This window comes from Hermetia illucens, chromosome 5, assembly GCF_905115235.1.
Source record: "Hermetia illucens chromosome 5, iHerIll2.2.curated.20191125, whole genome shotgun sequence".
Lineage (NCBI taxonomy): Eukaryota > Metazoa > Arthropoda > Insecta > Diptera > Stratiomyidae > Hermetia > Hermetia illucens.
In genome coordinates this window covers 66,835,360-66,957,255 of record NC_051853.1, presented here as the reverse complement: position 1 = coordinate 66,957,255, position 121,896 = coordinate 66,835,360, and the positions used below count along the sequence as shown (strand labels likewise).

Genomic DNA, 121,896 nt, shown 5'->3' with positions numbered 1-121,896 from the left:
TCCAAACATCCATGCAACTTTGATGTTACTGAGCAACGCTACTGATTACGTGTATATGGAGACCCATTAATAAAATTTCCTATCGTCGAGTTCTTCCACGCGGGAAACCTCTATAATACAGCGTAAAATCACTGCAATTCATCTTATGGAAGCGTAAATTCTTTCACAGCAAATTGGGAATTTTTTACAGAAACGTTCTTCAAAATATTATGAAATAGAGTCGAAAGTGAAGAAAGTGAGTTGACTCAAAGGACCAGTTTCCTAACCCACTTTTATGTTTTCTAATATTAACATTTGTATCCATGAATATCCAGAAAAATCCAGAGTACTCCATTCAACTAAATCCGTTTTAAAATAAACCGACTTGCTTTGAACATCGCCGATAAGAATGCAATGAATTTTGAGACCAATCTGGCCCGCGACCCACAGTTTAAGACGCAATCTCGTAGTATCCATCAGCCACTTCGCCTCGTCTCTTAATTATATTATCACTCTAAATTGTAAATTGGCTACTTCAGACATTACTTCGATATTGTCAAAGATAATCTACGCAACCGTTCCACGGGTTAGTTGAATCGGAACTATCCATCTAATGCACTCGAGCGTAGTGCGGCTGAAGGGTGAAAAGTGGTTTATCTGGTGCAGTTTTCGTTAAGGACCTACCTCAAGTGCGTTTACGTTATCGCGAAAAGTGCATATGCACAGGTGATGGTGACGAATTTGAATTGGGCTTATCACTAGAAGTAATGGAACTTGATTCAGGTAAATACGAGTTAGTTACGTTCTCCAGTGTTCGATTTGCATAGACAGATTCAGTTAATAGCACCGCGTAATTGTTGCACGTATTCGCTACCGAGAACCATTAATTACAGCCACTGGACCACGACTGAAGTCCAGGTGACGTGAGTCCAGTAATCACTGTTTACCGTAATAATACTTTCATGCTTGCTTTGGTAATGTAATGGGAGCCCAAATTATTCTCAATTATCTGAAAGAGCAGAATCTAGAAGCAACCGAATATTTGGTGAAAAAACGAGCAGGTCCCGTGAGTTTTTTAACATTCAGTGCATTGGTGAATCGTGAAAAGGATATATTTGTGCACTTGGTGGACGTTGCAAGGTTACCTAGGTACTAGATCTGAATATAAAAATAATATCTAAATGAGTAAATGTAAAGACGATAATAATTATCAATAGGTTTCAAGGGTAGAAAATTTTCTTTGATATGCAGTGATGTTCTCAAAAGTACAATCGAGTGACTACTTTCGCGAGTCTCGTTACTAATCAAAAGGTCAATAGTAACTTCTAATATGTCAATACCGGTTTTTTCAGAAGTGGTGCCAGTTTCTTAAACTTTCATCTTACAGCGTGCAGAAGTTTATGGCACTGAGTAATATTTGGGTAAGAAATGACTATCATTCAACTGTACTTTGTGTACTTCGGTTACGGTTTACAAGCGATAATTACTATATACTCTTACTTGTAAATAACAACTTTTTCTGAAACTAATCCCGATAATGATAGAAGCATAAATATTTGCTCTACTTATTGACCTGATTTTCTGGATACGCGATAGCTCATTGTTGACGTGCTGAACTTCAACTTTTCTGATGAAATGCAGTCAATGTTTTGGGTTGATGCACATTTATCAATGATTAGATGCTTTGCACGCAATCGTTCGGAATGTGAAACAAAACACAACTAAATTCAAAACAATTTGATGTTTTAAATCTTGAAATGTAGCAGTGAACATCCATAAATTATTTAAGGGGGGTACACTGCATCAACAACTCACTAGGAAACCGAAAATAACCTGTAGTCGAGAAGGATTTACAGCAAATATAGGTACATATTTGTAATCAAATATAATTAATTCATTTAAAAACCAATGCGTCCTGCTCTGGACTACAAAAATACTAAACTGAAATCCATTAGTCAAATTAACGTAATCTAGTGTTTTTATTTAATATTGATTAAAGTTTTTGGCCAGGTTTAAATAAAATTTAAAGCGTTGATTCTGTCCCTCTACTCATTCTATTTACATATTTATATTTTTATGATAATATCATCTAAAAATATTTCGAATGAAATAGCAGCAGATAACCCAGGTTCTTCTGCAGAAGTATTCTGCCCCGAAATTCGTTATCTTTGTTCTTTTTCTTCAACCTTTGTCCCATTCACAAGCGAGGTTGGCTTGTCGTGATCGGCCTCGCCATTTGGCCCTATCAAATGCCTGATCTGGATGCAATCTCGAGGCTTTTAAACCCCCATCCAGTGTATAAAGCCACCGTTGTTTTGGCCAGCCCTTTGGTCGTTTACCATCTACTTCGATGTTCAGACCAATCTTGGCAAGTGAATTCTCGTTAGCACGACCATACCATCGAAGACGCTTCTCTCGCAGTTTTTCTACAATACGTACAACTCCATATCGATCGCAGATATCCCCATTTCGAATGTGATCAAAACGTGTCACGCCGCTAGTTCATCTTCGTCTCGACTACCACAAGATGCCGTTCATTGTCTCTTTTAGTCGGCCATCACTTAGGACCATGCAGAGCGACAGGAAGGACGACATTGCGATAAATTTTAGATTTAAGATGGTCGTTCATACGTAGATCACAAAGAACATCAGTTGTGGAACGCCATTTCATCCAGTTGCACTAACGCGTGAAGCAATTTTATAGCGCAGTTCTTCATTGGCTGATAGCATTGACCCGAGATATTTAAATCGTTCAGTCCTGGGCAGGTCACTGCCGCTGACAGTGATTGCGCCCGTTTCATGGGGATCGGTTGTCAAAAATTCAGTTTTATTCAGATTCAATCTGAGACTGTGTTGCATGAGGCGATCTTTCGATTTTAGGACAAGTTGCTCGAGATCATTTTGGCTGTTAAATACTAGCAAAACATCATCTGCATAAAGCAGTGTTTACGGCGCTGGACGTTGGATGTCTAGTATGACGGTGTCCATAACAAGAACAAAGAGGAGTGGTGAGAGAGCGCTTTCTTGATGAACACCAACAGAGACACGAAGCGGTTTTGATACACCCTCCACACTTCGGATTTTACCTTTCGGATCGTGGTAAATCAATTGAACACGAGTTCTTCTAGCACTAAAATTACCCAAAAGTAGAGTTCGTGCATATGTATCATCATGAACAACCGGTGCCCCGTCCAAACCAAGTCACAGTGATTGCAACCTAAAACCAAGCTTAACCACTTAACTCTCATATTAGGCAATGTGTTAGCTAGACTCCCCTTGCATACTTTCCTATTTGCCTAGTGGTTCTGCTGTCAGTTCTTCACTCCTAATTACGAAGTGCTTTTGGCATCAACCGAATCATTTCATTACTTTCCTGGCTTCGCCGTCAGCCTGTCGCCAACAAGTACTCCATGCTGCGCATAGTTCCGAATCATCAAATCTTAAAGATTTCACTCTTTTGTGATAATGGAGGCTGCTGGGTATACAAAAATCAAGTAACTACCTTAAATTCACTAGTTATCGTCCTAATATACTACCCCAAGAATGCTTGTCAGGACTACTTTTATTTACTTTTCATTTCATCATATAAGTACGAACCGAGACTATACACCTAGAGAAGGTTCAAAAAGATTGAAAAAATACAGCCTACAGCGGGGAATCTCTGAATTTCAGACTGTTATAACTTAGTTCCAAATGGCGCCAACGTGGGCCGGAGGGCCTAATTTACTTCAACTGTAGTTTTCGATTGTCGGGTAAAGTTAACCAACACCTTAAAAGAAGCTAAGCAATATTCCTTGGAATGACGACTTGGTCAAACTCCACAAACAACTTGTCAGATCCTCCCAGCTCGTGTTACCTCAAATGATACGACTGTCGTCTACCGGTAGGTAACTTTTACGTGATTTATAACATAGCATATGGTTGTATGTAGAAGCAAAATATTTAAAGTTCTAACTCATCTTCGCATTTAGTAGGAGGTTACCGGTTGAGATTGACAAGTTTCAGATCAACGTCTAATGTCATCCATATCCAATCTAAGGCACTTTTTCGCAATTTATTGATCATGTGCGCTACAGCATATGCATCCCAAATTACAAAGTAATTCTCAACAGATCGCCGCCACTTACAATAATCGTGCCAGCCTCATCGATGCTGACCATTATAAACCCTTGGCTGTGCTTCACCCATTCGATATTTCTAAAATCTGTCTGGCGTCCTGACCTACGCAATCGCTCCCACCCAACTAGGGTCTGCCGCGTCTTCTTTTTTTACCATAGATTTTGGCTGGATCATCCTCACACATACGGATCAGGTGACCCGTCCACCGCAACCTGTTCAGCCGAATTTTATCCACAACCAAAAGATCGATCATTATCATCAACGGCGCAACAGCGGTCTAGGCCTCCCTTAATAAGGAACTCCAGACATCCCGGTTTTGCGCCGAGGTCCACCAATTCGATATCCCTAAAAGCTGTCTGGCGTCCTGGCCTACGCCATCGCTCCATCTTGGGCAGGGTCTGCCTCGTCTTCTTTTTCTACCATAGATATTGCCCCTATAGACTTTCCGGGTGGGAGCATCCTCATCCATACGGACTAAGTGACCCGCCCACCTTAATCTATTGAGCCGAATTTTATCCACAACCGGACGGTTATGGTATCGCTCATAGATTTTCTCATTGAAATAAGCTTTGTTGGCTGCCAACAACCGTGCGGGGTTGTGATTTTCGACCCTAGATAGGAGGAATTCTCAAAGTTGTAGTCTCCTATTTTTATTCCTCCCGTTTAGTCAGTGTGGTTTGATGTTGTTGGTTGGTTGGTTTTTGGTGCTGATGTTGCCACCATATATTTTGTCTTGCTTTCATTCAAGTGTAGCGAAAGATCTCGCACCGCCTGCTCGATCTGGATAAAAACAGTTTGTAGGCCTCGTGTCTTCTTCCTAAAATATCAATATCGTCAGCGTAGGCCAATAGTTGGGTGGACCTGAAGAGGATCTTATCTCTCGCATTTGGATCGGCATCACGAATCACTTTCTCCAGGACCAGGTTGAAGAGGACGCATGGTAGGGCATCTCCTTGTTGTTGACCGTTGTTGATGCTGAATGGTCTCGAGAGTGATCCTGCTGCTTTTATCTCGCCTCGCACATTGGTCAGGGTCAACCTAGTCAGTCTTATCAATTTCGTCGGGATACCGAATTCTCTCATGACCGTGTACAGTTTTACCCTGGCTATGCTATCGTAGGCGGGTTTAAAGTCGATGGAAAAATGATGCAACTGGTGTCCATATTCCAACAGTTTTTCCATCGCTTGCCGCAGAGAGAAAATCTGATCTATTGCCGATTTGTCTGGAGTGAAGCCAATGATATTCGGGTGTATGGGGCTAGCCTGCCTAGTAAGATAGCGGAGAATATCTTATGGATGGCGCTTAGCAATACCTCTATAATTGCTACACTGTTTGATACCTCCCTTTTTATGAATGAGATAGATAATGCCTCTTTGCCAGTCGTCAGGCATTGATTCGCTGTCCCATACCTTGAGCATCAGTTGACGAGCCGCTTGGTGTAATTGGTCGCCTACATTTTCAACCAATTTGGCTGTAATTTCATCGTTCCCTGGCGACTTATGGTTTTTAAGCCGATGAATTCCACGGACTGTTTCTTCTATGCTTGTTGGTGACAGTATTTGTCCGCCGACTTCAGTTGGCGTGATCTTCAACTCGCCAAAATTTTGGTTGTTGAGCAGTTCATCAAAATACTCAACCCATCACTCCAATATGCCCACTTTCTCGGAAATCAGATTTCCCTCTTTGTCTCGGCAGGATGAGCATCGAGGTATATAAGGCTTCATCCTACTGACTTGTTGGTAAAACTTGCGCGCATCCTGCGGTTGCTTCCTGTACTTTTCTAGTTCACAGACTTGTTGGTTCTCCCAGGCTTCCTTTTTCCGTCTGTGAAGTCGTTTCTCCGCTCGACGGAGTTCGTGATAAGTCTCTACGCGTGCCCGCGTTCTTTGAGAATGCAACATTACTCGGTATGCGGCATTCTTCTGTTCCGTTGCTAGCTTACATTCACCGTCAAACCAGCCAATCCGACTTTTCTTGCGGCTGGGGCCAAGTATCTTTGTGTCCGTGTCAATGACAACTTTCCTCAGGTGGTTGCAAACATCATTTGTTGATGCTTCATCTCCAGGATCTCTGTTGACTGCGATTATTGCGACATCGATTTCGCCGTTATGGGTGTTGCAGAGGGCTTCAGTATTCACTTTCACCTGATTCTCAGAGGGATTGTAGGTAGTGTCGCAATTCGAGCTAGGAGCACTATGCCAACGAGATAGTGGTCCGAGTCTATATTGGCCCCCCTATATGTTCTGACATTCATCAAGGTTGAAATGTAGCGTCGTTTAATGAACACATGGTCAATTTGGTTGAAAGTGGTCCCGTCTGGAAAGGCCCACAATTGTTTAAGGACCGCTTTCGGCGGAAACCATGTACTTAAAACAACCATTTCGTGCGATACTGCTAACTGAATAATCCGCAGTCCGTTATCATTTGTTTTTTCGTGTCAGCTATGGGAGCCAACGTATCGCCATTTGACTGTTGAAATCTCTTAGTATGATTTTGATATCATACTTGGGATAGGTTTTAAGGGTCCGCTCAACTGCCTCGTAGAGTGTATCCTTTCCCGACTCTACAGTCTCTTCTGTAGGAGCGTGAAAGTTTATGACGGTTATATTTCTAAACTTGCCTCGCAAACGCAGAGTGCATAGTCTTTCGCTTATATTTTCAAAGCCGATAACAGCAGGTTTCAATTTTTGGCTGACTAAAAAACCTACTCCAAGTACATTGATTACTGGATGGCCGCTATAATATATGGTGTAGCGGCTCTTCTCCTGGAAACCGATCCCTATCAGTCGCATTTCTTGCAACGCTATTACGTGAGCCTTATATTAGGACACGGTATCGTTTAGCAGCGCACTTTCCATGATAAAATGCACAAATCGTTAATTAATTGTCGTTCTCGGATTTTACGTTTTGAAATCCATCCGCGGTTTCATAACATCGGTTTTCCGCGTAGCATTGTTAAACCTGTACACAAACTGTACACGGCCATTGGAGAATTCGGTATCCCGACGAAATTGGTAAGACTGACTAGATTGACCCTGGCCAATGTGCGAGCCCAGATAAAAGCAGCAGGATCACTTTCAAGACCATTCGACATTAACAACGGTCTACGACAAGGGGATGCCCTATCATCCGGCCTCTTTAACCTGGCCCTCGAGAAAGTGATCCGTGATGCCGAGGAAAATGCAAGAGATACGATCGTTTTTAAGTCCACCCAACCACTGGCCTATGCTGACGATATCGACATCATGGGAAAAACCACCCGAGACGTACAAACTACCTTCATCCAGATCGAGCAGGCGGCGCGAGATCTTGAGCTGCACAACAATGAAGGCAAGACAAAGTATATGGTGGCAGCGTCAGCACCGAAAACCAACCAACCAACAACATAAAATCGCAATAGTCAAACGAAAAGAATAAAGATAGGAGACTACAACTTTGAAACCGTTGATAATTTCTCTTATCTTGGGTCGAAAATCACAACCGATAACAACTACGATGATGAAATCCGCGCACGGTTGTTGTCAGCCAACAGAGCCTATTTCAGTTTACAAAAACTGTTCCACTCAAAAAGTCTCACCATAGGGTCAAAGCTCTTACTGAACAAGACAATAATCTTGCCAGTGATCATGTATTTCTCGGAAACTTGGGTTCTTAGCAAGAAGAATTGCAAACTCTAGGCCGCGTTCGAGAGAAAAATTCTCCAAAGAATTGTAGGCCCCCTACATGAGGATGGGCGATTCCGTAGCCTACATAACGACGAAATCTATGAGCGATACCATGACCGTCCGGTTGTGAATAAAGTCCGGCTCAATAGGTTACGGTGGGCGGGTCACTTAATCTGTATGGATGAGAATAATCCTACCCGGAAAGTCTATAAGGGCAATATCTGTGGTAGAAAAGGAAGACGAGGCAGACCCTGCCTAAGATGGAGCGATTGCGTAAGTCAGGACGCCAGACAGCTTTTAGGGATATCGAATTGGTGAACCTCGGCGCAAAACCGGGATGTCTGGGGTTCCTTATTAAGGCAGGCCTAGACCGGATACCGGTTGTTGCGCCGTTGATGATGATGATTGTCAGGACTACCCAACGCCCAAGCTGGAGGAGCAGTTGGTACATTTTGTCCCGTTTTTAGGTGCGGGAGAGTTGCCTTCATCCTTCTCCGTCTACAGTTTTTCATGAAGAAAGAACTCCCAGCGATCACCACCTGGAGGTAGTAGGGCTGTTTGTGTTGGTTCAGCAGGCGTTTCCCAGGCTTTATGCTCCATCGTGGGTAACAATCCATTTTCTGCCCTGGGACCTATACTACCGTTTGATATTCTGTTCATTCAAAACTAATAATTATCCTTCCAAGGTTTCGTAGAGAAAAGAATATTATCAAAATCAGCTCATTGTCTGTATGTTTGCCCTTTTTGCCCGAGGTGGAACTTTTTCAAAGACAGTGGTACTTACATGCAAGCATGGGGTCTTTTACCGACTAAAACCACTCCCTTTATTCTGACCTGTTCCTCGTGGAACCGCGTAAATTATTACGTCACGTGGTGAACATGGCTCCAACCTGTCCGGTCTCCTCTAAACCCTTCTTTGCATCTAGGACAATGGAAGAAGGCATAATCTGGGTCCCCTGAATATCTGCCATGTCCCATGAGAAACTGAGTGAGAACATTGCCTATCTTACAATGATGTCAATGCTGAGAATTAATCTCTAGATCCATTGACCCTTTTCCGTCCGTTCCCATCCAAATTCACAGTAAAATCTACCTTTTATAAACCGCACTCATCTTTAGAGTATTGCATATGGTATGCAGTGCTATTTCTCTAACTGGTCCTGCATAAAGGAGTATAGAGGTCACTATAAGAATCCCTTGCCCGGGCCACGATGACAATGAATACCTGAATGCAAGCATATTGCAATACTGCTTACGATTCGACATTGCGTCTAGACTCCAACGTATTAGATTGTTGATTTTGAAGTGATGATGAGGTTCCCATTTTAATCATTAGCCAATATGATGTCTAACTGCGCCAAGGTCTACAAAAGACCGCCCTCTTGTTGTTGTCAGTAAACTCCCCCATTCTGTGGCCTATGTATTAAAGTCACCGGCGATGACTTTTAATCTCCGACATGCCTCTATTTTTGCCAATACGAAGACAATTGCTGGCTGCCTTATGCATTTCTGTATGACTTGGCTGCCCACAAAGCCCCCCCGTCTATTATTGTTAGGATTTCTATGGAATTTGCTTATTATGGCGGTTCGCACCCCCGACTCATAGGTGCTCAGCCAGGGCGACTGTACAGAAAGTGAAGTTTATATGAATCAACCTCATTTTCCTTCGCCTCATATTCCTTTCCTCATTAAAATCAGGGCCAGCTTTTTCCTTTCTTAATATAGGACATACTACTAATGCTATAAATGATGATTGTCTCATGGAGGATTGTCATTCCTTCATCCTTTTAATCTTTTTTCGCTAAACCTTAGCGCAATGTCACGTATGTTTTGATTGGGGATCGCTCCCTTGCTGACACTTACATCTTGACCACTATTTTCACACCTTCAAGGATTTTAACTCCCTTCTTCAAAGTGAATGGTGTCTTTTATTTTTCGGGATCCGGTTGATTGCCTGTATTCCTGTCAGAAATGATTAGTGTGAAAGCAAGTCATCATCATCATCAACGGCGCAACAACCGACATCCGGTCTAGGCCTGCCTTAATAAGGAACTCCACACATTCCGGTTTTGCGCTGAGGTCCACCAATTCGATATCCCTAAAAGCTGTCTGGCGTCCTGACTTACGCCATTGCTCCATCTTAGGCAGGGTCTGCCTCGTCTTCTTTTTCTACCATAGATATTGCCCTTATAGACTTTCCGGGTGGGATCATCCTCATCCATACGGATTAAGTGACTCGCCCACCGTAACCTATTGAGCCGGATTTTATCCACAACCGGACGGTCATGGTATCGCTCATAGATTTCGTCGTTGTAGGCTACGGCATAGTCCATCCTCATGTAAGGGGCCAAACATTCTTCCGAGGATTGTTCTCTCGAACGTGGCCAAGAGTTCGCAATTCTTCTTGCTAAGAACCCAAGTCTTCGGGGAATATATGAGGACTGTCATGATCATTGTCTTGTACAGTAAGACCTTTGACCCTATGGTGAGACGTTTCGAGCGGAACAGTCTTTGTAAGCTGAAATAGTCTCTGTTGGCTGACAACAACCGCGCGCGGATTTCATCATCGTAGTTGTTATCGGTTGTGATTTTCGACCCTAGATAGGAGAAATTATCAACGGTCTCAAAGTTGTATTCTCCTATCCTTATTCTTCTTCGTGTTTGACCAGTGCGGTTTGATGTTGTTGGTTGATTCGTCTGCCACCATATATTTTGTCTTGCCTTCATTGATGTGCAACCCAAGATCTCGCCCAGATAGCCGCTCGATCTGGATGAAGGCAGTTTGTACGTCTCAGGTTGTTCTTCCCATCATGTCGATATCGTCAGCATAGGCCAGTAGTTGGGTGGACTTCAAGAGGATCGTTCCTCTCGCATTTACCTCAGCATCACGAATCACTTTCTCGAGGGCCAGGTTAAAGAGGACGCATGATAGGGCATCCCCTTGTCGTAGACCGTTGTTGATGTCGAATGATCTTAAGAGTGATCCTGCTGCTTTTATCTGGCCTCGCACATTGGTCAGGGTCAGCCTAGTCAGTCTTATTAGTGAGATAGTGAGATAGTGGAGAATATCTTATAGATGGTACTCAGCAATGTGATACCTCTATAATTGCTGCACTGTATGATATCTTCCTTTTTATGTATGAGACAGACAATGCCTCGTTGCCAATCGTCAGGCATTGATTCGCTGTCCCATACCTTGAGCACAAGTTGATGAACCACTTGGTGTAACTGGTCGCCTCCATATTTAACCAATTCGGCCGTAATTCCATCGGCTTCTGGCGACTTATGATTTTTTAGCCGATGAATTGCACAGACTGTTTCTCCTAAACTTGGTGGTGGCAGTATTTGTCCGTCGTCTTCAGTTGGCGGGACCTCCAACTCGCCGATGTTCTGGTTGTTCAGTAGCTCATCAAAGTACTCAACCCATTGCTCTAATATGCCCATTCTGTCGGAAATCAGATTTCTCTCTTTGTCTTGGCAAGATGAGCATTGAGGTGTATAAGGCTTCATCCTGCTGACTTGTTGGTAAAACTTGCGCGTGGTGCGGTTGCTCCCTGTACTTTCCTAGTTCATAGACTTCTTGGTTCTCCCAGACTTCTTTTTTCCATCTGTGAAGTCGCCTCTCCGCTCGACGGAGTTCGTGATAAGTCTCTGCGCGTGCCCGCGTTCTTTGAGAATGCAACATTACTCGGTATGCGGCATTCTTCCGTTCCGTTGCTAGCTTACTTTCATCGTCAAGCCAGCCGTTCCGACTCCTTTTGCGGCCGGGGCCAAGTATGCTAGTGGCCGTATCCATGATATCTTCAGGTAATTGTGAAGATCATTTGTTGATGCTTCATCTCCAGGTCCTCTGCTGACTGCTGTTATTGCGGCATCCATTTCCCTCTTATAGGTATCGCGTAGGGTTGTGTTGTGGATGGCTTCAGTGTTCACTCTCACCTGATTGTCAGAGGGGATTCTAGGTGGTATTGTTATTCGAGCTCGGAGCACTATGCCAACGAGATAGTGATCCGAGTCTATATTGCCCCCCCCCTATATGTTCTGACATTCAGCAAGGCTGAGAGGTGGCGGCGTTCGATCAACACGTGGTCAATTTGGCTGAAAGTGGCCCCGTCTGGAGAGGCCCACGTATAGTTGTGAACCACTTTCCGCGCAAACCAGGTACTTCCAACAACCATTTCGTGTGACCCTGCTAATTGAATAATCCGCAGTCCGTTATCATTTGTTTTTTCGTGTAAGCTATGGGAGCCAACGTGTCGCCTGAATACGGGCTCCTTCCCTACTTGGCTTAGAATCCCTATTTTGATATCATATCTGGGACAGGTTTCGAGGGTTCGTTCTACTGCCTCGTAGAAGGTATCCTTCTCCGACTCTGCAGTCTCCTCTGTAGGGGCGTGAACGTTTATGAGGCTTATATTTCTAAACTTGCCTCACAAGCGCAGAGTGCATAGCCGTTCGCTTATGTTTTCAAAGCCGATAACAGCAGGTTTCATTTTTTGGCTGACTAAGAAACCTACTCCTATCACGTGGTTTACTGGATGACCGCTATAATATATGGTGTAGTGGCTCTTCTCCAGGAAACCGGTCCCTGTTCATCGCATTTCTTGTAACTCTGTTATATCAGCCCTATATTGGGACAGGGTATCGGCTAGCTGCTCATCAGCTTCATCTCTGTACAGGGAGCGCACGTTCCATGAGAAAATGCGCAAATCTTTCATCCGTTGTCGTGAAAGCAAGTGCTTGTCCGTTAATGTGTATGAGATGATGTAGCAAAAAAGAATGGGGAATAACAGAAGTTAGCCTTTTGTATCCCCTTCCCCTCCATATATGACATATCCAATGCCCGAATTCTCTGCTTTTTTATTGTCCCACTTCACATTTTCTTTGGTTCTTATATGGATTTTGGGTTGCCCCATGGACTCCGGAACAATTTCTTGAAGCCCAAAATATCCAAATTCTGGCTTAAAATGATGTTTCGAATCGTACCCACTAGTTGCTTCAGTATGGTCAATTAAGCATAATAACCTATTGATTCGGTTTTAGGCTCCAAAGCTTTGTTGACTCCTTATGGAGTCAGATTATCTTCTTCCAGAACTTTAAAATTTCGCCATTAATTTTGATGGCCAACATCAAGTGCTAAACCGAAGAGAATATTATCATTCCGTGAGGATACTTCCATTCATTTCGCCTAACACGTACACGTGTTCAGAAAAGCACTTATTTCGACTTCTTAGCTTCCCTACTTAGCCAGGAAACCATTTGAGTAACGAATCCAGCACATTATTCGGCATCTGAGGGAGGGTTGATGAGAATTTATATTGGAATATTTTGAAGTAATAACTACTCTTCTTCTCAAATATTTGTTGTCTGCTCTTCATGACTGTGGTCATGGTTACAGCGTGGTATTTTATCTCCCCCCTAAATATTCCCTTTAGGTGCCTTAAAAGGATTCCCTATCAAGTCTGTACATTCAAAAAGAAAATTTAAAATAAAAACACCAGAGCATATTACACGAACAAGTTCCAAAAATTGCTCTGCTAAATCATACGGAGGAGAGCGTAGTCAAGTCCGAGTGAATGCTCCATCTCATGGTAATTGCTGCTTTAGCGGAAAACAGGTACTTACAGCGCACCATCGTTGCTGACGTAGTAGAAGCACAAAGATAGAAGGTCCTTTAAAGAGGAAGTTGTTCTATGAAATCCATGCTAATGAATCATTAGGTAAACAAGGCAAGGCTCACCACCATGTTCTTCTGAAAGTTGCAGGAGCCCCGTCAGCACCCGAGCTTCCTATGTATTTAAGATTGAGACGTCGACCAGTAGCGACCTTGACTCTGACATCAATTACGCTGAAAGCCAAACAAGAAAGACTATCAAGTTCTTGATTCCTCAACTATTCTGGGGAACTAAAAGCAAATGTCGTTCTGTCACAGCCGAACAATGTCTCGTTGATTGTATTCAAGTGCTCGAATTTACTACCGGTAATCTAGCAATGGACCGTCGTGAGATTGATGGGTTTTCGTGATTTAGGTTTTTATTTAAACAGGCATTCGATTTAGGGATAATAGAAATGAAAGCACAATTGAATTCATGAGCGCTTCAAGCCGTTATCGCGCAGGTATCCAGTGATTTTTCGACTAAACATTAGCATTGTCTTTACGAGTCTTGTTCACTTTTCAAACAGTTCGTGCCTGAAAAATTACCAACTTAAATCGTCTGTGACTCCTCAGGGAAATCTGCAAATTGTCCTTGTCCTTTAGACAAAGTTGAATCAATCCCCTGCCCTTATCGCATTATGATGGCATAATTATGGAGAAAGCTCCCATCAGAAAACTTCTTTTTTGATCTTGAAATTTTTAGTTGCCAATCAGTGTGATTGCCGTGATGAACTCAGCCTTGGAGCACATTTTGTTTCCATAATGTTTTAAATGGTCTTTCATTTAAAACTTTTCAATTGAGTGACATCCGGACTATTCTCTTCACTTCTCCTCGCAACCTGATGAATGCCGCTGGCCAGATATTGAATTTTCCAGATAATATAATGAATTTATGCGTCACTGAAGCGATAAATTTGCTACGTTTGCTGAACAATTCGTTGGGAAAATGAACTCGAGGGCTTCGTGCCATAAAAGTGAAAATGTGCCAGACTGGCCGACCGCCCAAAGGCAACCTGTTGTTGAAAGAAGGGTCCCGCTAACGTTGTATCCTGCGTAGGTAGATTGAGGTGGGTATGCTGTTTTCTTTGTTGGAGAAATACTAGAAAGTAGATTATCCTGGCTGAGATGCTTTTATCAACAAAGTCAAGACTTTTTTGCTATATTTGATGAACTTTGCTGACTTCTTTTTGGAGCTGAAATCCGATTGAAAAGAATAAAGTTCTTGAATCGAAAATAAATGTATCTATCTAATCTACTTAATTAAGTAGTTTCGAAATCTTGTTAAGTGGTCAGGTTCGTTGATAGGAAGGGCACTCAAGGGACAATAGGAAGTCGACGACTCCCTCTATTATGGTCGAAGAATAGAATTTGTCTGTGAAATAGGATATGATTAGGAAATGCGATTTGTAAGGTTAATCTTTCCGCATCATCAGTCATTTAACAATGCTAATACAAATTAACTGAGCCTATAATCAGCTTTTAGCATCAGAGTACAGCCTGCTCCAGGAAATGCAGGAACATTACAAATTGGGACGCCAATTATACTTGTTTTTATGTTTTAGGTTTTTTTTTATGTTTTAGGTTTTTATTTTCTGATGGTGACTTATATCTCGACATGATTTATCATAGGAATAGTTTAGGATTGGCTATTGTATTATTTAGCTAATTTACTTTATTTTTTGTGTGCTTATTATATCGATTTCTTTTTTATTTAAGGAAACTTATTTACTTAAAACCGAAGCCCATACTAAAGACGTGAGAATGTGAAAAGCTACTTATTTGGGTGTATGTATCTGAAGTGGGGGAGACGCTGAGGCCCTGAGCACTCAGACCCTAGTGGTCACGATAACCGCGCTGTGTTAAATCTAGAAATAGAGTTCAAACGATTTCTAGACTCCTGGACGCTTTTTGAAGTGATCAAAGGACTGTTCAACGCTTTATAATCGCATACACTTTAGCCTGAAAGGCAGTTGCATATTGTCCCAAGGCAAAAGCCTACTTCTCGTTTTTATTCGAAAGGTAGTTCTCTTACTTCAGAATACTGTTTTATTTTTTAGCCATCGCTATAGAAGTATATCCTAATACGCATTTTTCTGGTTCATACCGGGTTTTTCTTCCTTAAAGATAACTTCATATCACCTCCCAAACAGAGAATCAGAAAACATTGTGAAAGATTGATTCGGTTCTCCCAATAACTCTTCCAATGCTCTGTACCGTGCAAAGAGCTAATCGAATTAGTCTATAAGCTATAGAAGGACTACAAATTGAGTAATGCATTGAGAGTTGCGCCGAATGTTGTGATCATGGCATGGTTAATACCAGTTCTTTCGAGTGTGGCTAGTTTAAAACGGGAACTCTTTTGTTTCATCTTAACCCACCACACTAGAGATAGATAAGCTGACATCGGCCTAATGATAACAACATATATCCACATAACTATTGAGGCCTAAGTCACCATGTCTACCTCTCCATGGTTATTCCAAAGAAGCTTCTTGTCGCGAATAACTTCCAGATATTTCACTTCTTCGGAGAATCGAAGGATTGTACCCCTCATCCCTGGAAGGAAAAGACAATTCAGTTTCCTCCTTTTTGTGAATTTGTATTTTTGTAAATTTTAGTTTCATTTTGATTTACTAACAGTCTACGCCTGAAACATCAACTGTCAATCGCCGGGGCATTGTGTATTCCTGCACACCACTCCGAGGTCTCGCCAAGCTACTAGTAGAGCGACGTCATCCACGTTAGTTGGAGTGGGTATGGGCAATTTGCATAGTAGTGAGTCGGCCATCGTACTCCGCGGATATAGCACACCTTCTTGAAGCAGTCTTCCGTCATTTCTATTGCTAGGTATCGATCAATATCTACTTCAGTACACAACAATCTCTGCGTTAGCATAGCATTGATCCATTTAATTAAAGTTTCATCGACACCGTGCTCTCTGGCAACATCACAGAGCTTTTGGGATGGCACTTCAATGTCCACGAACGAGTCATCCTTATTAAGGACTCTGTACAACCCTTCCAATTCCTCATAGCATGCTCTAAAGGAATCTCGTTTCGTACATTTTCCGAGCCCTTCAAATTCACCCGCCGAATTCCGGAAGGAACCGTCCATGGAACCGTCTATGGAACCATCTTGTCACTTTAATAATAATAATAATAATCGTTGGCACAACAATCCATATTGGATCAGGGCCTTGAAGTGTGTTAGAGCACTTCATTGTCACTTGTCACTTTAGCCTCGGGAAATAAACAAGCCTCTTTAAAACACTCTAAAAGGGTGCGATTCAGAGTTTCCAATAAATATTCTAGCACAAGGGAGCCCTTAGTCGCATAGAGAGCACCACTCTGTCGCCAAGAAGTATATTTAACTTTGGCGAATCCATTTACCTAGGAATCCTTCATTGTCAGAGTCCTAGTCATAGTCGGTCTCACACTCGTCGGTCTCTAATCATCCCTAATAACTTTGAAATGTAGATTGTTATGTCAATTACTTCACTTCTTGTTGGCCCCACGAACGGCCCACGGGCGCCAACTACGTTAGCGGTTATCAGACCAACTGGAGTGATAAAATCAAACAGACTCTCCTCAAGGATTGCATTTGCTACTGCCCCAACAAATATGTTGAGCGTTCCAGATTCTTTAGTTCTTGCGTTGGCGGAGGACACAAAGTATCATAGCGTAAGTAAGCAAGGGCAACGATGACGTTTCTCCTTTTGCCTTTAACCTGGTGTTGCAAGTTAACCGCGACTAGGTCCTGGGAGCAAAATTATCTCAGCATGTTGCCTCTAACAATTTTGACATTAGGACGCAGGCCCTCAGTCTCGAAGATCTCTCATCGAAGCAGATCCTAGTCGCCTTCACTGATCTAATACCACAGATTTTGTTAAAACGAACCCATGGCTCCTGGACCAGAAATGTATAAAGATATTCCTGTAAATTGTTCTACTATCATTTCTGGCTGACTGCACCATCAACACTGGATGCAATATATTCAAATAATACCCAGTAATGGTAGGGATTAGCACTAACCTGCTTCTTAGTCCTTTTCTGAGAGATGCTAGAAAATTGAATGTTTGTTTGTTGCTTCATCCCCATTCCCGTCCCCAGTCCATACTTCCAGTGACATGTGTTTAGTTGCTGATATTTCAATATCCCCCGTTTCGAAATCGAAATCGAAATACCGAAATGTCGAAATGCCGAAATGCTACCGTCTGTTTGTCTGTCTCTTACTATTTGTCTGTCACCCGCAAACTACACGAGAACGGCTATTGTTGATTCAATAAGACTACAAAGTCTATGAAAACCTTAATATACACCGAGTTTCTGATGTGTTGAATTTAAAAGGAGGAAAGTACATCCGAAAATATTGCACCACTTTTTTCTCAATATATTGTCATATGAAACATCAAATGAAAGAACTTAACTAGTACTTTTAGAAAATGGGCTTGCTTTTAGTATCAGAAACCGATTTAGAGCTCATTTTTGAACCAGTTACTGGAGATCAGCCTTGCTATGAGACACTGAGAAAATGTCATCTGTATAAAGCAGTTTATAGTGTGCTGGTCTCTGGATGTCCCGTGTGACAATCTCACACTGTCAAGAAGAAAGAGATGTGATGATAAAATTTAACAAGTCGATACAGATCTTTCCCGCATCCCGAATTCCCAAATTATGGTAAAGATCTTTACAATAGACTGCTCGAGTAAAAGCCTCTGAATTAGCATTCTTAAACATTAACCAATTGGTCAACTTATGGGAGAGGCGTTTCTTTTCACGGACGTAACTTTTGGCACCACATCATCGAATTTCTTGTAGAATGGAAACATCAATGCTTCTTTTCCAAATGGCTCTTGCGAGATCCCTCGTCTTCCCGGTAAGGATGTCAACATTTAGCATGCAGACACAGCCTAATTTGCTTACGTCCTGACGGCGTCCATGCATCAAGAACCCTTGACCATTTCGCGACGGAATCAGAACCCGTCCTGCCACGTCAACTGGTTGCAGATCCTGACACCGGTCGACCTGTTGCAGATCCTGTCACCAACTGAAACCATGTAGAATTTAGCATAGTGGAGTAACTCATCTATAATCTTTTTCTCTTTCCCTGATCTCGGCATTTTACTTTTGTTTCACTGAGGATAGTACAAAGTATGTTACCACAAACATTCCTCCTTTAACTGGCCATGGGACCTTCATACTATATAAATAATATGGCGGGGTTGGTACCTGCTGAAATAAAATTAGGTATGCTACTGCATTTACGAAATATGCTCGAAAATTCTTATATAAGCGGAGGAATGATACTGGAAGGTTTGGAGGAAATACCATTATTATTAGCAAAGTTTACAAAACATCAAAATTTTCTTTTTCAAGTGAATCTTGGAACATGTGTTTTGCAGCCCGACTATGTTAATATGTGCACATATATTGTGTTCTTGTTTTCATCCCTCCATAGCATAACCGTTTTGCTATTCGTTCCAGAAACTTAGGAATAGACATATTACTAGTTGAATATGGAAAAAATGTATGTGTTGGTTGCACTTATTTAAATTGCAATTGCAATTAATTATGTCGCGTTTTCACAAAGTTTATGCGATACCACATTTTGAACAATTGTTCGCGCGCTGCAAAGGTGTACGTTCGTTCCGGGGCAACTGCATTCAAATTGCAGCTACCTAAGAAAAGCAAAACATCTTCATTAACAACTTTCATAAGCAATCTCCCCATAAGTTTCCACTTACCAAGAGAGTAAATAGCACTCTTCCTAACAAACGAAATAGATTGAAAAATATGTCATAATTGTAATATTGAAAATTGGTTTTCCGCCCACGCGCTGGTGCACATTGCAGTCTAGAAAAGCACCAGCAGCTTCTTATAGGCTAAAGAAAAGTTGCTGAGTAAACTCTTCATTCTTTTCAATTATAGAAATCAGGCGCTCCTATTAAAAACTCCTCTCCAACCACTTACTTTGTAAGAAAGTGTAGCATTCCATTAAAACTTTAGCAAATATCTGCAAAATAGTCGTTCTGAAATTGAAATTCCCTCAATTCCATTACACTTTGATGGAAAATTTCATCCGCGCTCCTTATTTGCATTCACTGAAGCGAACCCGGAGTCTAGTGAACTACTACTTAGTGGTTTGGCTTCGCATTCCTTTGAAATGATAGCTGATAGTTACCTCTTCTCCCATTCCTTCCTGTTCAACAGGACCAAAGAACGACGCTAAGGTTGAAAGAAACGGGAGGAGTTCAAATTGGATCCTTAAGCGCTTCCTTAGTCTTTTTAGAATACTTATTAGTTGTGAAATGTTCAGCAATTCCTTTCCAAAGGGGTGTTGTCTAATGATGACAGGAATTGCTTGGAGCGGGTGTTTGATGCTAATAATATCTTAAAGGTTCACAGTGAAAAATATTTGCTTAGGAAGAATAGAACTTGAATTCCGTAAAGGATGTTTATCGGGATATTGGGAAGAATTTAGGCGATTATTTGTTTTTCATGACAATGGTGTGTTTTTATTGTTTTTATTGTTAGAGTCCTCTATATTGGACACTTGGAAGGAGTTTTTCATAATGTGAAAAACGGAAATTATATAAGAAAGCATTTGGTTCTCGCGAAGAACGAATTTTGCAAAATTAAATTAAACATCAAAGAAGAAAGTTGATAATTTTCAAAAACCTTTATCTTTTATGGACTTTTAAGGACTATACTCGCATATCGCGTGTTCATTCCTCGTGGACTGCAGGGCACACACACAGACGTTTTCTTCTTATAATATTTTGTCTTGCTATTTGATTTGATCAATGTCACTCTGCTTTGGTTTCATATCTTCACATTCAATGCTGTGCAAAGATAGCCCTACAGTAGCGGGGAACAACAGTGTTTTTTTTTAAAAATATAGCCGCAATAAATATAGTATTATTATTATTCTGTTAAGGGAAAGTCGCACCGCGTCCTTGAAGAACTATTGTGCCCCTTTTACTGGTTATAGTGTACCTACTGATCATAGTATCTCAAGCAGTCCTATAACCGTTAGGAACTTTAGTATGTTCCCTACTTCCAGATATTTCAGCTTTGCATCTGATATTAAGTGTTCTCCCAGATGTCTCGACCTACTTTGCACAAGTGCCGGACACTGTCCCAGGACGTATATAGAGGTTTCGTCCTCCTTCTCAAAAAACCTGCAGGTAGTGTCCGTAGATATGCCTAGCTTCCCAAGGTGGTAGTTCAGCGGACAATGACCAGTGAGAATTCCCACGATGATTCGGAGGTTCTTTTTGGTGAGGTTTAATCAATCCTTTGTGCGCATGAGTTCGTATCCCCCAATAAGCACCCTGGACTGCTCCATCCCTGGTGGGCCCGCCCAGTATAGTTCCCTCCACCGTTCCTCTTCATTTCTTAGATTCATAGCCATGAAACCGTTTCCGATTCCACAGAAAAGTTCTGGCCCGTGTAAAGGCGTCCCTGCTTCCTTCTTGGCTAGTTCGTCCGCTGCCTTGTTGCCTTCCAACCCAGCATGGCCTGGAACCCAAAGTATCCAGACTTTGTTGGATGAGCCGAGTGTATTCAATCTCTCAAGGCATTCCCATACCAGTTTAGAGTTTACCTGGTTGGACCTAAGTGACTTGATCACTGCTTGGCTATCGGTGATAATAGCTATGTTCTGCCCCTTGTAGTTCCTTTGCAGATTAAAGGAGGCACATTTGTCTATGGCGTATATTTCCACCTGGAATATACTAGTGTACCTGCCCATTGGCTCAAAATACATTTTCCTTGGACCAATGACACCGGCACCCGCTACCTCTGCTGTGAGCGATCCGTCAGTGTACCAAGTAATCAGTTCCTGGTTTAAGCCGTATGTCGCAGCCACGCTCACTCCGTTTGCCTTGTTACTCCAACGTGTTTCAAAGTTCTTATCGAAGTGAAACCTCGTTGTCATGTTATCCCTTGGTATCAGTAATTCGGGATACCGCCTAGAAAGAATATCAATCTTCCTTCGATTTAGGCAGCTCCCCGCCTCACTCATACTATCGGCCATCCTGAATATTGATGTCCTTGCCTGCATCTGTATGTGAAGATGGAGAGGGGTTAATCCCAGAACGACCTCCAGGGATGCCGTTGGGCATATCCTCATTGCCCCACTGATACACACGCAAGCCAGCCCTTGGAGTTTATGTAATTACCTGGCTTGTGTGCCGAGTTCGGTTCTTTATGCCCAGATTACCGCTCCATAGGTAATCATTGGTCTTACTATTGCAGTATATATCCAAAGTAGTACCTTCGGACTGCAACCCCATTTTTTTCCTGCTATGGATCTGCAAGTCATCAGAGCCCTCGTGGCTTTGCGACAAGTGTTTCCGTCCTGTGTCTTCTAGAGTAATTTTTGGTCTAGCGTAATTCCCAAATATTTTACCTCTGTTTCTCGTTTCACCTCCATATCATGTAATGTTATGGCTCTCAGGTGGTCCAGCTTACGCCTCCTAGTGAATGGTACTATGGTAGTTTTGACTGGGTTGATCCGCAGTCCCACCTTCCTGCACCAGGCACTGGTAACCCTTAGTCCAGTTTGGATTCTATCACATAGGGTATCTTCATATTTGCCCCTACAGATTAAAACAATGTCGTCCGCGTAACCCTGGACTTGTATTCTAGTATTTGTTAACACGTCCAGGAGTTCATCAACTACCATACTCCACATCAGCGGCGACGTACTCCACCCTGTGGACAGCCTTGAGTGGTGTTCATGACCATAGAATTTGTACCTGTCGGTACCTCTATTTGCCTGCTTTCTAGCATTTTGCCCATCCAGAGTGCCAGGGTGTTTCCCACTCTTTTGCAGGTCGGGGCATCTTGTATCTCTGTGTGCGATGTGTTGTCGAATGCACCTTCGATATCCAAAAACGCGCACAGTGCAATTTCTTTTGTTAGTACCTAGTAGTACCTCTGTCAGCTGATACAGGGCAGTTTCAGTTGACCGTCCTGCTCGGTAAGCGTGCTGACAGTGATGTAGGAGATTACGCTTGAGAACGTTAGTTCTAATATAGTCGTCTATGACCTTCTCCACCGTTTTGAGTACGAATAATGTTAGGCAAATTGGTCTGAAAGATTTAGGGTGAAAAGGATCCTTTTTACCCGCATTCGGAATAAAGACCACTTTTGCCCGTCTCGGTGCCCTTGGTATGTAACCCAGTGCTATGCTCCCCCTTACCACCCTCAGAAGGGATTCTAAGATAATTCCTCAGCCTCTCTGGATAAGTGCAGGGAAAATGCCATCTACTCCGGGAGATTTCAGTGGTTTAAAAATTCCCACTGCCCATCTTAGCCTAGCTTCTGAGCATACCTCTTTTGCTAGTTTCCAACTCTCCTTCCTTCCCCTTTTATTCGTTGCAGAGGTGTCAGGCAGATTGTTGTCGCCTGCCACCGAGGGGTAGGACCCCGGGAAATGAGTTCTGAGAAGCAGGTGTACCCTGTCCTCCTCATTCTCGGTGAATGCCCCATCTTCCTTTTTCAAGCAGACAGAGGATATTCCCCCATCTTTGGCTACAGCCTTGTACAGCCTGGTTGCTTCCGTGATCTGTTCGATCCCTTCACAGAATTCCCTGAAGCTGTTCCGTTTCGCTTCCCTGATCGCGTTGCTATACGCAGTCAGTGCATTTTTATACCTCTGCCAGTCCCCGGTTCGTTTTGCCCGGTTAAAGAGTTTTCGTACCTCCGTTCTCATTCTGGCTACGTTCTTGTTCCACCATGGTACATCCCTTGATGACCTGTCTTAGCCAGACAGCTGGCCTCATATGCGTCAATGACGATTTTGTTGAGGTTTTCCACCACCGTCTATAATTCCAGCTCGCTCCTGATGTCACCGCCCCCTTGAAGGTGGGCAATGCTGTTGCTCAAGTGCGTTGCGTAGGATTCCCAATCCGTTCTCCAGGGATTCCTTATTATTCTTTCTATTTCGGAGTTACCCTCAAAGCCGAATCTGATTATCCTATGATAAATATAGTAATATACTATTATTAACTTTATTTGAACAGATATCGGCATGGACGGTGTTTTGAAGCCTAGACACCACACAGTGGCATCTTCGGATTTTTTTCAGGTATCTTAGTCGAGTAGTTTTTGAGAAAGAGTCTGTGAAAGCAATTATCTCCCTCCAGTCTCCGCCTTCCCCTGTCTTGCGTCAAATGTCCAACATCAGGGCAGCTTTGGAAAGTACAACCCAGCACCTTTCATTTGATACCCTATGGAACCCCCCCCCCCCCCCCCTTCTAAATGTGTGGATACCCCCCTTAAACTCAACGTAAAACGATGGTACTCACTGCATGCAATACGATTCACAGTCCTCACTTTTCCACCGAATTTCGTATAAACAGGAGTAATCGTTCCTAAGCAAATAGGTGAGACAGACAAACAGGTAGACAGACATCAGACCGAAGCATCACAAAACTCCAGACATAATCAAAAAGCTCGACGAAGAAACATTCTCGGAGCTATTAATACAATGTAAAAATTTATCCGAAAAACAAATTGGTGTGCCTACACAGATTCCGGAACGGATTCAGGTGTAACGCTTCTATGCCGCAGCAAAGGGATCATTGATGGGAAGACCAAATTTCTGATGGAATTCTGAAATCAGTGAATATGGTAAAGTATACTTAAATATGAGAAAGTGATGTTACGCCCAGGAATAGGCCCGAATATGAGGAGCAACACCAACTAGGTTGTTAAGAAACCTCCAAACCACTATCACAAACACAAATCCATGCACTTCACGAAGCTCTGCAGGGAATCCTTCAGGTGGCGCATGCAAGACAGTTATTGGCATCAATCAAGATAAAGCTTTCCCCACTAATTACCTATCCCAAGTTGCTATTCCCTCCCTCTAATAGCAACAACTTCTATATTCTTGTCCTGCAAGAAACTTATACCGTTAGCCATTCTTCACTCTCAAAGTTTCTCTCAGGTTTTAATCTAATAGCAAAGTTTACGAAAAACAGCTAGTGTGGCGTCATTTTTAAGGTTATTAAAATTATTAAAATTAGTTTACTATCTATCTGTCTAGTTGTCCGTCACACGCATTTTTCTCGGAGATGATTATAGCGATTGACACCAAATTTGGTGGAAAGGTAGGAACTGTAAGCGCTCGCGCATGCAGTGAGTTACATTAAAACTTGCCTTAAGTTCATCCCACCATGAACACTATCAAATTGCAGTAATGTGGGCTATAGTATAGAGCATCATCCTACCAAGTTTGGTGGACATCGCAGTATTACTGACAAAGTTATAAGAGGTCAAAGTTGTCAACCGAAAGTGAATACTATCACATAATATATGCATATATTACATGCTATGTACTGATAGAGCAAATGCGCACTCAAATGTCTTTATACAGGGTGCGGCAGCATAACTTCCTTTTTTAAAATGCGCACCACTCAGTTAGTTGATGTCATAGCGGAGCGCTAATGGTCTCGTTCAAGAGGGGATACTGTAAAGTTTTGTCCGGACATGGTTCAGTCGCCATCATGCGTTGGAATAGTGAGAAGCGTGCCTTTGCCGTTGAGGTTTACTTTTCAAGCGGATGTTCGGTTATTGCAACACAGCGTGCATTTCGGAATCGCTTTAATTTAGCCCCGTTGGCTCCTGTCCCAGACCGCAAATCAATTGTTACATGAGCCACTACATTCAGACAAACTGCAAGTGTGACAAAAGGAAGAACTGGAGTCCCTCGGCCCGTTAGATCACCTGAGAACATTGAAGCAGTGAGAGCATCAATGTTGCGATCGCCACGGCGTTCTGCGCGCAAACACGCATCTGCCCTTGGACTATCCGATCGTTCTGTGAGAAGAATTCTTAGTGATGATCTTCATTTTCGTCCCTATAAGATGGCGATAGTGCAGGAACTTTCAGAACGTGACTTCAATTCTCGGATGAATGCGTGTGAGCTTCTTCTTGATGTCGTTCCCGAGGGTGCTATTGTTTTTTTAGCGATGAAGCCCATTTTCATTTGTATGGGTCGGTTAACAAACAAAACATGCGTTACTGGGCTGACACCAACCCTCGAGAATTGCATCAAAAGCCTTTGCATTCACCCAAAGTCACAGTGTGGTGTGCAATTTCCTCAGCTGGAATTATTGGTCCCTGGTTTTTTGAGGAAAATGAGGTTACAGTGACAGTGAATTCGGACCGGTATATAAACATGCTACAGAATTGTTTTTTCCCACGGCTAGAAAATTTGGATTCGAGGGACACTTGGTTCCAACAAGACGGTGCAACAGCACACACTTCAAGAGCATCGATGGCTGTTTTGAGGGAACACTTTCCAGAGCGCCTTATCTCAATTAGAGGCGATTTTGAATGGCCGGCACGCTCTCCAGATCTGTCCCCTTGTGATTTTTTTCTATGGGGTTTTTTGAAATCCCGTGTTTATGTGAACCGTCCAAGAACCCTACAAGATTTGAAGACCAACATCCAAGAAGAAATTGCCAACATAACACCTGCTATGCTAACAAGAGTCGTGACAAACGCCAGAAATCGGTTTACGCAATGTATGGAGAATGGGGGACGTCACCTAACAGGTTTGATCTTCAAAACAATGTAAATAAAAACTTTAGACATGTACCTACATTATAAAAAATAAATAAATATTTTCCGATGCATACAATAGTTTTTATTGAGTTTTGAAAAAAGGAAGTTATGCTGCCGCACCCTGTATAACAAATACACAAAACCTTTCACACCTAAAGCATCCAGCTTCTGATTTTCCGACTTATTTCCTTTTCTGCCACGTTAACTATGTTGTAGATTAGGATATCGTCATAGCTGAAACACTCAACCTTGCTTCTAATTTCGTGATCGTGCCAGTCTATCTCCCTCTCAGTATCCCTAACAGAGATTTTAACACGACTTTTAGTGGATTTCACTTTTTGTGAAAAGTATAATAATTTACTCATCACTGGGAATCTTAATGCTAGATCCGAAAATCTGGCTGACTACATTGATAATGGCAAAGGGATGAAATTGGAGGCTGTTATCCTCAACTCCTCATTTGATTTTCTTGATAATGGGATGCCCACTATTTTCAACTCACGGTCTATGCATAATAAATCGGGTTCAGTTCAAGACATAACCCTTGCTAATTCAAACGTTGGCGTTGGCGTTAAATTTTTTCTGAATTATCTAGATAGATATCAAGTCCGCCTGGAAGTCCATGTAGGGTTTTCATGGTTACCTCAGCGACAAGTCCCCATGTTGGGATCCTAAGAAAACCTTTGAATATATTAATATTCTAGAAGATGTCCTTAGCTATACCACTATTTCTCAGCCCTTTCTCTAGACGAGCTGACGACTGCATTGTCAAGGCACAAGCGTCCCTCCACCCCCTGGTGCTAATAATACCACTTATCAGCATCTACGCTGGTTGGTGCCAGAAACATTCGCTGCACTGCCACAAGAGCCTAACCTCAGCTGGCGCAGGTTGAGCCCTCCTGGGGACTAGTCTATTATTCAGATGGTACCCATCCCAAAAACAGAACTTTTAACTAGTTACCACCCTACTGCTATCATTAATATGTCTGTCAAACTACTTAACTCCATGATCCAGGTTCGTATCAATAATTTCATTAATGAATACATAACCCTGCCTACTAACTGCTATGTCTATTTGGCAGGCAAATTTACGTCTGCTTGCATCAATGATATCCTTCTACACATTTCAATAGCAAAACGTAAAGGTCAACAGATGCTGGCTGTGGCACTGGATGGAAGAAGGCCTATGAGAAGGTTGATCTAGCTACCCTCAGCGACATAATGTCACATTTTCGCCTTCCTGCTGAGATTGCTTGCAGCGTTCAAGTTGGAAATGGCATTCCTCAAGTATGCACTTCAAGTCCAATGTAGACGATTAGTTGTCGACTCCCAAATGTTCTCAAAGGCTGGTAAATGCGTTTGTTGATGAATCACCTTTTTAGGCGGGGAGATAACAAGTCCGAGTTCGATCAGAGACACTTGAACTCCATTGTTCCGAAATGCATAAAGGCAGGTTGATTAATTTTCCAATTGTTTTTTCTTGAGGTCTCACACCCGGTAAGGCCATCAATCTCTATAGATCTGTGGTTAGGGCCACCATAGAGAATGCCGATACGTCTACTATCCGTAATCAGCCGAAATATCTTAAAAACAAACTCAACTCAATACATGCGTCTTTTCTGAGAAGATACTTGGGCTGACCAGAACCATCCCTTTGCTTTGGGCAACAATAATGAACCCCAAAATTAATCCGGTATACAAAAAACTGGGATGAAAACACCTACGAAATTATATTTTACCATTGAACAAATTCAGAAACCAAGAATAAAAGGGCAACACATAACATAGTCAACAAATAAAGAGTGAAACTATCTAAAGTAAGTAAGAATTTTTCCGAGGCATTACATGTCATATTACTCAAATACCAATATAAATGGGCGAAACTAATACAAATTACAGAGTAATAATATATACCATAAACATAGATAGCACCTTAGATAAGAAACGTAAGTGCAATAGATAAGACCCTCATAGCCTTTTAGCACCACATATCATGAAGAACAACAACTATAATGATCTCCGCTGCTTTGCTTATCTGCATCTACATATTCACTTGCACCTGAGGTAATTTTTTAAGCCGAAAGTCAGCCCAAAGCAACAATCAACCACAACGAAAATAAATTCACAAGCATGCTCGACTTCACCATCAGCTCGGTGTCGCCATCAGCTCGGCACTGCCACCCCCACTTATGCAACGAAGACAACATTACAAATAGTAGGAGTAATATCATCATCACTTTTATGATGCGATGATGTTGGATGATGCGGTAACGCGCTGATGCTAGGTAATGCGGTGATGCTAGGTGATGAGGTAATGTTAGGTGATGCTATAATGTTTGATGATGTTTTGATGGCGCTCGATGATGGTAATCTGACATTTCATTTTGTAATTCTTCATACATCACTTAACCAGAATTTAAACCAAGGGAAAATGCTAAAGTAATATTATTCTTCTTTCATCATCATCAACAGCGCAAAAAATGGTATCCGGTCTAGACCTGCCTTAATAATGAACTCCAGGAATCCCGGTTTTGCACCGAGGTTCATCAATTCGATATCCCTGAACGCTTTCTGACGTCCTGGCCTACGCCATCATTCCATCTAAGGTAGGGTCTGCCTCGTCTTCCTTTTCTACCATAGATATTGCCCTTATAGACTTTTCGGGCTGTATCATCTTCATCCATACGGAATAAGTGACCCGCCCACCACAACCCATTGAGCCGGATTTTATCCACAACCTGACTATCATGCTATCGCTCATATGTAGATTTCGTCGTTATGTAGGCTACGGAACCGTCCATCGTAGGAGGTCAACAATTCTTCGGAGGATTCTTCTCTCAAACGCGGCTAAGACTTCGCAATTTTTCTTGCTAAGAACCGAAGTCTCCGAGGAATACATAAGAGCTAGCCAGATCATTATCTGGTACAGTAAAAGCTTTGACCTTATGGTGATACATTTTGTGCGGAACAGTTTTTATAAGCTGAAATAGGCTCTTTTGGCTGCTAACAACTGTGCGGGGATTTCGTCATCATAGCTGTTATCGATTGTGACTTTCGACCCTCGATAAGAGAAATTACCAACGGTTTCAAAGTTGTAGTCCCTTATCTTTATTCTTCCCGCGATCTGATGTTGTTGGTTGGTTGGATTTTGGTGCTGACATTGCCAGCATATGTTTTGCCTTACCCTCTTTGATGTGCACCCTAAGATCTCGCGCCATCTACTCGATCTCGAGTCGTTTTCCCTTGATATCGTGTAGTTGGGTGAACTTAAAGAGGATTGTACCCCTCGCATTTACATCAGCATCACGGATCACTTTTTCTAGGACCAGGTTAAAGAGGACGCATGATAGGGCATTCCCTTGTCTTAGTTATTGATGTCAAATGGTCTCGAGAGGGAGCCTGCTACTTTTCTCTGGCCTCCCACATTGCTCAGGGTCAAACTAGTCAATCTTATCAATTTCGTTGGAATACCAAATTCTCTCATGTCCGTGTATCATAGGTGGCGTTAAAGTCGATGGAAAGATGGTGCAACTGATGTCCATATTCCAACAATTTTTCCATCGCTTTCCGCACAGGAAAAATCTGATTTGCTGTTGATTTGGCAGGACTGGTATGGACCAATGATATTCTGAGCGTATCGGGTAATCCGACCTAGCAAGATAGCGGAGAATATCTTATAGATGGTACTCAGCAACGTGATACCATGGGGGGACAAATAATACCCCGTTGTCATTCGTCAGGCATTGATTCGCTATCCCACACCTTGAGCATAAGTTGATGAACCGCTTGGTGTAATTGGTCGCCTCCATATTTAACCAATTCGGCTGTAATTTCATCAGCACAGACTGTTTCTTCTATACTTGGCGGTGGCAGTATTTCTCTATCGTCTTCAGTTGGCGGGATCTCTAACACGCCTATTTTTTTATTGTTGAGCAGTTCATCAAAGTGCTCAACCCATCACTCCAATATGCGTCCTTTGAAAATGCAACATTACTCCGTATGCAGCATTTTTTTGTCTTCCGTTGTTCATCGAACCAGTCGTTCCGATTCCTTTTGCGGCTGGGACCAAGTATATTTGTGGCGGTATTTATGATAACGTTCTTCTGGTGATTGTGACGATGATTTGTTGAGGCTTTATCTGCAGGATCTCTGTTGACTGCGGTTATCGCAGCATCCATTTCCCTCTTATAGGTATTGCGGAGAGCTGTCTTGTGGGTGGCTTCAGTGCTCACTCTCACCTGATTGTCAGAGGAGATTGTAGGTGATGTTGTTATTCGAGCTCGGAACACCATGCCAACGAGATTATGATCCGAGTCTATATTGGCCCCCCACCCTATATCTTCTGGCATTCATCAAGGCTGAGAGGTTGCGGCGTTTGATAAACACGTGGTCAATTTGGTTGAAAGTGGTCCCGTCTGGAGAAGCGCACGTATGTTGGGGGACCGCTTTCCTCACAAATCAGGTACTTCCAACAACCATTTCGTGTGATACTGCTAATTGAATAATCCGCAGTCCGTTATCATTGGTATCCCTATGTAAGTTATGGGAGCCAACGTATCGCCTGAATACGAGCTCCGTTTTTGATATCATACCTGAGACAGATTTCGAGGGTTCGTTCTACTACTTCGTAGAAAGTATCCTTCTTCGACTCTTTAGCAGCGGGAACGCTAATGAGGGTTATATTTCTAAATTTGCCTCGCAAGCGAAGAGTGCATATCCTTTCGCTTATGTTTGCAAAGCCGACAACAGCAGGTTTCATTTTTTGACTCACTAAGAAACCGACTCCGAGCACATGGTGTATTGAATGGCCACTATAATATATGGTATAGTGAGTCTTCTCCAGGAAACCGGTCCCTGTCCAACGCATCTCCTGCAACGCTGTTACATCAGCCTTATATTGGGGCAAGGTATTGGCTAGCTGCTTGGCATCCATCTCCATCTCTGTACAGAAAGCGCACGTTCCATGAGAAAATGCACGAATCGTTATTCCTTTGTCGTTGGTGGGTTCTTTGTTTTGTAGTCAATTCAGTCCGAGGCTCCTATTGTGGCTTCGTAACAGGTTGTTTTCCATGAAGAGTTATCAGTCCTACCCAAACCCTAAACTGGAGGACCAGTTACTACAATTTGCCCCGTTTTTAGGCACGGGACCCAGCTCCATCCTTCTCCGTCTGCAGCTTTACGTTAAGAAAGACCTCCCAGCGGTCACCACGTGGAGGTGCAGATAGGGTTTGGTATTAGAGCTTTTGGTGTTGGTTCAACAGGCGTTTCCCAGGTTTTATGCTCCATCGTAGGTACCAACCCCCGTTTCGCCCTTATTCTTCTTTCGGTTGAGGAAAAAACTGAGGTAGGAGAAAACAAAAGAGAAGTATGTTTATCTCTCGATTCGCTTTATTTTTTTTACTTTTTTGTCAATAATAAAACATACATCAAGCGAAGGTTTTCACTGTATTCAATGAAAGATGACCTTGTTGCTTCATTTCAAATGCTTCTATGCCTTGTTAGGTTCTTTCTCGTTTAAAAAAGATACTTCAAAAAAGACGGCCTGATGATATCTACCATGTGCACACCAGTATAAAGCCACGACCTTTAGCCTTAGTCAGTAGCCATCTATTATTATTATTTACCATTCTACTTTTAATGGCGCTCCCACATAGATCACTCAAGAATTTCTGTTGTCCGTCCGGAAATTGCCCAGAGGCCGCTCTGTCACGCATTTGAGTGAAATTTTTACATGTCCTGTATCTCTCCAGGGCATTACTTCAAACGAATTGTAAAGTTCATTTTGCCCGAACAGAAAAGATTGCATCTACTAACTATGAAGACTTGAATCGAGTTGCAAATGAAACAATCCATGAATTCAATTCGACTAAGTCTCTATGAAGTTTCTGAAATAGCAGAAACACACAACCATATATCCTTATTCGGAAGCATTTCATACCAGATTAAACAAACCAAACCAAACGAATGTCGTTTAATATCCGGTTCGTGTGGTGAACTAACACACTGTAGATATTGATATCTCTTAGGTATGTACTCAGGATATTATCCGATCAATAGGACAAACCTACATTCGCCTCTTTCAATTTGTTCACCCACTTCGTGCTAAGTATAATATTATTGTATGTCCTCGTCGTAACTATGTATTGTATTACAGAAATATTCCTAGCCGTCATGTCTTATCAACCATCTCGTTTTCAGATTGTTAACGGAGCGGATAAAGAAATACCTAAAAACGTGCGACATAAGGACTTTTTGGCTTTAGACAACACCATAACAATGAGCGATAGAAATTCGGGTAACGGACAGATAGACGGCGAAGTGCCACTCAAAAACATGGCTCGCGTGAACCAAGGTCAAGAAAATGAACTGAACGAGGATCCGGAAAATGGAATGGTTAAGGATAATCGACGAAATGATAAGTAAGTATTTCAATGCTGCGTCCACGTATACGTGGGGTCAATGCCATTCTTTCTTTGATTGTTGGTTGGCTTTGTTTATTGGAGGCGGGCAAATGAGGGATTCAATAGACGTCTCCAGGGGAAACTCCACTAATAATTTATAGGTAATCGAATTAACCTTAATCACTTCCTGTTTTCCAATGTTCTTGAAGTGGTTTGTGTGACAATAAAAGTGGCCAATCATTAGTCATAATTTAAATGGCGAATTGTATGAAATTTCTACTGGGCCATCGCGTGGGTCTAATTATGCAACACAACATTAGGGAGCGTTCGATAGAATACTTCGAATGTTGCTTTCTCAGTCATTGAATCCATAATTAAACTGTCTATGCTTTCTTCATTTTATTTGGTAAACGCACAGACAAATTAGGGAATTCTTGTGTAAGTTTGAAACCGAAAGGTCTATTTTGAATAAGCAATTCACCAGTTGAACGAAATTGTTTCGGACCCAACGCAAAGCCATTTGACTTGGATTAATTGATCTAAATGTAAGCAATTTAGCCACATTTATTTATACAAAGCGTTCACTTAGGCAGATGCTAGCGTAGAGCTTAAAAGGTCAAGAAAACAATAAAGGGATTGGTAATTTTGTTCTCTTCTCAGTTTCGGGTATTGAGAAGGCTAATCCCATGGGCAAAAGTGTGCCGACCCATGGTAACATGGTAACGTCCAAAAGACTGCCAGTCTTCGATTCATTAAATCTTAATTTGTATCGACACTCAATTTCTATTTATTTGTTACGCAACTTTACGACAATGTCTGCTAAAAGAAGGAAGGATATCACTCAAATCCGTTTTATTTCATCTATTTGACTAAACAAGTTAGAACCTTATTTTGACTTTCAACATTTGAATGGAGACCAATTAAATTTGCCTAACTTACGAGAACTGTTTTACTCAAACATCACATTTACCACCACCATTAACACCTAACTTTACCTAAGGCTAAATCTATGGAACTTCAGGTAATTCACGCCTTTACCGTGATCTGGATCGAAAGATCGATTCTCCAACTTAAGTGAAGATAATCCACAGTATGCCTCAGGGGCGCATACAAAAGACTCTTCGCTGTAAAAATAAGCGCGTAACGAGCCAACTGACGCAGCATCAACCAAGCCCCTACCTTCGATGTCAGGAAGCAAGTTCATCCATTTCACGGCCAAATCCGGCTGAAGCGTTAGGAATTGGGCCATAGTAGTCCGTATTTGAACTGGATGTTTCCCCCCTAGACCTTAAATAATTATAATAATCGTTGGCGCAACAATCCATGTTGGATCAGGGCCTTGAAGTGTGTTAGAGCACTTCATTCAAGACCGTAACGGTACACTAGGAGGCAATGTGGTCAGCATTACGCTCGCCCGAGATTATTACCCTGATTTGACTGAGGTACTCATTCACAGCTGAGTCAACTGGTACGTCAAATCACGATACAAATTCCACTGCCACCAGTGAGATTTGAACCGCGACCTTCCATACGACAGCCTTGCGCTCTAACCACTCAGCTATCCGGACGGCCCCTTAAATGGAGCTGCTTATTGCTAATTCCGTAAAATTCATGCACGCCATAGTCGCATGGCTCGTGCGTTTTGACGATAACCCATTCAACATAGTTCAAAGTCCTCCCCAATATTCTTTCAGTCTAGACACTCTGTTGGAGTTCATTAAGTGATTTAAAAAGGCTCCGCTGATTCCTTGCGTACGTTGCATTCCGAGCATGTCTGAATTGACTTTCACCGCAATCGATCCCATACGTCAGAAAGTTCCTGGTCGCCGCCTCCATCGTCATCAGCTCTTGGCCACTAGTTTCCGCAATTATCTCAAGCTGAGCACACTCTCAGATGACGATTGGTATTCTATCGCTCCAGGCAATTAACTAACACTGGGCTACACAGTCTCGTGTGAGTATTGTGAGAAACGGTCAACGAATCTTTGATAGAGCAAGGGGAGTGAGATGTTATTCCAGACCCACCATTGATATTTCGTAATAGAAGCGAATCATAAATAGGTTCATTTCCGCTGTTCACCTCATACTCTGCTCCCGTGAACCTGCTGTATTGATCGCCATAAATTGTGGCGGAATAGCACGTACAGCACGCGAAGCGATGCTTCTGGTCTGCCAAGGCGTCGAACCGCCACACGATTAGCTGTTTCGGCCCATACTATCTATTATGGAAACCCCGACCCAGACATGAAGTCAGACGCCTCCCGCTGATTATCCGTAGAGAATCTTAAATTTCCTGTACTTCACATTTTCGGTAATGCATTTTTTACGCCGGTGTCCAATGTTGGATACCAGTTGGCTCAGTTGCGAATGAGTACCTGTGTCTAGCCGGGACAATAATCTCGAGCGAGCGGCTTGCTGACCACATTGCCTCCTACAGTGTGCTGTAGTGTACCGTTACGGTCTTGAACGAAGTGCTCTAACACATTTTAAGGCCCGTATCCAATACGGGTTGTTGTGCCAACGGTTATTATTATTTCCGAGTTTTTTTTTGAGGAGGTGGAAACCTTCAAAAGATACTAGTCTGATCACAAAAGTCTGTGGGGTTTTTACCCACTAAAACCACCCCTGACTCCCTCCCTGCCCCGCGGAACCACCATAAGGTATTACATCACAGGGCGGAGTCAGCACATTCTAACTTAATCACCTTTCTCCTATATGCAGCGTACATGACCGTGTTTTTCTCCTCTCCTCTGCCTTTCGCAGTTTATTTTCGATAGATCCGATCATGGAGTTGACCGCATCCCAATTCTCTTGTTGTGCTACCATTTTCGCCACCAGATTTTCTGGTAACAGCACCTCTCCTAAAGTCTTCTCTAGATTCTTCCTTTCTTCCACAAATCTCAGACAGTGGAAGAATTCATACTATGGGTCCTCTGGAACTCCATCGTATTTTAGACAATCGGGTGAGGTCTCCAATTTAAACCTGTGCAGGTATTGGCGATATCCATCATGCCCCGTGAGAAACTGGGTGAGATTATAATTAATCTCACCGTGTCGTCTCTCCAACCACTCGTTGATGACAGAAATGAGCGTGTGAGTCCACCGACCCTTTCCGAGCGTTCCCACCGCTCTTGCCATCTATTTATGGATCTCACCCTCTCAGCGTTCTTCGTCTGCGAGAAGAGAGAGATTGGTTTCGCATTGTATATATTCGCCACCTTATCTGCCAAGATGTCAATCGACATCATTCCAGAAATGAAGACGGCTGCATCATCTGAAACAGTCCTGAAGGCAGAGCATTCCACCCTGTAGGCTACACTGACTTTGTTAGTGTTAACTGACATCCGCAACGCCTCCCTCCAAACTGGGGTCGCTTAGAGCATGATTGAGGCCACCACCCTGGTTATAAACAACCTAGAGGTATACCGTGGCCCTCCCATGTTCGGCATCATCCCCGCCAGGGCCATACTAGCAGTGGATGATTTTCTACTATCCTACCTACTTAAAAGATAAGAGAGCGCTGTTAGTGGTGGCCGGTGGTAGATTAATGGGACAATAGTTCGAGAGCTCCCCGCAACATCGAACACATATGCAGAATCGTATATTTCTGCCTGGTTTTAAGCAGACTATATGATAGTTCCAGGACATCAAGGGAAGCCGTAAGTTATTTTAGTACAATACCTGTAGCAATATTATGGGAACTACAACCACTTTCTAGAGATGGCAAATTTCTTTGATTTCCCGGCCCAGTGGCTTAGAGCTCGCTTTCTTCTCCACGTATTTCCGTTCAATGTTGCTATTATGGGGGATAGCAAAATCAATAATATACGCGGAGTAACCCGTCTTTCCAACTAACCGCTTGTTGTGTGGTGTATGGCGATTAGTTAGAACTTGCCGGTTTCAATACATGTTATAAGTAGAACTATCAAATACCACCTACGGCTCATAAGGGGGAAACCGGACAGGTTCCCGTGATCAGCCCTTGCTTCTATGTAAGGTTTTGGTGAATCACCTTATATACATCATTATACCTGTTTCTGTATTGCACCGGCACATTACAATACAGCTAGAAATGAGATGGTCCAAAATCTCTACCGCTGAACTATACATTCTGCATTAGTCGTTCTCCACAGTCTACCTGTTGTTCTTTGATGTAAAAATAAGCGAGTATCGAGTCGATTTGGCGATGATATTGTGCTGTACGCCAATCACGCCCCACCACGATATCACGTTCAGGTTCATTCGCTCCACGCCAAATTTGGATGATGCATTCGGAATTTAGACACAGTAGTCTGTATCCGCCGCTGGGCGTTTTTCAGATCGGTTTTCGCTTATTTTATTCGTCCCCGAGGGACGCGATTGCAGTACCAGCTTTATAGGTCACAGGAATTCGGACAGCAGAGCATCCTCCAGATCATCAACTCGAGCATGGGTTGCTTGCGGAATTCCTAGGTACTTTTAGAATTCTGCCTCGATCATAGCTTGGATGTGGAGGCCACCAATACTATGTCCGGCGTACGGCTCGTGATGACCTTTGCGAATGTCTTGGACTCGAAACTTGGCTATTCCAAATTTCATCCGCGTATCACAGCTAAACATGTCCACTATTCGCAACGGACTTCTAAGATGATCATCACAACCAGCAGACAAGTTGATGTCAGCTTGCACTTGACGTTATTATTTTATACACAACTGCCAAGCGTACTGATAGCGTGCTCAGTGACTAATCTTCAAGACCACAAAGTTCTTGCTCTTTTCTGACCTACCCCCTCAGATGGTGTCCTACAACAATGCACACTAGAGTATCCATCCCTCCTCCTTTCTCAACCGAACTGGAACCGGCTACGGTGGAGTCTATTTTTTGTTATGGAGTTAGGAAGGAATTTGATAAGGAATATGACGAGCAAAACCTCTAAGCAAATTGTCTCCATTTTGTCAAAGACGTCTTGATTGGAGCGTGGTTGGGATTGTTGTAGGGATATTCGAAAAGTCTCTTTTTATGTGTTCGAAGGCGCTCCATTTAGGCAGATGACAAATCGCACCAAGGAACAAAGCTGAATTTAGCAATAATTTTTAGGCCCTCAGGAATGAGTTGAAGGATTTAGTAACTCCATTTAGTCGATTTTGAGAAGGTTGAAAATTCGGGGAGGAAGTATATACATAGAATCAGGTCATCAACGTGTTGGATTGTTTTAACGCTATAGGAGTGTTGATGGGATGTTGGATTGGCATATCAGCAATACATACATATGAAGAAGACAGTTATTGACAACATTCATTCTTTCGAGAGATCTACTGGAGAACTACAAGGGAGAACTGGGTTTTGGAGAGTTGCTCGGAGATGGTGACATTGAGTACTATCCCATTGTGATCGGTCAGGCCAAGCATTGTTGGAAGATATTGTGGAGCAACGGTTATTTACGAGAAAAAGGTCAATGTTTAAGTGAATATTTAAGAGGTGAAATGCAGGTTGGCTTATAGGTAGGAGAAATAATTGTAGGGAGTGTGAATTTAGGAAGTATCAGTTGGCTAGCCTATTGCCGTTTGTGTTGTTGATGATGTTGTACCACCAGTGATGTTCGCCGTTTAGGTCACCGCATGCAGGCGATGCAACTCATCAAGAATTTTCTGAAAGTAGTATGCAAAAAAGGGTCCTCTCAAAACCAGGTTGGGTGGCTTCTGGTGAGATGGCGTGCACGTGGAGATGGGATGGTTCCCATCTTTCAGAATTAATTTGCATGCGTCTTCTGTCGCCCGTGTTAAGCCTGGGTCATGGCTTACTAGCATGAGTTTATCTTATTGCGGTTATTGCTGAATGCAGTTGCTACCGTCAGGGCGGGTTCCTGCAGTATCGTTGGAGCGACACAACGTTGTCTAGGGCTAATCGGAATGGATTGTGCTACGTTGCCGAAATATATTGAAAATTCTGATGGAGCAAGGCTTGCAGTAGCGGTACTGTCATCCGAGGTGGCTTGAACTCGTCCGGGTGAAGCGTTTAATACTGTAGTTGTCAAGCTTACCCGGTATCAGATGTTCACTAACTAGTATTGGATGCTCTCTAGTATGTCGAAGTTTAGAATACTAAGAAGAGTCAAGAGCGGTGCATTCTGGCTCATCAGCTTCTTATTAGGTACTGTGAGCTCTTCAAGTCACCTTCAAGGGTTGATATCCAATCATCTTCATCGGACACGTCTCGCTTCATTTAAGAGATACTTTCATTAGCTTCAGTCCGGAGTCGGTAGCACGAACTGTGTTGGGCATCACTTGCACTCTCCCCTTTCGCGATCTAGATCCAACCCCTGGGGGACAGAAATCTGTCGTTTGTAATGCGCTTAGATATGGAATCGTGCCGCAAATTTACTTTTTACCGTATAATTCAGCTTGCGGTCACTTGAGAAAGTGAAAATTTAAATTTTGAATACCGTACAGAGACAGATTGGAAAAAAGTCAGATCACTTCGGGGCCTAACCGCGACTGATGTCATGTACCCTCATATTCTTATATATCAAACAAATCTACAAAATCTTTCATATATGAATTGCCGCTTTTCAAAGCTGCTTTTAACCGTTTGTATTTTTGCGGCAAAAGAATTTAAAATTTTGTATTGCCGTCCGGTCTGAAATTCGCCCTTTTTCGCGAAACAACCTTAAGCATTTGACCAATTTTGCTGGTTATTCGTTTTTAAGCTTTTGTGTGAAACAAAACCTTATTAAAATCGATTCACTGTCTGTCTGTCACACGCTCTTTTCTCCAAAACGGCTAAACCGATCCGAACGAAATTTGGTGGATAGATGGAAATTATGAAATCCCACGCATACAGCGAGTATCATAAATTTAGGGGGAGTATAAAGGGGAGCTCTCCATACATAAAAAGTGGAAATTTAAAAAAAAGTTTCACCGGATATAGTCGTGTAAGATACCAAATGAAAGGTCTGGATTAGTACTTTCCGAAACTGTCATTAGTTTGTGAATTGCAAAGTGCACAAGTAAGGAGTCAAAATGTACGCACTTAAAGTATAACAGGACTCATTTTCAGACACTACCCGACCCAAAAATCCGAAAAAATCAGGATGGTGCGAAAAGATAAAATCTAGGCCTCAAAATATGTCCTATTCCGATATCTGCTCAAATAAACTTACTAATAATATATTATCAACTTTTAGAGATTTACTGAAACCCCCCCCCCCCTAAATTCATCCTAGGACTACCAAATTTCGCACCACCACCAGACCATATTTCGCATGCACATGCCAAACTTTATGAAAATCCGGCCATGAAAGCCAAAGTTATAGCAGTTCAAACTTATCAATTTTCTGCGAATTTACCTCATCCTAAGCCATGCAAATAAGATGCTGACGTCATAATTAACGAGAATAATTGACATTCGAATGAAATATAAAAATTTCATTTTCAACGTTTTGTGTCAAACAAAACCTTAGTAGAATCGAGACGGTGTCTGTCTGTCCGTCTGTCCGTCTGTCCGTCTGTCTGTCTGTCACGCCCAATTTATTCGGAAACGGCTTAACCGATTGTCACGAAGATTGGTGAGAGTATGTAAGCTGGTGTTCCCTTTACATGCAGTAAGTGGCGCCATCTTGTGTTAAGTTTAAGGGGGGCTCCCCATACATGTGAATGGTGGGTGCAATTTTTTTTTCACAGAATGTAGCCATGTGGGGTATCAAACGAAAGGTCTCAATTATTACTTTTTGAAACTGGTTCAATATTTGATATTGGGTGAAACATAGGGGAGTGAAGGTTCAAAATATGACCCCCAAAAAGTGTAACAGATCTCGTTCTCAGAACCTATCCAACCGAAAAATTTTAAAAAAATCACAGTGGTGCATCTCTACGAAATCTAGGCCTCAAAACATATCCGGTTCTGGCATCTGCACAAATAAAGTTAATAATGGTATATTTCCACATTTTAGAAATTTACCCGGCAACCCCCCTTACGTTCCCAGAAGTACAAAATTTGGCATGGGTGCAAGAGATAACATAATGCACAGTTTCAAAAAAATCCAAACATTATTAACAAAGTTATAGGGGGTGAAACTTTACATTTTTTTGTGAATTTCGTCCACTTTATAACCTGCATGACGTCATCATCACATATCAATTCGTCAATACCACCACGAAATGAGTTCTTAAGAATTGGGTCGCAGAGCATTATTTTGTTTTAGTTTTTTAGTTTTTTGTCAACCAGATATGTGGATATGTAGGTATATAATACCTATATACATATATAATATAATACTATATATATAATAATATATATGAACTTTGCGGTTATTTCTTACATAAGATGAACACAAAACCTTTATACCCGAAGCGCGAGCTTCCGGTATTCCGACTTGTTTGTATCTGTTGTAAGTTAAATTCTTCGCATTTGCTAATAATATTAAATTCAGAGTCTGAAGCTTATGTGGTTGACTATTATCGCTTTCTAAAAACTAGAGGGCAATGTAATTTTTAACTATGTGACACGGAGCTGTCATGCACTCGTCGCTCCCACATCTTCTTGTTTTCCTTCAGCCTTTGTCCCGTCCACAAGCGGGGTCAGCTCGTTGTGATCGGTTTCGCCATTATATTTTATCAAATTCCTCATCTGGATGCAATTTCGAGGCTTTTAAATTCCCATCCAGCGTATCAAGCTACCATTATTTCGGCCAGCCTTTTGGTCGCTTACCAGTGACTCCGATGTTCAGAGCAATCTTGGTAAGTGAATTCTAGTTAAAGTGAATAACGTTACCATACCATCGAAGACACCTTCCTCGGAGTTTCTCCACGACCGATGCAAGCCCATGTCGATCGGGGATATTCTCATTTCGGATGTAATCAAAACGTGTCACCCCACCAGTGCAACATCCATTATCGCAAGACACCGTTCATTGTCTTTTATAGTTGGCCCATACCCAGAACCATAGAGAGCGACAGGACGGATGACATGGCGGTAAATTTTAGGTTCGCTGATACGTCAACCACAAAGAACACCAGTCGTGGAATGTCACTTCATCCAGGCCGCATTAATGCGTGAAACAATTTCATTACGCAATTCTCCATTGGATGATAGCATTGACCTGAGATATTTACTTCGCTCAGTTCTGGGCAGGTTACTGCAGCTGACAGCGCTGAGCAATTTAAATATCTCGAATCAATGCCATCAGTCAATGGAGAACTGCGGTACGCTCCTCACAAAAGGAAATACTAAACCTTTTATACCTGAAACGTCAAGCTACCGGTTTCCCGTCTTGTTTGGTAATGCGATTTGTTTTAATGACATAGTTTTTCAGATGTTCGTTAGTTTTCCAGCTTGAATCTTACAGTTTTCTTTATTACCTTGATGTCTAGAAATAGCAGTTGTTTTTCTCTTTGGCAATTAAGAAGACTTTCCTCTACCCAACTCCAAGCTAACAAACTACTAAGTTTCCTTCCGGAAGTGACATAGTCAGCTCCTTGTTAATTGTGGAAAGCTTACCAAGTTCAATACCATACTAAATTAAATGGAAAGCACCCATGAAATCTAGTATCTGCACTCACAGACAAACACCAAAAGCTTCCCCACCAGTTTTGGAATCGCTCTTAGAAATTTCCCTTGGCATGCACTTGCGCTTTGAAAACTTCCTCTCATATGCTCATGTTTTGGGTTTTGCTGTGAACATGAAATCGGAATCTGTGATTTTCTCTGCGATAAAAATAGTGTAGTTAATAAATTCATAATAAATAATAATTGTTTGCTAAGTACATGAGTAGATATGGAATATAAGAAATAGAGTTGAAAATATCGGTTGGCCCCAGTGATACTCGGTTAACAATATGTCATGAGAATTTCGTACAAAGTCAGAAACCAACTGCGGTTGAGATCCAAATCCCATTGCTGTTCGTGTCCTTCAAAAGGAGTGACAATGGTAGCACAATGTGTAAACCGGAGTCGAGGCCAGAATCTGTTCGCCACTTTGAAATTTACCCAAATGTGAGTTACTTGATAGAATCCCCTAGAGTTATGCTAAACAGGATTTGACAACTTTTGAATGTCGAGGTCGTTTTTCAAGTAGATTAGATCCGATAGTTTGATTGTTAGCAGTTGACCTATTTAAACTCAGTAATTTTCCAGCGATTACGCTTTATTGAGAATGACGGTCATGGCTGACGAATTTCCCATACAAGGTTGATAGTGTCCCACTAAATGCAGTAGAATTGCTTACCGTTAACTTTTGAAACTTTAAGTACGAAGCCAAGATAACGTTTCATTTTTAGAAAACTGTCTTGTTGTATATGAAGAACCAACTATTTCTAGAAGACTAAAATTTTGCCTCATATATAATTCTCGACTTCCTTCTTACATTGATTGATTTTTAAAGAAAATTTTTGTCTCCACGGTACCAAAATCACATTATAGCTTCTCCATGCATTCATATGTGGATGCATTTGAGGAGAACTTTTTATGGGAGAAGCCTTCCATTTGTAAACTACAGTATATACCAGCTAGAAAAGTTAAACATTCCAGAAACATCAGTATTTGCAAAAAAAACTAACGAACAACGATGTTCCTATTTTGTAACTTCTTGATCGCTACAAAATCGGGAAGATATACTTTCAAATTTAGTCTTCCAAACGTTCTTTTCTCCACTCCTCATTACCATATCATTTTTGAAAATAAGCGTTAGAAGATAATCAAAATCACCAATGCATAATCTATTGTCAAATTTTAAGATTTTTATTTCTGAATTCTTCTAGAGTACATATATACATATGTATGTCGTCTTGATCCCCAGATATAGTTTTTTATGTGTCCTTAATTTTCTCCTCGGAAAAAAGAGTTAAATAGTGAAGTATATCCGACATTCTCTATATTATCATCGTCAACGGCGCAACAACTGGTCTAGTCCTGCCTTAGTGTGGTACTCAAAATATCCCGGTTTCGTGCCAAGTTCCACAAATGCAATATCCTTCAAAGTTATCTGGCATCTTGGCCGCGACGTCTTTTTTTTCTACCATGGGTCCGGTCTGGGTCATCCTCACCAACATGGATTAAATGGACACCCCAGTGCATCGTTGTATCGCTCATATTTTTCGACATTCAATAGGCGGAATCGTTCGTCCTCTTGTAGAGGGCTAAACATTCTTCGGAGGAGTCTTCTATCGAACGTGGTTAATAGTTACCAATTTTTTGTGCTAAGAACCCACATTACCGAGGAATACATGGGTTGGCATGATTACTGTCTTGTACAATAAGGGCTTTCACCCCATAATGAGACCTTTCGAAAGAAACAGTTTTTGTAAGCTGTAATATATAGGCTTTGTTGCATGCACGGCTTTCATGATCGTAGCTGATGGTGATGGTTGTGATCTTCGATCCTAGATAGGACAAGTTACCAACGGTTTCAAAGTTGTAGTCTCCTATATTTATTGTTCTCGTTTGACCAGTGCGATTTGATGTTGTTGGTTCTTTCGTTTTAGGTCCCGATATTGCCACACCATCGTCTTAATAATAATAATGCCCCCTGTCGCAACAACCCAATGGAGTCAGGACTGTAAAATGTGTCAAAGCGCTTTATTCAAGATAGTAACGGTACATTACAGGATTACAGTTCCCTCTTCTTCTTTCTCTTTAGCCTTTGTTCCGTTCACCAGCGGGGTCTAGTCCAACGTAACATTTTCGTCTCCATTACCGCAAGACGCCGTTCATTGTCTTTTATAGTTGGCCAACACTCAGAACCACAGAGAGCCACAAGACGGACAACATTACGGTAAATTTTACATTTGAGACCTTCGTTGATACGTCGATCACAAAGAACACCAGTTGTGGAACGCCACTTCATCCAGGTTGCATTAATGCGTGAAGCAATTTCATAACGCAGTTCTCCGTTGGCTGATAGCGTTGACCCGAGGTATTTAAATCGCTCAGTTCTGAGCAGATCACTGCCGCTGACAGTGATTGTGCCTGTTTCATGTGGATCTGTCGTCAAAAATTCGGTGTTGTTTAGATTCAATCTGAGACCGTGTAGCATAAGGCGATCATTCCATTTTTGGACAAGTTGTTCGAGATCATTTGTGCTATGAGATGCTAAGAAAACATCATCTACATAAAGCAGTATGTAAGGCGCTGGACGTTGAATACCCCGTGTGACGATGTTCATGACAAGAACAAAGAGAAGTGATGAGAGGGCGCTTCCTTGATGAACACCAATAGAGGCACGAAGCGTCAAACGCTTTCTCTAGATCCTGAAAGACAATGTAATGAGGGCGATGCTTCTCACGGTGTTTCTCCATGAATAACCGCGCACCATGTGTTGCCCCAGTAGTTCCGCAGTTTCTGACAAATCCGGTTTGATTCACGGTTATTTCAACGATTTCGCGAATACGGTTGTCAAGAATGCGTTCAAAAATCTTCATGGCATGGGAAAGTAATCGGACCGGACGGTAATTTGAACATTCTGCTGGACTACCTTTCTTTTTCCACATTGGAACAGTGGTATTTTCTTGCCAGTCAGATGGTGTTCTTCCTTCCTGAATAACCCGATTAAAGAATTCACTGAACCACAGTGTTCTGTCCCAGCTCCTCGCTTGCCAGAACTCAGATGCGACGCCGTTAGGTCCTGTGTCTTTCCCCGATTTCATTCATTTTATTGCATCCTCGACTTCAGTTGCGCTGACAGTGAAGCCCATAGTGTTGTACGTAGGCACCTGTCGTGAGACTTAATCCTACGGTCCTCTTAAGACACGGATTGATTTTGTGACCACAATCAGAGCCCCGCTGAGACAAGCAACAACGGTACCAGTCTATACCAAGTGCATGGCTTAGCATTCATACTAGTGGATGCACAACCACAACCACCATGAAACTCCCACTAAGGCGGCCAACCGCAAATAACCGAGCTGTCCTCACATACAACAGGAGTTCACCCGAAGTATGTGAGTCCAGGGGCTTTCCCGGTTCCCATGGTACCAGTATACCCCTGGTAAGGTTTCGTGACCAGTTTGCCACTTCAGATGAGTCCTCGTGCAGACTCGGGTCTGATCGCCCTGATTAGACCTTTGGAGCATTCACCTACTAAATCACGGCCGGCAAACCAAAGTGATTACAACGTCTCCCGGTGCCGCCACTATGGAGGTTCTCCTCGGCCGCTTGGTTTTGGTTTGGCCGATAGGGTTGCCGCCCCATCTTCCTCGCGGCCACCTCTGAGCACAAATGAGAAGAGGTGGAGGAAACGACAAAAAAAAGTGAAAGAAACGACAAAGAGAGATGTGAGCAACCATAAGGTAGGAGTTACGTCTGTCAATATCAAAGGCCAGTTCCAGTCCTCTGTTTTAAGTACTGGACATACGGACATATAGCAGGAGCATCGAATCACTTTGTGTTAAAAAGTGTGACGAACCAGCTCATAAAATGAAAATTTGTAGGTCGCAAGGACCACGGTCTGCAGGAAAACGTGTGGTTCATGTTCACAGTTCTGGGCGGTGCCAGGTCTTCAAACAAAAGTTACAGAAAACAAAAAGCCATGGTTCAAAATCCTGTAAGTAAACATACTTAGGAGTGCAACACACCTGATGAGGCAGATGGTGCAAGAAAGAAGAACGGACTTGTTGCGCTGACAGGTGGAACTGATCCCAATGTCGGCAATGATTGTGGAAGTGCAGGATGAGCAAATTCCTCAGTTAAAATCTGCTCGAAGTATTCTCGCCATGTATCCGTTGCGGCTCGACGGCTGGTAAGCAAAGTACCGTTCTTTTCATTAACGCAACAGAAGTGTTCGATATCCTCTTCGTTACGGCTTTTAGCGAGTCGATACAAATCTCTCTCGCCATCCCGAGTGTCCAGTTTATCGTAAAGATTTTTTTAATGGTTCGCTTGGGTAACAGTGACCGCTTTCTTTGCTTCCCGGTTGGCATGCTTATAAATTTGCTAATTAGCAGGCGTTTTATTGTCGAGAAATTTGTGGTAGAGGCGTTTCTTTTCACGGATCTTCATTTCAACATCATCATTCAAAGCCAAGTATCTCGGTTGATGTACCGCTTACTCGACTTGGTGACCCCGAGGATTGCAGAGGCCGCTTTGTGGATCTTGTCTTTCATTTGGTTCCATGATTCGGTCGGCAGTCGTATGAGTGAGATCGTTACAGTATCCTGTAGGAGGCAATGTAGTCTGTATTGCGCTCACCCGATATTATTACTCTGATTTGACTCAGGTACTCATTCCCAGCTGAGTCGACTGGTATCCGACATCCAGTCACGCTAACAAATCCCTCTGCCACCAATGAGATTCCGGATACATATATTTCGTCTTGCTTTCATTAATGTGCTCCCCAGGATCTCATGCCGCCTGCTCGATGTGGATAAAGGCAGTTTGTACAGGTTGTGCTTCCCATGATGTCGGTATCGTCGGTATTAGCCAATGTTGGGTGGATCTAATAAGGACCACGGATCATTTTTTCAGTGCTTGATTAAAAATAGTGCATGATAGGGCTTCCCCTTGTCTTAGACCGTTGTGCTGAATGGTCTCGAGAGTAATACTGCTGCTTTTATTTGGCCTCGCGCATTGTTCAGGGTCAGCCTAGTCAGTCTGACCAATTTCTTTGGGATACCCAATTCTCTCATGGACGTGTCCAGAGAAAATATGATCTGTTGCTGATTTGCCTGGAGTAAAGTCTCTTTTGTATAGGCCGATGAATTTCTGGACGTATGGTGCTATCCAAACTCGCAAGATAGAGGAGAATATCTTATAGTATATATATACGTAATACCTCTATAATTGCTGCACTCCGTGATAACCACTTGTTTATGTATGGAACATATAATGTAATTGCCAGTCGTCAGGTAGTGATTCGCTGTCCCACAACTTGAGCATAAGTTGATGAACCACTTGATGTAGTTGGTCGCCTCCATATTCAACCAGTTCGGTTGTAATTCCATCGGTACCTGACGACTGATTCTTAAGTCGATAAATTGTACGTTTCAGTTTCGCTAAGTTGTACGTAGGGTTGCCCCTTGTAGTTTTCGAGTTCATAGACCTGTCACTACTTCCAGGCTCCCTTTTTCTGTTTGTTAAGTCGGGGCACCATGACAACGAGATATATTAGGATCCAAGTCTATGTTGGTGCCCTATATGTTTTGAAATTCATCTATTCTTGGAGGTGTCAGTGTTCAATCAACACATGGTCAATTTGGTTAAAAATGGTCCCATCTAGAGAGGCCGACGTTTATTTGTACACCGCTTTCGCGCCAACAAAGCACCGTAATCGGTTGCCATTCGGATTTTTATGTATGCTATGGGACCCAACGTATCGCCTCAATACGGATTCCGTGCCCACTATTCTGCTAAAATCTGCAAATATGATATATCATATGATATTATACATGAGGCGGACCTTCAGGGTCCCTTCTTCTGCCTAGTAGAGGGTATCCTTCTCAACTGTGCAGCCTCCTCTGTAGGGGCGAGAACCTTAATGATACATAGCCGTGCGTTTATATTTGGAAAGGCGATAACAAAAAGTTTATTTTTTGGCTGACTAGAAAACATACTATACGCACATGATTGCTTGCTACTATAATATATGGTGTTCTGTGTCTTCTCCAGCAAATCGGTCCCTGTTCGGCACATTTACCGTAAGGCTGTTACATCAGCTTTATATTGGGACGAAATATCAACTAGCTGCCAGCTTATTTTCTGTACAGGGTACGCACGTTTAATGAGAGTTTAATGAGTCCGTTTTCAATGCCAGCTCGTCGTTGTAAGACCCGCCCAGTACCAGGCTCCTTTTGTGGCTTCGTAACAATTGTTTTCTGTGCTCGGTTATTAGCCCTACCCAACGTTTAACCTGGATTAACAGTTGAGAAAGAATCGCCTCCTTCTTGTCCGTTTGCAGCTTTTCTTTAAGAAAGAACTCTCATCACCACATGGCGGTGGAGATAGGGTTTGCTGGTAGAGCTGTTGATGTTGTTTCAGTAGCTTTTATGCTTCATCGTGAGCACCAGTCCTCACTTTCGCCCAAGGACCTATGTAACCCTTTGACCACCTTCTCAGCATAATATATAAAATATTTTAATGTGAGCATTAGGTCAGTGTAGTGCAAGTACAGTTTTGACAGTATTAGGTCTACTTTTGAACTTATACCTCACATTATTTCAACTCTTGATTTAACTGTTTTATTGCTAACAGTGATTTTTGTTTAAGGAATAAGGGATCCTAAGGCGTCATCCAATTGATGTCGGACTAACTGGAAACCAACTTGTTTCAACTTTTCTTAGTCCAAGAACTTTCTTTTTTATGCTTAGCACCAATATATGTATTTAAAAAAAAACGGAGACAACTTACGGTTTCGGCATGGGTTTCATGGGAAGCAACTAAACGTATTAACCTCTTACTAAGCATATGCGAAGGTTGTCTACATACATATTTCTATCATAGATGACTTAGTATATGTAGATTGAGATTTCATCAATAGTTTTTGTTTGAGGTTTGACTTACTTGGTGAACGTTAAATTGTCACCTTGTCAATAAATTCTCGACATTCTTTCCCCAATCCCTCTTATGCAGTATTCATACATACGATCCAGCAAACAAGCGTTCTGGATCCCCCACAGACACAGCACAAGGCAGAATTCTTGCAGAGAATATTTTCCCCATGCTGGAAGGCTGGAAGGAAACCGAAAAGCCGGTCCATTAGTATGTTCCATCGCAGGACAATTTTTTGTCTTATCTGTCTGTCCGTCTGTCTTTTTTTCCAGAGGTGGAAATCTTCCAAAGACATTGGTGCAGGTGTTCCAGTGTAGTGGATTTTAATCCACTAAAACTACTCTCTAACTCCGGTACTTTCCCGCGGAACCACCCTAAAGTATCACGTTGCTGGATAGAACTAGCTCTAGCCTCTCCCTTCGCCCATCGATTGCATTCGCAACCGCGCCTTTCTCGTCTTCCCTGCCTCTCTCAACCTGCACTGAATCCGCCTCACAATACTGTTAACTGCATTCCAGCTCTCATGCCACGGAAGCAGTTTTAGACTTTCCAGTGTTACTGTTCCTCCCAATGTCTCTTCTAGCATCTTACTTTCCTTTGTGAATTTGAGTCAATGGAAGAAATCATGCCTCACGTCCTCTGGAATACTGTCTCAGCTTGCACAACCTACAGCAGTATTTACGGTTTCCATCATGTCCCGTGAGAAACTGCTTGAAATTATAGTTTATCTCACCATATGTCCTGGATCCACACCTTGATGCTGGGGATCAATCTGTAGCTCCATCGACCCTTTTCAACCTCCTTTTCGAGATTTTTTACTTGCCAATCAAAGGAAGAATCAGGGCCATCATGGATGCGCGTCATCTCGTCTGCCAGAATGTCGATTTGCAACATTCCGGGAACCCCATAAGCCACTTCGTCTGAAATGGTACTAAAGCCACAGCACCCTCTTAAGATGGTGTTTCTATAAACAGTGCTCATCATTTGGACGTTGTAAAGAGGTATGCAATGTAGTTACCCAAACTGACGTTGCGTAGAGTAGTATGGAGCTCACCATTCTTGTTATAAGCAGTCTACAAGTGTATCGCGAACCCCCAATATTTGGCATCATCCTTGCCAAGGTCATGCTAATATTAGGTGCTTAATAGAAATATTTTGTAGGCGCTACTTGAAATTCAGCCTCGCATCTATCATCGCTCCGAGGTATTTGATTGTTGGTTTTGAAGTGATGATACTCTCCCTCATGTCGATACGAGCAGCGGTTTCCTAACGCCTCTGCTTGGTTCTGAGCGAGTGCACGACCGACATCTTCCAACCATCCACATCCGTGAGATGTTTTGCAGCAACAATCACCACTATATCATCAGCGTTACCCACTATTATGGCCTCGTTAACAACTGGGATGGACATTATAATATGTGATGTTCCACAATAGCGACCCCAGATCAGAGCCCTGTGGAAGACCCACGGAGACAACATATTCTCTTGATCCAGTGTCCGTGTCGTACCAAAGCTTTGTTGTCTCCTAGGTCACCGCAAATTTGCAGTACTTATTTTCTCGTTACTGGATGTATTACAGTCTGTGGACTGTAATCGCTTGTACTCTCCTAAGAAAAGAAACCCTGAACAAATACAAATCTTGAAACACTATTGCTGCCGAAACGTCAACGCTACCGGCTACCGCAAGACGCTCTCTCTTGACCTGGGAGCCTTCTAATTGCAATATTTCGATATAGATTAAGGAGCATCATAATTGTACAATGCTACGCACCAATGGAGACTTCCGATGTAGTGGAGTAGGATGTTTTCTACGAGCAATTAAACGCGTCTCAGGGCAAGTTTCTTAAAAGTGACATTGTGATCGTGAAGAGGGTCTGAATGCCAAGTTTAGATCTGATAACATCATGCTCGGGCATGTGATGGGTAAACGTGATCTTGGCGACTGTAATGTAATAGTGGGAAGTTCGTGGATTTCTAAAACTTTCCCCGCTTCGTTATTGGTGGTTATTGTTCGACCACAGAGCCTGCCATAAGCTCAGACCGACGCCGTACGAGCAATCAGGTCGCCCACTTCGCAATCAGCAGCAGATTTAGGAGTTGTGCAATGGATGTACGTGGTCCCTTACATTTGCTACTATCGATGAGCACTAGACCGCCAACAAAAATGTTATTTTCTCGGATACTAAACAGGTCATCGGCCATGCTCCGTTGGGGCGTCATAAGATCTAGCTGACTGCGGAATCATGGAAGCGGATCGATGAACGAAAGAGATTGAAGGCTCTACTGACCGTTGGGAGTGGCGGAGAGTGTGACGCGTTCGATACCGAGCAAAACCCAAGAAGTTCAGCGTAGTATGCGCCGTGATAAGATAGAATTTACCATTGCCCTGGTCAGGAAAGCGAACGATGCTGCAGATCGCAATGATTTCAGGAATGTTTACCGCATCACGAAAGAGGTTACATGTGGTCACAAAGCTTTCGATGGTCTTGTGAAGGACGTCAACGTGAGAGAGGTGAAAAAAGCACTTCACCACGGTTCTTAACCGTATTACATCCGGTTAGGTTCCTCCTCTTATGTATGAAATAGCTAGTCACCGCAACATACGAATACGAACTGTTCCTCCAAGCAGAATAGAAATCATTCGGCCATCAATGCACTCAAACGAAGCAAAGCCGCTGGGTTTAACGCTCTCCCCACAGAGACGTTTATTGCTGCATCTGCAGTTAACGCCTCCACTAGTACGGAAATCTTGAGACTCGGAGATGATCGTTACGTTCCCAAAGAACGGGACACGTGTTTAAGGTTTTGTGTAAAACAAAACATTAAAATCGGTTAACTGCCTGTCTGCCTTTTTTTCTGGTGGTGGAACACCTCTCCTAGAGCGTCCTCTAGATTCTTCCTTTCTTCCACAAATCTCGGACAGTGGAAGAATATATGCACTGGGTCCTCTGGGGCTCCACCGCAGCTTGGACAGTCGGGTGAGGTCTCCAATTTAAACCTGTGCAGGTATTGGCGATATCCTTCATGCCCCCTGAGACACTGGATGAGATTATAATTAATCTCATCGTGTCGTCTCTCCAGCACCCCTTGATAACAGGAATGAGCCTGTGAGTCCACTGACCCTTTCCCGAGCATTCCCACTACTCTTGCCATCTATTTATGGATCTTTCCCTTTCAGCGTCCTTCTTCTGTAATAAGGGAGAGATTGGCTTCGCATTGTATATATTCGCCATCTCATATGCCAAGATGTCAATCGGCATCATTCCAGAGATGACGAATGCTGCACCATCTTAGACAGTCCTGAAAGCAGAGCATACCCTCAGGGCGGTCCTCCTGTAGACTGCACTCAGTTTGTTAGTGTTAACTGAGATCCCCAACGCCTCCCTTCAAACTGGAGTCGCATAGAGCATGATTGAGACCACCACCCTGGCTATAAGCAACCTAGAGGTACGCCGTGGCCCTCCCACTTCCGCATCATCCTCGGCAGAGCCACACTAGCAGTGGATGATTTATCGGAAGCGTGTTGCTTATAGCTGAGCTTCCTATCTATCACCACCCCCACCTGTCTGTTTGTCTTTCTGTCTGTCTTTCTGTCTGTCTGTCCGTCACACGCATTTTTCTCGGAGACTGTAGCAGCGATTGACACCACATTTGGTGGAAAGGTGGGAACTGTGAACGCTCACGCATACAGTGAGTTACATCGTGTTACGTCAAATTTAAGCGGAGGTCCATGCAAAGGGGGGTGTAAATTTTTTTTTCACCAAATATATTCATGTGGGATATCAGATGAAAGGTTTCTATTAATTCTTTCCGAAGCTGGTGTTACTTTTGACATTTGTTGGAAATGCGGGGAGTTCGGGGGGTCGAAAGTGATAATTTATTCAAGGGGACCATTCTCACAAACTACCCAACCGAAAAATCTGAAAAAAATCAAGAGGCTGCTACTCTGTGGTGACTAGGCTCCGAAATACCTTCCATATCCCTTCAAATAAAGTTAATAATAGTATATTACTATAATTTTCAGTAATTGGCCGCAGAACCCCCTTGAGTTCATCCTAGCACCACGAAATGTAATAATATAGAATATAATATAGGGCTGGATCCTACCAAGTTCGATAGAAATCGCACTATTACTAACAAAGTTACAATAGGTCAAAGTTATCACTTCTTTGGAAATTCAAGATTTTGAATGAAAATATCACCCGAAAGTAGATATTCTCACATAATATAGGCGTATATTACGTGTTACGTCCTAATGGGACAAATTAACACTCGGATGTATTTATAAAAGAAATACACAAAACCTTCCATACCTGAAGCGTTTTATTGTGAAAATTGCTCTCTGCCACCGCAAAAATAATAACTAAAATAATCCTGGGATGCATCAAAGAACATCTCGAAAGCTTGATCAAGAGAAAGCAGGCTGGTTTCCGCTCCACATATTTCTACAACGACCACATCACCGCCCTGCAGATCTTCGCCGCATCTGCTTTTCATCGATTTCGAAAAAGCTTTCGATAGCATGAACTGGGGGTTTATCTGGAATACTTACAGTTCAGAACCACCTGTCTCGATCAGGTGATCAGCCAGTCGTTCGAGACAAACATCCAAAATCCCCCAATACATGTTTCAGACAATGAAACAAAAGTTTATTGCCCCCGCATAACAACAATAATTTCAGCCAGTCTTGTGTTCTCTTGCAAATTTTACCACGCGCAGCGAAAACAACAAGTACAGGTTGGATTGCAAGTAGTGCGGCGGCAGTTCCACAACCTTATACAAAAATTTCTCCATTGTCTGCACCGATGCATTCGGTAAAAATTCACTTGATGGCATACTACCATGGGCATGTTCATGGTACAGCGATGCAATGATCGGGGTGGATGAGTATTGAAAAATTATATTGAAAATTAAAAGGATCATTTAAAATGAATACTCAAATAAGGTTAGTTTTTACTGTGGGGTCAAGATGGGATTCAGGAAATTATAAAGGGGATAAAGGATAATATGTAATAGGAAAAGGAAAAATGCTGCATCATATTTTCACATGAATCTCGGTAGCATCTTGAAGCAAATCGAAAAATAAAATGATATGACGTGAAGCCGGCGAATACTTTAGAGCAGGTCCAAGACCTGTTCCAGGGAAAAAGGTTGAAGACTGTCAAAGAGGCAGCTACTACATCTTAATGAAAGTTAAACAAAATTAATTAAGTTGCATTATATCTACAACTATCATGTGACTAATCTACAATTATAAAAGAATTTAGTCCCCCTCAGTTTTTCTGCAACAGCGGTGAAGTTTTATTTGCAGTTTTTACTAACTTTCATAGCCGCGGCTGCAACAGATACCGTCGCGTTGTATAATTTTGTCGTTCGCGTAACTTGGCGCACCTAAAATTGATGTGATACTAGTTTGCGCTCGCTGGTTTTGCTATCTTGATGTTTTTTGCTGAAAGCTAAAGTTGTAATCCATATGTTGACACTGGTTTTAGTGCAGTCATCCAGACTAGAATTTTAGTTGTGGCGTTCAATTTTGACTTACCCCGTTCTGGTTATTGGTTAATGTTTGTGCTCCATGTCCAGTCCTCTGTCGAGATGCATACCAAGGTACTTTATTGTTCTATATTATTGGATAAGATTGTTTTTTGTAATAATTGGTGGGCAGGTTCTTTCCCTTCGCCTGAAAGCTACCTGTCATGTTTTCTCTCGTTTCTTTCTATCTTCTACTTTCTGCTCATTCTGAAGTTTTGTGTATTGGGCTTCAAACAGTTGGGGTGTGTGCATGTTACCATATCATCTGCAAAAGTTGTGGTTAGAATTTCTGGTCACGTTTGAAGGTCTAGCGAGTAAAAAGTAGAACATTGGGCCTAGTATGCTACCCTGTGGCAATTCGGCCTTGATCGGGTAAGGTTTACTCATCTTTATATTTGCCCTTAAAGGTTCGCTTTTGAAGGTAAGTTAAACAAGAGCGTTTACAGCTATTTGGCTATTTACACAAGCTGACATGACGACATAACACGACTACTCGCCGATATATTGGCTTTGCAAACCAAATTCAAATTTTTCCAAATCCATTTCAAATTCAGACTTTTCTATTTTCAATTTAGACTTTTTCAATATTTTACTGTAGTTGTAATTTTATACCACCTTTTTACCCTTGAATAACAATGGAACTGGGCAATTTCCTTTTTAAGGATTGGGGAGTCCTAAGTCCACATCGACTTGATGCCGGGCCGGACCAAATGGAGAGCACCTTGCTCTTGATGGTCCACGGACTCCGCTTTTTAAATTTAGCACCTTTAGGACTCCTCAATCCCTAAAAAAAAAAATTGTTTAGCTCCGGTCGAGCTTTTGGTCTGAACTGTAGGCAGATTTACGTAAAATATAAATCTCACCCTCGTCGTGTTTCGCAAATTATAAAAGGGAGCGCATATCATCTGCGAGCCGCTTCGATCACGCTGCTCCCAAGGTGGAGTTGAGGCAGCGTCTGAAGAGTTGCCTCTGCCCTAGTAAGAAACGGTAGCCGTCTTCGTCCCTCTTTTAATAATGGAACTAGGATTCTTTAAAATAAAATCTAGGCTGGCCTTTAATTTTCTATTACCATTTGCTTTAATGAACCAGTCCGGCGACTTCTAGGAAGTAATAGAAACGTTACAATTAATACTTTTTAACACTTAGGAAGTCCCTCCCAGGATAGTCACTCCCAGGTTTATTGAATTTTTCCGGTGCGGACCCACGCATCGTTTAAGGACACATGAAGTTTTCAGTGTGGTCAAAGGGTAGTATAGGTCCCAGGGCGAAACGTGGATTAGTGCACACGATGGAGCATAAAACCCGGGAAATGGGAGCGTACGCTCGCTGAACAGAGATGAAGCTAATGAGCAGCTAGCCGATACCCTGTCCCAATATAGGACTGATGCGTTACAGGAGATGCGTTGGACAGGAATCGGTTTCCTGGAGAAGAGCCGCTACACCATATATTACAGTGGTCATCCAGTAAACCATGTGCTCGGAGTAGGTTTCTTAGTCAGCCAAAAAATGAAACCTGCTGTTATCGGCTTTGAAAACATAAGCGGAAGGCTATGCACTCTGCGCTTGCGAGGCAGGTTTAGAAATATGAGCCTCATTAACGTTCACGCCCCTACAGAGGAGATTGCAGAGTCGAAGAAGGATACCTTCGACGAGGCAGTAGAACGAACCCTCGAAGCCTGTCCCAGATATGATATCAAAATCATACTTGGGAATTTTAACAGCCAAGTAGGGAAGGAGCCCGTATTCAGGCGATACGTTGGCTCCAATAGCTTACAACAAAATACAAATGATAACGGACTGCGGATTATTCAATTAGCGGTGTCTCACGAAATGGTTGTTGGAAGTACCCCGTTTACGCGGAAAGCGGTCGACAAACATACGCGGGCCTCTCCAGAGGGGACCACTTTCCACCAAATAGACCACGTGTTGATTGAACGCCGCCGCCTCTCAGCCTTGATGAATGTCAGAATATATAGGAGGGCCAATATAGACTCGGATCACTATCTCGTTGGCATGGTCCAAGCTCGAATAACAACAGTGTGACAACCGTCACTGTCAACAAGAAGAAATAACATCGGTGAGAAGACGGTGAGTGTGAGTGACCCTGATGAACTCCACTTGGACCTCAAATTCCTGTGAGATTCTACCTCGGTTCAGCACATGATATTTGACGTCATTATATATTACTATAATAATACTACTTACTCAACATGAATGCCTTTTTCGGAGTCTTAACGAACACCTGCCTTTTCCACCGTCTGGGAAACGTCTCTGATTTTCGAGATTTCCGCCAAAGTGGAAGTAGCAATTCTGCAGAAACTGCAGGAGAAGTGGTAAATAACTCTGCGGGCGACCGTAATCAGTTTGAATGCGTTAATACCCGAAATCATTTCTCTTCTATTTGGATGGGCTGCCCATATCCGCATATTGCGAACACTAACCATTTTAACCAAAAGAGGCGGAACTTCACCGAATATCATTCGGTTAAGAACCATACATTAAAATCAAACGTCACGCCCACAATGTCGCCTTTTGGCAAGCTAATCAGAATTGCGTGTAATTGTTTGTAGACAGCATCCTTCTCTTTCGGAAATCTGTGATGCTCTTTAACATTAATCAGAATCTTGCAGTTCCAGTCAAAAATCAGTTTCCAGGTTCAAAAAACACTCATTGAGGTAGCCATCAGTAACGATCCAACATCGGCTTTTCAGAGTACTGAAACATTGCCACAGGAGGGAGAAAAATACTCTTCAAAGACCCACCATCTCACTTTGGTTAAGACCGAATATCCAGCTTATATCGTTAGAATTCTCTTTCGAGTTGAAGCGAGCATTCTGGGGACCTTCGATACCGAGAAGCGGAGAATATATTATAGTTTGTGTTCAGCAACGTGATGCTTCTATAATTGCTTTATGCATGATATCCTCACTTTTATGTATGGGGCAGATTATGCCTCGTTGCTAATCCTCAAGCATTGATTCCCTGTCCCACACGTCGAGCATCAGTTGATGAACCACCTGACGAAGTTGGTCGCCACCATATTGCGCCAGTCCCGCTGTAATTTCATCGACTCTTAGCGACTTATGATTCTCAAGCTGATCGATTGAAAGGACTATTTCTTCCATGCTTAATGGTGGCGTCTTCAGTTGGCGGGACCTCTAGATCACCGATATTTTAGTTGTTGAACAATTCATCAAATTACTCAATCCGTCAGTCCAATATAGTGGTGCGGTTATTTGGCATCCATTTCCTCTTCTAGGTGGCATGGATGACCCTATTATGGAAGACTTCAGTATTCACCCTCGCCTGATTGTAAGGTCGGGGTCGTATCGTTATTCGAGATCGGAGCACCTTGCGAACGGCATTCATCAAAGCTGAGAGGTGGCGGTATCCGGATACTATGTGGTCAATTTGTTTGAAAGTGGTTCCATTTGGAGAAGCTCATGTATATTCGTGGACCGGTTTCCGGGTAAACCAAGTACTTTCAACAATCTTTTCTTGCGACACTGCCAGTTGGATAATCCGTAATCTGTTGTCAGTGGTAGTTCTATGTGTGCTGCGTAACAGTAGGTTTCATTTTTGGCTGACTAGGAAACCTATTCCGCGATTTACCAGATGGCCACTATAATACATGGTGTAATGATTCTTTTCCAGGAAACCGTTTCGCGTATTGGGACAAAGTATCGTCAGCTTGGCAATTCCTCTTCTGTATAGGAGCAGACGGTCATCGTTTTTTAGTCAATTTAATCCGAAACTCATTTCTGGACTCCATATCATTGGATTTCCATGTAGGATTGTCAGCCCTAAACAACCCCCAATCTCGAGGACGAGTTGATACAATTTGTTCCGTTTTCAGGAGTGAAAGAGCCACCTTCATTCTTCTCCGTCTGCAGTTTTTCATTAAGAAAGAACTCCCAGCAAAACCCCCGTGGAGGTAGAGATAGAGTTTAGTAGTAGATCTGTTGATGGTGGTTCCCAGGTTTTATGCTTCATCGTATGTAGTAATCTACCTTTTGCTCTGAGACCTATACTACCTGATGATATGATATGTATATTTAAATATATTTTCGCATATATTTTCGCACATAACACAAGTCCCTCCTCTAATTTTATGAATTTTCCAAGTAGGATTCCCTCGTCTATCTATTGGTTGGGTCAAATTCACAGTTAAATTTTCTATATCTCTGGGGTGTTCTGTAGTCTAACATTTCAATCACATGTTTCTAATCAACAGGAAAATCTGCAGTTACACAAGATGGATGAGATTCGGAGGATTCATTTTGGCCTTGATTTTAATAGGATTCTTCTTCACATATTTAGTAACGAAGTATCTGGAAAGTAATTTATTTTGAAAGCAAGTAAACTTTCTAAGTGTTAACATTTTACCTATAATTTCAGTATCAGACTATTCCAAGTCTTCTTTAAGACTAATTCCTCCAAATCCCGAAGTGGAGGCACCACCTTCCCGTTCAATCCTCTACGTCTTCCAACATGGGGCTATTTGTTCAGACAATGATATTTGCAGCGAAATTGGACAGTAAGTTTATAAAGCCTACAAATTTTGTGACTCTGGAGTCTTAAATTGTCTGCTCCAATAATTACAGGTATATTTTCAACCGTGGCGGCAACGTCATGGATTCAGCCCTAGCTACTTTATTTTGTAACGGGATAACAACAATGCAGAGTTTGGGAATAGGTGGTGGCTTTATAATGAACGTTTTTATAAAAGCCGAAAATAGATCGTACACAATTGATGCAAGGGAGACAGCTCCAAAATCAGCCACCGATAGTATGTTCACAGTTCATCACGTTGGCACCCCGACGTCAGTTGGAGTTCCTGGAGAGGTTCTAGGCTACTGGGAGGCTCACAAAAGGTTTGGTTCGATGACATGGAAAGAAATCATTGAACCTTCAATAAAAGTATGCGAAGATGGGTTTCCACTGTCCAAACACATGCTGGACTCACTGCACACAAATAAACGACTGAAAACGGATCCACTTTTAAGGTATATATTTTATCATAAGGCGTCTTGCCGAAGTATTTATCGCCATATCTGGTAATTACTATTTCAGCTCTGCTTTCATCAACAAAGAAACTGGGGACTTCTACCAAGTTGGCGCTCGAGTTCATCCGCCCAAAGAACTCTGCAGTACATATCGCCTTCTAGCCTTACACGGTGCCCACGACTTTTACAATGGAACTATTTCAAAATTACTCGTAGATGATCTCAAAGATGCGGGAAGCTTAGTCACGGCAGAGGACTTAGCTTCATATTCGGTCGATTGGCATGACTCCATTCCTGTTAATTTAGATGATAACATTATGTACGTAGTACCTCCTGCTGGAGGTGGGACCCTCTTAGCTTTGATTATGAACACGCTACGAGGATATAACTTCACCAGTGATAGCATATCAACAGTCAATAACACAATCCTGACCTACCATCGAGCAATAGAGGCTTTTAAATTTGCTTTTGCCAAAAGATCACTTCTAGGTGATATGAGATTTAATAATTTGACGGAGGTAAGTTATTTTAATATTCAATTTCAGATTCCAAATGGTAGAAGCTTAATATGGCCAAGATATCTATATTTGTGATAATCTGTCACTATCATTAATATATAGAGAGCAATACCCACCATTTAAAGATAAAATCTACCTATTAAAATATTAAGACATTAACATTAAGCAGCCATACCAAAAATTTATTAACTCTGCAAAAATAAATCAATTTCTATTTCCTCGACGTCTTCAAGGAAAATTCAACGTTCCATTTTTTACTTTTTTTCTTGAGAGCGCGTGCCGGAAAATCTAGCGTCTCGAAAGCACTAACCATTCTAAAAATATCTAAATTCTTGGATAACGTGTGGACACAGCCACTGCCAAGAATTGTGATATATAGGAAGTAAATATTTCCAAAAATAACACCGAAAGAAGTAAGTGCTTGATAAAAAGGGTTTGATAAGATCACTGTAATATTGAGAATATCTTCATCTTCGAAATTCCCCACGATATCATTCGTACACTGACAGTTTCAGTCTGATCTATCGGCGGAATTCAATCTTAATCTCTGATTACTAACCTAACCCACGGCCATGGAAATTATTTTTCCGGGTAGCATATCTGTGCAAATATTTGTACATACAATCAGGAAATAATAACTGCCGTCCTTCAGATGTTTTCAAACATAAAACTACACTCGTAAAACTCAAATAGATTAACAAGTTCTTATTGTATTTGCACTTATTTATAGATACAAATTTGAGATATGATTTGCCGCAGAACATTACTATTGTTTGCTTCTTATCAAGGCCATGAACACAAATATCCAACCAAATACTATAGTTCCATTCGCCCTAAATAATTTTTTGGCAGTTAAGGGTGGTCTGTTATTTCTTTATCAAAAACTTTCATTTCATTCGATAACAAATGGTAAAAACGACTACCAACTGTTGCCAAGTCAAGGCCATCTTCAAAAGTAGTCTTCTGTCAACTACCGTCACGGGTGGGAAAGTAGGGGAAAAGGACAATGCAGTTCTGCCGGCAACTAAGTGCAGTTCCACGGTAATGATTGACGATAGGTCCACGGTATCATCCACGTTAACCAAATAAGGAACAAGCCGAAAAGCATGTTTTGTGTGAAACAAAACCTTATCAAAATCGATTCATTGCCTGCCTCTCTGCCTGTCTATTTTCATTTTTTTTTTTTTGACGTTAAAAGGTGGAAAGGTTTAAAACCTACCGCTGGCTCCATCCATGCGGTTATGTGAAACTTTTACTCAGTAAAACCACCTCCTTCTCCTTCGCTTACCCCGCGGCGCCGCCAGTTCGACATTACGTCGCGGCGCAGGATCAGTTCCGAACTGCGACCCGTGTGGTTATTTGCTACTTTCCTTCAAAGCTCCTCTTTTCTCAGCCCACAAAACTAGTTCAGAAGTAAGCACAAGGTCCACGATATGCTCAAGAGACAATATCGCACTGTCGTGAATTTCGGCCTTCTCTCTGTGTGCGGCGAACCTCGGACAGTCAAAAACAACATGCTCCGCATCCTTCAGAAACATCTCACGTGTCGGGCAAAATGGGGACTCGTAACGCCCGATGCGATAAAGGCATGCACAGTACCCTCCGTGTCCGTTTAGGAATTGAATTAGGTCGTAGCTAAGTTCACCGTGCCTTCGCTTGATCCACTTTGAGACATCTGGAAAAATCCTGTCAGTCCAGGGTCCTTTAGGTGAATCATCCCTTCTTTTTGCCACTCCAAAATAGCTCCACTTCGTGCTAATGGCCGAGAAATGTTACAGGACTGGCCGATTGCATATGATGATGTTGACCCACGTTCGTAAAGATGTCAAACACATGCTGCTTCGTCTGATGTTGCACCTTAATTAAGCGCATGACGTCCGCAAATTTGCTTCTAGCTTCAATGGCGATGCCCAGACTGGATCTGCATAAAGCAAGATGGAGTTGATAACTCTAGAGATAAGGCTTTGCCTGGGGGGCCTGGGTATCCGGTAACATTCTTGCTAACAATGTAGCAACCCGGAAGCTTTTGTTACTAAATTCTCAAGATGCGGCTTGAATTTTAGCCTTTGGTCAATCGTGACTCCTAGGTATTCAAGCGTTGGTTACTAACGTACGATGTGTTCGCCGATTCTGATCTGTATCGATTTTTGCTTCCTTCGTTTGGTGATTAAAACTACCTCAATTATATGCTCTGCGTCAGACCAGTGTCTTCTAGCCAAATTCTAATTTCAAAAATGGCCTCGGTTCTGAGGACATTTATATCCTCAATATCTTACGCCACGATAGTCACTCCGATATCATCTTCGAAGCCAATGATTGTCATTCTTTAAGCAGTTAAAACTTCAAAATTCCGTCATATATTTATTCAGAATGCCTGGAGTTTTATTTTCTTCAATCTTCTTGGCAGCATTCAGGACTTCTTCAATGGTTACCTCGGGAATTTGATCTAAATCGTCCAGATAGCTGGATGGATGGATAAGTTAGATTGACTTGAAACTTGTGGAAAGAGAGTACTAATGATATCCCTCAGAAAATCAGGTTGAGTAATCGATACTGAGCGACTACCCTTTAGTGATGCCATGGCTGTCATGTATGCACCGTGCATAACCTCTTGAAGTGGTCAGTTTTTCTTCTAGATATGGCTGCTTGCAGTTCTTTCCTCTCTTTTTCATAACGACTGTGCAACTCTTTAGACTCCTGCAACGTTGACTGTGTCTCCCGACTTTAAGGCAAACTTTGAGAACTTGTTCAATCTCGGTATTCGAACAGGAGTTGCGCATTCGTCCCTTGATTATAGTGTAACGTGGCATGGAAACGTCACATACTTTCTGAATCCTTTCGAGAACCTGCATCACCCTTCCTTCTGCGTTTTCCTCCTGCAGAAGTATTTTCGCGAGCAAGTGCTTATCAAGATTCTTGCATATCCAACCCGCTACTGCAGTTTTCTTGGCATGCTTTCCTTCTGTCCTATGCTCCACTTCGAAGATGATAGCCTATGGTCGCTATGCGAATAACAACAACTGTTAGATCTCTCATCGACCCCATATCCTGTCCCCGAAAAGTATTGACGCCCTCAGTATTTACCAGAACAACATTCAGACGTGAAAATACTTCGGGCAATATGCCGCCTCTTACATTTGTTTCTAGACTAACCCAATATACGCCCCAAGTGTTAAAATCGCCAGCTATTACTATTGGGTTGTAGCGCTTTGCTTCGGAAGCTAATCTTTCCACCATCTACCGCGAGGCTTGACCCAACATAGCAACTAAATTTGTAAATGCCGCTTTAGCTTGTCTTCTGGACTACCTCGTCTTCTGCGTTATTGCTCGTGTTTTCGATTGCTCGCTTTCCACAGGTCCAGATTGCTGCTTCGCCCCTTCTGTCTCATATAAAAACACCACCGTGAAAATCTTTGTAATATATGTGAACATATGATGGCCCTGTCAACTTTATTTTCTAACGCGCTTTGGGACAACAGGTCCAGGGCTGCCTGACAATGGTTTAAATTCAACTGAAGGAACTTCATTTACGAAAACTAAAATCGCCTTCTTAAACGCCGAACATTTGTAATTAGCTGTGATATGATGTTACTTTCCTGTGTTTCATTTTGGATTCCAATTGCATTCTTTGGCAATATGACCTCATTATCCGCATCTTCGATACAGCATAGACCTATCGTGCTTGCTTGAACAGTTTCTGAGAACGTTTCCAAATTAGCGGATGCAAATGGCTTTTTTTACTACTTCAAACGGCAAGGCTATTTTGGCCAACCATCACATTTGACTCAAGGATCGAATCTAGTCCAAGTTGAGTCTTTAAGGCCTCGCAGATCTCGACTTTTATTGTAACCCCACTAGGTCCTTGCACTAAATCACCGTTGAGTCTGGGCTCACCTTTATCTCCGCTGCTTTGCCCAGTGTTAGTTTGCGTGCAAATACGTGCCCATTGCAGTTTGGACAATCGGGTGAGGTGTCCAATTTAAACCTGTACAAATATTGACGATATCCGCCATGCCAGGTAAGAAACTGGGTGGGATTATAATTGATCTCCTCATGCTTTCTCTTCAGCCAGGACGGAAGTCCAACGACCCTTTTCTGACTGGTCCTATCGTTGCTGCCATTTGCGTATGGATCCCTCCCTTACGGCTTTTTTCAGTTGAACGTGATGTTATATATGTTCATCATCTCGTCTGCCAGGATGTCAATCGGGATCATTCCCGAGATGACAAACGTTGCATCATCTGAAACGGTCCTGAAGAAAGAATACACCCTTAAAGTTGTTCTTTACTAGACCGCACTCAACTTGTCTAAAACATGCAGCGCTTTTCCACAAACTGGAACTGCATCCAGCAAGAACTCACCACCCTGGCTATGAGCAGTCTGCAAGTACGCCGCGCTTTCCTGCATTCGGCATCATTCTTGCGAGGGCCATATCTGTGATGGATGCTTTTTTGCAAATATGCTCTGTGTGTTGCTTAAAATTGAGTTTGCCATCTATCAACACTCCCAAATATTGATTGGTCAGCTTGGAAGTCATGATACGATTCCCAGTTCTAATGCAAACGCTTAGTAATGAGGACCGCCTCTGTCTTTCCCCTGCGAGTACCAGTCCAGCACTCTCTAAACAAGCACACCACACTATAACCAGAGCTAAGTCGTCGGAGCTAACCCACCACCGTGGGCTCCTCCGGAACCGTAAGTGTGAGCATCAATCGTCGCCAGCGACGTTTGTATAAAGTTCCAATTGGCCGGATTGAATGCATTTATCACATCCAGGGTCACTACCATGCAATATTTGCTAGTACAACCCCTCCCATGAATTGCATTTTCGGTCAAGCCAATATGTGATGGCGTCAGTGATTGATCTGGCTTTACGGAACCCATACTGCCGATGTCAAAAGCCTCCTTGGTTCCTGACGACAGGAAGTAATCTATTATAAATTACCCGCTCCAACATTTTTCCCCTAGTGTCTGGAAAAGAAGGACGGTTCCCCTGAAGATTTGACAGGCTTAGGCAGCAACACCAGCCATGAATTTATCTCTGCTTCCGAACAAAGCTCCTTAAAACATTCTCTCTTACTCTGCTGATCGATCCTACCTATTTGCCTTTGAGCCGTTCATCTGGCTCGGTGGCAAATTAATCGAAGGCTGGCAAGTTCAATAATTGAGTCTTCTGGTAGGGAATGAACATCTCCTAGGCAGAGATGCTTTGTGGACATGGAGAGCTCTATCCGTGGAGGCACCTGCTATGCTAGGCGGGTCTAGCCACACCTCCATGAATGTTTGCTCTTTCATCGCTTTTGCAGACTATCCTGGTGTTCTTTTTGATTTCCGCTTCCGGGGTACGGTTGTTCTAGCCTGTGGCTCCGTCCTTATTTGAAAGGTGATTGCCTGGTGATCGCTGTACGTGAAGTCCTCCCTTTTCTTACGCGCATGATAGAATTCCTTCAACTTGAGTTGTTATTTCAAGGCAGTGCAGATCTCTCCTTCGGATGTTAACTCATCGAGATAATAGACTCCCCGCGTTAGAAAATAACTATATGTTTTTTTTACGCCGAAATAGTAGTTTGAACTGCCAAATTACCATATCCATTAAAAAAACAACTGTTATTCGTTAATTATAATAGTTTAAAAATTGATTTCCCGCAAGGTGGAAAAGAAAATTCATGTGACTTCATCGAGCGTGTTACTTTTTAAGTAATCAGCCAGTTTTTAATAGGAAAGTGAGAAATTGACGCGTGAATGAACAGTTCTTCAATTTACTTTACGTTTCGGCTTTAATGGTAACAGACTCTTTAGCAAATTCTAACATCTTTAACTGGGTAGCGATAGTAAATTTCTGAAAGATTCATATTCCGCAAAAAGAATGGATTTGCACTGAGCGGCATTCGAACTTTCGACCGGGTTGAATATTCCGTGGTATCTCTTCTCACGTAACTTGATTTTAGTAATAATGACACAACATTCTAACGCAATCGTATATTATCAATTAAGGTTCAGATCAATTAGTCTAAAAAATGTTAACTCACAAATGAAATAATGCTCACAATTTAAACCTGACTCCAAAGAAGCGGGTTTCGGTCAGACGACGGCGATCCACTTCTTCCGAAAATCTCCTTTCAGAACAGCTAAAAAATCTTTCTGGGGTTTTTGTGGGGTTATTTGTGCAGCAAGCCAAAAATTGGTATTTCATCGTCCTCCATGGCATTTCACGTGGGAAATTAATTTTGACAGTTTTAAATTTTTGTGAGTAACTGCCAGTTTCCGGGCTACTGAAGTTTCTTGGCTCAAGTTGTGACGTCACACAACATGGCTCGAGCTTTTTAATCTGTTTGAAATTTCAAATGCTGATAATTTCAAACACACCGGTTTTTTTCAAAAACGGTCCTTAAGAGTTTTGTCAGATTGTACCATAGAAGTGATTTCCGTCATTAGTGAATATGAGACACACTATATATATCCCGTGTTTTGGGAACGTACCGCGATATTCTCCCCGAGTGAGTTTATAACTTGGTTACGAAAGCCGTCAGTTTTGTCCATGGATTTTTTCAGCTCAAACATGAGATCCTCTTTCTGATTTTGCTGACATTTCCCCCTAGATCTCTTAGGACGAGGTCAGATTTCGCCTTTTTCAATATCTCCATATACGATAAATTTCCTTTACTGAAGATTACAATTGCCTCTGGGCGAATTCGATTTCTTTTTGTTTACGACCTTAGTCTATCCACCGTGTTTATTTACCTTTGGTTTCGCTTCGCTAGCCGGCATTCTCACTTTGGGCATATGTTTTCCCTATTCTTAACTTTCAGTTCCGTTTTTTGGACTAGTAAGTCGTTTTTTTTTTCATTTTTAGCGCCTGTTGACTCCCTAAAGCTTTCCCTTGTTTGTCTCGCACTCTCTTGCTTAATCGAAGATTGATGACTTTGTGCTTTGCTGGTACTTTGGTCGCCTATGACACTGTTGAGGCAGGGGGGTTCGACTTTTCCTTAGGTGTTCTTTTTTCTTCCTGCCAGTACTATGTTCTTAATGGCTTGGTTTACGTTGTGCTTGTTCTTGATGAATTCGAAGAGCTCAACTATTTTAGCCCCAAACTGCATGGGGGTTGAGCGTAAAAGGAGAGAATTTTTCTTCACCGAATATAATCACGTTGGGTATCAAATGAAAGGTTTCCATTAATTTTGACATTTGTTAGAAAGGCGGAGTGCGGCAGTTGGAGCTAATTATTTCCTTAACGCACCCATTCTCAGAAATTACCCAACCGTAAAATCTGAACAAAATTATGAAGTTGCTTTATACGGTGTCCAAGCCTCGATATTTATATCTCAAACTAGGTTAATAATAGTATATTACTGTATTTTTGAGGAAATTGACAAGAAACCTTCCTTAAGTTCATCCTACAGTTACAAAAGTTTGCAGTAACAATAATAGTAGATTATAGTATGAAGCATATTGTTCCCAAGTTTGATCAAAATCGTATTATTACTAACAAAGTTACAGTACGTCAAATTTGCATTTCTTTGAAAATTTACTGCAACCCAAAATTTACGGGATGAGGGGGGCGGGGGATAGTTCTGCACTGAAATATTCTTACATAAGAAACAAACAAAACCTTTCATACCTGAAGCCAACTAGTTCCCAAGTAAATGTCACTATTTTGCATACCATATTTCAGTCTCTGGCAGGCTTTATTCCACTATCGGCCCAGAGTTATGGGTTTGAACACCACCTGGTGAATGCAATTCAAGTAGATTTTTTACAATTTGCTCATCGATTGGTTGCTTAGTTGCTAGCCGGGTTCTTTAGCTGGGGTCCATTTCAACTCTGAGTGTGATCTGAACGAGTTCGATTGATGGTCATTTAGGCGATCTCCTACCCTTTTCAGAGGTTTTTGCGGCTCATTTCACTTATTTCCGTTTCCTGAACAAAACTCGGTGGCTATTTTCCTCGGTTTTACTGAGTCTGGATTGCATCATGGAGTGTTCCATACCTTCAGGAACTTTTTCATTTATTTAATTATTTCAGACCGATAAATTTAACTGGCAATAGTGTTATACTTTATCTAGCATTTCTTTAAAAATAGATTATGATTAGATTATGCGTAATTAATACACCTGAAATTATTTAGATTAGAATAAATATTTTTTGGGCTACAATTACAGGTTCTACAAAACCTTACATCACCAGACTATGCCGAGGCCTTGCGACAAAAAATCAATGATAGTAGAACATATGCGGATTTCAAACATTATGGAGCGAAGTTTTATCGAAAATCAGACACAGGAACATCACATTTATCAGTGGTTGCTCCCAATGGTGACGCGGTGTCAGCAACAAGCTCAATTAATTTTTAGTAAGTATATTTAGTATTTGTAGTTATGGAACAAGGCTTGGGTGATTTCTGAGTTGAATAGTATATTTTACTACTTTGGGTAGAGTATGAATTAGTTAATATATTCCTCATTGTGTCAACTGCATTTAAGACCACCTTTTTGTAACTTTTCCGTTTTTCCTTTTATTTCCCAATTAGTTCATTAACTGCAACAAATTAATAGGGAAACACACAGGTTTAAAGTTTAAAATGTAAAGTGGATGATTTTCTTAGAGTTGACTCTGGGCCAAGCCAATTATTTATATCTCAATGGCTCAAATTATCCGCTATTGAACTATGCAACGAGTTACCTATTTAGCTACGTTTTCGGATCGATCAGTATCAGTGTTAATCCCGTATTCCAAGCGAAAACGTCTACAAACATACGAGTTAGACAAAGCAACCTGCAGCATGCCAAAGCTTCCTGGCAGCAAGGCCGGCAAAGGTGTGGAGCCATGGGTTCGTTTTCTAAAAAAAGGGGTGGTGTTGGAACAGTCAGTGCGTCCTGATGTCAAAATTGTTTTGGTTAACCATGCGAAGACAATTCTGGTCCCAGGACCTTATTACTGTCAACTTTCAATACTACGTTAATGGTATGAGGAGAAAGATCGTAGTTGCCTCTACTTACTTACCCTATGATTCTATGTGTCCTCCGACGACGCGAGAGCTAAGGGACCTGGTGGTGTATGAATCAAGCGGTCTTAAACTCTTAATAAGGAAAGTAGCAAATGCAATCTTGGAGGAGATAAGCTTATAAAATCACTTCAGTTGGTGTGATGATTGTGAGCGCCCCTACGTTCGTGAAGCCAAGATGAAGTGAAGTAATTGATCTAACAATCTGCACTTCACTTGTTAGGGTCGATTAGAGACTGGTGAGTGCTAGATGAAGTGTCACTCTCAGAACACGGTTACCTTTTTTTTTTTTTCTTTTGAGGAGGTGGAAATCTTCAAAAGACACTGGTCCGGATTTTTACCCACTAAAACCACCCCCGACTCCCTCCCTGCCCCGCGGAACCACCATAAGGTATTACATCACGGAGCGGAGTCAGCTCACTCTAGCCCTGTCACCTTTCTTCTATACGCGGCGCACGTGACCGCGCTTTTCTTCTTTCCTCTGCCTTTCGCAATTTATCTTGAATAGATGCGATCATGGAGTTGACCGCATCCCAATTCTCTTGATGTGCTAGCATTTTCGGTACCAGATTTTCTGGTACCTGCACCTCTCCTAGAGTCTCCTCTAGATTCCTCCTTTCTTCCACAAATCTCGGACAGTGGAAGAATACATGCTCTGGGTCCTCTGGGACTCCATTGCAATTTGGACAATCGGGTGAGGTCTCCAATTTAAACCTGTGAAGGTATTGGAGATATCCTCCGTGTCCCGTGAGAAACTGGGTGAGATTATAATTAATCTCACCGTGTCGTCTCTCCAACCACTCCTTGATGGCAGGAATGAGCCTGTGCGTCCACCGGCCCTTTCCCGAGCGTTCCCACCGCTCTTGCCATCTATTTATGGATCTCTCCCTCTCAGCGTTCTTCGTCCGCGATGAGGAACAGGTTGGCTTTGCATTGTATATATTCGCCATCTCATCTGCCAAGATGTCAATCGGCATCATTCCAGAGATGACGAATGCTGCATCATCTGAGACAGTCCTGAAGGCAGAGCATACCCTCAGGGCTGTCCTCCTGTAGACTGAACTCAGTTTGGTAGCATTCCCTGACAACCACAAAACCTCCCGCCAAACTGGGGTCGCATAGAGCATGATCGAGGTCACCACCCTGGCTATAAGCAACCTAGAGGTATGCCGTGGCCCTCCCACGTTCGGCATCATCCTCGCCAGGGCCATACTAGCAGTGGATGATTTATCACAAACATACTGTAAGTGTTGCTTATAGCTGAGCTTCCTGTCTATCACCACCCCCAAGTATTTGATGGTCGGCTTGGAAGTGATGATATGATTCCCGATTCTAACACAGGCGTAATTTCTCTTCCGGCGCTTCGTGATGAGGACCGCTTCTGTTTTCTCCTCCGCAAGCGTCAAACCAGAGCTCTCCAACCAGCATTTGACAGCACTGATTGCCTCGCTTGAGTATAACTCAGCATCTTCAAGATGCTTTGCGATAACAACCAGTGCTATGTCGTCAGCGTAACCCACCACTGTGGCTTCCTCCGGAAGGGGAAGATTAAGTACATCGTTGTACATGATGTTCCACAATAGTGGGCCCAATACGGAGCCCTGTGGGACACCGGCGGAAACAACGTACTCCTGCGGTCCGTCATCAGTGTCATACCATAGCCTCCTTTCAGTTAAGTAACTATCGACGATAGCAGCGAGATAGGCGGGAATACCAATCTTCGCTAGGGATTTGCGTATTAGATTCCAATTGGCCGAATTGAATGCATTTTTCAGGCATTTTAGAGGCGCCTGCTATATCAGGTTGATCTAACCACACCTCTAAGAAGCTCTGCTCATCCAAAGATTTTGCAGACCAGCCTGAAACCTTTTTCGGTTTTGGGCATGATAGCTCTTTGCCCTGTGGCTCGACACATGTCTCAAAGGAGATTGCTTGGTGATCGCTGTGGGTGTAGCGTTCGCTGACGCACCAGGACATACCACGCGCCAGCGCAGGGCTGATAAAGGTCAGGTCTACAACCGAGCCTGACCCCCCTTTCTGAAAGGTGTTTACGGCACCTTCGTTAGCCAAAACCATGTCCAGCTGCGCAAAAGCCTCTAATAGACTGCGCCCCTTAGCATTTGATTCTCTGCTACCGCACTCTAGGGCCCAAGCATTGAAATCACCAGCAATCACCTTTGGACTTCGTCCCCTTGCGTCGAGAACAAGATTATCAAGCATTTGCTCGAATTCAGGCAGTGTCAAACTTGGTGGGGCGTAGCAGCTGTATACATATACACCACTTATTTTCGCCCACACAAAGCCACTGGCTGCCTGACTTGCAGTACATTGTATGGCTTGTCGACCACAAGCCCATATCGCCGCTCCACCAGTCGAATCTGTGACCCATACGCCACCGTGGCGGTTTCTGTATGGTTCACTTATGATGGCAACCTCCATCTTAGATTCGAACGTGGTCTGCTCAAGTAAATCCTGAGCGACCCTGCAATGATTGAGGTTTATTTGAATAAAACTCATTTTCTCATTGCAGTGAGCGCCTTCCTAAATTCCGGACATTTGGCACTTCCGGCAATGTGCCGATTATCCTGTCCCTCTTTGGCTACGCACAATAGGCATTTGGGGTCCCTATTGCACTCTCTGGCAATACGGCCTTTCTCCCCACACTTTCTGCATCCATCGGACCGATCAATCTTGCTGGTGCATGCCTTCGCGAAGTGCCCAAACATGAGGCATTTAAAGCACCTCTTTAGTGAAGTTTGCTCCCTTAAACGGCAAACAACCCATCTAATCCGAACCCTTCCGGCAGCTAACAACATCTGCGCTGCCTCCGCTGGCACTCGTATGGTGCCCGTTTGAGTGCCACCATAGGCTTTCCGTAGACCGACAATAGACTCCTCTGTAAGTTCTTTCAACTTGAATTGCTCCTTCAGAGCAGTACAAATTTCTCCTTTCGATGTGACTTCATCGAGATCCTTACATTGTATATAGATCTCATGTTTTTGGGCACGCACTGCGGCATTCTCCCCAAGTGAGAACACGGTTACCTAGAATTTAGTCTGACCATAGAAGATCGAATGGAAATTCTGAACTTTTAGAGCGCTTTCAAGAGGCTCGGAAAGAACGCAATAAGAATGAAAACTGGTAAAATCCCCGGACTTCACAGGGTGAATACAAGAGGCTCGTGAAACCCAAACAACCACTCCATTCCAAACAACTTCAGATAAATTAGCTTAATATCATTTTCGCTTCAATTTGTGGCGAGACTGTTTGAGCGTCACATTCGCGAGAAGGGGCTAAGGTCGCACACATTAAATGAAAACCGGCACCAGCGTGGAAAGTCCTGTGAGTCTACTCTTTTGCATCACAGATGAGAGGTAGAACCCTCAAAGGTAAATAAGCGATGGGGGTGTTCCTGGACATTGAAGGGGTGATTAACTATGCGCCCTCCTAAAAGTCTTGTGATTCCACCAGACCGAAATTTAAGTTTAACGAAAAGGCTGCCATCGAAAAGTGTGCTATTGCCACTTCTGTGGAGTTTGTTGATCGACTCACTACTATGCGAACAGCAATACTTGCCAATACACGCTCAAGCTTATGCGGATGACGTGGCTGTGCTAGTTGTTGGTCGAGATCTCGGAACAATATATACAAATTCGCTGACTTGATTGCCAGTTGGTGCTTCAGGCATAGACTTTCAGTAAATCCATATAAAACCACAATAGTATCATTTAGAAAAAGGAGGAAACTGAATGGTCTTTGCCTTCTAGTCCTCCAACTCTCCGAAGAAGTGAAATTTCTGGGAGTTATTCTATTATTCTTCAATTTCGCCCAAACCCGGAGTGGAACCAGCAATTGGGGTGTCAGTAGCATTGGCCAACGCTGCTATCAAAAACTGGGAACAAGCCTCCCATGATGACAGGCGGCCTTAATGTTGCTAAGCACAGCAAACACAAACACACGGCGAAGTTTATCTTATCAAAAAGCAGGAAGGCTTGTAGAAGTATTGTGGGGATTCTTACTGGTCATAATTCACTAGCTGGATATATGTTCAGAATAGGAATTCTCCAAGATGATACATGTCCATCCTGTAATGAGGAAGCGGAATCCACGGAACATTTTCTATGTGGGGCATTCACATGCCTATGAACGCATCAGCCATCAGAATTTTGGTGCTGATGTTCTCCAACTGCAACGGATAGCGTCACATCCAGTAACGGAAATCCTGCGATACATAAACGAATCCTGGATAGACAGAATCGAGTATCCTGGATAGACAGAATCGAGTACAATGGACCACTACGGTGGACCACCAATGCTCAGAGGAGATACGAAGCGTAGGGCTGTGCCTGACATTCGCTTATAGTTCTAAATCCGTTTACTAAATTTTCCAGATTTTGTGGATAGGAAGATGGTTCCATCTATTAGTTGGGATCATCCGCTTGATATCTATTCAAAATTCGGAACTGGCTTTGCAGAGGAAACTAGAGAAAGAAGTTTGAGTAAGACTCGTACATTGTGAGCAGTTATCATCATCATCATCATCATCATCACCGGCGCAACAACCGGTATCCGGACTAGGCCTGCCTTAATAAAGAACTCCAGACATCCCGGTTTTGCGCCGAGGTCCACCAATTCGATATCCCCAAAAGCTGTCTGGCGTCCTGGCCTACGCCATCGCTCCATCTTAGGGAGGGTCTGCCTCGTCTTCTTTTTCTACCATAGACTTACCATAGCAGTTATCCAGCCTCTTTAAGTACAGACCAGAAGGCTGGAAGGAAAATATACGGTGGAAAGCTGTACTATATTTGCTATTGCCGCTTCAATTACAACGCCATCATTCGAAAATCATTTAAAGGCTACCCATTCGAATTATGGTGTACGAAATGATGGCTGGGACAAAGTTGCCATCCCAGATGAGTCAGCTTTCAAAAACGGAGAAATGGAAAACCAAGTTGACAAAATGGATATAATTTTATCACTGGTGATTTCATCCTTTCAGTTTTCTCCTGATCCCAAGCCTTAAACCGCATCTTATTCTCTAACTGCCCTTTCTCATTCGGGCCTCGAAAACTCAGTTGCCGTGTAGTACCCGTCGGTTTCACTGCATGCGAAATATCTTCGTTTTTCTATTATTTTATTTTTCTATTTTCTATTAGGCCAAACATAATTGTTATTATTTTTATCATTTCGATAATCGTATTCGCATTTCCTGCCCCCGTATCCCTTCTTCTTCTTCTTCCCTCTGCATTTATGAAATTAACGTCCTTTATTCACTTCGTATGTTAACTTCCATTTAAAATTTTAACCCAAACTCGTTTAATACTAAAACCCTCCCGGATGGTGTCGCTTCAACTTACCCATAAATTTCTGAGAAACTTGCGTTTCCGAATTGGTGGAGGTATCCTCGATGACATAACCATGTCCGCCAAAAAGCTATGTCAAGTCGTAGCTCACCTTATCATGCCTACATTTCGTTCAACCAACTGCTATTTTTCTTCTATTGCTGATATTTATGTCGAGGGTTGCCATCGCACAACATTTACTTCCTTCAAAAGCCGATTACACCAGATTTCTCACCAAATTGACCGCATCGATGGTCGATTTTCATCATCATCAACGCCGCAACAACCGGCATCAAGTCTAGGCCTGCCTTAATAAGTAACTCCACACATCCCCGTTTTGTGCCGAGGTCCACCAATTCGATATTCCCATTCCTACGCCATCGCTCTATCTTAGGCAGAATCTGCCTCGTCTTCTTTTTCTACCATAGATATTGCCCTTATAGACTTTCCGGACTGGATCATCCTCATGCATACGGATTAAGTGACCCGCCCACCGTAACCTACTGAACCAGATTTTATCCACAACCGGACGGTCATGCTATCGCTCACAGATTTCGTCATTGTGTGGGCTACGGAATCGTCCATCCTCATATAGGGGACCAACAATTCTTCGGAGGATTGTTCTCTCGAACGCGGCCAAGAGTTCACAATTCTTCTTGCTAAGAACCCAAGTCTCCGAGGAATACATGAGGACTGACAAGATCATTGTCTTGTACAGTAAGAGCTTTGACCCTATGGTGAGACGTTTCGAGCGGAACAGTTTTTGTAAGCTGAAATAGGCTCTGTTAGCTGACAACAACCAAGCGCGGATTTCATCATCGTAGCTGTCGTTGATTTTACTTTCCGGAATCCTAACCGCCTTCTTTTCCTGCTATTGGGAGTAATCTATTATAGATTACTGGCTCGAAAAATTTGGCGGTGGTATTCAAGAGGCATATTGGCCAATACGACGAAGGTTCGTCTAGTGGCTTGTTTGGCTTCGGGATAAGTATCAGTTTCTGTCTCTTCCATTGTGCAGGGTAGAAAGTGCGAAAGTTTTTGGTATTATCCCAACTCGAAGTTTGTAAACTATGTTCGATATGCCATCTAAACCAGGAGCCTTGTTGACTTTGATATTCTTAACTGCTTTCAATACTTCTTTGTCAAATTTCTGAGCAAAGCGCGTGTGACAGATAAGCAGAGAGTTGGCCTCTGAGTGCTATAGCAATGAAACAAACGCAAGGAGTTGGAGTTAGTTATATAGAAGGTGATATAAACACCTTTCGAAAACCGGGGTCTGGCTCGGTTGTAGACCTGAACTTTTTCAAAGGCGCTTCATCTCCACAGATCACATCCCCTACCTTCTTGTTGGACATATTCGTTCAGGTATTTGAAGCGTACGCGTCCGAGGGGATATTGACTTCGCCTAAAATTTAATTCATTGAAAGGCAACTACTAACAACCATTGTGTGGAAGTGACCATGGTCGTGAGGAATGCATTCAGTTTGAACATTTGGAGCCTTAAGTCCTTGGCAACGATTGGTGTTCCTACCTGTTTCGCTACTAGTGTCGATAGCTACTTGCGGTATAACACCGATGATAAACTCAAAGGGTACGTTGTCTCGGCAGATATCTCTTAGGGCTCCATATTGGGTCCATTACTGTGTACCTCCATGTACAACAATGTACTTAATCTTCCAGTTCCAGAGGAAGCCATGATGGTGGATTACGCTAACACCACGGTATACTTGTAGGTTACTAATAGCCAAGGTGATGGACTCGATCTTGCTCTATTCCGCGCCAGTTTTATGAAAGACATTACAGCTCCCATTTAATGCAGCATTCGCCATCTCGGAAATTATGCCGGTTGAATGGTTGAAGAAACGGCATTGAAAGAATAATTATATTCTCATCCAATTTCTCTCGGGATGTAAAGTATTTCGCTAGTACCTGTACACCTCGATCGATTGTCCAAACTGCGATGAAGTCCCAGAAGACCCAAAGCAAGTATTTTTCCATCATCCGAGATACATAGAAGAGATGAAACTCTACGAGAGATGCTGGTACCGGAAAATCTTTTGCGAATGAGCAGAGGATTGAATCGGGATAATTTCCATGATAAAATCTATCCAGAGCAAACTGCGAAAAGTAGAGAAGATCAGAAAATCGCGGTTACAAGCGCCTTATATGAAATTAAAGAGACTAAGCTGAAGTGAACCGTCTCATCCGCGGATGCGATACCTTATGTTGGTGCCACGGGCAGAGGGGATGGCTTTAGTTGGAAGAAATCCCACATACTGGCCAGTCATGGCAAGTGGCTTTTGCAGATTTTAATAAGATTTTGTAACCGTAAAGATGATTTTTCCCACCACAAAGGGCCACCATACATTCGTAGATGTCCCACAGTCACAAGCGGGAGCGAACCTTACAGACCGATATCTGAGGATGTGAGGTGTCGTGCTAGGATCTTTTAAGGATTTGATCTGTTTATCGGAATTTGAATTTCTTTTAATTTTCTTGTACTCTTGAGGAATCATCTAAGCAGATACTTAACGTTGCATTGCACGTGTTTGCCCACCAATAAGACCAGACACTTATGTATATAGATATATGATACATTTCACTCACAATTCAGGTATAACCTTGTGGACGGTGGTCACGTACTGATGCACTTAGAACTCAATTCAATACTATCTCTTATTGACCAGATGTTCTTATCAAGAATGTACTCAATTCTAAGGCCAATCGAAGCTTATCGGCCTCTTTTTTCAAGAATAATACATATATTGATAAGCAAATCACCTTCCGTCCAGTAAGCTAGAAAGTAATGAAACCCCTGATTAAACATGAGATATGTAAATCCAAACACTGAAGTCATCCCCGCTTGTTTGTGACGCAAGTTCATCTCATAATATTTATATTTATAAAATAAATATTTGAAAGCAAAATATATATTCCCTACTGATAATCCCACAAACAAACATAAAATATGTAGTTTCAATGGCCTATAAACAGGTTAGGTTGCTTTATGTTTACGGTTTGGTCTCTTCATGTTCTTGATAATTATGAAAATTAATTACATTATCTGTTCATACATAATTATGGGTAAAAATGTGGGTCTATTCGATAATAAAAGCGTAAGGACCATACCCTTATATAACATAAAACGAAGGTTTAATTTGTGCTTTACAAAGTAGAGTTGACCAATCAATTTTTTAATTGAATTTATTTTTGATAACGGTTATAAATGACTAGTCGATAACGGTTATAAATGACTAGTCTATATTTAAATATTTAATTTTTGGCACAAAAAAAAATAACTGAGATAATAAAAAAAACTATTAATGTGTTATCGTTTCAAAAAAAAATTTGTTATAATAAAATATATAATTAATCTAAATCGCTCAAGTTAGAAAATCATTTACATTTGCAGTTTTGGTTGTGGTGTTGCTGGCAAACGGACCGGTATCATTTTTAACAATGGCCTCGATGACTTCTCGTATCCAAACGTGAGGCAAAATTTCTTTGGTTTACCGAGCTCGAAACCGAACTTTCTGCAGCCAGGGAAGCGTGCCATGTCTTCAATGAGTCCAACCATAATCACCGATACTAAAGGCAATGTTAAGTTGGTGATCGGATCAGCAGGAGGAACCAAGATTACCACTGCGGTGGCAATGGTGATAATGCGAGTCTTGTGGTTTGATCAAGATATCAAGCAGGCAATCGATGCACCCAGAATTCATCATCAACTCGTTCCAAATGAGATAGAGTACGAGTTTGGCAATTTGCAGGTATGTATTTTTATTAATTTCAAAAATTATTGAAGGGACTCCATCATGCATCCGTTAAGAAGAAAGTAACAACCAGAACTCAAATTAAATTCCATTTATGCGACTATTCAAAAATGCGCCATGAATTCCAATTTAAGATAACTTTTCAACTAGATTCGTTTTTTCAGCATATTTCTGCGTTTATTGTAATACACTGAAAACTCAAATTTCCTCAGTTATTTATTTAAAAATGCTTACACACATTTATGTATGGCGGTAGAAGTATTAAGAAGGCCACAAGCTACATCAATCACCTTTCCAAGATATCTTATTCTCAGATCTGAGCTACATATGAAGTGCAGAACCTGGTCTTGGTTAAATATAACTTACTTACTTTGGTTAAATATAACCAAGACTATCACCCTAATTTTTCCACGCAGTGGTTTAAGAGGCAGTTTTTCGTTAAAAGCCTCACCCCTTTTTTTTACCCAATTCTTAAGGCAAAATAAAAATGCCGTTCTAAAAGCCCCGGGCTGTTTCAAAAACGCATTCATCTTCCACCAGGAATTCAATCCTTGCAACCGCACTTCACAATGGATGAGCTGATGCTAGATGCTATCTCTGATTCCACTATTCCGCCTGCCAGCCGCTTCATTACCAGATCCAGGCTCCCCCTGGGTATAAGTAAATGTCACCTTCACATCGTGACAGATAATTGGAATATAACCCAAATATCACCATCATCGTCAACGGCGGAACAATCGATAAATCCCATGAAAGCTGTCTGGCGACCTGGCCTAGGCCTTCGCTCCATCTATGGCAGGGTTTGTCACATCTTCATTTTCTTGATAATCCTCAACCATATGGATTAAGTCATCCGCGCATCGCAACCTTTTCAACTGGATTTTATCCACAACCTTTCTATTTGCCTGTCGCTCTATAAACACAGGTTAACCAGTTGCTGACTACCCTCTTTGACAAGATCCACATGATAATCATTTAACCAACACTATGCTCCTCTCTAGAATCTTCTGAGCTTCTTTGCACCGATGCTTCCCAATAATTGAATTACACTTCGAAGTTCGTTTGACGAATGCCCCTGACGTTCTAATCTGTTTTTTTCAAAATGGTATTCCTCAGATATTTCTCTGCAGTTCGATCGAGAAGGAGAAAGTTTCCACAGTCTCAAAGTTGTAGTCTCCTATTTGCATTGTTCTGATTTGACCAGTGCGACTCGATGTTGTTCGTTCTTTTGGTTTTGGTGCTGACGTTGCCATCATGTACTTCGTCTTGCCTTCATCAACGTGCAGCCCGATATTTCGCGTCGATCGCCGCCTGCTCGATCTAGATGAAAGTATACTGTATACCTCGGTTTCTTCTTCCCATGATGTCGATATCGTCAGTGTAGGCCAATAGTTGGGTTGACTTAAAGAGGATCCTACCCCGGCATTTACCTCTGCATCACGGGCCACTTTGCCCAGATCCAAGTTAAAGAGGACGCATGATAGGGCATCCCCTTATCGTAGACCGTTGTTGATGTCCAATGGCCTCGCACATTGGTCAGGGTCTGCCCAATCAGTCTTATCGTTGGGATACCGAATTCACTCAGGGCCGTGTACAGTTTTATCCTGGCTATGCTGTGATAGGCGGCTTTAAAGTCGATGAAAAGATAGTGCAACTGATGTCCATATTCCAATAGTTTTTCCATCACTTGCCGCAGAGAGAAAATCTGATCTGTTGCTGAGTTGCCAAGACTAAAGCCTCTTTGATATGGGACAATCCTGCTCTGAGCGTATGGGGCTATCCGGCCTAGCAAAATAGCGAAGAATATCTTATAGATGGTACCAAGCAACATGATGCCTCTATAATTGCTGCACTGCGTGATATCCCCCTTTTTATGACCGGGACAGATAATGCCTCGTTGCCAGTCATCAGGCATTGATTCGCTGTTCCACACTTTGAGCATTAGTTGATGAGCCACTCGGTGTAGTTTGTCGCCTCCATGTTTAGCCAATTCGGCTCTAATTCCATCGGCTTCTGGCGACTTATGGTTTTTAAATCGGTGGATTACACGGACTGTTTCTTCTATACTTGGTGGTGGAAGTATTTGTCCGTCGTCTTCAGTTGGCGAGATCTCCAACTCGCCGACATGTTGTTGAGCAGTTCATTAAAATACTCAACCCATCACTCCAATATGCCCATTCTGTCGGAAATCACATTTTCCTCTTTATCTCGGCAGGATGAACATCGAGGTGTATAGGGCTTCATCCTGCTGAATTGTTGGTAAAACTTGCGCGGCTGGTGCGGTTTCTCCCTGTACTTTTTAGTTCACACCCTTTCGTTCCGTTACTAGCTCACATTCATCGTCAAACCAGGTATTCCGACTTTTCTTGCGGCTGAGGCCAAGTATCCTTGTGGCATTACCAATGATAACGTTCTTCATGTGGTTGTGAAGATCATTTGTTGATATTTCATGTCTAGGATCTCTTAGTTGCAATTATTACGGCATCCATTTCCCCCTTATAGGTGTTACGGAAGGCTGTGTTGTGAATGGCTTCGGTATTCGCTCTCACCTGATTGTCAGAGGGGGTTGTATTTGACGCTGAAAGTTCTAAAAATCTTAAAGAGCTAGATCTCCCAAGCATCTACCTTGTTTAGATGTTATCCGTGATAACGCTTTAGATTATTCATCCTGCGCTTGCGAGCTTAGCATTTGACTTCGCCCGAATAATACAATTAATGTCGACTTCCAAAGCATCGATTGACGCTGACTTATCACTGAAGACTAGAGACTTCACATAACTTTAAAGAAAATTATCCAAAAGGGTGCTGTCGCACGACCTAGGTACTCAACCGAGTCAAAATGTGAAATCATATGCCCACCAAAAAGACTTCCCGATAAATACATCGTCTTTTACGCAAGCAGGTTGAAACCAAAGCTTATTAAGATCATGGGCTTCAATATCAGATAGTAAACAGTCATCAGGGTTCGATAGCGTTCATTATTGACAGTTACGCTCTGATTTTTGAAGAATTATGCACCGACAATTTCACCAGTCCATAAACCACACCGTCGTTTTCTATAGATGTAGTGCTAGCTCTTGAAACTCTTCGAGTTGTTCATCAGCCCAAATACGGCAATTTTTTACTGATGTGTCTTTTGGACCAGAAACGTGCCGATGATGTGCACAATAAATACCCCTTAGTACACAGAAAACACTTTTAACTGAACACTGATTTTCATAAAACGCCTGAACAATTTGGAGACGTTGTTGCGGCGTCACTCCTTCCATGAATATTTGCTAAACAATACTAAATAAAAGTGACATGACAGATTGGTACGAGTCCCGCGCGATCAAAAATCCGTACTATAAAAAAAGTCTGAATTTATTTCAGTCTCTCAATATTCGATAACATTGCAAATGCGCAGGGCCTCTGACCGCTTTTCGACAAGCATATTCTAAGTGAAAGTCGCTAACCACGAGATGACCATATTGACTGTGGTCCTTTTTTTTGCCATCCGTGGGAAGGAATGTTTCCTTCATTCTCTATCCTTATGGAAACCTATCTTTTCTGCTGCATATTCTCGGCAGCAACCCCTTGGTAACTAAAGATGTCATTCCCTCAATAAAGTAGATCGGCCGGCGGTTTTAACATGTGACCTCTGAGGTCAGTCTTATGAAAGAGTTCTAAAAAAGAAATATTTGGTTCAGTGTTGATCCAGAATGAAATTTCAACAGGAATGACATTAGTTGTCGTAGCAGCGAATCAAATGGCACACAAACACTCGGATTTGGCCGGAATAATTTCCAAATTTCCTATTTTAGTTTAGTTTAGTTTATTATTTCCTTTTAGTATTTCATCTAGGCTCCATCTTGTAACTGGCTGCTTTTAAGGAGACTCTAGACTCTCATCCTTGACCTTCTTGAAGGTCATTTTCCTTGCCGTTCTGTTCTGTTTTCAAGGTTTTGTGTAAACAAAGCCTTATTAAAATCGGTTTACTCTCTATCTGTCTGTCCGTCACGCGCCTTCTCGGAGATTGTCGAAGCGATTGACACCAAATTTGATGGAAAGGTGGGAACTGTGAACGCTCACGCATACAGTGGTCCCAACACATGCAAAAGGGGGATGTCAATTTGTTTTCACAAAATAGAGTCATGTGGGCTATAAAATGAAAGGTCTCGGTTAGTACTGTCCAGTTTTGACATTTGTTGGAAAGGCGGGGAGTTCGGGGGGTTGAAAGTGATCATTTATTTAACGGGGCGATTCTCAAAACTGCCCAACCGAAAAATCTGAAAAAAATCAAGATGCTGCCACTATACAGTGGCTAGGCTCCGAAATACGTTTCATACCGATATCCCTTTAAATGAAGTTAATAATAGTATATTACAGTATTTTTCAATAATTGGCTGCAAAACCCACCGTAGGTTCATCCTAGCATCACGTTGTAGCAATGTAGGCTATAATATAGGGGTTGATCTTACTAAGTATGGTGGAAATCGTACGATTACTAAAAAAGTCATAACACGTCAAAGTTGTCGCTCCTTTGCAAATTCAAGATTTTGAATGTCAATATCACCCGAAAGTGTCTTTCATAATATTATATATGCGTATATTACGTGTTACGTACTAATGGGAAAAATTCACACTCAAATGTCTCTATAAAAGAAATACACAAAACCTTTCATACTTGAAGCGTCCAGCATTCGGTTTCTCCACTTGTTTAAATTATATAAAAATTATTACATTCTCTCTTTTTTTCGAGGAAAAAAAAAATAATTTGTGCTTCTTAGAAATATAAACCCAGTCAGCCAATACTTAGCCTTTCTGTCCATTATAGTTCATCTTTATTTCGTTTGGAAACATCAAACGAAGATGGTTTTGTTTTTCATGACTCCCTTTTTGAATTTTCCCCTTTTTGTTATATCTACCACATCAGTCCGACTCATCGGTTACTTTTTATGTTCACTTTGACCTATCTTTTATCAAATTTGGTGCTTTGGCACTTAGATTCCTTTTGGCTAAATGGATATGGAAAATGGAAATCTCGTCAAGGAACTGTACGTTAGAATGAGACGTACCACGGCTATGCATGCAAAGAACCATTGTCCGCCAGAGACCCCATTTCCCTACAAAGGTCCTCTCGCAGGCAAAGAAAGCTAATCTGGCCTGCTTAACCCCCACTTCTATGTTCCGATTCAGCTTCAGATCCAAGATTACACCCAGATACTTCTGCGCTTCGCAGATTTCTATGCGCTTTTAATGTACTGACAAAAGTCAAACCAAGGCGGCCTCTTGGCATCTGGATGTCTTGTACTTCTTCAGGTAGTCGTTTTATGGCTGCCAATATTTTTACCTGTAATTGATGTTGAAGGTCTGGTCAGTTTCCTGAGGCTGGACAGATCTTCATTCGACCGCAGATGCAATGTCTTGTTGCTGCATTTGGCAGGGTGCACGACTTTAGTTCCGAATGTCTTTTCGATGGCCCTGATCTTTGAGTCCAGTTCGTCTGTCATGCGAAGACTTCATTCAATCAATCATCATGGAGTCTGGGAAAGAGTAGGAAAACTTTGTAGCGAGATCTCGACGGAAAAGTACCCAACTGCAATCTGAGAAGGATCTCTGGTCAGACACCCTCCAGTTCTCCATGCTAAGGTGATATCAAAGACTCTTTCCAAAGCTTCAAAGTTCTCCGAGCTGGGAAAATAAAAGGTTGGTGTACTGCCTCTGTTACACACGAAAGATTTTTGTTAATAGTAAAATCAAAGAACGACTCGTTTCTTTCGTTGATTTCTGAGCTGTTTCAAAGCGTATGCCTTGTAATGGCATCGCAGTTTATCAACTGGTTGGCCTTGTTTACTGCGATGGTAGACGTCAAATCTTGCAATTCTTCTGGTGGAGACGATCGGCCGTGAGCCTCGTAAGCCGAGGAAATACACTCCTGCTTGTTCCCCTTTGGCCATTACTAGGTAATTGGCTCTCAGGTACTGAAAAGTGTGCAGACTCTTCCAAGCGAGGATACATGCTCTAGGTCTGTCCCAATTAGCGTCTCTTGTGCTGTGGAATAAAGTATAATATCTGCTTTGCAACCCTTTGATGGTTCCGACGACGCCGATCCTGGGCTCTTGTATTGGTGCGATGTCTTTCTCTAGGAGGAAGACAGCAGATTAGTTGAAGCACACTTTGAGCACTGCGTATTTATCTGCGTTACCCTCAATATAATCTACTTGTGTCGATTGGATCCAGGTAGTCATTCATGTTCGCGGAACGGAACACTTTCATCTTTGTGTTCCTGACTCCGAAACGTACTCTGTAACCTGCCGTTTCCAATGGCCCAGGCCGTCTCCGTTTACCAGATCAGAAAAGGTCGGTAGTTCGCCTGGGGTCCTTCCACCTTGATAACCACCCAGTCGTTCATAGGAATCCTGGGATTTTGAAGGCAGCGAGCTTGCCTTATCCATGCGAATCTTCGGCAACCACATGCGAGCGACCTGTTTCCTGGAGATCTCCTCGTATGAGATGACTTATCATCATCATCAACGGCGCAACAACCGGTATCCGGTCTAGGCCTGCCTTAATAAGGAACTTCAGACATCCTGGTTTTGCGCCGAGGTCCATCAATTCGATATCCCTAAAAGCTGTCTGGCGTCCTGACCTACGCCATCGCTCCATCTTAGGCAGGGTCTGCCTCGTCTTCTTTTTCTACCATAGATATTGCCCTTATAGACTTTCCGGGTGGGATCATCCTCATCCATACGGATTAAGTGACCCGCCCACCGTAACCTATTGAGCCGGATTTTATCCACAACCGGACGGTCATGGTATCGCTCATAGATCTCGTCATTGTGTAGGCTATGGAATCGTCCATCCTCATGTAGGGGGCCAAAAATTCTTCGGAGGATTCTTCTCTCGAACGCGGCCAAGAGTTCGCAATTTTTCTTGCTAAGAACCCAAGTTTCCGAGGAATACATGAGGACTGGCAAGATCATAGTCCTGTACAGTAAGAGCTTTGACCCTATGGTGAGACGTTTCGAGCGGAACAGTCTTTGTAAACTGAAATAGGCTCTGTTGGCTGACAACAACCGTGCGCGGATTTCATCCTCGTTATCGGTTGTTATCGGTTGTGATTTTCGACCCTAGATAGGAGAAATTGTCAACGGTCTCAAAGTTGTATTCTCCTATCCTTATTCTTGTTCGTGCTTGTGTTTGACCAGTGCGGTTTGATGTTGTTGGTTGATTCGTCTTCGGTGCTGACGTTGCCACCATATATTTTGTCTTGCCTTCATTGATGTGCAGCCCAAGATCTCGCGCCGCCTGCTCGATCTGGATGAAGGCAGTTTGTACATCTCGGGTGGTTCTTCCCATGATGTCGATATCGTCAGCATAGGCCAGTAGTTGGGTGGACTTGAAGAGGATCGTACCTCTTGCATTTACCTCGGCATCACGGATCACTTTCTCGAGGGCCAGGTTAAAGAGGACGTATGATAGCGCATCCCCTTGTCGTAGACCGTTGTTGATGTCGAATGGTTTTGAAAGTGATCCTGCTGCTTTTATCTGGCCTCGCACATTGGTCATGGTCAGCCTAGTTAGTCTTATTAATTTCGTCGGGACACCAAATTCTCTCATGGCCGTGTACACTTTTACCCTGGCTATGCTATCATAGGCGGCTTTAAAGTCGATGAACAGATGGTGGAACTGTTGTCCATATTCCAACAGTTTTTCCATCGCTTGCCACAGAGAGAAAATCTGATCTGTTGCTGGTATGGGCCAATGATGTTCTGGGCGTATGAGGCTATCTGGCCTAGCAAGATAGTGGAGAATATCTTATAGATGGTACTCAGCAACGTGATACCTCTATAATTGCTGCACTGTGTGATATCTCCCTTTTTATGTATGAGACAGATTATGCCTCGTTGCCAATCGTCAGGCATTGATTCGCTGTCCCATACCTTGAGCACAAGTTGATGAACCACTTGGTGTAACTGGTCGCCTCCATATTTAACCAATTCGGCTGTAATTCCATCGGCTCCCGGGGATTTATGATTCTTTAGCCGATGAATTGCACGGACTGTTTCTCCTAAACTTGGTGGTGCAGTATTTGTCCGTCGTCTTCAGTTGGCAGGACCTCCAACCCGCCGATGTTCTGGTTGTTCAGTAGCTCATCGAAGTACTCAACCCATCGCTCTAATATGCCCATTCTGTCGGAAATCAGATTTCCCTCTTTGTCTCGGCAGGATGAGCATCAAGATGTATAAAACTTCATCCTGCTGACTTGTTGGTAAAACTTGCGCGCCTGGTGCGGTTGCTCCCTGTACTTTTCTAGTTCACAGACTTGTTGGTTCTCCCAGGCTTCCTTTTTCCGTCTGTGAAGTCGCTTCTCCGCTCGACGGAGTTCGTGATAAGTCTCTGCGCGTGCCCGCGTTCTTTGAGAATGCTACATTACTCGGTATGCAGCATTCTTCCCTTCCGTTGCTAGCTTACATTCATCGTCAAACCAGCCGTTCCGACTCCTTTTGCGGCTGGGGCCGAGTATGTTTGTGGCCGTATCCATGATAACGTTCTTCAGGTGATTGTGATGATCATTTGTTGATGCTTCATCTCCAGGTCCTCTGTTGACTGCTGTTATTGCGGCATCCATTTCCCTCTTATAGGTGTTGCGGAGGGTTGTGTTGTGGATGGCTTCAGTGTTCACTCTCACCTGATTGTCAGAGGGGATTCTAGGTGGTATTGTTATTCGAGCTCGGAGCACCATGCCAACGAGATAGTGATCCGAGTCTATATTGCCCCCCTATATGTTCTGACATTCATCAAGGCTGCGAGATGGCGGCGTTCGATCAACACGTGGTCAATTTGGTTGAAAGTGGTCCCGTCTGGAGAGGCCCACGTATGTTTGTGGACCGCTTTCCGCGCAAACCAGGTACTTCCAACAACCATTTCGTGTAACCCTGATAATTGAATAGTCCGCAGTCCGTTATCATTTGTATTTTCGTGTAAGCTATGGGAGCCAACGTATCGCCTGAATAGGGGCTCCTTCCCTACTTGGCTGTTAAAATCCCCAAGTATGATTTTGATATCATATCTGGGACAGGCTTCGAGGGTTCGTTCTACTGCCTCGTAGAAAGTATCCTTCTCCGACTCTGCAGTCTCCTCTGTAGGGGCGTGAACGTTTATGAGGCTTATATTTCTAAACTTGCCTCGCAAGCGCAGAGTGCATAGCCGTTCGCTTATATTTTCAAAGCCGATAACAGCAGGTTTCATTTTTTGGCTGACTAAGAAACCTACTCCGAGCACATGGTTTACTGGATGACCGCTATAATATATGGTGTAGTGGCTCTTCTCCAGGAAGCCGGTCCCTGTCCATCGCATATCTTGTAACGCTATTATATCAGCCCTATATTGGGACAGGGTATCGGCTAGCTGCTCATCAGCTTCATCTCTGTACAGGGAGCGCACGTTCCATGAGAAAATGCGCAAATCGTTATTCCGTGTTCGTTGCCGGGTCCGTCGTTTTAAAATCCGTCCTGTCCGAGGCTCCTGTTGTGGCTTCATAACAAGTTGTTTTCCGTGTAGGGTTGTCAGCCCTACCCAACCCCCAACCTGGAGGACCAGTTGGTACAATTTGTCCCGTTTTTAGGCGCGGGAGACTCGCCTTCATCCTTCTCCGTCTGCAGCTTTTCGTTAAGAAAGAGCTCCCAGCGGTCACCACGTGGAGGTGGAGATAGGGTTTGGTAGTAGAGCTGTTGGTGTTGGTTCAGCAGGCATTTCCCAGGTTTTATGCTCCATCGTGGGTACCAATCCACGTTTCGCCCTGGGACCTATACTACCCTTTGACTTAGCTACGCCGAAAACGAGAAAGTCCCTGAAGAATAATTGGTGGCATGCCATAATATGTTTGCTGTTTGCCTTCGTCGTTCAGGAGATGTTCAATAACCATCTCCGACAGACTGACCTCAAGACTGGTCCAGACCTACGATGCTAATTTACCGCTAGCTGAATTTTTATCCGCCACCGCCACATGTGAATAACTCTTAGCCATGACGCTGAAGGGTTTGTAAGTTCGTGGCTCATCGACCGGCCGTTGCTGCTTACCTGTTTGCATAGGTTGCTGGACGTCCGCCCCTTTATATACTCTACCCCCCTTGTGATGTTGTTTGACTTCACTGAGATCGATTGCGTTTGAAGACGGTGAACTTCACCTTCTGCACGTCTCACATACGTTTGTTGTTATATCCTTCAACAATCGCCAGATATTTTATCCCACTAGTCGACAGTCCTGGCTTCCTTGATCTTGCTCAGAATATGTATGGCCTTCTGGTACTGATTCTTAAGCAGGACTTCAGTGGACCTCAATTCTTAGCCAATTTCCAGTGACCAACATTCTTGTCAGCCCTTGCTTTTGAAGGAGCCCCCGACGTCGACGCTTTCGGGTTAAAAGTGCTTTGGCTAGTACTTGCTAGACCCAGCTCGATGGCAGGAGGTCCCTGGGTTTGGTTTCAGAATAGCGGTGGTACGGATGGCGCCGACTGTAATGCCCTCGGTGGCTTCTACCACCTGGCTGGATATCGGCAGCTCGTCCTCCGATGATGCTTCTGGCGTCACCTCTCCTTCTTCTATCAAGGATATTTTTTTTATTTTTTGTTAAATTGGTATCCATCCTTTAGTCCCACGAGTAATCCGGGAGAGATACCCACCCTGGCTAGGCATACTAAAAACCAAGCTCCCCATTGGCCAAGCATCACTCGGTGTATTCAATTCCACCCTGGCTTGGGATCCTGTTAGCACTTTCTGCAGTACATGGAAGATGATATATGGGCTGTTGCTTCCGCTTATCCCCCGCTAGATGCACTTGCCGCTAACAAATAGCCAATAGGCAAACAGATCCTCGTCTGTTAGTCTCCCAGTCCGACCCTATACACTCTGACCCGTTCGAAGACGATTTTCAACGGCCACCGCGAGGAGGTCGTGTCAGAGCTTACCGAATCATGCAACCTTAACTTGAAGCATAATTAGACTAAGTCGCCCGGTTATTGGGAATTTCCCATTTCTTAATTTTAAATTTAGACTTAGTTGGTCTCACCAAATTTGACTAACTCTATTTTTGTTTTGCCGGTTGGCTTTTGCGTTTTTGGCGGATTAGAACTAATGAACTGTTTGTAATTATTATAATTAGCTAACTTCAATACGGCAGCCGTTTTTAATTGTTCCACTTTTGGTTTGATTGGTTAGTTTGGAGTAGATGACTTTAGGACTGTCTAGCTAGGTCATGCACTCATACCTAGTATTTTGATTATTGACCGATAATAACTTGCTTAGGATCGACGGATCTTCTGCCACTTAGGTTTTGAAGTCTTCTTTCACGATTTTTTTCATCGGTTACATTTCGATGCAGATTCATCAAAACTCGATATGGAAAACCATTCGAAATGGAGCAAATGGTAATTTTGGGTGGTCGCGCTTTAATATGCTCTTCAACCCCAAGAGCGAGGACTAGTACAAGCGAAACATTTCTCACAAAACTTAAAAACGGCGATTGTCGGCATTATGTCATATTTGTTCCTGAAATGCCTCAATTTCGTCTGGGCAGGTGAATGAAAACAACCCTCTAGTGCGCCCCCATTGCATTTTATCCAACTTTAAGAGAATGCTTCCATTATTCCCTCTCTCCGTGTGAAGATAACGATAATCTCCAATCCTACGCTGCTCATGCTCATTTCTACCATTTCATTCAACTTACCTTTCACCTGGCATCCAAGTTCTCCCTCTTGACATTGGAAACTCTCATTTTCATAGGGGATTCCTTGACTATAAACTCATCTGACTGTGAACATAGTCATAACGGCAACTAGGCAAAGTGTGAATCATTTTTAATAAGATTGCGTTCTCTGCAAAATCATGGAATTAAAGTGAAAAAATATCCATAAACCACAGATTATGGCTTGCAAGAGCGTTTGCGCCATTGCGTGACTAAAGACGAAAAACATTAAATTATACTTTCAAATTTACTCCACTTAAAATTATTACGAATCAAATTAATATAAATATTCATTAATCTGTTAATAATGCATTTACAGCAAATAATCGGAGGTTTAGAAGAAAAAGGTCATCGGACTAGCCGCTATCGAGAGCGAGGGTCAACCATGTGTGGTATCACCAAAAACGAGACCGCAGTGTACGCAAATGCAGATTTCAGGAAGAAAGGCGGGGTCTACGGGCTCTAGGGGGTCTACCAACACTTTCCAGAATCAAATGCTTCAGGAGACTATGTATAAGTCGAATCATACAAAAAAATCGAATAAACACTGAAAATTCTTTACATCTGACATGTTTGTTTGCTTTCCACGACCGTTAATCAGAATCCTAATTTTCGGAGTTATCTTGGGGAGCAGGAATATTTTTCGCAGAGAAAATGATAAGAAACCAATAACGCTTAATCGTTGTGCAGCCTTCTTTTCCGCTTAAGGTTCAATGATTGTGTTCGTTATTTAACGGATGATGTAATATTCAGCCGCATCGCCGTAAGCCAAATTTCGAACGACTTTGCTCCAGTTGAAGTAAACAAAGTGCTGGAAAATAGATAAACACGAAGTTAACATTAATTAGAAATGTTGATATCAATGCAAGATCCGCTCAATATGTTTGTAGTAAACAAATCTCTAAATTATATTGACAATGGCCGGGCTTCGGCCTCCACGACAGTGGCCAGTTAACAAAGCCAACGTATTTTGATAAAGATTCGATGAGAGGAAGAATGCTTGCGTGACTAATAGCATGTTTTTGTTGATATTCTAATCGATGCGCTTGCCCCCTTTTTTCGGCGGCTTTTTAGTGTTTCATGTTTGCCTACCATTGTAGTGATTTACGGATTTAAAAATTTCGTAATCTGTAGCCAATATGACAAATCACAGATTACTTTTTAACGGATTTTTTTATACCAGGTTTAACTGGGAAACTTGAACACATAATTATGAAATACTAGCTCTTCTGGTTCACCAGAGAGAATATCTTAACTTCAAACTGGAATATAGTAAGCTAGTCAGAGGTGGAATTTGGTTAGTTTTTAGAAAATTTCTCTAAAGAGCGAAGGTAAGTATATGCCCAAACCTCAACTGACCTGAGTGAATCCTATGTCCTAATTGTCAGGCAGACAGATCGTTCAAAAGTAGGCAGATCTTTAATCAAGCAAGGTTCCCATCAAGTAGTTACCGGGATAGCAAATAGCGCCAATGCACTGTAGGTAAACACTTGTCGTTTATACGATGGTGGAAATATAATTAGAAACGACATAAGTTTCATGGAATTTTATATGTACAGTGGTTCAAATGCTTAGTCGGACAAACTCATATTTGACTCATATTTTGAACATGTTTTTTGTACTAATTTATAAATTTTTTTCTTTTCAAAATTTATATGCACCATTTTCAGATAATGAACAGGCCTTTGAAGCGAACTATATATTTTTATCAAAAACATATTAACAAATCTAAGCAAAAATTTAAGTCAAACAAATAATAGGACAAACACTTCAAAAATGGAATTTCAATATTTTGAAATTGGGTGGGCGGGTCACTTAATCCGTATGGATGAGGATGATCCCACCCGGAAAGTCTATAAGGGGTCTATAATGGTAGAAAAAGAAGACGAGGCAGACCCTGCCTAAGATGGAGCGATGGCGTAGGCCAGGACGCCAGACAGCTTTTAGGGATATCGAATTGGTGGACCTCGGCGCAAAACCGGGATGTCTGGAGTTCCTTATTAAGGCAGGCCTAGACCAGATACCGGTTGTTGCGCCGTTGATGATGATGAATATTTTGAAGCATTTCCTTTTGTTTTCATCCGAGATTTGCACCAAATTTTGGCACGATATTATTCCATGCCTGTTTAATGCTCTCCTTAAACTTCTCTACATTTTTCAATTTTAATTTCGCTAAATTTTGTGCAAATCGTGTTCAGTAGCGTTCAGATCTGATAACTGCGAAGTTTTTTCTCATAACTTTCAGTCAGTTATAACTGAGTCCCATTTCAGGAGCATAGGAAATGTGCCTGCGATCATCGTCCTCATAGAAGGCGAATTTATTCAATATATTCCGCTCTTTAGCATTTTGCTTTAAAATGTGTATTAGAATCTATCCATTTTACCGTCTATAAAAAAAATATTCCATATTCCTGCGCTAAAAAAAAAGCTCCATACTGTCACTGAGCCTCCCCCATTCTTGTGTGTGTGTGTGTAGTGGCCCGAATATAATGTGGATTAAATTCCATATAAGGTTTCTGTCACATGTGTTTTTCCCATCAGAGCCATGCAGATTAAATTGTCTAAAAAATACCTATATTATCTTAAAATAGGTTAAAAATGTTAAAATATTCTTTACGAAGCTAAAGCCGTAAAACTTTTTTTCCTTGCTGATGTATGACGTTTTTCAAGCCATTCAGCCATGAAAACCATATTTTAAAGGAAAATTTTCAACCGTTTCTACACAAACATCCTTTTTTAAATCATTTTGGACTTCATTTGCCGTTAAGAAATATTGTTATTAACAACATCACAATCGTCGATTTTTTCTTCTTGTTTAAACACAAAACCTTATTAGAATCGAGTCGATGTATGACTGCCCGTCTGTCTGTCTTTTTTTTAAGGAAGTGGAAATCTTCAAAAGACACTAGCTTTGACACCCCAGCATGTGAGGTTCTTACCCACTAAAACCAACCCGACTCCTCCCAAGCCCCGTGGCACCACCATCCGGTATTACATCACGGGGCGGATTCAGCTCCTTTTTGCTTGGTCCCCTTTCGTCTCTACGCGCTTTGCTATTCTCCTCTGCGTTTCGTAGTTTGTTCTGGATCGCATCCCAGTCTTCCTAACATGCTAACATTCTTCCCACCAGATTTTCTGGAACGAATACCTCTCCTAGAGTCTGGAAGAATACGTGTTCTGGGTCATCTGGGACTCCATTGCAGTTTGGACCATCGGGTGAAGTATCTAGTTTAAACCTGAACAGGTACTAGCGATATCTCCCATGCCTCATAAGAAACTGGGCAAGATTATAATTAATCTTATCGTACCATCTCTCTTGATGGCAGTGATGAGCCTCTGTATTCACCGACCCTTTCCGGAGCATTCCACTTCCGGACAGAGCTCTTTGAAACATTTCCTCTTGCTCCGTTGGATGGCGACCTTCAGGGTTTTGCGGGCTTCCTTATAGCTGCGCTCTTTTTGCCCTTGGTTAATTCTGCCTATCGACCTCTGAGCCGCTCTTCTGGCTCGGTGGCAGGCTGGCCAATTCAGTATTTCACCAGCAGTTTTGCCCTCTACGGGGGAATGAGCACCTTTTAGGCATCGATGCGTGACACGCTTTGGCGATGCGTTGGGCCACATGAGTAACTAAAATCTATGAAAAAGCTCTCTATATCATGATTTCAGATTAAATCCTCAGTTTTCAAATTTTTTGTTCAAAACATAAATTGAAGCATTTACATTTTATTTTAAAAATATGGAATAAATGCAAATTCAAATTTGATTTATAATAAAATAACAGCTAAAATGGAGTAGCGCACTTCTGGCTCTTATGACAACTTCGACACGTCTGGGCTCTTCAGTATTCCACCAATAGTTTGGTCTTCTACTGGAGAATGAGCACCTCTTAGGCATGAACGCGTCACATGCTTTGGCGATGCATTGTGCAAAATGAACAGCTCTTTCTTCTTTCTCAATTTTTTTGCTAAACTCTACCAAGAAAAAAGTTTATGCCCAAATTTTCCTTGGAATTTTAAACCTAGACGATAGAAAACACAAAAAAAACACATTTCAATTAAAAGAACTAAATTTGAAAGCTTTGTTGAAAGTTTTTACAACCTCGATTGCAAGGGACAGAATCGTCTTGAAATATGAGATTATCATAGTTCCCCCATAGGTCCTCTGCTGTAAACACCAGACCTGCACTAGTGATGTCAATGGATTTTATGCTACTCATAGATGACCTCTAGAAAATTATCAATCCAATTCTCGCCGATTTGATGCATCCCCATATCATGACATGTGACGAATGTTTAATGATTCTGAGAGTTTTTCCAGCACTGTATCGCTCGCCGTCTTTTAGTCTCACTCAGAATGTGTCATCCGGGCCAAACCATTTAAACTTTACTTTCTCCAAGAAGATGACTCTTTTCCAATCATCGGCTGTCCATTTGGCGTGCTGCTCAGACCATGGCTAGCCGTCTTTTATGCGTGAACATTGGCTTTCTGGCAGGCTCCCGAGGGTTTAGGCCCATTTTGTTCTAACCCTTTTGCACCATACGAACGTTCGGCAGGAAGGTAAACAACACCCTGTAGTGAAATCCATATCGCTGAGTTGTTCGAAGTATGCATGTTCTAGGGGAATATTTTCTGCATCATGGAAATGACATAAGTTAGTACTACTGCCTAAGGCTGGTAAAGCCACAGGTGAGCCAACCTCCTACATACCTATTTATCTTTTGGTCACTGTGGAGAAAATGCTAAAGCGAGTAATTTATAATAGAATACTCCCGGTTGTTGAGAGCCAGGGAGGCCTCTCGGATTGGCAGTATGAGTTCCGCAAAGCCAAATCAACCACTGATACCATCAAATCGGCCCAAGATGCAATCCATAGTATGCCCGCTTATCTTACAGCTATTGTCAACAATAATTTACAAGAACGGAGGCTTTGGTATGACACTGATGACGGACCATAGGAGTACGTCGTCTCTGCAGGTGTCCCACAGGGCTCCGTACTGGGCCCACTGCTGTGGAACATCATGTACAACATCATGTTACGCCGACGGTATAGCGCTGGTTGTAGTAGCAAAGCATCTCGAAGATGCTGAGTTATATTTATGCGAAGCAATCAGTGCTGCTAACGGTTGGCTAGAGAGTTCTAGTCTGACACTTACGGAGAGAAAAACGGAAGGGGTCCTCATCACCAACCGCCATAAAAGAAATGGTGCTCGTATTCAAATTGGGAATCATATCATCACTTCTTAGCATGCCATCAAAAACTTAGGAGTGATGACAGACGGAAATCTTAGCTATAAGCAACACGTGCAGTATGCTTATGATAAATCATCCACAGCAAGTGTGGCTCTGGCAAGGATGATGCTGGACGTGGGAGGGCCACGGCATGCTTCGAGGTTACTTATACCTAAGGTAATGAATTCAATCCTGCTCTACGCAGTTCCAGTTTGGGGGAAGATATTACACATTTAACGCTAACAAACTGAGTGCAGTAAACAGAAGAACAACCCAAAGGGTGTGCTCGGCATTCATGACTGTCTCAGATGATGCAGCATTCGTCATCTCGGGGGGGGCCTATTGACATCTTGGCAGATGAGATGACAAAGATATATATCGCGAAGTCTATCTCTCCTTCATCACAGACAAAGAATGCCGAAAGAGAGAGATCTCTAACTAGATGGCAAGAGCGTTGGGAACACTCAGGAAAAAGTCAGTGGACATACAGCCTCATTCTTGCCATCAAGGAGTGATGGGGGAGACGGTGAGATTTGTTATAATCTTGCCCAATTTCTCACAGGGCATGGAGGATATCGCCAGTTCCTGTTCAAGTTTGAATTAGATACCACAGTTGAAATTAGTGTCCATGTTTTTTTGTACAGTTGGTATATAAGTTCAAAAAAGAGAATTAGATTTTTTTCCTTATCCTGTAAATATTTTTATTTTTTCCCCGCATACAATCGTTTCGGAGACCACGTGCCTTCTTCCTCAGTGCTAGTACCTAATTAGTTAATCTATCTTAAGCTACCCTTATTTATATCGAAACTTTTTAGCTCTACTAATTACGTTATGCTTAAGTTATTGATCCTACCTATATTTCCAGATCTTTCTATTTTTTATATTTATTACCTGCGGCAAAGCTTTTTCACCAGGGTCGATGCACAATTTCCTTCGTCTTGATTTAGGGTTACCTAGCTTCCTTCGTTGATGATGTATATGCTTTCTGCTGCATCTAAGAGATAGGGTTTCCGCACCCGCTTTATAACTTCCACATGTCCCTTTTCTACCATATGCCTTGCAACCATAGACTTGATGTTTCGAGGATCGTCGCTTTTTCGTTTGTTGTAATCTCTTAGGTACTCCTCGAATCGAGTTGTCACTAGTCTTTTAGTCTGCCCAATGTATACTTTTTCACATTCTGGGCAGTTGACCTTATAGATTCCACTCATCTCTTTTTTCAATTTATCTTTGGTTGAACCTAGCTTAGTCCTCAGTTGTCTGTTAGCGCTTGTGCTTACTATTTCGATGTTGTGTTTTGAGAGCGTATTCCTTATTTTGACCGTTAGCGATGAAAATGTAATGCTCGCTCTGATAGGAGCATTATCCTCCCCTACTGTATCCGTTTTTTACCGCTGTGTCTTTTATGTAAATTATTCCTTTTTTGAATCGCTCTACTGTCAATGGTGTCACTAGCAGCCGATGTATCATACTGTAGTAAGCCGCCATTTTCTGCTCGTATGTGTGTTTCGATGTCCTTGGTATGGTTCACTGTGTGTGAGTTTTCTTTCTATATATGTCAAACTCGAGTTTATTGTTGGTTCTTATTATTGCTAGGTCCAAAAACGCTATCCGTTGGGCGTCTTCCTTTTCCATTGTGAAAGTTATGTTGCGGTGTATGTTATCTATTGCTTCCAGTGTTTTCTCGATGTCTTCATTTGGGATTATAACCAAAATGTCGTCTACGTAACGTGCCCAAAATTTTGGCATGCTGCCCCGTTTTTCAATTTCTTCTTCTATGCTTTTCATGAAGATTTCGCTTATCAAGAGGGATAACGGGTTCCTCTTGCAGTTCCTGAGGTGGTTTTGTAGAATTGGTCTCTGCAGACAAAGTAGCTCTCATTCATGCAGAGAGCTGCTAGTTTTGTGTAGACTTTCGCCTTTTTCCTCTCGTTCATTTCCACGCATTGTTCTGTTAGCCAATCCTCTTTTTCAACTTAGATACCTCAACTGATTGTTCAAACTCCAATGGAGTCCCAGAGGTACGCCGCGTAGGGTCGAAATGTGACTAAGCTAAAGTGAGCTGATTCCGCCCCGTGATATAATACCTTGTGGGGCTTCCACGGGGCTTGGAGGGAGTCGGGGGTGGTATTAGTGGGTAAGAATCCCACACCCTGGCGTGTCCTGGTCAGTGTCTTTGGAAGATTTCCACCACCTTCAAAGAAAAAAAGAGACAAACAGACGGGCAGACAGACAGATAGTAAACCAATTCTAATGAGGTTCTCTTTTACACAAGACTTTAAAAAGAACTCTGGCCGGAGATTAAGGTTCTAGGAAATGAATTTCATGGAGTTCCCGTACTGTTGCTAGTTTCTTTCATTTGCGACTCAATGGAAATGAAAAATGTCCTAACTGCAACGGCTTAGTCGGAAAAAAACGAGCAATCAAAAGGGTGCGAATTGTGAAGGTAAAGGCTCCTACCAAATATTTGCAGCTGCTGACAGAGAGTGAGAAGTCCCAATATTCACCAAGAATGACTGCTAATAATTTAAAAAGAAAAAATATTAAGGCTGTATCCGGTAAAATTTTATTTTAAAAAAAAACTCTCTAAACGCTTTTTTCTCAAAACTATGTTTTTTAAACTGGTAAAACGTTTTCCTTAGAATCTGCTCAACCAATTTTTATAAACCCAATAAAACTAGATTAATTTTGAAGAAAACTAAACAATAAATTTCTAAGCCGATTTTTCGAATTTTTCAGAAAAATGGCCATAAACCTATAAAATTAATCAATAGAATCCTTTTCGAATCCTTAATATATCTTTTACAGGCAGTCAGCAAAGTGTCCCAGCGTTCAAAACGTATCATTTGCTAATGAGGTCGAGAGGATCTAAAAGCGTTTAAAAGAAAGTGACTTGCAAAAGGATATATAAGAGATTTTGAAAACAAAAAAATCTTAAAGAAGTGTATTTTGATAAAAGTTTGAAACAGAAAGTCCCTTTAAGAAATTTGCGTACTTATCTGAAGCGTCCAGTTTCCGATTGGCTTTTAAAGCAAATTGTATATCAATTTTCATTTATGGATTTCTTTTTTAAACTTTAGAGAAATATTGTCGTTTAGTGTACAAATATTTTACCCGGATACTGTAAAATATGAAAATTTTGAAAACCCAACTCCAAGTCACATGTTTGACCCACATTCAGTGTGCGCATGAGAGATCAATTCTTATCATTGGGGAGATACATGCGTACTTACACCTACGCACACATAGGTAAGTATCTCCCCTCATCATAGGCAAATACCCATTCCCATGCAAGTGAAATGAAGACTCCAAGCTGGCAGCCCCAATAATTTGTCCTTGAACGCAGAAAGCTCGCCATAAAGCTATTTATTGATTCTTATTTACAAACAGACCCCCCTGTTGCCCCCGCCCCCTGAGCAGCCGATTTGGTTTTTTGTGTGGCATTATATCATCTGATTCGTGTGTCCATGTCATTAGCCTCACCTCAGCCTGTTCTAAGCTTTTGGCCAATGGCCCAAATGCGTAGCTCGAGAATTATGTAACCATCTCTGTTTTGCGCATTAAGTTCCTCCGTATCCACAGTCAAAACAAAAACAAACAGAACTGGTTGCCACGCTATTTTTGGCCACAAAGATAAGCAGCTGATTGCCCGGCCCATGTTCGGAATAATTGGGTTCTAAATTGTGAACAGATTAAATTCCTTAAGCACGTTCGCCACTACACCGCAAGGAGAGCTTCAAGGGAGGATCTGAGGCAGAATCGGAAGCAAACCATTCGTTTTCTAGCCTTGACTCGCTCTTCTAAACAAGGTGGGCATATGTACATACAAATAATCAATTTCACCTTGGCGCGGGTAGAGCTTGCGAGAGTATTACATATGAGAGGTAAGTAATATTTACAAACAATTGCACATATATTCAGCCACGTACACGCTGTTTGCGTATGTATGCACTCATGTGAACTCCAATGAAATTGGTTGGGTACTTTGAATTCAATACACTGAAACCAGAATGAAGGCGAAGCAGCCGTTGTTTAAGTAAATCATTTTATAACGATTTATATTTTCTGTTAGTTCTTATTATAAATATTAAGGTAGCAGGAAGTATTCACGAATGTAGACTTACATAATATGTACATTATGTACTCATACTAACGCATATGAGCACTTGTTGGAGGATCGTTTTGCAGTTTTAGGAACCAGCTTAAAGGAAGGTAAATAAAAACGAGATCAATAATATTTAAGGCTTGGAACTGAGAGAAGCTAAGATGTGGTTAACATGATCCGCATCTACTGCTTATCAGAGAACAGTACCGAAAGGACCCAGCTTCATGGCACCTCGACGTATTAGGTACCAATGGCATCTGGGTTCGGGACGGCAGCCACCTTAGGGTCCTTACCCGAGGCGCATTTTCGCCGGAGGTGACTTCAATGCCAGGGCACTTGAATTAGGTATGCTTCACCCAGACTCCAAAAGGAAACGCATTCTCGGCAAGTACAGAGCTTGTAATTTTAAACCCCGGATCCACTCCAACGCAACCTAGGGGCCGCAAGCATTCCCGACGTAACCTTCCCGTCGAAATCACTGGTGTCGCTGACTAGAAGGCTTCTTGGCAAGCGATCATTATTACGTTGCCTTCGAAGTGATTGACACAAACTTTCGGTGTGCGACACCCGGCGCTCTTTCTATGCATAGAATGTCACTAAGGTGGAGACCAGGAGATTTGTCGAAACGCTCGGAGCAGGTAGGCTCGCGTTGGAGACCACTCCCGAGAGTGGTGGCGCTGCAGCTGACAATTTCGTAAGTTTAGTTATGAACCTCATATCGATGGCCAACAGAGCTTCAAATCCAGACGTGGCAAGCCTTCTATGTATTGGAATGTCACAAACTCCGCTACTTGACCCAGGATCTAGACGACTGAGAGAAAGCATGTCCCATAATGACAGAGTACCAGCAGCGCAATAAGCAGGAGAAAATCTCGCTGCTGGTAGAAGCTGGTCGTCGAGGTGAATGGAGACCCATGGGGACTCGGTTGCAAACTGGTAACCTGAAAAATCGGAAACCGTGTCCTCTTAAGGCCGAGCAGATAAACCGCGGTCGCTATTCCCTTCACACCCCGTACGATATAATGTCGGCAACTTCAAGACTACCTACTACTACTAATACTACTACCGAAGACTACCCACTTTTCTCTTTAAAGAAGGCAGTCCTCTCTATGAAAAACATGTAGGCGACAGGGCCGATGGTTTCCCAGCAGAGGTATACCAACTGGTACTCCAATATCGGCCAGCACTACTGGTCGGCACATTCAATGCTTGCCTGAAAGAGTGCATTTTTCATTCTCATTCGAATGTGACAAGGCTTGTGCTCAGAAACAAAAGGAAATTCAGATACGTTGCCGTCTTCATACCAACCACTTTGTATGCGTGACACTACCAGGAGAGTGACCGAAAAGCTCATCAGAAGTAGACTTGCTTAAGCGATACGTTCTGCCGGTGACTTATCCCCACGGTAATTCGAGAGCAGGAAGATCCATAGCTGATGTTGTCAGGCAGGTCGGAAATCAAGCGGAGGCACATAGTGCCCAGCTCAGCGTAACGCGGAAATACCTTTAATTCCATCAGCTGGAAATACATTCTAGGCACACTAGACAATACTTTCTACATGCCGAACCATCTCTTACGAATATTGAGGAATTATCTCAGGAACCGATGTCTTCTCTTTGCGACGCTTGAAGGTCAAAGGAGCATTGTAGTCACGTCAGGGCCGCGGCGCGATGCATTCCAGGATGGAACATTTCTTCAGATAGTCTACTTAGACTCGGCATGACTATTCGGTTATGCAGATGATGTCGCGGCGCTTGTTGATAGACGCACTTTCGAACAGGCAAAAGTAGACTAGGCATATTGATGCAACGGGCAAGTCGATGGATGACTCCTCTTGATATCAACCTTGCACTAGAAAAAATCCAAGCAGTCATCCTAACTAAAAAGGGAATCCCGCCCCTCCATCCCATCTCAATCGGTGAGATGATAATCGAGCCAAACCAAACACTTAAGTACCTTGGACTGACTCTTGACTCAAAGATGAGTTTTTTTTTTTTGAGAATATCAAAGGAGCAATGGACAAGGCTGCAGTCGGTCTTTCCAATATTTTCCTTAATTTGGCTAATGGTAAATGTTGGTGTCCCACGTCTAGCCGGCGACGTCTCCTGATAAGTTCAACGCAGTCTCTTTTGATCTATGGCTTAGGTTGATAATATAACTCAAGATTTTAAAAGACTTTAGGATTCTTCTGACTACTTTTTTGGCAATCAGGATCTTTACTGTCACAGAAAAATTTCTCCACAACATCCTTAAAAGTGAACCATACTTGGTTTAGTAGAGCTGTGAGGATGTTGACAAACTTCTGATTCACTAGAAGCATTCTGAGACAACGTACTCTGCACTGTAGATAAATAGAGTATAGTTGAAGTTATTCCACTGTGCTAAATCGTACCTGATCTCTCCTGGTTACAGGTCCCGCGACAGCCTGACCAAGAAAATGCATATAATGCCGTTACAAACAAGATGCTTGGATTGAGTCACAAGCCTCGGAGAAATGCTAGGGCGTCCACCTCAGTCAACGCGGCGGGGCAGGCCCCGGTCCTGTCGAGAAATGGGCAAGAAACCCGACGGTCTGCAGCCAAAAGCTGCGACATTGAACGCGAACGCGGTAAAAATGGCTACAAACTTCTCTATTTTGGTAGTCCATACACTCAATATGGTGTTGGCATTGCCATCTTGGAGGGTTTCCGTGACGCTATTAAAGAAGTCGAACGATTTGATGATCGGCTGATGAAGCTCACCATTATAGCAGCTGATCGCACTATTCATTTCATCACCCCGTACGCATCACAGACAGGTCAACCTGATGCCGAGAAAGATCCCTTTTGGCTACTTCTCGATCAAAAGACTTGTCACGTGCCTGCTGACGACTATATCATCATTGCCGGCGACCTTAATGGTCATGTGGGTGAAAAGGCAGACGGTAACTGGTGCCATGGGGAAAGGGGTTCGGAGCGCGCAATGAGGGTGGCGAGCGTATAATCGACTTTGCGAACACCCATGACCTTGTACTTATGAATACATGGTTCATCAAACGATTGTCTCATCTTCTCACATTTTATAGTGGGAACAGCAACACACAAATTGACTATATTCTCATTAGACACCGATACCGATGTCACTGATTGCAAAGCTGTTCCCTATAAGACCATCGCACCTTACCATCGGCCACCGAAAAAAGGCCACCGCACTGGCCCGCGGCGCGTTAAATGGTGGCGATTTGGTGAGAACAAAGAAGAAATCATCTCACTCATCGTCCTTTACGAATGTGGAAGAATCATGGAAGCTAATGAAAGGCACGATCCACAAAGCGCCCTCTGCAACCCTCGGCGTCCCCAACCCGGGTAAGCGGTACATCGGACGAGATACTTGGCTTTGGAATGACGATGTTAAAATGACCATCCGTGAAAAGAAACACCTCTACCACAAATTTCTCGACGATAAAATGCTGACAATTGGCAAATTTATAAGAATGCCAACCGGGAAGCAAAGAAATCGGACGCTGTCACCCGAGCGGACCATCACAAAAATCTTTACGATAAACTGGACACTCGGGATGGCGAAAGAGATCTGTATCGACTTGCTAAAAGCCTACACGAACCCAGACAGGATATCGAACACTTCTGTTGCATTAATGATAAGGACGGTACTTTGTTTACCAACCGTCGAGCCGCAACGGATAGATGGCTAGAATACTTCGAGCAGATTTCAACCGAAGAATTTGCTCATTTCCACTTGCATAATCGTTGCCGACATTTGGACCAATTCCACCTGTCAGCGCAGTAGGCGTGATGCAGTAGGCGAATGCTCCAAGGCCTAGCTAGGGCGATCAGACTCGAGTCTGCACGGGGACTCATCTGAAGTGGCTTCAGTCACGGAACCTTACCAGGGGTACACTGGTACCATGGGAACCGAGGTAACCCCTGGACTTTTATACTTCAGGAGAATTCCTGTCGTATCTGAGTACAGCTCGGTTGGTTGCGGTTGGCCCCCTAGCGGGAGTTTCATGAGGACTGTAGTTGTGCTCGAGCGAGAAGAGACCTTCGGGCCTCGACGTGGTGTTGCGTATCATCACGGGTGCCGTACTCCATAGTTCGGTAGAGATTTAGGTAATTCTTGCATCCACCAGTATGAATGCTAAGCCATGCACTTGGTATAGATTGTGGTCACAAAATCAATCCGTGTCTGAAGAGGACCGTAGGATTAAGTCTCCACCACAGGTACCTACGTAAAACACCGAGGACTTCACTGTCAGCGCAGCTGAAGTCGAGGATGCAATAAAATGAATGAAATCGGGGAAAGACACAGGACCTGACGACACCGCATCTGAGCTGTGGAAAGCGAAGGGCTGCGGCCCAACACTATGGCTCAGTGAATTCCTTAATCAGGTTATTCAGGAAGGAAGAACACCATCTGACTGGCAAGAAAGTACCACTGTTCTAATATGGAAAAAGAAAGGTAGTCCAACAAAATGTTCAACTTACCGTCCGATCTGGTTACTTTCCCATACCATGAAGATTTTTGAGCGTGAATCAAGCCGGATTTGTCAAAAATTGCGGAACTACTGACGCAATGCACGCTGCGCGGTTACTCATGGAGAAACACCGTGAGAACCATCGCCCACCTTACGTTGCATTTCTGGATCTAGAGGAAACGTTTGAGCGTGTGCCATACGAACTCATCTGGTATGCTTTACGACACCACTTGATACCAGAAAAACTCGTGCGCTGGGTTTAATTACTCTATCACGATCCGAAAAGTAAAGTTCGAAGTATGGCGGGTGTATTAAAACTGCTTCGTGTTACTGCTCGTGTTCATCAAGGAAGCGCCCTCTCACCACTCCTCTTTGTTCTTGTTATGGACACTGCCACACGAGACATTCAACGTACAGCGCCCCACACACTGCTTTATACAGATGATGTTTTCCTAGCATCTTGAGCAACTTGTCCAAAAATGGAACGATCGCGTCATGCAACACGGTGTCAGTTTGAATCTAAGCCAAACTGAATTTTTGACAACCAATCCCAATGAAACAGGCACAATCACTATTACCCAGAACTGAGTGATTTAGATACCTCGGATCAACGCTATCAGCCAATGGAGAACTGCAATGTCGTCCGTCCTGTCGCCCTCTATGGTTCTGAGTGTTGGCTGACTATAAAAGACAATGAACGGCGTCTTGCGGTAATGGAGACAAAGATGTTGCTTTGACTAGTGCCGTGACACGTTTTGATCACATCCGAAATGAAGATATTCGCGTTCGCTATGGGGTTGCACCGATCGTGGAAAACTTGCGAGAGAGGCGTCTGGACACAGCATTACATATTTCAAAATTGTAGAATATTCGTAATTCTGATTAAAATCAAAAGATTTCCATTGGAATAGATACAGGACCAACTATAAGGGTTGGGGTATTCAGTCAAAGGCTTCCATCTATTCTCGCGTAATATTATACTATTGAGAAAAAATCCATAAAGGTAAGTCAGTAAAATGTTGTAAAAGGCGGAAAATTATGTGCGTTTTTGCTCCGTTAAATAGGTCAACGTATAGATGTATTGTAAACGTACTACGCTATTATTTTTTATGAGTTTTTGTCAGGTATTATCTGCCTTTTCAAAATCACGCAAATCGTAAATTTTGTGTATAAACATCGGTACTATAAATTAAGATAAAAATAAATACTATTGTTATAGTTTCCTCCATGCTCAATCTTCATTTTATCACTTTGCAACATGAAACCCAAGCAGTAGTTCTATATAAGTATATATTTATGTATTAAATCCCCTTCATTATCACCTAAGCTTTGTAAGAACGTAACCCATTAGCCAATTAGCAGTGAATAATCCCTAAATGGCCACCGCCATAAACAGGCGAGCGTTAACATAAAAGGCACGTTGCAAAGTATCACGTGGATGGAAACGTTACATTTGTTGAAGAAAATTAGCGAAAAGCAGATACATTTGCTTCTGTTCTTGACATGTCTTAAAGGGTTTTTTGGGCTTCTTTCATTTCATCCATGAACCTTACCATAAAAAACTTAAAAATTGGAAATTAATTGAGTGCTAATGGAAATCTCAGCAGTTATTACAACACATCAATCAAAGGTGTTTAAGCTCTTCAACGGAAATTTCTTTCTTACTCCATTGGCTCCAGATCAATTCATGAAGCTCAATATACCTGACTGACATTGTTCAAACAAGTCATGTTTGGACCAGACTCTTTAATTTGATATATGCCCCACGTGTCATCTATAATTTCTTTTGTTCGTTGGACTAAGGTGATTGATCCCGTGGCTCCTATGCTTTTTACGAGAGTCAAAACATTCTAATCTATGCGAAAGTTTACCAAAAATTAAGAAGTTAAGCAGGGAGTCGGTATCTTTTCCAAAATCCCCGAAAGAAATCACTCAAGAAGTCCAACCAATATATCTATCAAAAGGTCACCCTGAATATAAAGACTATATTTGTCGATGAAAAGAGGAATGATATGACATGAATCTTATCAGGAAACAAACTTCGGATCATCGGTATATCTCAAATATGAAAGATAGATTATGTGACTATTATGGCATTTAAATATGATGATAATGAGTACAGTACAAAGGTATTTAGGATGGGGACGTCACTCCCGCGTACATGTATTACGAAAATACAAAGAAACATGTGCTAATGAGAATTCACTTACCAAGATTGGTGTAAACATAGAAATCGATGGAAAACGACCAAAAAGCTGTTGTCGCAACGGTGGCTTGATACGCTTTGGAGCGTAGATATGAAAGCATCGCGACTGAATCCAGGATCTGGTGTTTGACCAAGCAAAATGGCACAACTGATTAAAACGATCCGTCCGGTTTCTGAAAGAGGCGAAAACTGAAGAACAAGAAGCAAAAGAGCGGGATTGAGATATAATGCATCATTTTTCACCATTTTCAAGACGTCGAAAAATAAAATGCTTCTCATCTGAAAAATCAAGACATGTGAGGAGTACGGTCAGTGTAAAACCAACGACACCGGCCTAAATGCCTAGAAAAACTAGAAGAAAAAATCATGGGGTCTTGAATCAAGATTAGACTAACTAAAAAAATAACTCGTAAAAGGCGGGAGCAGTCTCTTCCAGAATATTTCAAGTAGATTTAACATATCTCGATAGTAAAGGGGATGCATAGGCAAGTCTGACGCCAAATACATACTTTAGTTACTTTGATTGTCTCTATTGTAGAACAAAGTCAGCATCGCTTTTCCTTACTAAACAACCAAAAAGAGGTAATGGTTAACCGAAAAGGCAAGAGAGTATCATTGATCGAGGCCATTATGGCCTTTGTCAACACAGAGGTTAGTAAACGTAAGTAAGCAAAGGATGACAACGCAGAGGTACACTGCTGCCTCATTTCGCCCGGGGAGCAAAATTCACTCTCCAAGTTTCAACTGATCTATTGTTGCAAATTTGTGTGCTAGCCTAAAAAGGCGGGTCCTTGAACTAAAAACAGTGAAAGAATTTCCAATTAGTCCTGTCTACCATCAAGTGAACAGCGGACTTGGAACTCTATCAATTCCGACACAAAATTTAGACAAGTCGGAAACCGGGAGCTCGGTGCTTCAGGTATGAAAGGCTTTGTTGGTATTTTATGTAAAAATATTTGGGGTACACGATGGTTCCATTTATATTTATCTCGTTGGAGGATATTCCCGATGTTCAATTCGAGGTGGTGATGATGACGATCTTCTAGGGAATAGTTATTTAACGCGAGAGGGGCAATTTTGACCTACTATAACTTTGTTAATAATAGAAGGATTTCCACCACACTTTCTGGTCTGATGCTTCGTATTAAGACGTATGTTATTACCTGAAATGAACCTAAGCCGGGTTCACAATCAATATCCAAAAATTATCAACTTTATTTGAACAGAAATCGTAACGGAAGATATTTCTGAGTCGAGATGACATGAACATATACCATACGCTCTTGAAATGAATACCTACTCTTCAAGACTTTCATTTGATACCCGACATGGCATTATTCGGTGAAAAAAAATTCTGTAGCCCTCTGTCAAGCGCGTGGGGACCCCGCCTTATGTTTAATGTTCAGCAATGTTATTCATCGCATGCGTAGGGGTTTACAGTTCAAACCTTTCTACCAAGTTTCGTGTCAATAGATGTCACTGTTTCTGAGAAACGTGTGTGTGATAGACAAACAGACTGTACCCTAGGTCCTTTATTGTCGCTAGTTATATATATAATGGAATATTGATGTTATGCCTTCCTGGTACTGTAACAACCATTAGTTTCGTGGATGATATCGGGATAACAATAGTCGCAAAACGCCTAGATGAGATTGATATCTACGCAAATGAAGCAATATGGAAAATCAACTCCTGCTTGAAAAATGCCGGCCTACCACTTGCTGAACATAAAACAGAAGTAGTTCTCATCAGCAAGAGAAGAAAGAACATCTATCGCAAAATGACAAAAGAGATGACACAAGTCACAAACTGGTCGTTGGATATGCCGTATCATTCTGGACATGGACTGAACTTTCAAAGATGGACTCAACGAAAGCCACGGGGAATTAAACTACGAGTTACGCAGTTTTTAAATGCACATGGAAGTTATCGTACTAGTCAACATGCTGCCCAAAATGTGGTATCGTGGCCGAGAATGTGAAGCATGTCTTATTTGATTGTCCGGGGTTCACCGCGAACCGAAGAAGATTGGAGGTAGTTGTAGACATGCGCTTAACACTCGAAAACATTATAGAGTACATACTGTAATCAACGGAGGCTTGGAACCAGATTGTAAACGAACTAAAAGCTATTCATCAACAGCGTAGGCAGGAAGAATTGCGACGAAAACAAGGAAGGGAGAAAACCATAATGAGTCGCAGTTAAGAACTGATCCAGCCCCGCGACGCTATACCTTATAACAACTCCATTGGAATATTAGAAGGAGAGGGAAGTGGTCTTAGTGAGTAAAAGTCTCCCATAACTGCATGGCAAGAGCCAGCAGTAGGTTTTGAACTTTTCCACCTTCCAACGATGAAAAAAGATAAAAGACAGACAGGCAAACAAACTTATTTCCGCGTACGGATTTCCTTTTGCAGCTCTCTACTTAGGACGCTTAAAGTGTTCAGCATAACTAAGAGTCTTCCAACCCATCGAAATATAGCCTCAGAAAGCCCACAGTTATAGTTAGATTATCTAAGTTTTGAATCGTAGTTTAACAAAATCAATAACATGAACTGATGATACAGAATAACTGCCTGATTCCAAACATCGAAGACAACTCTGCATGCGGTGAAGAGTAGAAATGGAATCAGTAAGCATGGACTGACAATCTCAGTCACTAGACATAACTTATATATTGAGGACCTACAAAACAGACTCTGAACCTGTCCACTATTGGCGGGAGCTCCTCATCCAGATCAGCATCGCACTATCCAAGATATGAAGATATCGCTGTTTAGTGTTTCCCGTTCACTCCTTATTTAAGTATAAGGCATCCAAATACTCTCTGATGAGACCGTGGTCCAGCCTCAGTCTATTTGGCGTTCACGATGCTCGCGAGGCTCGCGAAGTGTTCCGAATGAGGTTTACGTCTAACAGTGGTTGTTATTCGTTACGCCGGTTTTCAATCGCACTTCGCGTTATTACTTCATAATATTGAGTTGAGTTGAGTTATTACTTCATAACATTGAGTTCATCATGTTAAATTAACTGAGAAAGAAAGAAAATTTTGCTTATTACTCGGAACTATTAAGAGTGATATAACGAACGACGCTGGGACAGATTTTGGATCTCCGCATCAATCGCAAAAATACCATCTATCTATACAGCTCCAGTCCATCCTGGCTGTGCTGACATGTCAAACAGTCGCCCATGATAGGAACGTTGAAAGAGTTGCTGAATTACTTTCTTTAAACAATGTTTTTAAGATTTTGTGTAAAACAAAACCTAACCTGTCTGTCTGCCTGTCACACGGACTTTTCTCCAAAACAGCTAAACCGATTCAAACGTATGATAATTTTTTTTACTGTATTTATTGATTTGAGGTATCAAATGAAAAGCCTCGATGTGTACTTTCCGAAACTGATGTTAGTTTTAACATAAATTGCAAAGTACGCGAATAAGGAACCAAAATGTGCACAGTGAAGTGAAACAGGACTCATTTTCGGAACATACCCAACCCAAAAATCTGAAAAAGGTGGTCATATGCTTATACGAAATATCTAGACTTCAAAATATGCCATTTTGACAGCTGCTCAAATAAACTTGTTAATAGTATATTACCAACTTTTTGAAATTGCTTGGAAAGCCCCCTTTAAATTCATTCTAGGAATCCCAGTGCAACAAGATAAAGGACAGCACCATACATAATACTGCCTACTGTTTGATGAAAATCCGGCTATTAGTGTCATAGTGATAGCAGTTGAAACTTATCAATTTAACGCGAATTTACCGCATCCCAAGCCATAAGATGCGAACGTCATAATTAACGAAAATAATTGACATTCGAGTGAAATATTAAAGTTCCTGTAATGAATAATCTACTCGTCCCAACCCTGTTTAAGGTTTTGTGTGAATCAAAACCTTATTAGAACCGATTCGATATGTGTCCGATTCGGTATCTGTCTGTCTGTCTATCACACCCGATTTATTCGGAAATGGCTGGACCGATTGTCACGAAATTTGGTAAACACGCCTGGTCTGTGAATGCCTTCACTTATTGGAAGTGGCGCCATTTTCTGTTAAATTTAAGGGAGACTTCTCTTACATGGGAAAAGGGGGTACACCATTTTTTTTTACAGAAAATGGCCACGTGGGGTCTCAAATGAAAGAGCTCGATTAGTACTTTTCGAAACTGGTTAAGTTCATGCCATAAGTACAAAATTTGACATGGGTATAAAGGATAACGTAAGGCGTAACTTTAGGGAGTTCGAAGAAAATCCAACTATTATAATAGAGTGTGAAACTTTTACATTTTATGTAAATTTCGTGTATTCTATAACGTGTATGACGTTATCAGAAGAATCATTACAACATCAAGGTGAGAATATACGAATGGAGGATCTCAAAGAAGCATTTAATAATAATAATCGTTGGCGCAACAATCAATATTGAATCAGGGCTTTGAAGTGTGTTAGAGCACTTCATTCAAGCCCGTAGTCAGCATTACGCTCGCCCGAGATTCTTACCCTGATTTGACTCAGGTACTCATTCACAGCTGAGTTGACTAGTATCCGACATCAAACCACGATACAAATCCCACTGCCAGCAGTGAGATTTGAACCGCGACCTTCCGTACGACAGCCTTGCACTCTAACACTCAGACACCTGTTTGTTTAGGGTGAGCATAATATCTACGTCTGTAATATATACATATAAGGTATACCTTGCAATTTGAAAAAAATATAAAGCAATATTTTGGGTTTTTAGTCATATACGAATGGAAAACTGTGCGTAGAAAGTTTCTCATATAAAATGAACGCAAAACCTTTATACTTAAAGCACCAGCTTCCGGTATTCCTACTTGTTTTAACTTCGGGACGGAATATAGTTGTGGTTCTGGTACAGCATTATTTCCAGCACAATTTCAACTGCACCTCAGATGCTCCAAACAGGGAGAAAAGCTACGGAAGCACATATAAACAAAGTTCGTGAAGAAAAAGAATGTTTGTTCCTCTACGAGTGTGATAACGCCATATTATAAGTGCCCAATCTCTGGGTAGATGAAGGTATGCACATTTAGATTTTCAGCACTTTATAGTGGCCTCATCGCCCTTATTGGACACAGAATCAACAAATTTATCCAATTTAGCCAGCTGTATAATGCAAACCTTGATAGGTTTTTGAAATGTCCGCATACTCTTCGATAATATTTTTGAGGGTCTTGGCTTCCCCAACAATTTGCTGGCCATGGCTTTATATTTTGCTCCTTAGCAAATTAAAATAGTGAGACTCTAAAGAGTACTCCTCTCTCCCTGTGTTTTTGTATTTCGATGAATGTAGAGATAGAGAATACGAGTCCAGTGTTGAACTGAGACTGACAGCTAGCACGAAATTTACTCGCATGACCCAGGAATCGGTTTCAGGCAGCTTCCAATCCAAAGGAGATTTCCAATAATGAGGCGAGAGATGGTTTCTGTGAGTAATTGAATGCAGTCGTAAGGCCAATTGGGTTTAGAGAGACCAGCACCGTAAATTTTATCAATTCGATCACAATGCTTTCATCAATACACCTAGGAGTTACCTCCTAAATGTCCGTAACAAAAGGACATAAACCTTCAAAGAAACCATCCTTCAATCTTCTGCTGAGTATATATTCTGCAAATGTTTGTTCAGGGTGTTTTGATTGATTTCATAGAAATAAACAATTTAAGTTTTATGTTTCATTAGGCGTGGTCTAATTTTATGATGCACAAAATGATATTTACAATATTTTTCTCAAAGCTTTTTATCAGCCGGAGCAGGTGTCTATGTGGATCTTCAAAAGAAACTATTAGTTTAATGGAATTCTAAACAACCATAAATTCGAACCATTTCCTGAATGTAGCTATTCAAAACAAGAAGATAAATAATAAATTCAATGAATAAAATTTTCTTCTTGTAAAAAATAAGTCCGCGTTCCCCTCCTTGGCAGGCAGACTGTTATGCACAGATTCAATTCAAAATATCTTCAGAATATCGTGGAGTTGTTTTCAGTGACAAGGAAAATCCGAGCTGATTTTCATATTCAACAATAGCAAAATACTTCAATGATGTTTTCGTGCAACGTTTCCATTTGAATATCTTGCAAAAATCAAGTGGTCACTCGAAAATATGCACGTTTATCTTTTCGAAAGGCACAAATATGCGACAAATTAAAGAAAGCATACCAATTCTCATAAAAATACAAGACGCTCGTAGTTAAGATACTCTTTCCATTCCAGTGAAAGGCACCTCGTATTCGATTTTTAGCAAAGTGAATGTTTCACGGACTTGCTGTGCGAAATTATTAATTTTTCTGATAGAAGGAAAAATTAAGCTGCACAAAGATAAATATAACACTTAATCAATTTTTCATATTATATTTAATGCCACCATGTGGTTATCTGAAATGGGGTCACGTTAAAAAAATTGCTTGAACCAGATACGACCCAAATTACGTTAGAAGCGTCTATAAATAAATGCGACGGTTGTATTGATAGCAGAATCATTCGACGTTTTGTTATTAGATCAGGTTGTTCTGCGCTAGATTATCAGTTAAAAAAATAAATTCAATACTGAGTTGACCTAGAATAAAATTGATACGTTGAAATGCTGCTCATGCGACCTATTTTAAAATAGCTTTTTTTTTTGCAGGCAGATTGCATCAGTGAAATATTACCTACATACGAACAATCACAGCTGATAACATAAAATGTCTCGTAGATATTTTCACTTGGTTAGCTCAGGAACTAAGGTTTAATTTTTACGTCACCGTAAAACAGGACGACTCATCCATAAAAATACAATTGAGTTGTCCTTAGTCTACTCACCTCTTTTATTAAATTACATCAAGCCGATTTCAAACTCAAGTTTCTACTGGCGTATCATTCAGAAAATTTAAGACCTGAGCTGTCCTGTAATTGTCAACACTCAATCACATCACCCTTATCGACCTTACTGACAGACAATGGAATGTTGTAACAATTTCTTTTTGCAAGGAAGTAAATAATTAGTAATCAATTCGTTCTACTACAATGAACTATTGACACTTCGATGGTTTTGCTGGTAATTAATATATTCCCACGTGTATTTGCCTGCGACGCACAAGTGCCTGATATTACATACATGCAGAGGTTACACAAACAAATTTACACGAACTGTCCTTTCCACCACAAGGTTCCCTAAATGATAGTTTACACTGTAGTAACCCATGAGTGTACCCAATATAATGCCTGCTAAGGTCCTTTTTGGTTAAGTTTCAAGAGCTTTGTTAACACTTAAGTGGATTGCAATATTCTGCAGCCTTTCATCCTGTAAGTTGGAGCTTAAGAATACACTCAAAGTCTTCCCTGCTTGTTGTAAAGGGAAACTAAAAGGAGCTAGCAGCCTCGAAAATTTACTACTACGGAAACATCAACAACGCCTCGAATAGGGACCCCGAAGCTAAGGAGAACGGATTATGATTGGTTTCTGCAACGTGAGCACGCTCTTTGACAACGGTATCGAGGGTCCTCAGGCAGCTCCTTTTCTCAAACTCCGACGAAAATATTGGGCCTAAGCGAAGTGAGATGGTGAGACTTTCTGAATTTGTGTTTTGTACTACGGAAAGCCGAGTGATAGCAGACGCAAGATTCCGGTTCAGGTTAAGGAACATCACAATTGTACAGTGCTATGCATCAACGGAGACTTCCGACATATTAGAGAAGGATGCTTTCTACGAGCAATTACATGCAGTTCAAGAGAGGCTTCCTAAAGGTGGGATGGGTGATTCGAATGTCGAGGTGGGTTTTGCCCTTGCCCTAACATGTTATGGGTAAACACGATATTGGAAACTGTAACATGTACTTATAGATTTTTGCAACTTCTAACGCCATTGATGGCCGAAAACGTACGAGCAACCAAATTCACCAACTTACGATTAGGAGTAGAATTCTTGCAGGTTGAAGGGCTGCGACCCTGCAAGTTCCACATCAACCACCCGTATTGTTCAGCTGTCACTTAATGGATCAGATGGCAGATACACTTAGTAACCCCACCTGAGAATATCGGTGAGCATTGGGCGGTCATCAAAAATTCTCCTTCCTGAGGTGCAACGCAGGTCGTCGGCTACCTCCCGACGTGACGCGCTTGCACTCCAACATCGACCGACCGACCAACCCCCCCCCCCCCCCAGTGTATCTGGACTGAATAACGTAGGATGGGCATTCTGGAGAAATTAATAGCTACTTTCTGAGAGACATGTGATGCGCAAAATGTCACGTGCTACGCCAATGCAAAATCTCAGAAGAACTTGAAATTCAAAGCGAAGTCCGCCAGTGTTGCATCATATCATAGATATTATTCTTTTTTGTTTTTGGTGACGTTCTTCATGCTGCTTTGTTCAGAGAATGTGGCGGAGTCCAAGAAACTATGACATCTTTCCTCGAACACCTCAACTTCGCTTGCTCTCGCATCGTTTCATGGACATCGACCAAATGGAAGGCGAGGCAAGTAAAGTTGAACCGAAGATAAAGACCAGCAAAACCAAAGTTCTCAGTCTGACGGGTCATCGTACTCTCCCTATTTGCAATAATGGTCAAAGCAACGAAAGCGTCGATCAATTTGTATATCTAGGAACCGTGATCCCTGCCGACGGCAGCACCAATTTGCATGTTGCCCGACAAGTTAACAGCGCTAGATCCGCTTTCGCTACCCTTTCTAAAATCTGGATATACAATTATATTAAAAGTAGGTTCACGTTTGAAACTGTTTCGTGCTAGTGACCTTTTTGCATTTCTATATAGAAATGGAACATGGAAAAGCACCCGTACGCGATGTTCCTAGAAGTTGAAAGTGGTAGTGAATAGGTCACACACTAAGGAGAAATGACAAATCCCAAGATAGCGACAAATAAATAAGAGTGGGAGCGTCTTGAGATATTCAGGGGGAAATGAAGCTCTTTCGGGAAACCGCGAGCGATGACACGTGAGCGTGTTGACGGGTTATACGCCAGCAAAGGGTAAATGGCAACTATTATATTATATATAAATTCCCTTTAAAAATTGAAACGAATACACTTTTCTATTGCATATATTTCGGTCTGAAATGTGCTGAATTGTTTACTTGTTAGTTAAAGTATTTTCTTTTCACGCAAAAGTTCCTGAATTTGCTTCCTCTACTGGCAGAGGCTAATCGGTATACCAAATTGTGACCTTTGCCATACTTCCCCAGGCTGCCTTTTTGTTCAATCGTGTCTCAAATTTCTCCAGTAAAACCTCATCCGCTGTCTTTTGGTATCAGTGCATACGAATACTCTCTGAAGCAAAGGTCGATCAACCTGGAACGAAGATTGATCTTCCCTAACTCACAAATGCCCACGGACTTTTTGAATTCTGGCCTTTTCCGGTATCTTTATTTGGATATGAAGAGAATCCCAAAAAACCCTCTAACTAAGCCGTTGTTCTTGATTCCTGGGTTCGTTGGGACGTTTGCGTGGTTCTAGTGCACTTCCAGGCGGATGCATAACCAAGGACACGTTACGAGACCGGCAAAATATGTGATGTGCAAAACACGCAGTCGCCGAGAATCAACAACTCTGCTATTTTTGCAATCATTTCGTATCTCGTTACGAAAATTTGCTCAGTTATACACGGAACCAACTACTTGAAATGGCGTGTGTATGACTGCTGTCAAATTTTCTCCGCTACCCTCTGTTTCCGTTGTTTTCACTGCACCAGATACTGATAAACGAATGATGAAATGCACTTTTTCCTTTTGTTGCGTTGAATTTAAGACCAAAATCCTCGCAACTTGCGACGAAACTGCCCTACACCACGTCCGTCTTTATTGCCTCAATTGTCCGAATTGTGTGGATCACCAGTTTTAGAATGAGATATCTGGCTTTAGGTGTAGATGCCTGGTCCGCTCGCGCCAGCTGTTCGAATCAGAAAGCAGGAAGTTCCCGCTCCGGCCTGGTGCCAGGTCTCCAGCCATGTCGGCGGCAGTACAGGTCGCCAGCTTTATCGGCGGCAGTTGTGGCTCATGCTTCCGATGTGGTTCCACACGAATATTTTTGAAAGCTCGAGGACTAGCCGCTTTGCCAATAACTAACGACATTTCTTTTTCCACTGGCATACTTAGACAAAAGAGAACAGAGAGCCTTTCCTTTGACGAGTTACCACCAGTATATTTCTCCGATTTTAGAGCCAACATTTTTCCAGCGATGGCTTGAAAAAAGAGTCCCTTCGCATCTGCGTTATAAATACCCTCTGGTTTATAATCACACAGCAAAGAAGGAAGTTTTTTCTTGATCTGCTTGACGTTCGGTTGAATTACATCTACCAAAAATGCATTTGAAACTAACATTTATGTAACCATCTATTTGATGGCGATGCCCACTTGCTCGGCTATTTGTTTTACCTTGGCCCATAAATGGGAATAGTTTTGCCTTTTGCCTTTACAAACCAATCTTAGCACAACTTGTCAGTCTTGGAGCGTTGAGGGGTAAAGCAAATCCTCTTTTGATGAATGTTAATTTCGGAATATCATTTAGCTTTTATAGCGTCTTTATTTTTTATAATTGCTACAGTGTACGCTTTTTTCAATATTAAAGCTTAATTGATGTACCCAAGTTATCAAATGCCTTACCTCTCCGCTAGTTTACTCACTGATTATTTTTTCTCACTTTCATATTAATAATTTAAATTTTTGCAACTTTTATATGGCTAAAGAGTATCTACATAAAATCGAAAGGATACAAACTATCATATCACAAGTTTCGCTTTATTCAATAGCTCTAAAGCTGAACTGATAAAACCGATATAAAAATACCAAATGTACTTGTAATAAATATGGTCATATACTATTATTGACTTTATTTAAACAGATATCGTTATGGTACTATACTTGGCGAAAAAACAGTTTTACACCCCCCTTTTGCACGTATGAAGACCCCCCCCCCCCTCCCCCTAAGTTCAACGTAGAACTTCATTACTGTTCTATTATATTATTCATTCACCATTTTACCAAATTTAGCATCAATAGTAGTAATCGACTTTAATAAATAATAAAATTGATATTAACACATATGTCCGGCCACTAAAGATGTTCGCCTACAGGAACTGTCCACGACTGAAGCTTTCACTGTACTTTATTCCACTACAAACTAAGTTTTTTTTTAAACTTTTTTTTCGAGACTACTACTCTTGACCCTTATACTTTGTATAATGCAATGGTGACGCCTCAAAGTATATATAAGTATATACTACGTGAATATTTCCGATTCTAAACAATTCATACTGTGCTGCATTTAAAATAAACAAATTATTTAACAGATAATCGTTGAAAATAAAAACTGACATATACAGAACTGACTGAATCAACAGATGTTAATAAAATTAGTCATTAATTTTATTGACTAGTTTATTAACTATAATAGAGAATTGATATGTTCACGGCTAAGTATTTTTTACAGTTTTTTATCTAGTTTACCCGCATATCATGCGTACCTAAATATAAAAATATTAATAGTATGCACCCATGCTCTAATAGCTAAACAGATGCATCAAACTAAACCATTCAAAAGAACACACGTACACTAATGAATAAAATAAGTACCGAGCACAACACTTATGGTACCACGTCTGCGCCAAGAAATACCAGGTTGAAAGTGCATTTACCTTCGTCTAAACTTTGAAATAGCAACTTCTCTTTAAAGAAAATTCAAATGGCAGAAAGCAAACCAACGAATGCAAAAATGCAATGTACATTACATGTGGACGCATATCTATAAATATGTATGGAAGTATCTAATATCTACAATACAATCTCACAGAAATCCACATTAAGATCCCCTGCCTTCACTATTAATAATCTAATAATGCAAGAGTGCAATAAATCATGCAAGAACAACTCTAGACGGTGCAGTGTGCATCTGCTCCGCTGTGCACTTGAAAGCTAACCCCGTGCTAAACTGAATATGGCCTGCAATAAAACACTGGAGATGCTCGGATAGAGAGGTGCAATGGGCATAAAGTACTTACTTAGTGCTATAGAGTTACCGAGATCAGAAATAGTTACCATGGAAAAAAGGTTGACTAGATTAGTGCTAGTATAGTAAAAATGTATTAAATTGATAACGATTTTATTTTGTATTGAAATGATGGTAATTTTAATTAATTTTTAGGAAATCTATTAATATAATATTTTCATTAAAATAAGATCAAACAAGCTGAGGATCCGCTTTGATCACGACAGATTTTGAAGAGCTTTATCTTAGCCATATTTCTGGGTGAAGCAATATCTTATTTTTTAAATTGCGATTTACACAATAACTACTATATTGATAATAGTCAGAAACGTATGAGTTCACTCTAGAAATTCAATATTATTAGCAAGAGAGCAAGAAGTTAACCTACAACAGATGCAAACAAGTCGAAATACCGGAAGCTGGACGCTTCAAATATAAAGGTGTTTGTGTTTATCTTGTGTGAGAAATTCCCTATTCACGTTTTCCTATTCGCCACACTTTCAATTCAAAATATTTCTTGATATACATATATATTTCCAAACTCCAACTCCGCCTGCATATGAGTCCACTATACCTGATGATACATACATCTCTTGCCATGAATTCATGTGAAATATTCAATTTTGACCTTCTATAATTTTGTTGATAATAGTTGGATTTTCGTCAAACTTTCCAAAATTACACACTATGTTATATAAGTATCATATAAGTATGAGTACCAAATCGTATACTTCTTCTTAAGGTTGGTTTTCAGATAAACTTTTATAATATGGTAATATACTATTATTAGCTTTGGTTAAGCATTTCGTATGGATTCACCATCATAGTTTCTTTTCAGATTTTTCGCTTAGATAGGTTCTGAGACTTTGTTGAACATTTTGAGCTCTCACTCCCCTGTGTTTCACCCGGTATCAAAAATATTATTAGTTTCGAAAAGTAATAATTGAGCCCTTATTCTGTGTAAAAAAATGTACACCCCCTTTCACATGTTAGGGGTATGCCAGTCGTTGTATGGAAAGGGATTCACAGACCACACGTTCTGACCAAATTCCGTGACAATTGGTTCAGTCGTTTCCGGATAAATCAGGTGTGCAAACAGATAGACAGACAGACACGTAGGCAGACAGACAGCTTTACACAAAACCTTATAAAGGACTGGGGAAAAGTAGATTCTTCATGAATGAAATTTTAATATTTCACTCGAATGCCAATTATTCTCGTTAATTATGACGTCATCATATTATTCGCTTAGCTTAAGGTACAGTAAATTCGCTCGAAAACGATAAGTTTAAACTTCTTTAACTTTTATACCAATAGCCGGATTCCCACGAAACTTGGTATGCGTATATGCGATACGTAGTCTAAAACGAACTTAAGGGGGGTTTTTCAGTCAATTTCTAAAAGTTGCTGGTACACTATTAGCAAGTTTATTTAAGCAGATATCGGAATGGGATATATTTTGAGGCCTAGATTTCATATAAGCACATCACCCATTTTTAAAGTTTTGTGTGAAACAAAACCTTATCAGAATCGAGTCGATGTCTGTCTGTCTGTCTGTCTGTCCGTCTGTTTGTCACAACCAATTTATTCGGAAACGGCTGGACCGATTGTCACGAAACTTGATGGAAGCATGTGATCTGTTGTTCCCTTTATATACAGCAAGTGCCGCCATTTTGTGTTAAATTTAAGGGGGGACTCCCCATACATGTGAATGGTGCAATTTTTTTTTCACAGAAAGTGGGGTATTAAACGGAAGGGCTGAATTAGTGCTTTTCTAAACTGATTCCATATTTGATATCGGGTGAAACATAGGGGAGGGGGACCTCAAAATATGACCCCAAAAAAGTGTAACAGGTCTCGTTCTCAGAACCTATCCAACCGAAAAATCTGAAAAAAATCACAGTGGTGCACCTATACGAAATTTAGGCCCAAAAATACATCCGGTTCCGATATCTGCACAAATAAAGTTAATAATAGCATATTTCCACATTTTAGAAGTTTACCCCGCAACCCCTCTTATATTCATCCCAGAAGTACAAAATGGTATGGAAGTAAGGGATAACATAACTTGGTCAAGTTTAAAGAAAATCCAACCATTATTAACAAATTTTGGGGGGTGAGACTTTGCCATTTTGGTGAATTTCGCGCTTTCAAAACATGCATGACGTCATCATCAGACAGCAATTCATCAATACCACACCCAAGGTCTCAAAGGACTATTTTGTTTCAGTTTTTTAGTCATTGTATATAAATATCAATTACTCCAAACAGACGTGAGTGTATGTAGGTATACACTTTATATGCGTGCTAATGAACTTTGCTGGTGGTGTCTAATTAAGATAGATATATTTGTAAATTAAACGGGCGGGATTTAATATTGGTGCTATATTTGTACATATCTGATTTTCGATCGCAAATATGGGTACGATCAATTGATGTACGTGCATATATATGTACAGTATTCGGAAATAGGCAGTTTGTTTGTTCGGGGTGAGGATAATATCTATGGCTGTAATATATACGTCTGTCTTGTAGTTTGAAAAATTATGAAGGATTATGTTGAATTTGTAGCTATATACGGATGCGGAATGCACACAAAACCTTTATACCCGAAACGCCAGCCGATCTATCAGAAAGTGAGTATACAAAAGGAAGTGATACAGCGTGAGAGCGTCAATGAGATTCCCAAGCCGATGGAAAAGATGTAAGAAGTTGAAAAACGGCAGGAGGAAGTTGACAACTTGCAGTCCAGTCAAAATATTCGAAAATTACAAGAAATGATCAGTCAAGAGCTGACTAAAGAGGAGGAACAAAACTGTCGAGAAGCAGTAGACCATGGAGAGGTCGTAAGTGAAGGTGTAGAATGGCAGGAGGAGGCTATGCAAGAAGGTACCAAACAGGAGGAAGAAATTTGTAACCAGGGTGAGCATACCTGGCTGGAGAGTGCAAAGCCGGAGGAGATGACTATTCGAGAAATGATAAGTCGGCAAATAGAAAGTGTAAAGTGGCGAAGAGCGACTGTCCAGAAGAAGTTGAGACCATTCAAGACCAAGCTAGCAAAAGGCATATGCTGGACGGCAAGGAATCTAGGAACAGTTTACAACTTGCTTAGCGTTAAGTTAAGTTACTCGCTTGAAACCAACATCCTTCGTAACCAACACCAACAGCTCTACTACCAAACCCTATCTCCACCTCCACGTGGTGACCGCTGGGAGCTCTTTCTTAACGAAAAGCTGCAAACGGAGAAGGATGAACGTGAGCCTCCCGTGCCTAAAAACGAGACAAATTGCATCTACCAGGTTGGGGGTTGGGTAGGGCTGACAACCCTACACGGAAAACAACTTGTTACGAAGCCACAACAGCAGCCTCGGACTGGACGGATTATACAACGACGAACCCGGCAACGACAACGGAATAATGATTTGCGCATTTTCTAATGGAGCGTTCGCTCCCTGTACAGGGATAAAGCTGATAAGCAGCTAGCCGATACCCTGTCCCAATATAGGGCTGACGTAACAGCGTTACAGGAGATGCGTTGGACAGGGACCGGTTTCCTGGAGAAGAGCCACTACACCATATATTATAGTGGCCGTCCAGTAAACCATGTGCTCGGAGTGGGTTTCGTAGCCAGCCAAAAAATGAAACCTGCTGTTATCGGCTTTGAAAATATAAGCGAACGGCTATGCACTCTGCGCTTGCGAGGCAAGTTTAGAAATTCATTAACGTTCACGGCCCTACAGAGGAGACTGCAGAGTCGTAGAAGGATACGTGGGTACGTGGGCTCCCCCAGACGGGACCACTTTCAACCAAATTGACCACGTGTTGATCGAACGCCGCCACCTCTCAGCCTTGATGAATGTCAGAACATATAGGGGGGGGGGGCAATATAGACTCGGATCACTATCTCGTTGGCATGGTGTTCCGAGCCCCAACAACAACACCACCTAGAATCCCCTCTGACAATCAGGTGAGAGTGAACACTGAAGCCATCCACAACACAACCCTCCGCGACACCTATAAGAGGGAAATAGATGCCGCAATAACCGCAGTCAACAGAGGACCTGGAGATGAAGCATCAACAAATAATCTTCACAACCACCTGAAGAATGTTATCATGGATA

General features: G+C 42.0%; 1 protein-coding gene across 5 annotated transcripts; it reads left to right on the top strand.

Moving 5' to 3' along the window:
- Nucleotides 1-543: 543 nt before the first annotated feature.
- On the top strand, nucleotides 544-90,322 carry LOC119657544 (glutathione hydrolase 1 proenzyme-like). 5 transcript variants are annotated; one of them, XM_038064487.1, is made up of 10 exons: nucleotides 544-762; nucleotides 1,332-1,400; nucleotides 32,199-32,419; nucleotides 58,621-58,724; nucleotides 58,785-58,923; nucleotides 58,991-59,392; nucleotides 59,460-59,910; nucleotides 68,070-68,260; nucleotides 77,666-78,023; nucleotides 90,074-90,322. In XM_038064487.1, exons 2-10 carry the CDS (start codon nucleotides 1,380-1,382, stop codon nucleotides 90,218-90,220), a joined length of 2,034 nt encoding a protein of 677 aa, XP_037920415.1. In that variant the 5' UTR covers nucleotides 544-762; nucleotides 1,332-1,379; the 3' UTR covers nucleotides 90,221-90,322. The 5 variants fall into 5 exon arrangements, with proteins under 5 accessions (XP_037920415.1, XP_037920418.1, XP_037920416.1 ...); XM_038064488.1 differs by lacking the exon at nucleotides 544-762 and adding an exon at nucleotides 893-1,128; XM_038064490.1 differs by lacking the exon at nucleotides 1,332-1,400.
- The last annotated feature ends 31,574 nt before the right edge of the window (nucleotides 90,323-121,896 follow it).

Excerpts from the sequence above, each read along its gene's own strand:
- LOC119657544 (XM_038064487.1), top strand. The coding sequence starts at position 1,380 with ATGGCACTGAGTAATATTTGG. Across the intron at positions 58,725-58,784 it reads AGTAACGAAGTATCTGGAAA|TATCAGACTATTCCAAGTCT; the intron begins GTAATTTATTTT and ends CTATAATTTCAG. Across the intron at positions 58,924-58,990 it reads ATTTGCAGCGAAATTGGACA|GTATATTTTCAACCGTGGCG; the intron begins GTAAGTTTATAA and ends CAATAATTACAG.